Source organism: Cheilinus undulatus, linkage group 3, assembly GCF_018320785.1.
Source record: "Cheilinus undulatus linkage group 3, ASM1832078v1, whole genome shotgun sequence".
NCBI lineage: Eukaryota > Metazoa > Chordata > Actinopteri > Labriformes > Labridae > Cheilinus > Cheilinus undulatus.
In genome coordinates this window covers 13,392,441-13,536,619 of record NC_054867.1, presented here as the reverse complement: position 1 = coordinate 13,536,619, position 144,179 = coordinate 13,392,441, and the positions used below count along the sequence as shown (strand labels likewise).

The 144,179-nt window shown below is 38.6% G+C and overlaps 3 protein-coding genes across 4 annotated transcripts; all 3 read right to left on the bottom strand.

Annotated features, from left to right (window-relative positions):
* Window positions 1-19,599: 19,599 nt before the first annotated feature.
* LOC121506757 (serine/threonine-protein kinase pim-1-like) lies at window positions 19,600-20,804 on the bottom strand. Its single transcript, XM_041782614.1, has 3 exons — window positions 20,774-20,804; window positions 20,469-20,668; window positions 19,600-20,382 (listed from the first exon to the last, which is right to left on the bottom strand). The coding sequence occupies exons 1-3, from the start codon at window positions 20,802-20,804 to the stop codon at window positions 19,600-19,602; spliced, it is 1,014 nt and encodes a 337-aa protein (XP_041638548.1).
* A 24,824-nt stretch (window positions 20,805-45,628) lies between these two features.
* Window positions 45,629-102,069, bottom strand: phf2 (PHD finger protein 2). Of its 2 annotated transcripts, none has more exons than XM_041782870.1 (22): window positions 101,728-102,069; window positions 75,582-75,667; window positions 75,224-75,338; window positions 74,659-74,819; window positions 70,735-70,876; window positions 70,458-70,644; window positions 70,110-70,272; window positions 69,249-69,336; window positions 67,251-67,357; window positions 66,185-66,276; window positions 65,997-66,086; window positions 62,760-63,113; window positions 62,550-62,666; window positions 58,421-58,536; window positions 58,028-58,206; window positions 57,153-57,220; window positions 54,514-54,680; window positions 53,324-53,637; window positions 51,010-51,105; window positions 50,818-50,927; window positions 50,423-50,738; window positions 45,629-47,576 (listed from the first exon to the last, which is right to left on the bottom strand). In XM_041782870.1, the coding sequence occupies exons 1-22, from the start codon at window positions 101,823-101,825 to the stop codon at window positions 47,488-47,490; spliced, it is 3,255 nt and encodes a 1,084-aa protein (XP_041638804.1). In that variant the 5' UTR covers window positions 101,826-102,069; the 3' UTR covers window positions 45,629-47,487. The 2 variants fall into 2 exon arrangements, with proteins under 2 accessions (XP_041638804.1, XP_041638805.1); XM_041782871.1 differs by having other exon boundaries at window positions 53,324-53,616.
* A 2,291-nt stretch (window positions 102,070-104,360) lies between these two features.
* On the bottom strand, window positions 104,361-143,553 carry LOC121506958 (constitutive coactivator of PPAR-gamma-like protein 1 homolog). The gene is made up of 17 exons (XM_041783026.1): window positions 142,822-143,553; window positions 136,835-137,081; window positions 136,664-136,746; window positions 132,067-132,195; window positions 131,118-131,208; window positions 126,437-126,525; window positions 126,089-126,339; window positions 125,087-125,180; window positions 124,111-124,332; window positions 123,668-123,839; window positions 117,184-117,433; window positions 116,908-117,022; window positions 116,011-116,220; window positions 112,062-112,260; window positions 111,796-111,934; window positions 110,907-111,003; window positions 104,361-105,876 (listed from the first exon to the last, which is right to left on the bottom strand). Exons 1-17 carry the CDS (start codon window positions 143,293-143,295, stop codon window positions 105,556-105,558), a joined length of 3,183 nt encoding a protein of 1,060 aa, XP_041638960.1. The 5' UTR covers window positions 143,296-143,553; the 3' UTR covers window positions 104,361-105,555.
* Between the last annotated feature and the right edge of the window lie 626 nt (window positions 143,554-144,179).

The window sequence follows — 144,179 nt, the reverse complement described above, 5'->3', positions numbered from 1 at the left end:
TGTTTTTTCAGTAAAAAATCATTTTAAAGAAAACCACTGGTTATTTTTTACTTTCTCTGTGAAATAAGACATCTAAGCATCTCAGAGGCCGCCATCTGTCTCTTTGGTGACGGCTGATCAGGGATTCCTCTGCCTGAAATCCTCTGGAGCAATCTGGAGTGACACTGAACAAGTTTCATCTGAGATGTTTTGTCTTCCTGAAACAGAAGTAATTGACTGCAGGGGAGCAAAGAATGCTTTTAAAGCTGCTTGGGTTTTTGTCCCTCTTTCATCTAGTTTCCATGCAAAGTCTTTGCAATCCTTTTAGCAATCAAGACAATTTTCCTTGGATGTACCACGCGGCTTCTCCCAAATGTTTAGAGCAGTTTAACACTGTAATTTTTTATTTTCATAAGTGAGGCAGCATGGCCGCGTAGAGAAACCAGCATACCGTATTAATTGTATTCTTGTGGGTACTGCTGATTACCAGCCTGCATTGCCTCTGATTAACACGGGCTCTGGAACGGCGGCTGTTGTCCCAGGTGCTCTGTGTTTGGAAAGAGAAGGCTTCCAACATTAAATACTTCACAGAGGAAGTCTCTCCCAGGGCCAAGGCTACGCAGCCAGACCACATTGAAACACTTTCTGTGTGCATTTACTTCCTCCGCTTTGTGTTGTTAAATGTTAGGATTTATGTAATGGTGATCACAGCGAGCAGCAAGCTGGGCTAAAATCACAAAATGAATTTGCAGCAGGCTTACTCAGAGCTGAAATCACCGGGCAAGTCTGAACAATTAGCATTGTTTTCTTTATTGAAGCATCCAGGGCCAGGCGAGGCAGAGCCTGCTCTGGACACTTTTTTGGATCACTGCTGCTGAGCCTTTCAACATACAAGATTAACCTGATTTGTTGTCATCTAAGTGAATGGAAATTGGCGGATTAGTGCCATGATGTTTATACGGCGATTGTCATATACAATAGACACAACAGCTGCTGCAGAGTAACAGATCCAGCAGAGTAAAGTGGCTTTTCCCTCGACTGCTGCATTATCGCATTTTGCTTAGTTTCCTCTTTAACTCCACTCAAAGCCAGAAATGTGTGCATGATTTGCATGATTTTTTTAACAGTCCTCTTGCTCACCATTTCCACGCCTGCATTCATTTCAACATGTGTAAGACTGTTAAATTGTGCTGGCCCGGCTCCAACAAGCCTAATAAAATAAGTGTTATTATTTCTGACTGGACTTTAGACTGGTGGCCTGAGCCCACAGCGCCCAGCCTGTGGAAGCACACATGTGTGTAGTTGGCCAGCAGCCCCTCGCCGCTTGAAGAGCTGCTAAACGGAGTTGATTAGCGCAATTGGAGAATTCAAGAACAGAGCAACTGCTTTGATTCGGCCTGATTGCTGTTTGAAGGAAATGGTCGAGAGAGGCACTGTTCTGTCAGGGACTGTTTGGCAGACTCCAGATGCCCCTCCCTAGCTCTCTCTCTCTCTCAGCACTCACACAAGGACGTCCACACTACTAGCAGACCTCCCACTCACATATGTAGCTGCATATTCTACGGCCCGCTCATCTCAACTCCTGCCATGTGAATATTAGCGGTGTGTCAAACTAACCATGAAATAATGAGAGTAATGCTCCTGACATTAGGGATGTGACTCATGCTGGCTCAGAGAGCTCAGAAACCAAAATGGCACCCAAACCTCACAGAGGTGTGCTGCTCTGTAAGGATGAAACGTGATTGTTTCAGATGAGGATGCTTGGCTGAAGAGTCTGGCAGTATCTGCTCCATCCACAGCTTGTTAATGATAGTCTTTGTGTTGTCTCCTGGACAGCAACGAGCCAGCCAGCCGCCTCCAGCCAGAGCAGCTGGAACGAATACAGCAGTGACCCTCAAAGGGCCGCTTTTTTCCACTCAGGACTCGAGCAGACCGTGTGCCAGCGTGGTTGAGTGATATCAGTCAGGGTTACTGATTATGATCACCTTCCAGGTCTGCGGGGTTTCTGCTCACTGGAAGGCTTGTTTTCCAGCTTTTTCACCGGCGCTAATTCGTAGGTGATGAATGCTATATCCCCGATAAGCCCTTTCAGGAGAAATGATCCAGCGAGAGAAGGAGCAGAGGGTGAAAGGAATCAGGTTGAGCTGAATTCAGGTACAGCTGCATCAGTTTACCGCTAACACTTTTCTTAATCTTTTAAAAGTGAGTCTTCAGAGACACTGAATTCATTTTTCAGTGATGATTTGGACACATAAAACGCCAGCTCTGATGTTTCAGCAAAGACAAACTCCAATTCCAAAAATGTTTGGAGGCCGTGCAAAATGTGAATAAAAACAGAACACAGGGATTTACAAAATCTTATGTTAAATTGAATACAGCCCAAAAACAAGATGTTGGATGTTCAGAAAAACTTTCTTCTTTTTTAATATAAAAAACAAATTCTAAATTTAACCCTTGCACATTCTCAATAGATAGGACAGGAGCATGTTTACCACTGTGTCCAATAACCTTTCCTACTACACTCTGTAAGCGTCTGGGAACTAAGAGGAATAGTTGAAGTACTGAAAGAGGAATTCTTTCACATTGTTTCTTGATGTACATCCGAAGTTGCTCAACAGTGCTGGGAATCAGTTGACTTTGTGCTTCATAATGTAACATGCATTTTCAATAGGAGGCAGCGCTGGACTGCATGCAGGCCAGTCTAGTACCTGCTCTCTGTTATTGTGAAGCCATGCTGTTGTAACTCATGCAGGATTTGGCTTGGCATCATTTTGATGAAATAAATGGGTATGTCTCAGAAAAAGCTGTCGTCTGCATATAAGCATGTATTGCACAAAAACCTGAATCTACCTCTCAGTATTAAGAGTGCCTTTACAGATGTGCAAGCAACCCATACCATAGGCACCAATACACCCCTACACCACCACAGAAGCTGACTTTTGAAATGTGCATTTTTAGCAGTCTTTTCCAATATAATCTGTTTCTCTTAAGCCCAGAGGACTCACTGATGGTTATTTCCAAAAATGCAGAAATGTGGGCTGGAAGTATTGACTGTGGAATTCTTCCCATTGTTTGTTCTTCAATTGCTAAACGCTGTTAGGGCTGAAAAATTTATCACAAATTAAATCAAATCCCAATATGCCTGCTGCAATTTTCATATTGCAAACAGTGCAATATTTCCTTAACTTGAAATGTGTCAAAATACTAGTTTGATAATTTTTTTTGCAGCAGAGATTGCTTTTTTACTCTACACATTATGCATACATTCGTTTTTTTTAGAAAAGGGCACAAAAAACCTGCTTTTCCTGTTCATATATCTGATTTTCTTAATCATAGCAAAATAAAATTAAAAAATCATCATCCCCTTTAGTATGGCAATAGATATCAAAATTGCTATATGAGCCAATTTGATTTTTTTTTTTTTTTTTTTTCAAATCTTTCATTCCTAGTTTAATTTATCTAAAATTATGCTGGTTAGAATATAGAATGACTTATTGCTTGTGCTTGTTAAATAATTGATAAGATGAGGAACCTAAAAATAAACACATATTAAATCAAGATCGCAATTTTGTTGAAAAAAAAATTGCCATTCGATTATTTTCAGAAATCTTTCAGCCCTAGTTTCCGTTTTAATATTTTGAGCTTCTTAAAGTATGTGTATTTTTAATGGAGCGGTTACCCTTACTCTTATACCGTGAAGCCATGGTGTTGTAGCTCAAACAGAATCTGGCTTGGTATTGCCTTGCTGAGGTGAGCAGAGATGTCCCTGAAAAAGAAATCCTCTGGATGAAAGTATACTGTATGTTAAAACCTCCCAGTATTAACAGATGTGCATCTACCATACCACAGGCACTGATTCATCTCCACACCATCACAGATGCTGACTTTTGAACTTTTTGTTAATTTGGATGGTCCTTTTCTTTTAGCCCAGAGAACTAGACTGCCATTATTCCCAAAACATTTTACAGTGTGGACTAATCAGACCACAGTCCACTTTAGCTCAGCCCATTTCAGATGAGCTCGAGCCCTGAGAAGTCTGCAGGACTTGAGGATGTTGAAACAGCATATGGCTTTCACTTTGCATGGTAGAGTGTAATATAGTTGGGACTTTACTGTGATGAAGATACAGCGTGTAAAACTGGGATATGGCATCTAAGTCTGATTGTTAAAATGCTTAAATTAAAAAATGTATATATATATTTAGATGATTATATTATATTATTATATTAGATTTAAATAGCCCTACTTGTAAATATTACCAAGTGTGTTCTTCTCTTATGCCAAATATTACTCACTGTGCCTTTAACCGAGAGTGATTAACTTATCTAGTGGGCCACACACTACACAATAATCAAACATCAAACAATAATCAAATCAAACATACCTAAAAGTTCAAGAAAAATAATTATGTTTAGAAGTCTGAACATCAATTATATTGTTTTGTCAATTGAATGTAGTGATTTGTAAATCACTGTATTCAGGTTTTGTTTTTGTTTTTTTAACACAATGTTCCAGCTTTTTCGGATCTAGACACTGCTATGGAGGCTCAGTTGCACGGCTGTGGAGCTCCAGTACTGTATGTACTTTGTCCTGGCAGTCACTCACCGAGCTGAAACACATTATTTCTCCCATGCCAAGTCTGCAGTAATGAATGAACATACATGCTGCTGTTTCCTCTGCCTCCCCCCGCTGCTGTTGAAACATGAATGACTCAAAGGCAGTTCAGGACGTTTTTCGCCAAACTGTCTTCTCCCCTCAAAACCACTCCATCACATGCCATTTAAGCAGAAAGTGAACATATGGTTGGGTGAATGTGAGTGTTTTTGTGCAGTTTCACTCACTTTTATTTGGAAATTACCTTCCTGTCCTTCAGTGGGGAGAATGTCAGGGGAGGAAACAGATTTTATGCCGCGGAGCTGACACTAATTTGCACTTAATAACAAAATATCCATTTATTCTTTTTCTGCTTTCAGAAGGTCAAGTAAGAAAAGCCTTCTTGTTCATATACATTCTTTTTGAAGGGAAAAATATACAAGGAACAGTTTAAAGGCAGTAGAATTCTTGGACCATTAGTGGGCCTTTCCTCTAAGTCTCTTCTGCCATGACTCCATTATATATGAGGCCATTTTCAGCCCATTGCCAAAGACAGGCTGTATTGTTGGGTTAAATATGTCTTCCTCTGCACTTGCTGCATACATGTCGAGCACTCCAATTTACATCATTAGGCCTAAAATCATTGCTTCCTGTAGACATGGCAGGAGCAAGATGTAGCTGCAAGAAAAGTAATTATCATGCTCAGGGTAATAGAAGCATTTTGACGTTTTTTCACAGGATGCTGAGAAGATTTTTTTTATTTCTAAGACTTTGCAGACTAAACATGGCATCTTGGTGAGTTTATTTGCAGGGAGAGGAAAGATGACTTGGCCATTGAGAGCAGACCAGAAGTAAAGTGGGGCAGGACAGAAAAAAGGTGGGGTAATGGGGGTAGTGGTGGGTGGTTGTTTGCAGAGGAAGGTGTGTGTGGGGGGGGCTTCACATCTGAGAGCAATCGCACTTTGTGACAAAATGCAGACATAACAGTCTCCTCAGACACTTGTTACCAGCACATAAACACTTGCCTTAGTGAGATAGCGGCGGCGTTGGAGGGCTTGTGTCGATCTGTCATTTATCAACCACTAATTAACAGTTAATTTGCCAACCTTTGGGTTCAAGCATGCAGCCAATTCATCACGCCTAACAAACACCATGTCCTGCAGCTCCCGAGGGGTGGTCCCGCTGCCTGCTCACACCATCCATCTGACGCCCCCACCCACCGACTGCATGAATCATCTGCAGGCTTTGTTGGAGATCTCTCCAAAGATGGAGGTGACCCTTGTAGCAGGAAGTTGTAAAGACTGATATTCTTCTGTTTGTTGATTACAAGTACTCAACACATTTAGAGGAGGCCGACTGCTGACATTTTTCTTCCAAGCATAGAGTGTACCATAACATGGCGAGTATACATAAAGTTTGGCTGATGTATCACTTCGCTGATACTTAGAGTAAAGCTTAAACAGTTTACACAGAACAGATTATTTGTGCTTCTTAAGACTGCTTTAAGTGGTGCCTTTTAATCACATGTGGGATCATTATAACCCTTTAAAGAATACTCAGGATCATAAAAACCTGCAATCCTGGTGAAATAAAATTTTTTTGTTTTCCACAGACAAGGAAGTATGCAATATAACCAGCAGCTGACATGCCAGTAAATACTGAGCAGTATTTTGTGTCATTCTAATATAAGAGCAGTAGTTTGCAAACTTTTTTTTTTGCCAAAGGCACACCTAAGGTTAAAACAAAATCTCAAGGCACACCATATTCATATCACTACAAAACAGACCCTATTTGTTTATTTTTAGCAAATTTGGTTATAAGTGGCAGATTAGGGTAAAAACAAATGAACAAACAAAAAAAGAAGAAATATTTAGTTAAAATAGGGGGAGGAGAGGTGAAAATGGGTCACAAGTGGTGAAAAAGTGGGAAAAAGGGAGATAAATGGTTAAATGTGACTAAAAAGGATTGGTAATTTTGCTATTAAGAGTGGTTAAATTGGTTTAAAATAGCACAAATAAACAATTTCAACATCTGAACCCAACAATAGCTGGACACATTTTTCAGATCCAAAATGAAGGAACTGTTAGCCAAGATGCTATCACAAATGCTATTGATCCAACACACATGCACTGATCAATAAATATCATCAGTAAATCAGTCTTGGGGAGGGCCCATTCTCTGGGTTTTTCTGGGGTTCAGCAAATTCTGTGGGCAGAGCTGGTTACAGTATTTTCTTAAAGTTTTAGTAAAAACGTGCAGTCGCACAAATTCCCAAGGCACACCTAGACTTGTCTCAAGGCTGCTAGTGTTGATAAAGGAGTTGTTCAGTATTTTTTCAAGCATCATTTTTCAAAGTACTTGTTGTCAATGGTAAATAACTGGGGAGCTGCAGGTCGGTATGGAACCTTTAAGGAAAGACCAGCCAGAGTGAGTAGCTATAGAGCTATGCAGATGGGGTAATATGGACCACATAATTTTGCTAATCATAATGATGGTATGTAATTATGTAACATCAACACTTACAATAATTATCAGTCTAAAGTTTTTATTTTATAGATCATAACATATGATCAGTGTGCTGCAGATGGGGGGGGCATGTGTGCCCAAGTAATGCTAAAACAAAGTGATCTGCTAATGTAAAAGGGCTGTGATATTTTCCAATGCAGTACACATTTACCCCAACATTTCTCTTCAAGTTTTTTTTCTCAAAATTATTGTTATAAAGTGCAAACAACAACCTCTACATGGCCCGAGCCGTAGCCATGCATTCATGTTGTCACTCTGACTAGTCTTTCTTAAAGGGGCCACGCTGACCTACATTTCCAGTTACTCTTACCATAGACACATTCTCTGCCTAAAAAATACCAAAGTATCACTTAACAGCTACTTGTTTTTATGTTGTCATCAAGCATTAAAGGGAAATTTCAGTGTTTTTGAAGTTGAGTCATATGAGGTTCTTAGCAGTAGTAGAGGCATTAGCCTTCAATGATTTCAGTGAGCATTGCTCTTTTAAGAAGGCCACGAAGCTAGGCTATACAGCAGAAAAGATGGGTACAGTTTCTCTCCTGAATAATGCTAGTTTTTGGTAAAACTGGGCCACAAAAAAAGTTGGCTCAAATGTACGCACCATCATTTTTTTTTAAAGGGTTTTATCTTAAATCCAGAGAGCCTCTGTGCTTTTGTCATGTAAAATACTATTCAGAGTGGTAAGGTTCCAGGTGCTTCCGCCGAGGGTTGGCACGCCAAGGATGCTGCCTATGCCTGTCACCTGGTATGCACTGCACACTCCCACAATGCCCATCCCTGAAGGTGGTGAGTCCACGGTGTTCAGGATTAGGAGCAATCAGCACTTCAACCCCACAATCCAACTTAAGCAAGTTGACGTGCCTGTCTTTAGCAGTTAGGTGTCTACCGCAGTGTCAGATCTAAGGCTCATATTCTGAATATTTTCCTGTCGCATCAGTGGTTTCAAAAGAGTCAGTAGATGGTTATATCTGTGTAAAATTTCAAGGCAGTCCTCTCATTATGCAGATTGATATTTTTATAGAGGCTGGGTGAATCTTGTGGTGAATCTAGATGTCAAAACAAATGGAAAATGTCATAAAGCCACACTGCTGACATGGCAAAAACTTGTTTCATTTAAAACAGATCACAAGGCTACATTTCCAAGCTGGTTTATAACAGTGTTTTAATGGCAAACCGTGATTGTTTTTATATGAAGGTTCTGACATATTAACTAAAGATTTCACCAGTTGGCAACCTCAGTCACACATCATTCATTTTGGCCTTTATAAACCCGTATCTGTTAGAGCCAAATGAGCTGGTCTTAGCAGCAGAGACAACACACTCAGCACTCTAAACTATCTATGATGAAAAATATCTCTGTCTTCGGTGCCAAGTCGTTAAGTTATTCCGGTGAAAAGCTGTCAGCGACTGAAATATTTCTAGTCTGGTCCAACGTGATTGTTTTGTTGGCAGCGAGACAGCGAGGAGGTGTGTTTGGAATATCTGATAGTGGCTGTTTTCAGCGTGGACGACTGTGTGAGAGAGCAGCACAAACAAACGTGTGTCTACTGACAGCAGTGGCTGTTAGCGGGCAGATGGAAGTGCCTACCACACTGAAGTGACAGCACATGTCAGAGCAGCGAAGGAAATGCCCCCATAAAGCATCGCTGTTGACAGCTACGACTCGCTCTGCCTGACACCCAACATGAAGCACCCAGCCTGGCCGGGTCATGTCTGCTAACACAGCTCACTCCTCTGACATGAGAGATCCTAGTCCCGGACAGCTCAACAGGTCGCCTCTTCACAGAAAGCTCCGCCGCCTGTGTCTGCAGGGAGTTGGTTTTAGCTGCAGCACATGCATCATACTTGACAGCAAGCCAACGCTAACATCCTCCTTTACTCTGACAACAAAGAAGAGAGAGATTATGCTTTTGCTCGCTGTGCTAATGACTAATAATTCTAATAATGAAACCAATTTTCCAGACCAATTTGTTGCCGTCCATGCTCCACTTAAGCACGATTACTCTGAAACAGAATGCGTGGGGCTGATCCATTTCAAATGAATCACAAATTCAATGATAAATCTCAAGCTTTTATAAATAGAGAAGCCTAAATGGGACTTTTTGAAATCCTAACTTCCCTGGCTAATCACCTCTCGGAGCAAACACAGAGCAGGTCTGATTTCAGACGCAGTTGTTACTAGAGGAAGGCATGCCCCTAGTTTTCAAGCCTGAAACTGACCACCACCACCCCCCTGCAAACAATTACGCTCACTCAAGCATACACGTTGAAGCCTGGTGCCAAATGAGGTCGTTTTGCAGCAATTTGACTTCCTTTAGCAAATCTCTGAGGCTCTTTTGAGAAAGGACAGACTGTTTACAAACAGTGTCTGATTGCGTGTTGGAGAGAGAGGAGCACACCTGTCAGAGCAGCACCTCACGCACACGGACATGCACAACCCTTGTTCACATACGCACAAAACTCACCAAATCACCATATTTTCATGGAGGAAATGCATGTGTGAATGCAAACAGACGGGGTTTTTACCCAGGCTTTACCTGCATGTTTTCTGTGTGATATCATCAGGATGTTTAATTTATCTATTTATGTATTCATTTGTTCATTTTACCACTTAGACTTGTTCAGTGGCACTTTGAAACCTCAAATTAACGTCACAATGGAACAAATTAATTCAATTAAAAAAAAAAAAAAGTGATAAGATACCAAGATACGAAGAATAATATGCTGACAGAAGACACAAAAAGTGAAAAAGATGATTATGTTAGAGGATAATTAAGATCTTGTTGTGCTTAACTGCTCCAGTGAAAAATATTTAGTCTGTTTCTTCAAAGAATTTAAGTTGGTGCAGTCTCTGATATAAATCAGTAAGTTGTTCCAACATTAAGGTCCTTAAAATCAAATGGAAAACTGTGGAAAAGATTTCCTACAGTTACCTTGAAAAGCAGATGGATTCATCCATTTCCGTATTTCTCACTGGCGAATCCATCCTGTAAAGCTCCTGTCTGAACAGAATGGGCCCTGTAAGAAACTGACAGGACCAGTCAGGAGTAAAGGTCTTTACACACTTTTCAGATGCGTTTTTTTTTTAAGATCCGTAACCCGAAAAAACATCACGCACTCGGACATTGCACACTGGGTCCAATGTGTTTTATTTGCCTAAATTTGCGAAAATTTGTAGAATGTGGCAAATAGTTTCGCACTAGTCTCCATCACTCCTTTGAAATCCCGCTGGATCCATCCTGACAGAGAGCTTCATACAGCACCATAGACTGTTTAAAGAATTGGACAAACCCCATGCGACCTCAGCCGTCTGCTTACAATGGGCAGACTCAAACTGCTCTTGAAGCCAATCTGCAGAGGCTTCCATATTGACATTGTGGTCTCAACCAAACTTTGGGTCAACCTAACGGCCTGTCCGCAAAGCGTGACTGCTTGTCAGCTAGCTAGCTAGCATTTTGGTTGACAGAAACGTAGCCTCTGCCTATCGAGCTATCTGTCAATGAAATGAGACGCATCAATCAACATGAAGTGAGGTTTTTCCTAAATATAATCCAAACGATCGTGGTACAAAAAAATTCACCCCCTGTACAGTGAAAGCACAATAAGACACTAGATAATGAGACACGTTTGTTTTTTTGAACCAGGCTGTAAACCAGTTTATTTCTAGTGTAAAAACCGACTGTTTAACAGGTGTCCAGACGTGACTTCCGGTGTTCCTGCAGCCCGCCTAAGGGGACACTCGATGTATTGCAATTTTTTGCACTTCTGCATTGGCTTCATTGTTCAGGATTGGAGGTTGACGCTTGTTCAGTACCAATTCATGCATCAGCACTGAGCCACGTTGGAGAGATTGGGAGCAACTTTTTAATTCTGTCTCTGTTATGAGCTGTGAGTAGGCTACAAACGTATGCCTCCATCTGTTATATTTCCATAGCTGATATCCACATTACACATCTACAAACTACGGTGTTTTAAGTGAGGTTTTGGGAATGGGAGAGAGGGAGGAGTTGGATGGGGGTGAGTGAGCAAGAGAGAATAAAGTAACGGGCGCTAATCTGAATCATCAATCACCCATCTATCTGTTATATTTCCATGGTTTATATTAATGAGCAAACTTTGGTATTTAAATTGAGATTTTAGGGCGAGAGGGTGGGAGAGAGAGGCAGAGAGAGGAGGGGTCCAGTGGGGGTGAGCAAGCGAGGAGGAAGCAGCGGGCATTGTTTTGAATCATCACTAACCCATTTAAATGAATGGACTGATGCAAAATTTCAGCATCAGTATGCAACCTTGACTATAACATGAGCTCGAGTTTCTTTTTTAACATGCGAAAATTTTGGATGAAAAAAACAGACTCAGCGTGCAAAGGCCTTAAGAGGCAGTACTTTCAGGCACAGCGGAATTGAGACATAAGCAAGCAGCAACAAGAGGCCGGTGTAATTATGGTGGAATAGATTGGCGTGGATGCTGCTATGGCGTCGGTTTTATCAGAACTTGATGACGTTTCTTTGTTAAAAGAAGAACAAAGAATGGCAATGAGTTGTTTTCTTTACAGAAATTATGTTTTTGCCCTCCTCACGTGTTTTGTTGCGCCGTAAAGCGGTGACAGACAGAACGCTCATCCAGTCACCCTCATGAGTTTTTTTTTCAAAGGCTCTGCCCTTCCCCAAACACTTTCTGTGGAAGGTTGTGTGTCAGGTTAGTCCTAAACAAGGCTGGATGGAAATTTTTGGCCGACCCTGTATCACAATAATGGATTGGCGAATTGAGCTGAAATACAGTTGAAACCAGAAGTTGAAATACACTGTATAAAAAGACATACAACATTTTTTTTATTTTCCTCAAAGTCAGAAGTTTACTTACATGTTCTTAGTATTTGGTAGCATTGTCTTTAAACTGTTGATTTGGGTCAAACATTTTGGGTATCCCTTTACAAGCTTCTCACCAGTTTGCTGGAATTTAGACCCATTCCTCCTGACAGAGCTGGTCTGAGTCAGGTTTGTAGGCCAACTTGCACACACATGCCTCTTCAGCTCTGCCCACAATTTTTCTTTACAATTGAGATCAGGGCTTTGGGATGGTCACCCCAAAACATTGACTTGGTTGTCCTTAAGCCACAGGGTTGTAGGTTATTGTCCATTTGGAAGACCCCAACTATTAAGATCTTTGTCCTTGTGTGCATTTACCAACTGTAAACTGGCTTTTTAAGATGCTTTTGGAGTATTTGCTTCTTCCTTTAAGCAAATTTCAGTACAGGACACATTTCACCGTGGATAATCACTCTCTCACCAGCTTTAGCAGTATCTTCACAAGCTCTTTTGCTTTAGTCCAGGTTGATACACTCATTTAACACCAAACCACGCTCATCTCTGGGACACAGAACCTGTCTTCTCTCTGAGCGGTATGATGGCTGCACATTCCCATGGTGTTTATAGTTGTGTACAATTGTTTAAAATTGTACCCAAGGATGAACCAGACTTGTGGAGGTCCACAGTTCTCATCCTGATATCTCGGCTGATTTTGGGGGGATTTTTCCATGATGTCACACAAGGAAGCAGTGTGTTTGAGGTGTGCCTTAAAATACATGCTCAGGTGTGCCTCCAATTAACTCAGATGTCTATAATGTATCAGCAGCTTCCAAAGACGTGGCATCATCATCTGGGCTTTCCTAAAATGTTAAATGGCAAAGTAATCTTAGTATATGCAAACTCCTGACTTTGAAGAAAGTAATAAAAAATTTCACATTATTCTGGTATTTAGCAAGTAGAAAAAATTTTGGTAAACTCTAACTGACCTAAAACAGGAAAAGTTTAGTCTGATTCAATGTCGGATAGTTAGAAGAAAGAAAACAGATTGGAAAACAAATAAATCTGAGACTAGTTTAAATCAGATATTGTAAGGATTTGTAGAGACTAGAATGAACAAATGGAGCTTTTAAATCTGTGAGAGAATGTGATCATTTTGATGAAAAGAGCAAACAGAATTAAGGTTGCTTGAAGATAATGGCCCAAACAATGTCGCAGTATAAGATGTATGCATAGATCACTGAGTACAAATTTAGGACGTTTCTTGATAAAAGTTGCCTTACTCTTCAGTTCTGATGACGCCAGTATTTTTTTTGCCATTCTGTTAAAAATAAGTGTAATATGACTTTTTCATCTATGAGAATTTGAAGAAATGTGGTCCCTGTAACCCTTGGTAAAACATTATTAGAAAGATGTATTTTGGGATAAGTATCTTTGGTCTGTTGGTTTCTGGGTATGAACATTATGTATGAGCTTTTTTTCCGTGTTGAGAAATAATTTGTTTGCCTTGATCCAGGTGTCTTCTTTACTTTGTGCTCATGCTTTAAAAAAAAAAAAAAAAACCTGCTGAGAAGCTGACGGCATGAACAGGTATGGGAGCATAGGCCAGTTCGGCATTTTCTTGCATCAACCTTGGTCCTGTACTGCTCTGGCCTCCTGATGGCCATGCTCCAGGCCCCTACGCCATCTCTCCAGCAGCCACCTCCACAACACATGCAGTCACCCCATTGTCTGGAGCAGAAAGTCAGCCAAGTTCTGCGTTCACTAGAAAATGTTCTGTAAGAGCTATGAATGCTTGGAAGACATGATTAGAAGGGCAAACGGAGAGCTTTCATAGGAAAAAAAAAGTTAGTCACTGTGACTTATGGTTCAAATGTCACCAAGTGATTTATAAAGGGATGTACCTGCGGCACGGATCCGTGCCACGTGAGCTTTAAGGGTTAGGGTTAATATATCGGCTATATATTGGCCGATGTTGATTAATCTGGGATACACTATGATCGGCCCACCGACCAATCGGTCGGGCTCTGGTGTAGAGTGTACACATTACCTTCCAAAAAAATTGCTTTGACACTAATTTCATCAAATGCTTAAAATAATATTAACATGAAAACATTCATCTTCATTTAAATAAAACTCTAAAAACTGAGTTTTGGTTTTTAACTGATCATGCACATTTTCAAACAGCTTGGCCTACGCGTGTTGGCATTACATATAGATATAGTTTATTTTTCCCATGGGGAAATTTAACTTGGACTCCAGTAAGCTGAACGTTGACATTCATGGGTAACCTTGCAAAGCAAATGGATACGCCCATTTTCCTTGTTTTTTTCACTGGTGAATCCATCTTACAAAGCTCCCGTCTGAACTGTTTGGGCCCGGTTAGAAAGTGACAGGACCAATCGGTGACGAAGGGCAGTACTTTCAGGCACAGCAGAGTCTTGATGTAAACAAGCAGCAACAAGAGGGGGTACAATTATGGCAGAAGAGCTTAGCTAGGATGATGCTAAGGCGCGAGTTTTATCAGGACTTGACAACATTTCTTCGTTGAAAGAAGAACAAAGAACAGCAGTGAGTTTTCTTTTCAAAAACGACAAAAATCAAGTACTTACATGTCTATAGTCGCCATGTTTCGCGTTAATCCCTGTAGCTGCGCACGTGCAGCTCGATAGCTGCTAGGTCACGTTTTGTTGCTCTTACCGGCCCGTAGAGATGAGACAAAACGTTCATCCAGTCACACTTTGAGTTTTTTTTCAAAGCCTCTGCCTTTTCTCAAATAGTTCCTTTTGAAGCTTTCCCAGATGGATGTGTGAAACAAATCCATCAGGCATGTCAGGTTAATTCATGGGTGGTTTGACACCCAACAGCAAACAGATAATATCATAGGTTACCCAGAACACAAAAAAATATAATATAGTAAAAAGCATCCAAGAGCAGTGTTAATTTTGTTGACTAATTATTTTTGTTATAGTTTTCGTTAATAGCCTTTTTTCCCCTGACAAAACGAGACAGTAACTAATAAAAACAAGTGCACATGGTCAAAAACTAAATTAATTGATACTTTAGTCAACAAATAAAAACGAGACAACAAATGTTTGACAGAGACTTTATCCAATCAGACCTAATTTCATCATGTAGAAAGTAGGGGCAAGTTAGGCATATATCCAATCACAGCTACTTTGGCTGTGTGGAAAGGTGGAATGAGATACAGGGGAGATCCAATCACAACTGCTCTTGCTGTGTGATGGTTGGGTAAACTGGGGAGAGATCCAATCAGTGGACTAAATTTACTGTAAATTTCGTCAACTAAAACTAGACTAAAACTAAAACAATTTAGATGACTAAATTATGACTGAAACTAAAAGATAGTTTAGGCAAAAAACTATAACTAAAACTAAATTAAAAAGTGCTGTCAAAATTAACACTGTCCAAGAGTAATCAGTCCATTATTCTATCCTGCAGCACAGCCTCTGCAACTTCTGCTCATTTTATGCTATTTTAAAGTGAAATTGATTAGTGCACTACGCCTGACCTGAGAGGAAAAAGTTCATACTTTGGGTACAAAAAGATGATCTGTTAAATCTGCACTAATCTACAAGTACTTTTCTTCTTTTTTATTATGGTTCTGCAGGTCTTACAAATATTTTTGACGGGGAAAAAGAACATCAAGTTCTCTCCGTGGCTGCTGTGCTTCAGGAAAGCAGCCTTTTTGAGATGGCAGGTCGGATGATGGGCCATTCCTTCTTGCATGGTGGTATTGCTTTATCAGGACTCAGTCTGCCTGTGGTGACTCTGTTGACTGGTGGGAGCACTGACACTGCTGCAGGCGCTCTGACCCTGCAGGACTGTCCTGATCTTGATTATCGCATAAACTATAGGTTTTGTGAGTACTACTCATTCATGGCTTAGTCCTGGGATTTTTAGATTGATGTGAGTTGCAAAGCTTTTCCTGTCTTGTGTTTTACTCCAGATTTTAGCGGTTTATATTGTGCCCTTCGCCTTGTTTGTGAATTAGCTGGATATATCTTTACATATTTTTCTTAAATTATTTCTTTTTGTTAATGTGTGCCTTAGCTCAGGAAAGCAGAACTTACTGCAGCAGAAATTACCTGTGTGACTGATCTTTGCCTGTCCTGGGATCTTCCTATTCCAAACCCCACTGATCATGACTGGCTGTTCCAGGAACTCCTTACACATGCAGTAAGCATTTCATAAATTGCCTCATTAAAACAACATGTTAACATGACAGTATAACCATCAACAATGTGTTTTGGTGGTAGTTTGTATAACTAGTGTCACATTTAACTTATTGAAGTACTACCTTGGTACAATTTTTTCCCTTTGTCCTGTCAGATCAGTTTTAAGGTACTTCGCCATGTCAAGCAGCCCATTAAACAGCTCCGGAAAGGCCTTAAAAAGCAGGAATCTGGCCACTTATTTCAGAAAGGCCAGATGTCCATTCCATAATTTTCCCAAGAGAGGCGAATGAAGAGCATAACCCCCAGGTTCGTTCCCTCATGTCTGTTGAATTGAATATGGGACTCTATTGCAAAGACTGTTATTTACTCGGTCTGTTACAGATGAGTGTAAATCTTTTAGTCTGTATTTTTCAAGATCATTCTACAGCTGTTTCAATCTTTACATGAAACACATTTGTGTTTGATCCCCTGTAGAGTGTGATCCAGCACATTGTCTGGCTACAACCCAACTGTGACAGTGATGAGGATGAGGATGACTTTGTTCCACTGGAGAAAGTTAGTCTCATCACTGGATTTTTGAGGAAGTTCATTAAGGAAGGTAATTCTCCTTGTTTCTTGAATTGCATTCCCCGTCTCATTTTGCACCTAGTTTCTTGGACACTAGGACTGCTAAGTATAAACAATAAAAGTTAGCGTATTACAGCTGAAAAAAAAAGGCAGTGCTGATGCTTAATAATACAAACACAACTTTGGGGTACAATGCATTTGAGGTGTCACATACATATTTATTTCTTTTCCATAGCAACACCAGAGGTGCTGCGTGAACTCATAAAGTTCTGGGCTGGGTGGGAACAGCTGACAGAAAACCTTGTTGTTGAGGTTGTAACCTCAACTTACCCAGTGGCTTACACCTGCTTCTTCAAATTGAAGCTCCTCAGCCACTACTAGACCTACACAATGTTCCATCATGACTTGATGATGGCCCTTCATTCCATTAGTTCTGGCTTTGGGCTTGTGTAGGGAAAAACTTCCTTGATTCCTAGATTTTTGCACGTTTTACTGTTGAGTTCCTAAAGTTTTCTTGCCATTGTTAATACACCTGATTGTCAGGCAGGTTCTCCTACTAAAGCTTTATGAGAGAGAGATGTGGGAGTTTACTTTTTGTTGCGTGTCTTAACACCAAAGTACTGGTTATGTTAATTTTTTCATCTGTGCTCTCTAGTTCATTATGGTGAGTGATCAGAACCAAAGATACTTGGTTGTAATAATGCCACCAGTTTGTACACCTAACTTAAACATGCACAACATGTTTCTCAAATTAAGATTTTTGTGAAACATAATTGTTCAATATGTACAGTATGTTATACCTTTATACATACATCAATGTAAAACCATTACATTGAATAATATTTCTTTGAGTAAGCACTCATCAGTGTCCCGCAAGACATGTTTCAAGATGTATATAAAATACCTTAATCATTTGTGGTTAATACGGCTATCTTACCAAAAATGTTTGATATTTTTAAAATGCTTGATGCTATGCTATGATACTCCTTTCTCCTTTTAAAGAATTTAGTCTAGAAATATCCTAATATTTCATTTATGAAGTGAAACTGATAGATACAAGATGTCTCATAATTCCCTGTAAGGTCTGTTTTCTATTCATGTGGCCTGAGGCTCAGGTCTCCAGATCTCACTTGTGTAAACTGAATATTGGAGCAGGGTTGGATTCAACGTTATTTTTGATATCACTAATTTTGCTTGTAGGGAAGAAAGTAAAGCATAATTCAAAAGCATATTTCAATGACTTTGCACACATTTTATTATAAAATGATTTACTTGTTAAGTAGTAGCATGTTGAGAACACAGATCAACATACTACTGATCAGATTTGTGATAGTCACACATCAAAGCAAAGCGAGAGAGGCTGCCAGCAGCCTTAACAGTGCTGAATTTATATTGCCTCAAGTAGGTTCTCAACATATTGGACAGTGCTGAGATATATGTCCACTCCAAAACAATCAGAATGTTGCAGTGGATCAATGTCCTGCAGTTCCAGCATTTCAGGGTATGAGAATGGACTTTCCTGAGCAGGGACGATTCTGTATTGGAGGGGAGGAGGGTGAGGGGATGTTTTTTTCATGACCTGTTTTTTTTTAACAAGCTCTCGCATTTTTATCAATGAATTTTCAAAATATTTCTATAATGTTTCTATAACATTTAACCCTATTTCCTTGAATTAAAAATGGGAATGTCTAGCAATTACAGGGCAGAAAAATGAGGCTGTTACTCCAGGAAGGAGGGGAGAGAAAGATGCAGAGGAGAGAAAATGAGAAGGGAAAAAAAAGCAGGAGAGGAGAAGGAGTAAGACGGGGCAAGAAGGAGGAAAGGAGCAGGGGCAGAAATAATATGACTGCTGGTGTATAATATAATTCATGTTATTTATAACTGTGTGGTTAGAGAACCTCCCCAAATTGGTTTAATTCAAGTTTTAGGAAGCACAGGCATCTTAACAATAAATATGATATTCAAAGCTTTCAAAATGAAGGTTAACTTACCGTTGATTGTGTACACTTTTCCCTGCAATGAAGCTGTTAGTGTTTGTGCCACAAACTGTGAACATTAACTCTGCAACTTCACCATTTTCTCCTCCGTGATCTCCTCTAATACTGAAAACAAAGACATGAAATTTTATGCTTTGTTATACAGTCATGCATATTTGAAATCTATGTAGTTCAAGCATCACAATCACATGACATATCCACATCAATTTACAAAGCTTTTAGCTTTTTCCCCATTCCATTACTGTTAAATTATACAGATATTTCAGAAATTTCTGTCATAGCCTAAATATTTCTTTTCATCTGTGTCACAGAATATATGTGGAAATAGGTTATAAATAGAAATGTATATTAACACAATAATTACCATAGAGGAAACCCATGCCCATTCACAGCTTCATTGAAGAGGGCCAAGTGAGTGTCAGACCGATTATTGTCCGCTATCTTCAGGTACATGATCTACATATACAAGCAGACATAGAACACCTGAGTACTTTGATGAATCAATTTTTCTGCAGTGCCCAAAATAATTAATTCCCAAATGGCAGGCGCAACAGTAAGTAATTCCAGTGTTAAGATTCACACCAAATTTAAATAAATAAATAATAGATAAATTCGAATAGCTGTCTGTTCCGCCGAAGATAACAAGGTTGTATCAAAATACAAAATCAGACAACATGGGCTTTAAGAAAAACACAATACATAAGATTTCTAATAGCGTTTGGCTTACAGTACAATTTCTGTGGGTATGTAAGCAGAGCAGGTTCTCTAATTCAGTTAAGGTCTTTGCAACATACTACTGTGGTTGATGTTATACAATACACAAAACTCGACATTGCAAAAAATAACGTAATATAAAAAACAACAAAGTAACACCTGTTTACAGTTCACACACATTAAAAATGACATTTCCAAGTTTTTCAGGTGAGGCACCAGAGTTCAGGGCTGGCCTTCTTTGAACCAGCGATGATAGGTCAGCTTCATCAGAGAAGGACGAGTCTGTGGATCCATTGACAGACAGCGGCACAGCAAGTCTCTGCAGCCTGAGGACAAATCCTCACGGATGGGTTTTTCACCAATGATTGATCTTTTGGTATCAAATAAGCCCTTGTCCCAGTGCAGCAGGTCAAAGAGGATGATCCCGATCTGCCACACCGTTGAGGAACCTGCCGTGTAGCTGCCATGCTTGTACCACTCTGGTGGGTTGTGCTGAGGAGTGCCATTGAAGTCACGGTACCTTGTTGACTCTGATGCAAAGTGGGTGTGTCCAATGTCAATCAGTCTGATGCGAGGGGCGTCAGAGTTGGTTTCTATTAAGATGTCACCATGGAACACCATCTTTGACTCCAACTCCCACGCCGCCTCTATCAGCTGCTTCACTATCAGCCGGCACTCCCTTTCCTCCAGGGCCTTGCCTCTGTCCAACGTATATTTAAAGAGGTCGACTGCAGGGACCGGACACTCTAGGACCAGGATGAGCTCGTCATCCTGTTCATAGAAGTCAAGGAGGGAAATTGCTGCAGATTTTACAACCTCCTTTCTTTTGGTCAATCGCTGCAGAACAGCTACCTCCATAGGAATCACACCCTCGTGGTATCTGACTTTGTTCTTGGGTATGTGTTTAATGGCCACAGGAAAGTTGTCTTCTCTCCTGTAGCCAGTGTATACGCAACCAAAGCCTCCTTTTCCCAGCGGGCTGAGCTGCTGGTACTTCTTCTCAAACTCTGAGTTGAAGGCATGGACTCATGGGCCTTTCTCTCCCTTGTGGGCTCTAAAAAGGATCCAAAGACCTCCACTTTTTCACTGACTCGTGATCTCTTTCTGGGCTCTTCCTTTTCGTCACATTTCCTCTTAGCTGTCGTGACATCTTCTAAAGGAGCAGAGATCCTCAGCCTCTTCTCGTCTTGCCCATCTGCCTTCTTAGAGGATTTCCTCTTTTTGGCCTGCTTTTCTGCAGAGCCAGACTCAATGACCGGGTCGTCAAAATGGTCAGAGTCATTCTGGGAAGCTGGAATAATTCCTAGAGGAGTTACCCTGACTTGGCCACTCCAAAATCTTCTTTTTTTTTTTTTTTTTTTTTTTTTTTTTTTGAGCCATTCAGAGGTGGATTTACTGGTTCTTTTTGGGTCCTTGTCCTGCTGCATAACCCAAGAGCGCTTGCGCTTGAGGGCACAAAATGATGGCCAGACATTGGCCTTCAAGATTTTCTGGTAGACATCAGAATTCATTGTTCCATCAATCACAGCAAGTGGTCCAGGTCCTGAAGCAGCAAAGCATCCCCAGACCATCACACTGCCACCACCATGTTTGACTGTTGGCATGATGTTCTTTTTATCAGATGCTGTGTTATTTTTACGTCAGATGTATCGAGCCGCACACCTTCTAAAAAGTTCAACTTTTGTCTTGTCAGTCCACAGAATATTTCTCCAAAAGTCTTGGGGATCATCAAGATGGTTTTTTTTGGCAAATGTGAGATAAGCCTTTGTGTTCTTTTTGTCAGCAGTGGTTTTGGCCTTGGAACTCTCCCATGATGCCATTGTTGCCCAGTGTCTTTCTTATGGTTGAGTCATGGACGTTCTAGGTTCTCATGTGACCTCCTGGATGTGTCGTCGTTGTACTCTTGGAGTAGTTTTGGTTGGCTGACCACTCCTGGGAAGGTTCACCACTGTTCCCAATTTTCTCCATTTGTGGATAATGGCTCTGACTGTGGTTTGCTGGAGTCCCAAAACCTTGGAAATGGCTTTGTAACCTTTTCCAGACTGATAGATTTCAATCACTTTGTTTCTCATTTGTTCTTGAATTTCTTTGGATCGTGGCATGATGTGTTTCTTTTGAAATCTTGTAGCCTACTTCACTTTGTCTGACAGCTTCTATTTAAGTGATTCAACAAACCTGGTGGTAATCAGGCCTGGGTGTGGCCAGTGAAATTGAACTCAGCTTTCCAAAAACTGTGGTTAATCACAGTTAACTCATGATTTAACAAAGGTGGCTATTACTTTTTCACATAGGGCCAGATAGGTTTGGATTTTTTCCCCCCTTAAAATATTAAATATCCATTCAGACACTGCATTTTGTATTTACATGGGTTGTCTTTGTGAAATATTAAAATTGGTTTGATGATCCAAAACATTTAAGTGTGATAAATATGCAAAAAACATCAGGAATTAGAAAAGGGGGCAAATACTTTTTCACGGCACTGTACCTCATATGGCTCAATTTCAAAAATGCCGAAATATTCTTTTAAATTAATGGAGAAATGCAGAAAGACCCTGTGTTTGTGTGCAGTGTGTAAAATTGAATATCAACAACATCCAGCAGTGGGTTCTAGATTGCACTTCTCTGCTGGAAACTGTGGCAACCAGCTGGATTTAAAGAAAGAAAATACCTGTTATTTGATTCCTTTTATTTTACCATGGAAACATGCAAAATGCAAAAATCCAAGATGGCGGCATCCATGGAGGGGAACCTCCCTATGTATGAATAAAAGGTTTATTCTGAGTTGATTTTTAAAAATAGCAGTTTTTGTATTTAGGGGACCAAACACACATTTAGATAAACCTTATAAATGTTTTAATTTTGCCAAGTTTGTTCAGCTAAATGCTACTAGGCTAAATATTACACACTGCATATTTAAAACTTATCTGTCTCCTCTAGTTTGTGTGTGTTATTAAGCTCACATTCACACAGCGCAGTGTTTGTAGAAAATACAAAATGTAGAAAATTTGCAGTTCTTTTCTTCCTATTCTGTGGTTCTGGCAGCGATTCCCATGCACTGTCACTGATACAGTGCCACCACATCAGCGTAGTACCGCAATTTCAGTTTAAAATGACATCCTCCTAGTGCTGGGCTTGTCAGAAAATAAGTTTTCATGACGTCAGAACTTTGAGAGCTGGAGGCAGCACGAAATTTGCAGGAAGTGGCCGACTCTAATTGTAAATGCAGGAAAAAAAAACCCTGGCTAATACTGATAGCCACTCTACATAGCAGCCTTCACCATCAGTGTGTGCTGATGCTCTGCTAGTCCAAGTCCATTAACCATTATATCCTAGAGTGTCCTTTATCGGACTCTGCCTCTTTGTCTTTTTTTTTGTCTGCTGCCTCAGATGGCCTGACCTCCATCTAGTCTGGCAGGGACAGTCTCCTGCTGTAAGGTACAGATGTGAACAACCAGCTCCATCAGGGGCAGTCTGACTTAAATATCTTTAAAAATGTTAGAAGTGAATATGTGAAAACTCTCCACACACATTATGAGTGATTTAAAATGAGGCAGGCTGAAATCAGTTCTCCTAAATGACAGAAAATTAAGTTTTGCATTAAAGGAGCTTCTAATAAGGCAGCTCTCTCCGCTCTGTCAACTTCTGGATGAAGGCGCTAAGTCTTTTCCACACTGTATTTGCCCCTGCTTCACATCGCTGTTTGATGATTAGCGTCTGCATAAGTAATTAATCCTGGTTACATAGAATATTTGTGAAATAGCTAAATGAGGCCTCTTTTTCCAATTTGGCTAACATATTTATATTAGGATTAAAGCAGGAGCGTTTAGTGGCCGCTGAAATACTGGCTCAGTGTGCTCTCCCTGCAGCTGTGAGTTCCAGAGCTGGGGCCTGCTCAGTCTAATGTGCTCTGATAGTCCCACCAGAGGATTTCCTTACACCAACTGCCGGCCGCCGCTCGCTTGATCAGGCCCAGGCCTCAGAGCGCTCATTCATCCCGCGGCCCCCCGTACATGTGTGTGTGGGTCAGTGTGTGTGTGGGTCGGCGTGTGAGAGCTCACCTCGGCAGTAATGACAGCCCACTGAAAGGGGACCTGTGGCGAGCCAGAGCCAGCCAGATCTTTTCAAGATGCCTGCAATCAGGCGCTCAGGACCGTGTCATTGCTGTACCCTTCATGCTCGCACACAAGCCTGTAAGAGCTTGCTGATGAGCGAGGTTTCCTCAAACTGTGCCACGGTGAAAATCTAGTGTGTGGCCTTACTGATTCAGACTGAACATGTCCTTATGCTCTAAATGCTTTTTGGCCTCTCTGCAGAACTCCCACTTTGCATACAGCTCACGTTTTGCTTAATCACAACTGAAAGCTGCTGGATATTGCTTTTAGGGGAGTTCAAAGCTGCACATACTAACTTTGGTAAACATCAAACCCATTAGGTCTGTTTTACATAATCGGACTCAGGGTAACGGTGAGGCGTATCTCTCTGAAGTTTATTTCCTGTAACACATCATTTAGGGCCAAGTGTTCCCAACAGGTCATTAAAATCTCTATAAAAGGACAAAACTGCAAATGTTTGTGCCACAAGCTGGAAAAACAGTGTTCAATCAAAGCACTTTAATTTTAATCATACATGTTTCCTTTGCAGTTTGGTGCCCACACTTTGAAACCAAAGAAACAAAAAATAAACACTGCGCTCCTGGTAAAGAAAACATGGACAAATTCACCTCGCTTGCTCTTTCTGTCTGGGTTCATCCCGTATTTTCCCCCAGCTCAAACAAACCTCTCACACACCTACACATATGGTTAAAAAAAACCTGGACAAAACCCTTATTCACATTTGGAAATCAAAAATGCAAATTAATAATTATGTCTTTGCACTGTTTTTGCTCTGCAGTCAGCTCTGCAGTGTGAGGTGCCGCTGCAAGACTCTGGCTATGTGTGGACACTGTGCAGGCCAGTCTGCGGCCCCGGTCCCTCTGCAGCCCTCTCTGTATTATTACAGCTGTAAGTGTGCCAGCCGGGGGGAAATTTGTCTGCAGTTCACCTGAATTAGAAGCACTAACCCAGCTCTCCTGTGGCACAGCCTAATGGTTTGTTTATTTTTGAGGTTTTTTTGCTTTTAGCAAATCATTCCTTATCTGTCATTTGCTTATTGTCCCGTTGAGAAGCTGAAACAAGGGGGTGTTAGGAGGAGGGCACCCGCCACATGGCCCTCCTTTACTAATTTTTTAGTGAAACAGTCCAGCTGTGCAGCTACAGCCTGGCACAGATGAAGACATTTTTAAAATCTGAACAGACTTTGAAAATGTGGGATCAAGGCCTGTAATTGTTTTATTAATTTTTCTGGTAAGGATGGAGCAAGGAGACAAATGCAGAGTTGGGAATCAGTTTTCAATGACAAAAGGTTCCCCAGCCTTTTTTATAAACCACTGCTTGTCAGTTAGTCCCTAAGTCAATGGATAACTTCACTCATGGTGCAAGAATGTCATACAACATGAAAAAAACATAAAAAAATAATAATTCACCAGAAACACAAGTAATGGAATCCCAGTGGGCAACATCCAAACATATCTAAACACATCTAAACAAATATTAATACATCTAAAACACATCTAAAAACAAAAAAGCATGATGGGAAAAAATCTACCCCCCAGATTTGAAATAGCAGCAAGCAAATTGGATCAGCTGATTCTCTACAGAGTTTAACTAACACTGAATGCATGAACACTGTCAAGTAACTCCATCACTGACAGCCATTAAACTCAGAATGGATTTTAAATTACACTTTGGGAGCTCAAATCTGTACCAATTCTGGTCAAACCCCCTCTCTTTGTCAGTTCAGTTGTGGGATGTTTAACAAAAGTGCATTTCAAGTGGTGTGGCAAGACACACTGGTGTGCCTTGAGACAAGTTTAGGTGTGCCATGGGAATTTTTTTAACCATATGCCATTACTACAACTGTAAAAAAACTAAAGATATTTGAACATATGTTAAAGAGGCTACTTTGCATAAATATGAAAATGGTGTGCCTCAAGATTTAAGCTTGATCTTAGGTATGCCTTGAGCAAAAAAGTGTGAAAACCATTGTTATACAAGACACTTGTTGCCACAAATCAAGTTAATCCTTCATTCTAATGTCCATCCAACTTTATCTTTGATGTTTACTATCGTCCCCATGGCTGTGTTTGTTGTGCTTCCTCCTTTGGTCAGCTTGCTTCCTCGTCGTTTCCACAACACAACAGGATTTCTGATCTTGCATCCATCCATCCATTTTCTATGCCGCTTATCCGTTGGGGGTCACAGGAGGGCCTATGAGCCTATCCCAGCTGTCATAGGGCGAGAGGGTTCACCCTTGTCTGGTCGCCAGTCAATCGCAGGGCTGATATATAGAGACAAACATCCAAGCATGCTCACATTCACACATAGGCCAGTTTAGAGTGATCAGTTAACCTAATGAGCATGTCTTTGGTGGTGGGAGGAAGCCAGAGTACCTGGAGAGAACCCACGCATGCACAGGGAGAACATGCAAACTCCTGCTGTGAGGCAACAGCTAACCCCTGCACCACCGTGCAGCCTGGATTTCTGATCTTAAATGTTGAAAATGTTAAACATTTATAATTTTAATTCAGAGGTGCTCTGGTTGTCTCCTGAGTAGATGGGGAGGGTAAAATCCCTCTAAAAACCCTCACACCACAGGAATATCTGGCAAGATCATCCTTAGAACTGTTAGCTTACGGTTCTTTGCTCAATTTGGTTGTGAGGGGGAAATCTGACCCAAAATCTGTACCCAGTTTAATGCATCCATCCCAGTGCCTGTGTGGTATGCTCCCTGCCTCACTCATTTCAGCCCTTTGTTTATCTGACTTTGTTAAAGACTTCCAACATATGGGCTTTGAACAAATGCCACTGTTATTCTAAATGAAAGATTGTAAAGAGCTAAAAATAACCCCTGATTATAAAGAGTTTCCCTTTGCACATGCTAACTGCAGCACACATTGTTTAAGCAGCACAACTCACTCTGTAATCACAGAAGCGGACTCTGCAAATCCTCCTCAGTGAGCCACATGAGTGAGCCCATGGAGATGTAAATGATCTCATGATTGTCTATAAACCATGTCATATGGTGCACAAATATGGTAATGTGGTAAATATCTTAGTCACCCAAATGCTATAATTTTCTTCAGACATCTCATAAGAGTATGGGATAATGTTAGGCTTATCAGTTTTCCATTACGTATTTTATTTTTTCATGTCAGTCAGAAATTGGTTCTTTCCGTAAACAAGTTTAGAGCATGCAGGAGGAGAGGGGCGAGGGAGAGAAAATGTGCAAAAAAGGCTTTAAGGTGAAGAGATCACTGAGACAAACAAACAGACGTTTGGAGGGAAGTTTAGCAGGAGTGAGCAGCAGCCAAGTACTCCTTGATGTGTGGCTAAGTGTGCGTAATGGCCCGGCAGATGTCTTTAGCGTTCCTCCTCATTGAGAAGTGGTCTGTGTGGGATGTGGAGTGGAGTTTTTTTGTTGCTGGGGTGGAGGGTTTACACAGTGCCGGGTAGCCTCACCATTCTAAATCAGCCCGTCACACACCACTGGCTCCCTGTCAGAGGCCTATCTGCTACCACTTACTCAGAAATGCAACAAATTTACTTATAATTACTTAAAATTTTGCCGTGCTTGTAAACACTTGTGCTCTGACAGTTCATTTGTTTTGTTTGATTGCTGCCGACTATTTATAGTGGAGGGCTGCCTGCATACGGATTCTGCGTGTCATCTAGATTCTGCAATAAGACAAAAGTGGTTGTGATGATTATCCACCGGTTTCAGGGTGTTTATTTACTCACTGAGGTTGAGGAGAATGGGGCTGTAATTGACGCACATTAAAGCATAGGATGGCAATCTCCAGGCTTTGTATGGGAGTGTCTGACAGCAGCAGAGAAGACCAATTACCTTACAAACATGCAGAATGATTGTTTCCCATCATTTCTGCATCACTTTGATACTTTATATGAGCAGGTTTCTGCAGGCGGGGGGATTGATCCAAACAACCTTTGGAACATTTTAGATCCAGAGGAAGTGTTAACTGTTCAGCAGTGACCAGCAGCTTCAAGGTTTCACTTCATGGAAAGAGTCGCTGCAGTGTAAGTTCATATGTTTCCATCATTTCTTCGACGCTTAATACAGAGGTTTTGCTTGAATCTATTTGTCACAGATATAGGAGTCATGAACTGCTCAGCTAAAGCTGCAGCAGCCAGTGGTTTTATCAGTCTCAATCAATGGATCTGATTTGTAACAGGAAAGGGGAAATGTATACTGATAGCCTTGTAAATACAGCCCAACTATACATTTCCTCTTTGGCCTGTTCATGCTCCCACTTAGTGAAAGGTTAAGTAGTTTGTGAATTATCTAAAAGTGCAATTGTAAGAAATTTGAAATTTCACCATGTACCGTCTATTATATCATAATAAGATACAGAGAGTCTGGAGAGATCTCTCCAGAGCCAGTGACCTCCACTGCATTAAAAACTGGCGTCATTCTTGGATTGATATAGCAATATAGGCAACACCATGGTCTTGTCGGTTAAAGCAAGGCTTACACTGTGAGGTTTCAAGTCAACACTGTTACAATTATGATGGAAAATCAGCTCATACTTAGCAACTGAATTGCTTTCAATGCACTACATCTGATGGTCATGTACGACCGGAGTCCCAATTTCGCTGTACGAGTGATGGGCTGTGACAAAAATCTATGGAGTTTACTTTGTTTAAGTCTCGCATACTGAGGTTGAAATTGTTTCTAGTCATATCCTTTTTCTCTATCTCTACCATCCGCAGCCCTCTAGCATCGCCATCCATGTCAACTGGAGGTGTACAGGTGGGAAAAAGTCCATCTTGTTTATTTTCTTTATTATGTGGGGCATCACAAAGTCATTTGTGCTGTTGTCATAATGATTAAAGGCCCTGTCCACACGTAGGTGAGTATTTTTAGAACCAGAAGAAACATCTATGTCCACACAAAAATGCAAAAACTCACTGCTGTAAAGATCACACCATGCCAACAGTGGTTTTTTCTTTACTGTACAGGTGAAGCAGTTTACTTACAGACAGAAATAATGTCCTGACATATAAAAATTCTCTTGCCATTCCCCCGTTACATTTTCAGACTTGTCCCATCAAGCAGAACCAGAATCCAAACTGCTGATGTTGGCAGAGGGTTAAAAAACAGCAGTAAGCTACGTAGTCCATTCAGGCGTCTCTGTTTATCAGCACAGCGGGAAAGCAGCTGTGTTCATGTAAGGATGGAGTAAGTTCTGTGGTAAGTCCAGCTAGCACAATTTTGGCTGAGACCGCTGTTGCTATGGAAAAAATGGTAATGTCGCAAACCAGTGATGTCAAAGAGCAGAAACCGGTGGACATTGCGGCAGACAAAATTTTCAGTTTTCCCTGTCTACATGGAAATGGAGTTTCTGGACATCTTCACCCTGGGAGGAGTTTTCAAAATAGCATATTTACAGTGACCTTAAGCCTGGGCATACACTGTGTGATTTTTGTCCGATTCAGCCACGAATTTTGAGTTGCACGACTCACTTTGAAGTTGGATTAGGGGTACGATGGCCGACTATGGCCCGACAAGCTGCTCCCAGCTGGTCGGATGGATTTCTGGCATGTGTGGTATTTTGGACGTTTTACTTCGGATACTCCCACAGTCCGAGAAGAAATGTGAGCAGAATAAACAACATTGGGGGATTTTTTTCCTGTGTAAACTGTCAGACAACATCATAAGTTACCATGAAAACAGCTGGAATGACTTTCTGATGCCCCCACAGCCATGCTATTATGGAGGAAATAAACAAGCAGGAAATATTCCTACCTGCAGCTTACATTGATGGTGGTGCTGTTTGTATGTGTACAGAAGGTCAAAAGGCACAGAAAAACCTCAGTTTTTAAAAATACCCACCTATATGTGGACAGGGCGTAAGACTGGTGTACACCCAGCTCCACAAAGGCCATACATCTACACTGTCCAGCAGCATTGCCCACTTGTCTGATCCTAAACTCATCTGAGATGGACTGACCTTAAGTGAAAGTGTGCTGTGGTTTAACGAGTCCACATTTCAAGTTGTTTTTAGATATAATGGCTGTCAAGTCCTTTGGACTAAATAGGAAACAAACCTTCCAGATTTTTTCCAAAGGAAAGTCCCAAAGACAGCATCTTTGATGATGTTAGGGTGTATTAGTGCCCGTGGCATGGGTAACTTGCAGATCCTTGAAGGCAAAATCAATGCTGAGAGGTAACCACAGGTTTTGGAGCAGCATGTTCTTCCACCCAGACAATATCATTTCCAGCAACATCCCTGTTCATTTAAAGCATTACACGGTAAAAGAGTGCAGGTGCAATACTGGCCTTTATGCAAACCAGACCTAAATGTGTGGTACATTATGAAACACAAAATATGAAAGTGGAAACCCCCCCACTGTCGTGTGAGTGTTGATAGAAGAAAAGTTGACAATGGCAAATATGAGCCTGTTCCATTTTTTTTTTACATGTTAAAGGCATTCAGTCCAGAATGTGTGTACATTTACAAAAAACAATATAAGTTTGACGATTATTTATCTTGTCTTTGTGCTGTCTTCACTTCAATAAAGGCTTAAAAGGATTCAGAAATTATTGTATTTTATTCACATTTTACACAATGTCCCAACTGTAAGAGGATTGGTAATTTGTTATAAGAATAGGGACGTTTGTAGTTATAAACATATTATTATACCCCAGCTCTGCATTTCCTCCTTGGTTTCATGCAGTCTTGAGGCATCTTTTACTACATTATTTTGGTTTAAACAAACTTAACTGATCTGGTTTTACATTTGAACACTTTAACAAACCTCAATTCAAGCTGCAGTTGGCAGCTGTGTTTGAAAAAGAGCAGGAAAACCCACCATGTACTACATGCCCAGAACACAATGGCAGACTGACAGTGGCAAGCAGGCAAGTGTAGTTCTCAGCCACTGAAATCCAGATGTTTTCCTCATGATTTAGAGGAAATAAAAACTACTGAATATGCAAAACGTGATGTTGACGTTACAATGGTCAAATATTACAAATGTTAAGATTGTCTCTGATGAATGATGTGAAGTATTTTGTTGGTTTGACTTGTTTACATTCACATTTTGCAACCCATACAAAAAAAAGAAAAAAAATGTTATATTGGAATTAAAGTTCTTGAATGAAATACAAACTGTGTGTCTTAACACACTAGATATGTTGAAATAAGGTTGCTGAAAACACTGAGATCTATGTGTGACTGAATTTTGGATGTAGACTGTTAGAAAGTTTTTCACCTCTTTCCTGGCTTAGTTTTATTTGAGCAGGGAAAATATGTGTGCCCATGACATCCCTGGTCCACAAAGAGGAATCACCCCAACCCCCACAATGAATTAAAATCCCTGAGCAGTTCATTTCAATACAGTCTGTTGTTACCTGATGTCACTGCCTTCATTGAAATTTAACAGCCACTTAAATGCTGTGTTTTTGTTCATTGTGAGCTAAAATCTATCCCAAATATATCAGAAAAAGTGCACTACGGGTCATCAAAAGTATCTTAATGTCTTACTGCTGTTTAAAACCCACAGACAGCTCAGTTGAAAACTCACAATTTATCAGAACCATGTGTTATCAAGCACTTACAGTTTGTTCACTTCTTTCCTGTTCAGTACATAAAAAGCCCCTTTTCTGTAGTTAAATTCATGTAAAAAAAATTAAATCAAAAAAACCTGTTTTAAATACAGAGAAGTTGACTTTCAAAATGCTCTAACAAGGTTGCAATAAAAAATTTTAGAGATCTGACAACACTGATTTTAAATATTTTGCAAGAAGCTTTTATTAAATGCAACATAATTTTAAGCTTGGCTGCGTGCAATCCTTTGCACCTAGGGTCCCGATGGGCTGCTCCAGACACCATGGTGACTGCATGTGTCATGGAGGTGGCTGTTGGAGATAGGGTAAGGGCCTGGCACAGGCCTGGAGCATGGCCATCAGGAGGCCAGAGCAGTACAGGACCAAGGTTGATGCAAGAAAGTGCCGAGCCGGCATATGCTCCCATACCTGCTGCATGCAGTCAGCTTACCAGCAGGGTTTTTTTTTTTTTTTTTAAAGTAGGAGACATGAACACAGCGCAAAGTAAAGAAGACACCTGGATCAAAGCAAACAAATTATTTCTCAACACAGAAAAAACTGATATGTAATGATCATACCCAGAAACCAACGGACCAAACTTGTGCCTTTATACATCTTTATAATAATGTTTTACAAAGGGTTATAGGCGCTAAATTTCTTGGAATCTTCATAGATGAAATACTCACCTGAAAAAGTCATATTACACTTATTTTTAACAGAATGGCAAATAAAAGTATTGGTGTCATCAGAACAGACGAGTGATACAACTTTTCATCAAGAATATGTATAAACTCAAATTAAAAAACTGAGTAAACTTGTAGATTTTTGAGTAAAGTGTAACTAAATTACATCAAATTAAATGTTATTCAATAATTATAACTAAACCCAAAGTAAATATACTTTGCATAAATTCAGTTAAAACAATTCTAAAAACTGTATGTCAGGGAGGTCCAAACTATGGCCAGGGGGCCAAATGTGGCCCGCGGTCCGTTTTTGATTGACCCCCCAAAAAATCTTTAAATTGCATTAAATAAGGCCCTCAGTAGAGCATGAAGCTTGTGCTACACTGTATTATTCTTCTTAGTTTCAGCACAAGGCAGTGCTACAATGCTTTTACTGTAAACAAACATTTTGACAAGGATTTATAGCTGTTTTTCAGGACTAAAATGAGAAGACACAATAAATAGTAGAGATATTTGCAATCAAAAAAATGAATTAATCTTGATTTATAACGCCCTAAAGGATTACAGCAGCAAATAGCCACACCAATGACGTTCCAGGGGCGGGGCCAGTGGTAGCCAGAGTTGACTAGGGCCCCCTGAAATTTGATTGGCCTCCCCAATATCCTTAAAATGGTCGACAGTTTACCTTGTCAGCCATCAACTAGCCATTTAAACATACCCAATCACTGAGCACATCTTAACCTACATTAGCTTGGTTTTACTTACTTTAATAATAAGGTGAGGAATATGAAAGTGGCTCCACCCTCCTTATATATTTCTGTACGTGCCCCCAATGGAAAAAGTTTTGACATCCCTGCTCTATGTGATCAGATGGGACAGGCAGAAAAAAATCAGAGTGATTTTGGGGTAAAAGAAAAACTGCGATTACACATGCAGCTTACCCTGAAAATTCAGAAAACTTCCATGATTTCTCTGCATGTAAGAAAAAAAACTCCCTTTGTGTTTTCATTGTGTTTCTTTTTCCCTTTGTCAATATATTTTAATGACCTGTGTGAAGCACTTTGAATTACCTTGTTGCTGAAATGTGCTATACAAATAAACTTGCCTTGCCTTGCCTTTGTCTGCTGTTAGTGTCTTGTCATCAGGCCTTTTACCACCAGCAAAGATAACAGCATCCACCTCCCTCACATCTCCTCTCTTTTAGTACACGGATAATTTAGCACAAAGGGGTGACAATGTGTTTGCTGTCCATCTCCTCTGAGCCCCCAGCTGCCGTCATGCTCCATTTCAGCTCCACAAACATACGCAGATGTTTTACTGATTAAAGTATCACTGATACCGAGGGAGTCGAGATGAAGCCGAGATTACTCTGACTAGATAATGTCCACTGTAATTGTCCTAATCAAAACTTCTCTGATTGTACTCTTTCAAAGTCACATTTTCTTTTTAAAGACAGGCGTGTCGGAGAGATTTGACACCAGTTAGTTGTAATTTGTCATGAGTCATTTTGGCGTGTACTCCTGGGTCATTACCGCTCTGGGCTTATATGTTAAGAAAAAACACATCTGCTAAGAAGAGGCGGATGAAGAACAGTCCCGGATTTGAGGAAAGAAAAATTCTCACACCACAATCTAATCATTTTCAGTTCAAAGTCAGCTGGTTTTGGTCAACTTTCTTTAAAAATCATTTGAATATTTCTTGACTTGGGATCTTGGTTGCAATCATTTGATGAGATTGAATTGTACAAACCTCACCATGGTGGCCTTAAGACTCTGTTTTTTATTAAATTCTGCATAATGACTGTTCAGCATTCATCTCTAAAAAAGCCAGGATGGATTTGTCCCCTCTAAGGAGCCCAACTTAGCCGGGTTAAAGGAAAGCATTACAGCCGGCAGGCATGTGACCACATAATTTTAGCCAGAGAGGCCTACGCTTCCTCTGTTTGCTGTCATTATGCCCTCAGTAAGCCACATGAAGGCCCAGCCATCCTGTGGAGATCACTGCACTCCTCGCCGCCCCGGCTGATTGGCTATTATCTAAATGAACCAATGTTCTATATCAGGGCTTTTGACGACATAACTACCCTGTTAATATTCAGAGGAAGTGCTGGAGGTCAGGGAGCTCTCAGCCGCTTGACCTCAGAGTCGCAGGAACCTGAGCCGCGGAGTGGCACATGGCAATGAATGAGCCCTAATGATTTAGATGGTATCTGTTACACAGCCCAGAGAAAGCCAATCTCTCCGGGCAATCTGGCCGTGGAGAAAAAGCAGAGGTTCAAAAATAAACCCCACTTGTTTCAGAGAGGAGTAAATGCTGCCTGTCCTGCACAGCGCGTCATTGGAACTCCATGCAAAAGGATGAATAATTGCACACAGATGAGCATGCAGCAGCTCTGCATCTTCTGCCTGTTGATGCATTTTGCATGCAGCTGTTTCGGAAACCGAATCCAGGAAATGCAGTAAATGATCGCTATTGTTTGTTTGTTTACTCTGTGCTTAAGTGACTTCAGCACCTTGTTAAAAAGGGCCTTTCAATGAGGGGGCCCGTCACAGGATCCTCTCCAGAGGATTAGGTGAGCGCTTGCTTCAGTTGGGTTAGAAACGGGTCCTTTGTGCAGCCATTTAAGACACTTGTTGATGCGTGGCGCGGCTTTGAGTTTCCCTAAAATACTCCAGTAAACACTGGGCTTATGCACAGCAACAAAACCATGACCTTAAAGAGCACTTTCAAAAGCAATTTCCCTCCCCTACTACTGCATGTAAACAGAGTAATTGTACTTGGGAGACTCCCAGTGCCAGCTGAGAGTGATTTATTTCCACGTCATCCACAATGAAATCACAGTCACTATGATAACTGCTGTGACAGCTAAAACAGTCCTCGTTTCACTTCATTGTAACTGTCAGCATTAATGTATTCATCACAATGGGATTAAGGTCCATAATCATTGCAGGATTGTTTTGTAACCATGCTCTATTGTCTCTTTCCTCACACTTTGACTAAGTTACTACAATGTCTTTATGCAGCCGCAGTGATGTAAAATAAGTCTGTCACTGCTCCTTAATGTCTTGTTTCATTTTAGAAACCTCACAGCTTAGTGGATGTGATATCAAATATTTACCTTATTTTCCTTTTTAATCCATAACATGTTCAACTTTCTGTGGTTAAATATGTGTCATAATCTTTGACCCACCTAAACTTTATTTTCTTTCAGAATAAAGCAGATCTTTGTTCACACAGGAAGTCAATTACCATATCCTGAGTTTAAGACTAAGAAGACAAGAGTCCAAAATGAACTAAAACAGATTTAAATGCTTTATGTAAATGTTTATATGCAAAATAAGTATCTGGGAGCTCTTATGGAGTAAATATGTACACTTTATTTGTTTGAACTAAATCTTTGCATTATTGTGTGAGAGAGTGCAAAAGCGTGTAAAAGTTTAGTCAGAGGTGGAAAAAAGTACATGACTATTGTCCTCAAGTAAAAGTACAGTTACTGTGGTTAAAATTTACTTAAGTAAAAGTACTGTTCAATAAATCTACTCAAGTAAACGTTTAACTACTGAGGAGCTACTGAGGAGTTGCACAGTAAAATATGATCTTTCCTTATTGGCAATAACAACCAGAGACTAGATCTCTAACCAGGTTGTTCAGGTAAAGTCAAACCTCTGTAATACAGTAAAATACAGAGTAAAACTGACAGTGTTGATTAAACTCATGTAGAGTTAAATTTAAGACTTTAAGTGTCTATGTTGGTCCACACTACATATAGTTAAACTACACTTCTGAAAGTGTTAACTATTTTACAGTGTGACAGAGATGCAATAACTCTTGTGGCAAAGTGGGCCTCCTCAGAGTCAACCTCAGCAAAGCAACACATGCTGATGTACAGGCAGCACTTAACTCAGTGGATAACTTCCCACATGGTGCAAATGTGTCTCACATCAAAAACAACAACAATCCACCAGAACATGAGCAAAAGAACCCCAGTAGGGATCACTGTACACCACGCAACATCTAAACACAACCAAGCACATTAACAAATCCAAACACTCAGGCCAAGGGAATGATGACGAAGACTGTCCACAGATTCCCCCAGATTTGAAATCGCAGTGGGCCGAGCTCAGATCAGTTGACTCTTAACAGAGTTGAACTAACACTGACGGAGCAATGCTGCCAAATAACTCCAACACTGAAGACCATTTCACTCAAAATAGAATTAGAATCAACTCGGAAATATTTAACCCTGACATATCAACAGTAGTCATACTACTAATCATACTACAGTAGTTGAAAAAAGTACTCAAGTAAAAGTAAAGTTATCTAGAATAAGAAGACAAAATGAACTTGCTGGATTTAAAATTAAAGTTACTCTGGTTTATACTGACCTGACACGCCAGATGGAAAACCTTCAATACTAAGCGTTTAGGAAAGGGCAGAGGATTTGAGAAAAACTCGGAGTGTGAATGAATGAACGTTTTGTCACATCTTTAAGGGCCAATCAGAGCAACAAAACACGTGTCATAGCAGCGACCGAGATGTGCATGTGCAGCTACCGAGGGATAACATGAACCTGTAGACATGTCAGTATAGACTTTTGTTGTTTTTGAAAAGAAAACAACTCACTGCTGTTCTTTTTTCTTCTTTTAACAAAGAAATGTCGACAAGTTCTGATAAAACTGGCGCTTTAGCAGCAACCACGCCAGTCTCTTCTGCCTTAATTGCACCCGCCTCTTGTTGCTGCTTGCTTACGTCACGACTCTGCCGTGCCTGAATGTACTGCCCCTCATCACTGATTGGTCCTGTCACTTTCTAACCGGACCCAAACGGTTCATACAGGAGCTAACATTACAGATTTATTGTTACCACTCTCTATTGTTCTTAAGCTGATTTCTGTGCTATTAAACAAAATCCCTGCACAGAATTGCACAGATATACTAACAGATGTTTACATTTGTGTGCTACAGTTTAAATAAGCTGCATCTGTTGTTAGCTTCTCTGTTTACACAGATCTATCACAAAGTGTAGATCAGAGCTGTTTACATCAGGAGGCCTTGGTGCAATGACAGTGTACAACACTTCACTCACTTATTTGTCTTCCCCCTGAGTAAAAACATACAATCGCTGTGTCCGACTCTAAAATGATCGCATTTGTTTGCCGTGTGGAGCTACATGTGTCCTGAGGTCCGGCCAACAGTGAGAGTTAGAGACTTACAAACAAATGAAGTGAAATACAGGAGGTCTGTTAATCAGAAAATAGCAGGAAGTGAAAGACTAATTTACTCTCAAGGATCTGTGGAGAGATGTAAATATGCTGCAGCTACATAAATATGAACTAAGAAGCACATTCTGAAAACAATTGAAAAGTTGGCCCCCGTTGGAGAATGTTCCATGTGTTCTTTCTGCTTATTTTTTCTTGTTTTTTGTTTATTTTTGGTCTTTGATGCTTTTATTTTAGTCAGGACTTTGGATAGAGTCAGAAATGGATAAAGGGAGAGGAAAATAGTGGAATGCCATGCAGGAAAAGATCTGCTTAAACTCTAGAACATTTTAAATCATTGTTAAACTCATCTATTCTCCTTGGCTTTCAATTCGTGGTGAGATTATTTCATCCCAAGAGATTTTAGATGTTACTGTTACTTTTACTATATAATGTTCTGTTTTTTTTAAAGATTTATTTTTGGGCTTTTTCGTGGCTTTGTTAGAGAGAGGACAGTGGATAGGGTCAGAAGCAGGGAGGGGAGCGGGGAGAGACATGCAGGAGATAGTGCCACGGGCAGGATTTGAACCCGGGCTGCCTGTGTATATGGTGCACGCCTTGACCACTGGACTACTGGCGTGCCCCGTTATGTTCTATTTTTATTAATTTTACTATTTAATAGTGATGTATTCTTGTTTTATGTTTTGCTTTTATACTGTGAAGTACTTTGGTTTGTGCTATATAAATAAAGTTGAATTGAACTGAATTGAATTGAAAATAGCCAAAGGTTGGGTTTGACACCACGCTCCCAGGACCAAAGTCACTGTATGGGGTGTGTAAGCTAACGGCTAGGTCAATGACACCTCCACTTTATTTTTCAAACTGTAGTAGTTTGTTTCACAAAGCTCACATTGGCTGAAAATCCCCTGTGCTGTATTTAAGAGGCCTCTGATAACTAAAAGAATGCATTTAACTGATATGATTACTGCTACTGTTGATCTGTGAAGCTAGCTAGCTAACTGTAGCTAACAAGACCAGTTAAACTGCTAGCTTATTTCTTATCTATCTCCGTCATATGGTAGCTAAGTACGACTAATTTCTTTGAGCTACAACTAGACCATAGACCAAGCCTTCATTTGTTTTATCGTAGGGTGAGATAAGCCCTATTATTTAGCCTACTCATGTCTCTTTTCTATGCCATTTGCACCAGCGGGGTTAGCCATCCAGTCTCATTGTACTGTATTCATGCACTGCAACTACAGTAAAATTCTTTATAGCTAGCTATCTTGCAACTTTGCCAGCCTATTGTAGAGATTAGACCCTGACTATCATGATCTCATAGCTTATTATTCAGGCACTACAATTACGAGAATTACAAAATGGGATGGATTGCCCTTTATTCTCTTGTTTTTTTGTTCTAGCCTCTGAGGTTACCTTATATCAGTGTTGTCTATACCTCATGTCAATAAAAGATACAGAAATTTTAAACATGAATTGCCATGTTGATTAGCTAAAAGAAATATGATAAACCCATGAAGGTCAGCAAATCATGGTCTATTTTAAAGTTAAGTTTTAATAACAACTTTTAATTTTTAGCTGAATGAAAACCACTATCATCAGAGCAACAAATATTATCTCATTTATTTATGCTGTAGCCTAGGCTTCTTCAAAATGTAATCCCCCTTTTCTTTAAACAGTAATTACCTTTCTTTAGTAATGCAAACAATGTGGATGGGCACATTAACTAAACCACCTGGAAAGTTATGTCAGACTTCATAGGTAAACCATGACGTGCACAAATGTTGGGATACCAGAGAAACTGAGACAAAACCTAAGGGAAAAAATTACACCATTTTGATGGCAAAAATGGGCAATTAGTGGTAAATTGGGTTAGAAGTGGAAAAAGTTGGTTAAAAAATGGACAGAGAAATAAGTATAAAAGTTGCAAAAAAAGGCTTCACAAGTAGTGAAAAGCAGTTGAAAGTAGCATGAAGTGTGTAAACAAAAGGGGGGAAAGGGGGTTAGGAAACAGTAAAGATGGGTGAAAAAGAGGAAAAGACAGGCAGAAAGAGGCCAAATCCGGCAGTTAACTGTGCAGAAATGGATTTAAAGTGGCAGAAATGGGTGGAAAGACACAAAAATTGGCAAATAAAAGGGGCAAAAATGCATCACAATTGGAAAATAAAATTGCCAAAAATTGATAAAAATGTGAAAATAAAGGTGCCAAAATCTGATTAAAAGTGGCAAATGAAAGTGTCAAAGAATGTATTACATAAAATAAAAAATAAAAGTGTCCAAAATTTGTGAAAATTTGTCAAATTAAAGTGCCAAAAACAGATTTAAAGTAGCAGGAATGGGTAAAAAGAGAAAAAAATGAGCTAATATAAGTGCAAAAAATTGGGAAATATAGAGCCCATAAATAAATTCAAAGTTGCAAATAAAAGTCTCAAACATGAGTTTAAAGTGGCAAATAAAAGTGACCAAAAATGGATCAAGATTTGCAAAAAACAGCACAAAAAGTATTCAAACTGATAAAAATAGCCATTGGCAAAAAAAAGGGCTAACAACTGATTACATTTGGAGAAAAAAAAAGTGAAATAAATTGATCAAAATTTGTCAAATAAATGTGCCAAGTTGGATTTAAAGAATCAGAAATGAGTAAAAGAGACAAAAGTTGGAAAAAAGAGCCAAAAGCATTAGAACTGGCAAATAAAAGTGCCAAAAATGGATTTAAAGTAGCAGAAAAAGAGACAGAAAGTAGCAAATAAAAAGGCCAAAAATTGAAAAATAGATGTGCTAGAAATTGATTAAAATTGTCAAATAAAAGTGCAAAAAACTGAAGTGGCAGAAATGGATGAAATAGAGAAAAATGGTCAAACAAAAGTGCAAAAAAAAAAAAAAAATGCTTAAAATTGGCAAATTAAGTGCTAAAGTGGGTAAAAATTGCAATTAAAGTGCAAAAATTGATCATAATTGGCAAATAAAAGTGCCAATTATGTAATAAAATTGGCTAATAAAATTTCCAAAAAATGACGAAAAGGTCAAATAACTGTGCAAATAATGGATTCCAATTTGCACATAAAAGTGCTAAAAACTGTGAAAGTGTGGTTAAAATTGTTTAACAAGTGGCACAAATCAGAAATGGATCACATAAAAACCTTTCCTCTCAATGCCAGAAAACAACACTACCTGTTCTTCCACTTTCACCATTTCTCCTCTTTGCTTTCCTTTTCCCACTTCATGACAGATAAATTGGAAACCATTGTCTAGGCTTTTCTGTGGACTTAGTCAGTGAAATGAGGAATTTAGCTGACCAACAATGCTTTTTTTAAATGAAAGGACCAGTGTCAGTGAACTGTAGAGATAGATGTAATCACCCAATCTGGTCTAAAGGATTAATCCGTATCTGAGGTAGCATGTTAGCAGCCTGCTACAAGTATATAACATGGTAAAGTAGTTCATTTTGGCTGTTCTTTCATCAGTAGTGTAACCACTCACTGATGAACATAGGACTTACATGTTCACTGACACAGCCTTGGTGCTTGAATCCTGTTATTGACTGATCATTTGCAGGGGAGTCTTTGTCAGTTTTTCACTGGAAGCAGCAAAGTCTTCATCCTTGACAACATGAAGCCTTCACGTATTTTTAAAAACACAGCAAGACTTTTGGAGTTGATGTGTGTGTTAGTCCAAAAAGTTGTCTCGTCTGCTGTAACTGGCGTTAGTACGGCAGCTGTCTCTGTGAGCAGTTAGTGAATAAAACAACCTTTCCACCGAGACCCTGATCACGCTCACATTAATAATACTCTCATTTGGGTGGGCTCACACCTCACTCGTGACAGTCGTTTCCTTGATGGGCGTCAAAACTTAACGATGAAGTGTTGTTTTCCAGCTCCAAAATTTCAGGCCTGCCAAAGGTTAAGGAAACATGGCACCATAAAACAGAGCCTCTGTGTTTTTTGAAACCCGGCAGTGTTTACTTGCAATTCTCAAGCTGTCGGATGTTCATTTTCACTCTGAGGCACAACTGTGTTCTGTTTGACAACGGCTTTTAAGGTTTTGTTTCCTTTCTCTCCTTTCCTGAATCATCTTTAGGCCTTCAAATTTGCTTTTATTCCTAATTAGAGGAACAGTATGTTTTGGAAGCAAAACAAGCCTTCCTGTCTCAAGTTTGATCCCAGTTCAGTCACCTGCCTGGGCAAAGGTGACATCAAAATCCTCCCTGCTGACTCAAATCCAAATATGCACTATGATAACAACCAGTCCAAATACATTAGGAATGCAGTTAAGAGTAATTTCTTTGCTACTTTTGGAAAGTAAAACAAATTCCCAGGGAAAAGACTGTGGGTATGTGAGTGTCAGCAGAAGCCAAATGTCTCTCTGCACTTTAGAGTTGCAGTGAAACACCGGCATAAGGAGTTCCTGTTGGCTGACAGAGCAGTTAATCCACGCAGAGGGAAGCAGCTCCAAACAACTGCAGAGAAAGACAAGCTTCAGGTCTGCCACTTTTCATCACCGCCACAGAAACCAGCAACCTAAGACTCTTTGTGAGGAGATCGCTCCAGGGCTGGTACACAGTTTTGGATCTCAATAGCTTTACCAATCTGTTGGCAGAGGAATCACCATGCATTATTCTTAATGACAGGCCTGCACTCGGAAGAAAGGGATGAATAAGAGGCAGAACGATGAGGGGGAGGACAAAAAAACCCTTCAACAACTTGTATCATTGCACGGCCACACAAAGGCAAAGCTTAACCTGACATTCCTGTGTAATTAAGACATCTCTCACATGGCACGTTTCTCTTGACCACTTGGGACTCTCACACAGGACCGGAGGGTTTTCAAAGCAGCCCATTCACATCTGTGATCACTAGAGAGAGCAGCATGGCCATGAATGCAGTTAGACTGTAACACTCTACAGGCATTGTTTTTAATACACTGACATTTAAATTGTGATCCCACTTGCCCTCTCCTGGAGACCAACTGCAGTGGGGGAACTGACAAAGAAACATGGAGGACGGAGGAGAAAGTGTTCAGGGACCGAGCGTTCAAATAGTGAAGAGGATGAGGATTAAACATTAGTAGGCCGATACAGAAGAATGAAAAAACAAAAATCTCTGGATTTTTTCCCCCTCAGTCTCATTTACATGAGTAACATCAATATTTATAGTTCATTATTTTTTAAATAATAATTTTTGGATTTCTTGTCTTTACTTCAGAGTGAGTGGGAAATAAGGAAGAGAGAGAGTTCAATGACATGACAGGAACCTCAGGTTGTCTAACTGGAGAACTACAGCCTCCATACATGGGGCAAAACCTAACCACTGGGCTGACAGGAGCCCCAAAATTTACTATTGTTATTAATTTGTTTCTGTCTCATTCCCACATAATGCTATGTATACCACACATGCTGTCACATGAACCTATCAATATGTATCTACAGCTAAATCTTTAAATGCATTTATAAATAAATAAATCAGTGCATCAGTGATGCATCAGCCAAAAGTTTTAACTCATGGCACTTTTTAAAATCAGTTTAAAAACTGGTGTCACGGTTTAACTGGTGTTGGATTATCTGGTGACACTCTGTTAAACGTTCTACTATACAGCTCCTTTCCAGGTTTGATTTGAGGAACTAATCTTTTTTTTTTTTTCTTTTTTGGAGACATTAGCGGTACTTCTGAAGAGTTTGCTGGACCACAGAGTACAGTTACAGAATATATACTAAAAGGAAATTTTAGTGACTTTTCCAATGTCTGATTAAAACAACAAATATGGTGGTGGCTCATTAATGATACTTTATGACCCCACAAACACTTTCTAATTCATTTTAAAGTGTCTAAAAGCAAAGGAATTCCATTAAAATTCCATGTTTATGGAAAAAAAAGATAAATTAAAGGTCAATATTTGAGTCTCATATTACAGTTGTTCACTTTAGGGTCTCACATTGGGCCGAAACATTGACATATTTTACTTATGACTGGTGTCAGGCCAAAACCTCATTTCTTAATTTTTCATGATTTTAATTCCTTTTTTCATAAATACGTGCTATTCTTCATCCTTTACATCTTTCAGTGGGTTTTAATCCAATTTTAAACAATTAAAAGGGTCAAAAATATGTTGGCTATGACCATTCAGTGGGAAATAAATGGGAAAATAAGCGTTTTTATATGCCCTGAAAAGTGGTAATTTTTGGAGATATGAGGTTTTGACCTGATGCCAGCATTATGCTTTATTGATGATATAAAAATAAATCAATAAAGAATTTAAAGCTTAGTTTATAAATGTTTATAAGTAAGTTAGTAATGCTCTATTAATAGATTTTAACTTTTGTTTTACTAATAAATCTATAAGCATTTATAGCTGTTTTAATCACACATTAATTAGTTAATAATACTTTATAGCTGAGGAGTATTTACTATGCTTCACCAGTGCTTAATAGTGTATTATAGTTAGAACTTTAAATTAGTGCTGTAAGTCGATTGGAAAAATTAATCTTACTAATGTTACATTTTGTAATTAATTAATTGTATATATCAACATTTTTAAGAAAGACTGCATTACTGATAGATATAATTATTAAAGTTACAAAACATTCAGAATGAAACATTTCTGAACGGCATTAAAACTTTCCTCTAGCTTTGAAACAGGAAAGGTAGAGACCAAGGACATATTGTCCAAATGCTCTGGAATCTAGGATGGTATTAATGGTATTGATTTTTATAAATAAAGTAATAAAAAATTAAGAGGAAAGAGAAAATTTACATATGCTCAATCAAAGTCACAAAACTGCTTTAGTCCATCGTGTGATAGTCTTGCATCACAATTAATCAGCATACATTTTTAATCACATTTCTCACCTCTGTGGTCAATTGAGTGAAATTAATCAATATTTTTACTCTAGATTAAGGATTTACAAAATAAATGTTTTTTTTATGTCAGAGCCTCTGTGTCCCCCCTTTTTTCCATAAGAAAAATGCAAATCTACTTATTCAATGTATCATAAAAAAATCTGTTCTCTATTTGTTCTTTTAAACTACTGAGTCATTTCTGGATTTTTTTTTAAATAACGTAAAACTTTAAAAAGGTAGACTTGTACCGTGACAAAAGTTCTTTGAAGAGAAATCCTTTTTGTATTATCAATGCTATTTGTATCAACCCTGGCCCTGTTTGCCTGTTTGATTTACGCCTCTTTAAAAAACTTCCTCTAGATCCATTCTCTTTTGAAACACTTGTAATTTGGTCTGCTGTGCTTTTGTTCGACTTTCATCCAATGTGAGCTCTCTTTCATACCTGTGTGCGAGACGTTTCCAAATTATGTGATTGTTTCGTTTGCCGATGTCGGAGTACTTCACGTTCTTGTGTTAACAATTAGCTAACAATAACAACTCACTTTGATGCTAACCAGGGTGGAAGCGGGGTCACGACCTTTAACAGCTGCACGGCTTCACTGCCCCGCTCCAGACTGAAATCACAGACGCGCTGATCAAGAAATTAAAAAAAGAAAAAAAGAAAAGAAAAGAAAAATCAACTTTGGGAAATGCAGATTTCCATGAAGAACTGGGAGCATATTTTATTTTTGTGACATCAGTGATGTCCAGATGTTTTTTTAGAGTCTGGAGATTGAAGCTGTTAAATGCATAGAGGCTTCACATGACTTCTTCATGCCTGTAAGATAAAATTAAATGGACTTATTTTAGTCATAGCCTTATTTCTAAATGTGCTGTGACTAATTTTCTTAAAAACTCTTCATCTGTGTTCATATCTCATTTGTCGAACATCATTTTCCTTTCTTTATTGTGGTTGCAATCTGGATGTAATTGACTTGAAAAAACCTGGAAATAATCTAAATGTGTATGTGGTCTTGATATGTAAATCACAAACCTATTAAAAAGTTGTGACCTGCTGAAACATCATTGCTGTAAATTAACTTAATAACAAGCAGCAGTACATATATATTCATGTATTTCTGGACTCCATCTAGTGGCGTAGACTCGCTGTTGCTCAGAGATTTAAACCGATCCTGCTGTTCTTGAAGTTCAATCTTGTAACACAGTGAAAGAAAACAGAAGGAAGTATCATATCAACTAAGAAAATCCTTTTAAAATTTAACTTTTATATATTTAACTTCTGCTCTGAATAGTGAGAGTGTTCTTGAGTAAAAAAAAAACTTTCTTCATTAGAGGAATTCAGCATTAATACACTTTTAATGGCGCTGACTTTGGCTTGGTTTTAATTAATAAATTGGCTGAGGCAGCTGTTAAAACTCCAGGAGGCTCGATCCCAAAGTGAATCCAGAAGCTAAAAGTTTGATTTATGTGTTTCAAAAAAAGCTGAACTACACCATCTTGTGATGAGTGCGATGCTGCATTTGATGGGACTACAAAACATGACAATGTGAAGCAGGAAAAAGGAAACACGTTTAGTCGTCACCACAGAAGCCTTCACATTGCAAGTGGAGGAGGAGGGACACATTACAAAGGAGGTTTTTCCACAGTAACTGTATTGCAAAAGTAAACAAGGCTGACAATCATATCATTCAGTAACAATATGTTTGTTCCTCGAAGTCCGCCGTTTCTCGATGTCTTAAAAAAGTGAGCCATGATCTCAAACAGAATCGTCTAAATACAGAAAAATATAGTTTCAGGTCAAAAAGGATTGTAAATACTTACTAGTACTGTAAATAACAGTAAGGGAAGACAGCTACAACAGTTATCATTCACTGTCCTGGCACAGTGGATGCATTTAATAAGTCAGACATACAAAAATAAACCACAACAAAGCAACACACATATTGTACAAATAAAAACCTGAAAATACAGTATGTCCCAATGGCAGAGTTTGATCGGAGCGCGAGCATGTCATACTGTATCTGAGAAGTGGACACATGGTTTACATAGTGACTAAAACGCTGCTGCTATAGAGAATAGCACATTTAACTGTGTTCAAAATGTCCTGACCAAATGAAACAGTGTGATGGAGGCGTGGACGCAGTTGCTTATAATTATAATATTAACAATAATAATAATAATAATAATAACATGTCACATTGGAAAAGTTTATCATGATACCATCGACACTGAATGGAGACAGAATGGATTAAAAAAAAAAGTTTGCTAACGTAGAATCTAGTGCGTAACATGTTCATGACGCCCCCCGAACACACACATCCAAAAACCAAGAGGAAAAAACCTCCCAAAAATAAAAACAGAAATTGTCTGCTAAGGGTAATTTCACAAGTTGATGAAATATTCAAAAACAAAAAACTCTTAAGAATTGTACAAGTATAAAAAAGCTACAAACATTAATAAATTACATCACTGACACATAAACACTTCACAAGGTGCTAGTAAAATAATTCCGAAACCCTTCAGGATACTAGAACTCGAACAAGAGGCTGGTCATAGAAACTTTAAGTGTTTTTTTTCCTTTTATATAATTTACCCCAAAGCTTCATCTCTTGTTCAAACAGAATCACAATACAATTAGCTTTGTGTATGTAAGGCCATATGACAATAAAATGTTTTACATCTTCAGTTGTTTTCCAGGCAACACCTCTGCAATCTAACAGGGAGAAAATAATACAAAAATGAATCTCTGCAATTAAAAAAACAGAAAATAAAAGTTCAAAAAATTAGGACTATACTGTATAACCATATATATATATTTTTATTCATTTATTCATAATTAGCAAAACCAGTAAAAATGTAGAATTAAGCCTTAAGGGGAAAGGATACAAAAAGTAGTAATTTAAAAGGCTATGTACAAGCTACATTCTATATACTGTACTGTGTGAAGCCGTAAAAATGCAGAGAGGAGTCTAAGGTGTTGGTGCTGCCTGTGAAAGCAAAAGAAGAGAGAAAGTATCCCCATGTAACTGCAGACCTGACATGGATGAGGCTTATCACTGGCTTCCTATGATGTCCCAGAATCCTGTTCAGCAGGCGTCCTATTTTAAAATACTGCTGTTTGATACAATTTGTGCTTTACAATTGTTGCGTGAAGTCCCATTTCCTATCTACGACTCGACACGAATAAATAAATGCTGATAGTGCTCTGCAACCTAAACAAAAAAGTGAAAAATGCTCGACTCGACGCTAATTCAAACCAAAGAGGTGAGGCCATTTTTCCATATCGACCCGTCGATCATCAGTGTGGCCATGATAAGCTGCATCCATTTAGTAGGAACAATGTGTAAAACCCCTGAACCCTGACCCAAGCGCACATGCAACTGAATACATGCAAGGGATACTTTCAAAAATCTTGGAATGACTGCAATGTACTTCTACTTCATGTTTTAGCAACCCCTGATAAACTGACAGCTGTAGTAAAATGAGACATGTTCTCTTAAAAAATATTTATAGTAGGTTCTGTACACTTCAATATCTGAAAGTTATAAAGTATAAGTAGAGGCAAAAACCTATTCGAGTGATGTTCTTCTTAGAAATTGAAAAATGCATGATTTTCTTTTTTTCTCCTCATTGTTGGCTTTATTCAGTGAACACGGGGTGAGTTTGGGATGGACCCAGCTCATGAATTCCCAGTCCTACAGCAGTTTGCTGCGTGCTACAGGAGGAGCTTTCCATTTCGATGGATCTTTAAAATCTTTCCAAGTCTCTGTTTGGCTGTTGCCATGCCTTTCTTTAGCCGCTTAGCTGTGAAGAGAACAAGAAAAGACAGGAGATAAGATTTGATGTCCAGCTGGAGAGTTAAAGCTCCTGCTGTTACCACTGAAAGATTTCTTTCCCAGATTACGTTGTTTATTTACCTCTAAAGTAACACAAAAGATACTGAAACATGCCATGCTGCAGCTGTAGTTAGATTCCTGTCTCATTACTGCCACCAGCTGACACAATGTTGAATTAGATGAAACTACTAGCAGTAATGCAGCTCCTGCTTATTCCTACAGAACAGAAATAATGGTCCCTACAATGATGCCTTGAAACAACATTCCACATGGTTAAGGTCCACATTTAAAAAAAAAAAAATCCATTAACAGCTGGAGTTATTTCAGGTCCTATCAATTTCACTTTTTTACCTGTTATTTGAGGAAGGAAAGGTAAGAAAGGCACAGAGTTTTTGCCAATCTCTGATATGCTAAAAATTGAAGTTGATTCCAACACTTAAATATTCACATTTTTTCCTCACTGTAAGAGAAAAACTGTGACTTCTTTTTCAAATATAGAAATAAGGAAATTTAAGAAACTGACGTCAAGTCTTCGCACATTAAAGGTAAAATGTATTTTAACAATGAGAGTAAAATCAAGCTGAATCTGACTTTTTGAGGGCTACAAATAGCACAGCAACAACCTGCTGATAGAGTGAGCTCTGTGGATCACAAAATAAAAATGAGACCCTTTTTTATTCAGCTTTTACTCAACAATTAAAATATATTCGCCTGACAGGTTTAACAACAAGGTGGTTCATCGAGACAGTCAAGGCAGACAAATAGCTTGATATAACAAAACATTCATTTAAAGGAAAAAAAATATAAAAATGTTCTCAAATGTAAAAGAAAAATAAACTAGCTAGCTGTAGTTCAGAGCAAAATCTTAAGTACATACAGCTAACTAAAAAGTTTGGGGGGGGGGTAAGATAAGGCAGGTCTGCTGTTTCTGCTTGAAACCCCACTTACTGCTTCACCTTTTAAGATGGAGAATTGTCATACATTCTAGTACTGCATAATTTGATAATAATGCATGAGAGTATAATACTTGAAAATATTTAATTCCCAATTACCATATGCTACATAAATGTCAGTTCTTCATCTTCATCTTCTTGTGTTTGTCATTCAGTGGTATAACAAACACAATATTTAGTATTTTAAACTAAGGCTGGAGATGTTTTAAAAATCACTCACTGCAATGTCTAATTGAAGGAAATGATGATTTTATGTCTCATTTTAAAAAAACAAACATAAAAAAAGGAATGAGGATTTTCTTTGTTTGCAAATTCTAAAAAAAAATTAAAAAAAATCTTAAATGTTTGCATGATGCATTAAACTTGATGACTCTGCCTCAAAAAATGTATTAAACTGGTACTTGGACACATTTCAGGTTAAAGAAATATTACATGTTCTGCGATTTGAAAAATTGAAGTAGGACATGTTGCAATTTAATCTCACTTTAGATTAATTGCAGAGCCTTAACTAAAAAACATAAAAATATTAGGTAACATAAAAAACAGAACTGCTTTGAGAATAACTTTATATTTTGCAAAAAAATAAAAGTATATCTTGTTTTTAAAATAAAAGTAGTTCTGCAAAGTGTAATAGTGGCACTATTGTTAACCTATGCATTAATTTTGTAAACATTTTAAGCACTACTTAATACAAAAGTAACTGCAGCCTTTTATGTAGTCATAAAATCATATATCATAATCATATAACGGCACAGCCTGGCATTGCAACTGTGTTTTGATTAGTTGTGCAGCACTAATACATTCATGTGATTTTGCTTATATGTGAAATGACTAGCAAAATTTGCTGACACTAATATTCTACTATTCTAAAGTATAATCTGTGGATTCTGATGTCATATTATGTATCTCTATCTTTAAATAAAATCCAAACAGATTTACATTCAGCTTACAAATTACAGGAGACCCAACCTGGTCAATATGACCACATTAAATTCAGTTTCAAATACCAAAAAAAAAAAAGGTTCACACAGAGGAGGTGAGGGTTCACCTGTCTTCATCCATGCAACACCATTGTTTACACTGCTTACAATATTAAAGCACAGCTGTACATCTAAGGGCTGTGAGGCTTTTTTAATCCAACAATATGCTAACCATTTTTAAACATTATTAACTATAACGTACTAATTAAAATCATGTGATGTTTACATTTTTAAACATTTTTACATTTACATAGTACCTTAAAAAGAACTTCATATTTTTAGTGTGGTATAAAACATTTTCCTAGAAAGAATTTCTCCTTTAACTCCTTGTAGATCAATCAAGCTGTCACTCAGAATTAATTACCTACAAGTAGACCAACTCTGCATTACATTTTGACTTTTTTGATTATTGTAGACTTTATCTTTTTTTGCACATTTTGAACTCATTTTATCTGACCTTGTTCCTATTTTTATTTTTCACTTACCTGTTTATACTGATTCAGGGTATATTGTAATAATTCTTATCTTGCTTTCTCACTCTTTCAGTATCAAGCACCGTTGTCACCTCATCATGTTTTGTCCTGTGTGTCTAAAATTAGGTTGGCATACTCACTACAGTTAGGGTTACTGTAACCCAGATCTACCTACAGGTACAAATAGAGTAACCTAGCCTTCAACGTAATTATTTCCATCAGAGAAAAAACCTCTGATTCTACAGTATTTCTGGGGGAGTTCAGTGTGTAGTGCGTGACTAGTATGGCTTCAAACACTGCCTGTGGGCTTTATGCTGTTAAAAGAAAAGCTCATAGTTCTCCACCTCCTAAAGGCTCTGGTCTGAATTTCCTCCTATATCACAGAGGAGTGGCTTCATTCTGCCTCACCTTTGGCCTCTGCTGACCCCCCTCGGTCTCCCTTGGCCATGCTGCTGCTGTTGGTGCTCGAGGAGTTGGTGCTGTTGTTCGGAGAAGACATTGACGGTCGCCTGTGGCTGAGAAAGACCCCCGGTGCCATGGGCTGCGGGCCCCCCGGCGACTTCACCGTCCCAGTGTTGAACTCGTGGTCTATCGGGCTGCTGTCATGGGAGTCCAAATTGTGATCCGGCGAGCTGCTGTCCTGAGAGATTCTCTGGGGCTCCTCCATTACTATTGCCTTCTTTTTGGTGCTTTTCTTCTTCTTCTTTGTTTTCTGCTGCTCCTCCTGTTGCAGTATAAATGTTGTTGAGTATTTCTTACAGGACTAGTTGCTGTTTTATGTACAGAATAAGATCATGACGTACCTGATGAGACAGCTTTGCCGCAGCTGCTGCCAGCCCCGTCTCTATGGAGGCCACTCTGGCTCCGTCTCTTGCAGGTCGCTCCTGTCGAGGAACCGAGGGTCCTACTCGAGCTGTGATGATATGGAAGGAAAAATTTATAACACATACAGGGTATTGACCAAAAAGTTCTACAGCCACTATCAAAGTTTTCACCTGTGGGGCTATATGGAGTGTCGTCACTGCTTTTCCGTTTTTTCGATCTGGATTTGAACACAGGATTATCCTCTTCAGACTCCAGTGAAGGGTAAACTAGAATCCAAAGATGTCACAAATTACTAACATGTCATGCATGTAAAGTCTTCACTGACAGGATGTGGAAAATCAACCATTACAAGGTAATTATTTTCACATATGTGGAGCATGGAATGTGACTTAAGAGCACTTATTTCTGCTCTATGTTCATTGAAATGGTTCGAAGTTTCCAGTGACAGCATGCAGGACAGCTGTGAGACAGCTGTGGACAGCCCCTTCTGTCTCAGCCTTAACAGTCCTTTCAATGCAGACCTTTAATAACTGATAATTACATGATCAAGATAAAAAATAGCCTGTTTACAGAAGAACAAAAGAGTGCCAGTGTGAAAAAAAGCATCACACAAGCCTGAAGATTTCAGAGCAAGAATGTCCGTGCTATGAACAACTAATTAGACACCAATTAGAAGTTCACAAAGCATGTAAAATAACAATTGGGAACTTGTGTTAATGTCTTATTAACAAGCTGGGAGGGTCCACACAGATGTGTTTGGACGGGGTTCACAAGGAAAATGTTTCAGAGGAAAAAATTACAAACTGGAACAACACGAAAGGGCGAATTTGGGAGCGCTGCACGAAAAATAAACACAAACCATATCATCTACTTCTAATGAAAAGTTCCAGGCCTAATTTAGAATTAAAGACCCACATGTTGATCCATCAGCAGTCAATGTGTTTTTAACAGCACCTGTTAACAGCAGTAAGAACCAGGCATGGCAGATAATTATTTTCTCATTCATTTGTTCAGAAAATAACCCTGTGACTCTGGCCTGACCCCTGTAAGCTCATCTGCTGCGTTTTTACTTTTTTAGCACCAAAAGAAGTATTCAGCCCCTTGGATATTTCCCCTTTTTATTGGTTTTCTATAAAGTAATGTCAATTAAATAAAACATGTAAGGTACAATAAGTGACTGCATAAATATTCACTCCCTAAAGTCAATATTTAATAGATGCACCTTTGGCTGCAATCCCACCACTGAGTCTGTGTGGATAGGTTTCAATCAGGCTTGCACATCTGGACACTATAATTTTACTCCATTCTTCTTTGCAAAACTGCTCAAGCTCTGTCAGGTTGCTCCAGCCACAAATTCTCTATTGGATTGAGGTCTGGGCTTTGACTTGGACACTCCAGAACATTCACCTTGTTGTCTTCAAACCATTTCTGTGCAGCTTTGGCTGTGTGCCTCTGGTCATTGTCTTGTTGGAAAATATATTTTTTCCCAAGCCTTTCAGACTAAATAAGATTGTCCTCCAGGATTTTCCTATATTTTGTAGCCTTAATTTTACCCTCTACCTTTACAAGCCTTGCAGGGCTGGTTGCTGAGAAACATCCCCACAGAGTGATGCTGCCACCACTGTGCTTCACAGTGGGGATGATGTGTTTTTGGTGATGTGCAGTGTTAGGTGTCAAACCAAGTGTCTTGTCTGATGGCCAAAAAAAGCACCATTTTAATCTCATCAGAGCAAAGAACTTTCTTCCAATCCAGTGTCCTCAGATGCCCTTTGGAAAACTCCAGTTGAGATTCAATATGAGTATTCATCAACAATGGCTTATTCTTTGCCACTCTCCCATAAAATTTTGGCTGGTGAACAAACAGAGCAACAGTTGTTGTCTGCAGAGTCTCTCCCATCTCAGCTGCTGCAGCTTCTAACTCCTTCAGAGCAGTCATAGGTGTCTTGGTAGCCTCTCTCACTAGTCTCCTTCTTGCGTGGTCACTCATTTTGTGAGGATGGCCTGATGTAGTCAGATTCATCCATGTGTCATATTCCTTCAATTTCTTGATGATGGATTGAATTGAACTCTGGGGGATGATTAATGTCTTGTTTTTTTTGGTACCCACCCCCTGACTTATACTTTTTAATAACCTTTTCTCTGAGAAGCTTGGAGTGTTCTTTTGTCTTTATGGTGGAACAGTAGCCAGGAATACTGATTAACCAGTGACTGGACCTTCCACACACAGGTGTCTTTATACTACAATCACTTAAGACACTTTCACTGCACTCAGGTGATCAAAATTTTCACTAATTGTGAGACTACTAGCACTGATTAACTGGACCTCTGACATTAAATAGGATTGTTTTTATTTGTTTGTCAAAAAAGCCAATTTATACTGACAGTGATTGATTTATTAAACAAATAAAGTGGTACAACATCCAAGGAATGAATACTTTTCATAGGCACTGTAAATGAAACAGACAAGTACACAAGTCAGCTTACCATAATCCGAGTCTTTGAAGCATGCATCCATGTGATCTTGCTCGTCATCGTAGTCCAGACTTTCAATACTGCTGCTCTTCCTGGGTTTCTTCGGGAGCCGTTTTGTGGGCCGCTTGCTGTTGTTGCTGCCTCCGCCTCCTCCTCCGCTGGACTTTTTGCCACCCTGTGTGCTGTGCGAGTTGCTCTTCGATTGGCCATTGTTTTTGGACTGGCTGTTGCTCCACGGCTGCTGCAAGCTGTCTGAAGACGACAGGTTGGCCATGGACAGCATGCCCTGAATGGCCTCCTGTGTACTGGGAGATGCAGGTGGCTGACTGTAAGTACGTCAATAAAAATACACAACAACACAGCCATTACACAGCAGTCGGCACACCGGCAGGGGAAAAGAGTGAGAGAAATCAATGACAAGGCTTGGTAGTCAATGAAGATTTCATCAGTTGTGCTGTTAACCATTGTTATCATACAAGAGCTGCAAAATTGAAAGCCTTAACTAAATCTGGATAAAGTGAAGCCTTAATATACTCAGTGGGAATGTAATTACTTTAAGAATCAGCTACAAATTTGCACACACCTTTTAACAGCTCAGTTAAAAACTGCCTTATGATGAGCAAAGTGACTGTAAAACGGTGGTCCCTTAATTCCCCCCGCCCACACAGCTTCTTCTTCAAAGCACCAAAACAATTTGAGAAATTACCATATTTCTGCAAATGTTTTCTTTCTTTCTTTCAGTGCTCATTTGTAGCTTTCAGTGTGGTGGAAATAGACCATCAAGAGCCGAACAAAACAGCAAATAGCAACAGGCAAAGGGAAGAGCCTGGAGCCAAACATGGTTTGATAGATTAAGGCAGGATGAAACAAACATTGACTTAACACAAACTGCTGACAGATTTTACGTAAACTGTTGCTTCAGTTGCTGACTAATTTTTCAGCTCCAAGCAAAGTTATAAAATTAATCGTTTTCATCCAATTATTTCATCATTGAGCCGGCCATTTGTTTGTCATTGAGCTGCCCCATTAAGGAGCAAAAGTCTTAAAATCCGTGTACCGTGAAGACAAGAGGTCCAGTGGGAGCCATTTAGAGTGTAATGCTGTACATGTATTGAAATGTGTTTATATGTAAAAGTTCAATTGGTGTTGAGGGAAATGGAGTGAGGAAGCAGGAAACAAAGACGTCAGGGAGGTCAGTCTACCTGTTGGTGCCGTAGTCGATCCCACCCACTTGCTTGCTCGCCTGCAGCAGGTCAAGAATTCCCGCTGCACTGCCGCCCTTTTTCTTCACCTTAGAGTTACGACTTTTGACCTCAGGCTTGGCATCGGTGTCTATGTGCAGAGTCTCTTCATCTGATGAGTCCACACTCTTTGGTAGGAGAGAAGGAAACACAGTGGAAAAGAGACATTAGAGACACAGTAAAGAGGAATATGGCTGTGCTACAATTTATATGAATTTAATTCCACATATTTGAGCTGTTCCCATCCATACATGCCATCTATTTATTTCTAATGACTGATTTCTAATTTTATGTTACATAACTTGGACCTGAAAAATGTGGGAAAAGAAAAAAGTGTGGACAACTAAGAACCCCCTCTGAAACTTTGCAAAGGAAAAACTAATGTAGACTCAACAGGCTGAAATGCAGACCTCTCTGTGGGTCTTAGTTGTTTCATTTGAATTACCCAAGTAAGTACACACTGAATAGAATTACCAAAAACAAGAGACTGTGACCCTTTGGAATCTGGATTCTGGGCAAAATTACCCAACTTTCATATTCCAGTCTTAGCAGCATTACGATTTTAATAAAATAGTGTCTCCACAGACATTTTTTGGCATTTTATTTGTAAATGAATTACCATCTGGTAAAAAAACCCTTTACTTTAAAGTCTTTGTTTATGCCACAGCTACTCTCATCAGTGTGCAAGGAATGGACTGGATTGGTAATCAGGTATACAGGGCATTTTCCTGAGTCAGCAAAAGGGTGAAAACACATCATTTCATTTGTCTTTGGCCTTTTCTTCTCCAATTCAATGTAATTTGGAGGAATGACTTAGCAGAGAGACTGGAGGAACAGTGTTATGTTGTGTTTGGCCAGGGGTAAAGGGCAATCTCACACCTAAAAATACCAGTTTTCTTCCCAGTTCAGCACTCTACAGCGCTAAGAAGAGTATATACACTGTATGGACAAAAGTATTTGGCCACACCTGTTCATTAATCAAGTGATTCAATCAGACCTGTTGTCACAGGTGTATAAAATAAAACACCTAGCCATGCAGTCACCATTTGTGATCGTAAATGGGTTGTTGTTAGGAGCTCACTGACTTCAAACATGGTATGATGATGGATGCCGCCATTGCAATAAGACAGTTCATGAAATTCCATCCCTGCTGGACATTCCACATGCATGATGGTATGGGGCTGTTTCTCAGGGTTTGGGCTCAGCACCTTATCTCCAGTGAAGGGCAAACTTAATGCGTCAGTGCAGCAGGACATCTTGGATAATGCTATGCTTCCTACTTTAGGGCAACAGTTTGAAGAAGGCCCTTTACTATTCCACCATGACTAAGCAAGAACTATAAAGTCATGGTTTGATGAGTTCAGTGTGGAAGAACGTCACTGGACTATGACATTAGTGCCTGGTCTCATGAATGCTATACAGAATGAATGGGCAATAATTCTCACAAAAATCTTGTGTACAGCCTTCTAAGAAGAGTGGAGGCTGTTATAGCAGCAAAAGGGAGGCAACTCCATATCAAGGTCGAATACAATGTCCATACAGTCACTGTTTGTGTAGTGGTCAAGCGCCTGAATACTTTTGTCCATATACAGTGCTGTGAAAAAATATTTTCCCTCTTTCTGATTTCAGATATTTTTGCATATTTATTGTATTTAAATGTTACACTTAAAGAACCCAAAGGCTCATCTCACATTTGCCAAGAAACATCTTGATGATCCCCAAGACTTTTGGAGAAATATTCTGTGGACTGATGAGACAAAAGTTGAACTTTTTTGGAAGGTGTGCGGCCCGTTACATCTGGCATAAAAATAACACAGCATTTGATAAAAAGAACATCATGCCAACAGTCAAACATGGTGGTGGCAGGGTGATGGTCTGGGGCTGCTTTGCTGCTTCAGGACCTGGACCACTTGCTGTGATTGATGGAACAATGAATTCTGCTGTCTACCAGAAAATCCTGAAGGCCAACGTCTGGCCATCATTTTGTGCCCTCAAGCTCAAGTGCTCTTGGGTTATGAAGCAGGACAAGGACCCGAAAAATACCACCAAGTCCACCTCTGAATGGCTCAAGAAAAACAAAATTAAGGTTTTGGAGTGTCCAAGTCAAAGTCCGGACTTAAATCAACTTGATATGTTGTGGTGTGACCTTAAACAGGCAGTTCATGCTGGAAAACCCTCCAATATGGCTGAGTTAAAACAATCCTGTGAAGAAGAGTGGGCCAAAATTTCAGTTATTGCTGCCAAGGGTGGCACAACCAGTTATTAGGTTCAGGGGGCAATTACTTTTCCACACATGGCCAGATAGGTTTGGATTTTTCTCCCCCTTAAGAAATTATATAATCATTCAGACACTGCAGTTTTTATTCACTTGGGGTGTCTTTGTGAAATGATCAGAAACAGTTAAGTGTGATAAATATGCAAAAACATCAGAAATCAGAAAGGAGGCAAATACTTTTTCACAGCACAGAAGTGTAGTAGAAAGTGCTTTTGAACCAAAAGTACCCAGAACTTTTAGTCCCAGGAACTTCTTGTCAAGTAACTAAATGGTTCAATTCAGCATTAAGTAACATTTTAAGTCAAGGGTGTTATGTCGCATGTACCTTGGTCATCATGGGCTGGAACTTTGGTTTCTTGGCTGGTTGAATTGGTTCTCTGATGTCTGACAAAACTACAAGAAAATGAATCATCATCATTAGTATTGACGTGTATTTCTCCCAACCTCCCCCAAAAAATGTGAAAAATACAAATACATTTATTTATAAACTGAGGATGACATTTTTTGCTTATTCATCATTTAGTTACAGCTAAAACATAATCTGTTCATCTCTAGATGTAATTATTGTAAAGAGGGCAAAAATGCTATTATACAGGATTTACTGAATTACTGCTTTCAGAGGATACTTGTACCTGATGCTAGGATCAGTTTTGTTCATATGAAATGAATTATGTAGATTAAATTTTGTTGATTAGGATTTTTAGTGATCTGCTGATTGCCAGGACCTCTGGGGCCATCTTCTTTTTAATGTTTATGTGGTCAGCTATTATTGTTTTAATATCAACCAAAAACAATCATATCTGTTTAATCTACTGCCTGTGCATGGAAATGATAAACACAATGTGTAATAACTGAGCAACAGTAAACCCAAAAAAGGAAGTAGCTTATGCTTCTAGTTATGTAGGAGAATGATGTCACAGGCCTTATTTAACACTACAAATCTATGATCACCCTGTTATGATTTTAACCAGGAATATCAGCTGTCATTGAACACAACAGCTCTACAAATGTCAAAGTTACTCAGAGAATTCATGGGTCTGGATGTGATTTTTCCAAAGAATAGGAAATCTAATTATCTGGCCAAACATTCCTAACCGCTTTCAAACTCATGCTGCTTATGATGTTGTATTTTTAAGTCAATAAAAGTTATTCTGGCTGATTTTTAAAACAAACTGTATGAAATAAATCCCTAATACTCACAGGACTGATCTCTCTTGACGGTGTTCTTTTTCCGTCTGATGGGGAACTCATCTATCTTCAGCTCCCCCTCGTCTGAGACGTACTCGTACTCGTCTCTCACTGGCTTGGTTTTGTCCTCCTTTAGGTTTTGTAATGATCCAAAAACACTTGAGTTGGTCTGTGGTTTCAGCGCCTTGGAGCTGAAAAGGAAACCACAGGAGAGTAAGGGAGTGATAGAGGGCTCAGCCAGGCACTCACAGTGAGAAGTCCTTGAATTATCTCTAATGGATACGCGGCTGATAGCCACATAGCTCTATAATCATCATAAAACACCACATGAGAAGCAGGCTAACATGCTCTCCTCTCCAAAGACTTCTGAAGCGTTTATACTACAATCAGCCACGCCATACATACCCAAGCATTTTCTTGTGAGACATAGTAAAGCTGAATCGGTCCTTATTGCCTGACAGAGGAATTCTGTCAAACTTGCACTCTTCCTCCATTTTCAGCAGAGAATCTGGTTTACTGTTCTGTAAAGTTCAAAGAGACACAGTGTCAAGTAAAGTTACAAGAGAAACTGGAGAAACATTTTAAAAAGGCTGATTTTGACAAAAGTTTTATCAACTCTGGTGTCAGCAGCATTTTGAACTATTATCTAAAGCTGATGTTCTAAATAGATATTTCATGTTTAATATCTAAAACATTTTTATTCCAGTAGGCAAAGTAATGAGCCACTGTGATGCATTTTTGCTTCTATGTTATGCTTTTTAAGCCCCCGGTTCAAAATTACATGAAAAACTAAAACAAATTATCAGTAAATTTTTTGTCTTGAATGAGTGGTTATTAAAGATGAGTTAATAGTAAATTGTGAAGTTTATTTCACAAAATTTAAAATAATAAAGTCGAATCAGTCTTTTTACCACAGGTAGACTCCAATCAAGGTGTAGAAACTTCTCAACAAAGATCAAGATAAATGGGAGGCACCTAAGAGAATTTTTTTAGTATTTTGGGGTCTGAATACTTCTGTCAATGTGATAATTCAGTTTTTCATTTTTAATAAATTTGCAAATATTCCTAAAATTCTGTTCTCACGTCATCATGATGGGGTATTGGGTGTAGATTAATTAGAAGAAAATTTATATTTTTCCACTCTAGTATCAGACTACAACATAACAAGATTGGAAAAGAAATACCTTTTGAATGCATTGTATTTTATTTTATTTTCATGTTATTAAATTAAACTACAATATGTACTGTTCCATTCTTGTCTCATGTTTAAAATGAGATAACCAAAATTGTTGATATCCTGTCGAAGGGAAAACAAATTTGTGACAGTGTACTCTTTAAAGCACAGTGTATAAATTACACCACCAGGGGGCTCTAACTCAAAACAACAGTAAGAGATGCATTTCTCAGCTCTGCCCACCTTCATCGCTTACTTCTCTTTTTTAACTTAAGACTCCTTTTAGTAAAAAAAGCATTCTGTATGGTGAATGTACCTAACATTAAATCACTTTTTTTTGTTTTAAGAAAATTTTTATTTAATGAGAAAAGTCATAAAGTGGCTTTTCTTTCTAAAATGCTTTACAAGTAGCATGCAGCATTAACCAGGTAGTCCACTTTTCAAAGCACTTCACCCTCATTAAGCAAAATTCATCCATGATACAAAGATGATGGTTTACTGTTCTGTAAAACTTAAAGAGTGTTTTTTTTTTTTTTTCTACTGAATCAAGTCCTCAGTTTAAAATAACAAGTAAACAACTTAGGAGGGCAGAAATGAGCGGCACCATTCTACTCGACCTGGGAATGTCTAGATGGGCCACAACATTATGGTGGTGGTGTATGGAGTTCTGCAACATGGGCATAGGGGACGCTTCAATGAAGGATGCAGCTGATGGTAGAGAATCATCTTGGTCCATCACAAGTAAGCAGCACAAAATATGAATGAAATACAGCAACAGAATGGCAGCCTCCTGCAGCACTTTACTCTTTATGCATCAACCTTTAATATACAATCTAAAAAGTGTATTTGAGTGTTTGTTTAAGTAATGTTATATTTTGCATGTAATATTGTGTACTTTTTTGGACTGTTTTGACTTGAAATTGTAAGTTGCTTCTTTAACGTAGAACTATGAGCTTAGGTAAAGGGCATCAGGGTTGCCTGGGTGTTTGCTGCAGAATGTCTTTGTGCATTAGACATTTTTTTTTTATATTTATTTTTGGGCTTTCTATGCCTTTATTTATTTATTGACAGAGGAAGACCGTGGACAGAATTGGAAATGGAAGAGAGAGGAAGGGGAGAGATACAGGAAAGTGCCAGTTTCGAACCCGGGCCGACCGTGTACATGAGGTGTGCCTTAAGACAAGAGGCACACCATGAGTGAAGTTACTGACTCTGTTAGAGAAGTCCCACCTGTGGGGACCAACTTAAACATATCAAGGAAGATGCACTGAACTCTCTGTAAGCCGATTTCACAATCAATTGCCTTTCACCTTTCAGTCTGTGACTGTAAGACTGAACAGTTAAAGTTTGTAAAAAATATGGAGCTGTGTTATCATAAAAATCCAAAACAGCCATTTCATCTCTATTTTTCTAAATTAATAGAACAAATTTTTAGTTTCAAGTGAACAGTATTTGTTAACTTTAAGTATTTTTTTTAACTTGTCAATCATGCCTTAATCTGCAGAGTTTTTCTAGAATGCCTTTGTGCATAAGATACCTTTGCACCATGAGTAAAGTTACCCACTCAGTAAGAGATATCCCACCTGTGGAAAGCAATCTCAGTAAACAATGCATGGTACACTGATAATGATGGAAGGGGACATCCTGGTGCAGTGTACACCTGTCAGTTAGTTGGCCTATCTTGAGTGGCATAAATGTTCAGGAAGAAAGTGTGTGATAGAAACCAAGGAAAATGCAGAGGATGGAGAATAAGCAGCTTATAAGAAACATATAATTGAACAACTTGTTCTGATTTGGCTATAAACTGAAATTTTTAAGTGTAGGAAAGTTTTCAGTGTAGTTTAACTTAAAAAAGTTAACCAAGCATAAATGTACAAAGAAAATGTATTTATTATAACTTAGAAGAAAATGCATTTGACTCAAAGGAACTGTGTAGTTAATTTGAGTTGGGAAAGCTTTATTTGATCCTGTGCTACAACAGGAACTAATTTTTTAAGTCCATCCAAATATTCTTTTTTTTTTAGTGTAAAATCCAGTTGTCCCACCTCACGCCATAAAGATGTTCTGTCAGCCGTAGTGACAATACAAGACACAGACTGTTACAGCTATAAGAATTAAGAATTTCTCTGTATTTGAAAAGTCTGAAATATTTCAGGTAATGTAAATACTCAAGTAAAGTGATATACAACAAATCTACATGGCTCCATGTCCTTTTTGTTTCTCCCAAACTAATAGAGAAATTCAAACTATTGTTGTCATATCTCTGATGCTGTGATCAGCCCTTATTAAACGAAACTCACTGAAACTGGCATCGAATAGTTATAACAATCTGCAACCCTAGAAACTTCTATTTTCTGATGCCACAACTTCAAGCCATCTGATCCAATCAACAGTCTGTAAAAACATCATAGGAAAGGTAAAGGTAAAAAAGATTGAAAATGGCACATTATAGGGAAAAAAAAACCTTTTCACTTCTGACCCCATTTCAGCAAAACCAAATCTGCTCAGAGGAATGCATCCTGACTGCCATGTAAATCACCACGGAGCAGACAGTGTGAATTAACTGAAACTCAAGAATATACGTTTTCAAAAATTCACTCCTCGGCTCCTAAATTAAAGGCATGTGATGCCGGCCTGTAACCTGAAACTGGCATTTCACATTGTTTTAAGCATTTCTTGTTCATTAACGGTAACATATGCTTTGGGCTTAAACGCCTTCCTCCCTGCACAGAGGAGCTGTGAACTTTTATATACATGATTCAGCAGAAATCTTAACGTGGTCTCCTGTGACCTTGGTAAACATCTCAGTGGGTCTCTGCTCCATCTGCAAATGTTTGCTCCTGATACAAAGGGATGAAGATCCTTGGAGTCTCAGCAAACATCCCCCAACAGTTTGGCTTTGAATTTTCCATGAAACTGAAGCCCTTACATGTGTCATGATCAACAAAATCACACGTTTTCTATAAAAAGCTGACTCCTGTTGTTCATTATTAATGATACAACAGGCTTTTTAAAAACTGAGGAGCACATGTAAATACTTAAGTGAGTACACTGGACATGGCATTATTCCATTAAGTAAACAGGGAAGGGATGAATGTTTCTTCAGCAGCTCTAAACAATTACAGACAAAAATGTGTTACTAAGGCCTGAGTCTTTATTTTTTCCTGATTGCATGAATGTGTCCAAATCACTCATGAAACGTTTACTCTTCAGTTCAGCTGCTCACATTTCAAACAGCTCCTTTTCTCTTCAGGACACGGGGCATCTTTAACTCTATAACAGGCTTCTTTTCTATATATCTTGGACTTTAGAGCTGTTCTTTCCAACCATGGCATATTTTCTCAGATGAAATGGGCTTACCTTATATTTCCATTTTGCTTCTGTCTTGTTTTTATTCTGCTCTCTGATTTCAAACTTTTCCACGTTATTCTGCTTTGATATTTCCTTCTCTGTCATACTCAGGACGTTCTTAACAGCCTGAAAAAGGACAGAATTCATTGGTGAAGGAGTAAAACTAGATGCATGAGCCAAACATTTTTACACAATATCAGATCTGTGATGTCTTCTCACCTTGGTCTTTTTTGGCTGGTCCATTTTACTCAGGATGTCTTTTGCATGAGACTGAAGAGCTGCCAAGCTAGAGGGTTTTGGAGGTGGTGATGACTCTTTTGCTTTCTTGGCTTTCTTCTTTCCTTCTTCTTTCACCTTGGGTACTTTTGGAGGTTTGGGGGCTTTGGGCATCTTCGGAGGTTTAGGGGGTTTTGGAGGTTTCGGGGGTTTGGAAGCTTTCTTTCTGGCTTTCTCTCTGCTTGGCGAGGGGACATGGGCCGGGGAGACGGGCTCTTCAGGCTCAGAGTGGGTAGATGGGGGTTCCTCCACTGGTACCTTAATGTTGGGCTCACTTTTAATGGCTTTTGTTGCATTCTGAAAGAAAGCAGATATTTTTAAAATGTAATTAGAGCTGCGTTGATCTATGGCAGTAGGCATACCTGCCCACATTCCAGTTTTTACTGGATTTTTCCTTCTGTTGAAGGACTCCTGACCCCCTCCCTTGTTTCTTGTGGGGAAACTCCAGTGATTTCAGCCCTACAACCTTACTATGTTTGTCTGAAGTTCCAAAAGTTGCTGGGCCATCTATGAACCCGACGCATAAACGCAATCCAAAACTTCCAAACCAGCAATCCCTTCATTTGTGTGCCTATGGCTGCAATCTACACAGGCAGAAAGGTGAAACACAAGCTGAATGAAGGAGCAAGTTGGACAAAAATCTCAGGACAGGACACAGTTCCACATACGTTTCTAACCATGAGAAACCTGAACAGCAGCCCTGCACAAATGTGCAGGGTGTATTTCTAATACAGGGCGCAGTGGCAAAATGATGTGACCCAGCGTATCTGCTTACAACAGCAGAAGTGCACTTCCCAGCGTAAGCCGTTACAGCACTTCAGCCCCCACTCTCCTATTTTGTTACTTGAATTTCAAAGGTATGGCAGTATGAGGGTTGGAATTATATGAATTTCTCTTGCAGCACTTTTTCATATTCCCTATTTGTCCAACAAAAACTGCAGTAGGTGTTTATACTAAATGTAAGCATGATTGCTTTTGTTGCAGCAGCAGAAGTGGTGTATCTCAGTCCTGTGGGTCATTTGCTTTTTCCTTTGATTAGAGAAAAAAGAGCAAAACTGTGCAACAGCTTAAGATGTAATACAGAAGCTACTCTTTGTGTGTTTAGAAGGAGAAATAAAGACTGATTTTTAAACTTTCTACTGTCTCATGATCCAATATGACTCACCCTATCTTAATGTTCTTCATGATTTTCCTAGAATCTATTATCTTATTTTATTCTCATCTAATGTGGTTGGAAGTGGTTAGCAAATGGGAGAAGATGAGCATTAACGTTTGAAAGTTCCCTTTAAAGATGCATTCAAAGCCAGTTTCTGCAGTTGTCAATGACACTTTTTTGGCTTTATATGTGTCTCTTGCAAACAAAAATCATGCTAAATGGTGATGCAGTAAATTAAAGGTGCAGTGTGTAAAAGTGGGAATATTAGCCACATTTAATGGTCAGATTCTAGACTGCATTGCTCACTTCTTGTGTAACAGTGAAAATCAGTGGAATTAAGACAAAAGAGTCTTTTATTTGGTCCCTTCTGTTGTACTGTAGAAACATGCATGACGCAAAAATCCAAAAGGACGGCGTTCACAGAGGGGACCCTCCCTATGTATAACAAAGGACTATTCCAGGTAAATAAAAATAGAGTGATTGTTTATATTCAGGAGACTAAACACTGATTTAGATAAGCCTTTTTATAAATTATATGTTTTATTTTTACCAAATTTGTTCTTCTGAAAGCTACTAAGCTAAATATTGCACATTGTACCTCTAAGCAATAATGATTAAAAAAAGAAAAATAAATAAACTTCATATAAAATAATTCTGATGGTGTATGATAAAAAAATACCAGTGTCTTCCAGAAACTAAATGAAGTCGTCTTTACGCTGAAAAATGGCATATTAACAGAGAATGTGATAGATGAGTGTGTTTTTTATTTTTATTTACATTTTTGTTTATTTTAGGGATTTAGTGAAGGAAGGCACTTTTGGGCCTGTGGATAGGTGGGAGGTGGAAAATACTAAGATAATAATAATGTTTTTATATAGCATTTTAAAAACTGTTGTTTAAAAAGTGCTTTACACACAGCAAGAACAAAAACTCAGGGAAGACAAGGATTAAACTGGCTTTTCATTAGGAACAGTTTGCAATCACTTCATAGCTTATCACTGTTATTACAGTAGTTTTATGTCATATTTTTATGGTCTTATTCTTATATTACTGATATTAATTTATTTCATAAACATGTTTATGTTTTTAACTGTACGTAAAGGTTTATTATTGATATATATTTTTGATATAATTCTTTTAAAATTTGTATTACCTACATTTTTTACACTGTAATGATTTCATCTTTAACCATCAGTCTGTGTTGTTTTAACCACAAGTTTCAAGGCTGTACCTCAAAAGGTAAACTTGTTGTACAGACAGGAGTTTTGGCATTCCAAGATAAAAACAATAAATAACAGTTATACTTTTCTTAGTTCAAGACACAACCAAAAAAATACATCAAACACATAACATATATGAAACAAACAATTTGAAACAAATATCGCTGATTAACAAAGTCATGTTAAAGCACTTTAATGATATCCTCTCTACAATAATAAATATCCTCCTACTGTTAAAGTGCATCATCGTGTGCTAGTTCTGTTAAGAAGTGTGTAGCTGCAGGTACAAAAGTGTTCCTGTAGTGTTTACTTCTCTCTTTAGGATCAACAGACAGACAGCCAGGGAGGAGAAACTGAAACTCAGCTCTTTGTTTCTTCTTCGTGAAGCTCTCTGGACTTTTTTAATGTTTAAAAGGTGCTGTATGAATGAAGCTGAGTTCAGCGGATGCTTTTCAATGTTTCATGGGTCATTATAATACATTTGCATGGACGCTTAAAGGAGCTGTAAAGTTATATGGCTGACATTTCAATTTTAAAGCTAGCATTTAGAGTGTCCATCCTTTGATAGCAATTAATGTCTCCAGCCATACGTTCTTCAAAACTAACCCAACCTGGGTTAAAGCTCAGAACATTTTTCTTTATATCTCAATACAACCACAGAACGCAGGTCTCCTAAGAAACTAGCAGCCTCGAATATTCAGAGACTCAAGGACTTTGTCTGAAGCTAGCTGTCAAACATCTCCATGAAGAAGCCTAAATCAAAGATGACGTCAACTCTGAAATGCCAAAATTAAATCCAAATACCTCTGACAGTCTGATCTCTTTGGCAAGATCCTTGATCAGCTGGGATGGTTTCATGTTCTCTGGAAGCTCATCTTCATGTTCCAAAAGGGCCTGTCACAACAAATAAACACAGCCAAACAAATAAAACATTTAAAAACTTCTTACAATATTAGGACAACTGACACACATTCCCTGATGTGTCTCCATACCTGTTTTTTAGTCCAAGCTCTGAAGGCTCCATTGATGATTTTGGCACCGTGTACCAGATATGGGGCAGGTTGCTTATTTGCTTTATGTAAACCTGCAGAAAATGAAATGGAAATGTTATCACTGAATCAAACGGGACTTTAAACTTTCAGACATCGCTAAAACTTAAATAAGATTTCACATCTTCAGCATAAGGAGTAGAGATTTAATTGAAGTACACAAAAGACTTATCATTTTAGCAGTACCATGTCACCTTAAGAAAACATTGCACGGATCTGTGGGTCTGTTGAAGCTTGTGCAATCAGAACAGAGACACTTAACAGTTCAGAGTTTTGTGTAAGGTGCTTCTGGTTGATGCTACTGCTCCTAACTCCTGGGAAACAACCACTAACACTGTTGTAAGTCTTATGTTTGCAGCTTTTATTCTTACTCTTTTATTTCCTCTCAAAAAAGCTCTTTGAACACAGCCGCTCCTTCTTTTGCAGAGAGGAGGGTCCGGCTTTAATGCCAGAAAATCTTTGTCCGAAGTCGATTTATAACCAAAACAGGAAATTATTAATAACATGAAGAGAAAATACCAGCAGCAGTGAAGTGAGTCTTTTTCCTACACTCAAAGAGCCGACCTCTAAGTTAAAAAGAATTATGGTACATTAATGGCAAAGCCTTGTGGGTAAGAAGTTGTGTGCACCACACACAACACACAGAAAATGGTGGAAACATAAACAATAGGCCCAAGCCAGCTGAGGAGAGTTAAACACACGATCGTAATGGAGCAAGCGATTCTAGTGGGGCCAAACCTTTTGAAGCTAATCATCTGTGAACTCGGCGATTCACCGATTTAATGACTGAAATAATATTAGAGCATCCAGCTCCTCATCTGTGCAGCAGACATGCAGCCGCACGCTGAATGTGCAGCTCAGGAAAAAAGCATCTCTGAGAGTGTTTGTGTATTCTCTGCTCTCGTGCATTCTTCTGCAGGAATGAAAAGTTAAATAAAGCAAGGTTTACTGTATCAAAGCACATATTAGAGAAAATCTATAAATATATCCAACTGATTGAGGAGTTTACCTTTGAAACGCTCCAGCAGATGTCGCCCCACATACCAGCACGCCGTCTCAAAGTTGGGGAAGGGGGTGAGAGTTTTGACCTTTAACCGCTTCTCGATTTCATATGCCCTGAAAAGAATAACCAAGATGTTTTCACTAAAAATGTCAAGCATTAGCAACAAATTTACTGCAGCAACCTGTGCAATTTATATGAAAATTTACAAACACTGAGAATTAGATTGGTGAGCTAAAAACAAGTCTCCGATTTTAAAAATGAAGCCAATGTGGAAGTGCAAAAACACTGCAGTGCAGACATTAAAACGCCTGTTTATACAACTTATATAATCATGCTTACAGCCTGGTTCAAAATGACAACTTTGATAAGAATAGTTCATTTTTTTGTGAGAATTTTTAAAGCTTCTTGCCTTTATTTTCACAGGATAGAGGGAGACAGGACATATGGGTAGAGAGAGCTGTGGAAGGTCTAGCAATCGATCCTGCAACCAGTACTTCAAGGACTCTAGCCTCTGAATATGGACACCTACTATACCAACTGAGATAAACCAGCATCTGGAATATTTCATGTCTAATGGGCGCTTCTTTTTCATAATATGTATTTTCTGATATAAGAGAGGTATTAGTGATGCATAACTAGGCTACGTTCTCACTGCAGGCCTCAAAACTCACTTCTGGTCTTTTGATCAGATCGGATGTTTTTGTTGAACTGTTCACTCTACAGTCGAATTGTGCTGTTAAAATTGTCAGAAAAAAATTAGATATGAGTCACATAAGAAGTAAATTAAATCAGATTTGGGTCACTTTTATCTGCAGCCTTAGAGGCATGGCTGAAATAACTGAAAGCCACTCTGCTGTGGCAGTCTATTGTAAGGCTTGAGATGGGCCTCAGCTCCGTCTTTTTGTCTTTCTAAAGGTTAACCTAAACTAAGTTTAAAATAGTGTCTCAATATGATTTCAAAATACGACCTCAGACATCGTCAAAAATTTTTTATAAGACCTAAACAAATCCAGTTATGACAGCCCTGTCAAGAGTGGTCTGACTGCAGACTGGTTATTTCTGATGGCCACTCTAACAGGCCATTTATCTGAGACCCTTGAAAGGAAAGGACAGGTAATGCTGTAATTTGCTGGTACAATGCATTTCCAGTTTTAGATTTTTTTCTCAGTTCAGCTTAATTTATGAACAAAGTCTGGCAGAGCACATTGCAAACATTACAGACTAAACATTTCAAAAATAAAACTGAGAAAAAGGTGAAAGCTCTAATCTGGGGTTACATCATCTATAGACCTGTTTTGGAGGCCGTAGCACTTGAACAGTGGCTTGCTTTAGCTTTGTTAGCTTTAGCTAAAGCTGACATAGCCACACTAGCTAAGTAATTAGCATTACAACATATGCCAATGTAGCTTAGTCAGCTTTGGCAACCTGAGAATAAGCAAATGTACCTGAAGCGAACTTAGCTATGTAGAAAATGTGTATAAGCTATGCAGCTCCTTTAGCTAAGTTAGCTTTAGCAGTGTGAGCTTTAGCCAATGTAGCTTAAGCTGACTTAGTTACATATATGCATAGCCTCTTTGTGAGCTTAGGTTTAGCTACATAGTTCCATTATCTTTGTAGCTTACAAAGCTAACGGAGCTGTGTAAGCTATGCTTGCTGTGTTAGAATGATTTCATGGAGGTTTTCCTTTATTTAATGCTTTATAATCCAGTTTTGCAGGTCAGGTTTTTGACTTTTAACCTCTGATATCCAAACTGTTACCTTAACCTTGACCCTAACCCTTAATTGGAAGTTTAATCTGATTTTATTTCAAAAGTTTAATTTTTGTTTTCCCTTCTGAGATATACAGTGTCTCAGGTGAACAGTTTGTGAGACAACCGGTCTGCAGCCAGACTTTCTTGGGCACTGTCAGCCATCGTAGTAGAAATAAACATCCCAAATTAGACAACGACCTTCAGTGGGTTGCATGATGGATGTGTGTCTGTGTAATTAAACAGGTTTACAAACCTCATCTGCATCTCAACACTCAGGTTGTGGACAAAGTGACCGGAGAACGCCAGACAGTCAACGGGAGTCAGTATTGCATTGATCCAACCTGAGGTAAAAACAATCAAAAAAATGGCTGTAAATGAAACGTTCAACCAGGGATGAAATGTAAAAGAAACAGGACTACTTGATTCAAATTTTCCTGTATTTGTGACCTCTCTCTTCATCCATGGCAATGTCATGAACTGATTTTAAACGTTCACATGACATTAAATAATTACATAAAATAACATTTACTGGGATTATTATTGTTAATGATAATAATTATAATTCTAAAATGTAAAATTTTTATTGTTCAATTAATAAAGTTAGTATTTTTTGTGTTTATTGCTTTTTTCCAATATGTTTGCAGAGTTAAAAATTAAATTCTTCAAATCATTTAACTGCCATCAGTGTAAAACCCAGAGATATTTGATTTACATCAACACAAATGCTGTAAAATGGGAAGCTGCAATCACAGTAGGTTAAGTATTTTGATAAAAATTAACTTCAGTGATGATGAAGTTCCAAATATTAGGAAATTGATCTCCTCTTTAAAGATCCTAAACCAATTATGAATATTCCAGAATCCCATTTTTTCATGCACATCTGTACCTTTGCAAACTTCACTAGAATAAGAAATATTGCTTTCTATGTCTAGACAGATCTTGACCTGTAATGATAGCTACAACTACAGTCGCTACACATTTTTTAGAATATTATTGACTTAAAAACAATTCAGCACGAATGAAAATTGTTCGTTTAAACATAATTGTTCACTCATAAATAAAACCTTACTCTCTTTAACATAGTTCTAATTAGTGATGTAAGAGCTGCTCTGACCTGATGGGATGAACAGGGTCTGTCCTTGTTTCAGGATGCATTTGTAACACTTGTCCACCTGGTCTGCAAAGAACATCTCGCTGTGATTGGATGATGACCTCCAGCGCTCGTACAGCGATAGGTTGGCAGAGGTGGGTTTGATGAGGAAAAAGATCTTTTCTCCCTGAATTTAAAAGAAACAGTCATCCGTGTCAAGGATTATTTTTTCTCATCAAAGTATCTAAAGCATAAAAACAGAAGAAAAACACTTAAATTGATTTCACATCACTTCAGAGGGTGTCTGTCTGACGCTTATTTTTGCCAGGGCGTCAAATATGACTAGTATACAGCAGTCTAAACATGACAGACCTTTAGGACGTGGTACCAGACGGAGGCGCCACCGCACTCAATATGGAAGTCTGTGTAGCTGTCTTTGACACAGATGAGACAGTATTTGGTGACTTTTGGCTTCCCCAGCAGAGCGTCATCAGGCCAGTAGTTTTCTACCCAAGACAACTGCCGCACAATATGTGGACTCTCCACTATACTGTTCATCCTTTCCCAGAAAAACACAAGAGACAAAATTAGTACCAGGAGTTTTCCACACTCTTTAGAAACCACATCTCACCAGAAAAAGAGCATGTACCTTGTGTCAGAGAACTCCAGGTTGATGACATTTAACACTTTCTTTCTGTTTGTGCTGTAGTAATAGTCGACAAACTCTTTGAGCTTCATCTTGCTGTCCGTTTGTTTGGTGACATCAACAACGTCCACGGCCACATCAGGACCTGAGAGAATAACAAGAGACACAGACGGCACAATCAAACAAGGTGGAGGAGGATTTAACAACCAACAAACATTTGTTTTAAACAGTAAATTGTCTGCAGAGGAAAACTGTTCATATGTGGCAAATGATCCCATCACTGAGCAGCAGGGCACAGGCAAAGAGCAAAAACGCCCCCTACTGAAGAAAGAATGAAATGCATATATTTAACAATGGATTATTTTACAATGGGGAATAACATGGACCAGAGATCACTTACTTAAGTATACATATTACATGATTTAAATTATAGTGGTTCCTTTCCATGAATCACCTACAAAGTGCTTATGCATTATAAGGAGTGCAAACATTTTATTGATCTCTGCTTTTGTTCCTAGTGTTAATTTCTTAAAACCACATTTCATTTAATTGTTGTCTGCAATATTTATTAAGATATTCTTATATTTAAATCTTAAAATTTCAATGGAAACAAGATTATCTTAGTGATACAAAGATATTCTCTAATAATGATATTCTATATAGTTTGGGATATTCTTGAGTATACTGATGTCCTTTCGATATAAAGATGTAATAATGTTCTTGTGGATAAAGACATTCTCGTACATTTAAAGATATTCTTGAGGATATATAGATGTTCTTAGCTGCCAAACAATCAAAACGTTTACATCTTTTTTTTTTATGTTAGATCATTTCAAAGTGTCAGGCTTTAGGGTTTTTTTTAGATTTTATTTTGGGGCTTTTTACCTTTATTAGAGAGATAAAGCAGTGGATAGAGGCAAACAGAGGGATGAGAGAAAGGGGAATGATGTGGTAAAAGAGCCACAGGCCAGACTCGAACCCGGGCTGCCAACACACATGGGGTGTGGCCTAATCACTAGGCTTTTCAAAATCTGTATTAATCTGTGAAGTTCTGTAGTTAACTGCAATTGATCTCTTTTTTTTTTTTTGCATTTTTGAAATTCTGCTATTTGCATTTCAGACTGTATTTGTTAAATTTTTTAGTGCTGTCTTAAGGATTTTGACTTCCTGTTTAGATACTCGCCTGCTTTTATTTTTAAAGAACATTAGGAACTTAAGACAGATCGAAGATTATAACATGGGAACAGTAAGAAGTGAAATATTTGATCACACAAATCGCAGGTGACTTCTGAATTGTCCAGTGAGCTGTCTGCGAGTTTTTTTCTTTTTTAAGTAAAATGAGACATTAAGGAGGTGTGGTGGACTTATTTTACATCACTATGGCTGCAGAAAGGCAGAATCTTTCGGTCCTTGGCCCTTTCGGTCTTATTTTACTCTTGTGAGGCCTGGACGTCAATGTTTTCACTTCTTATTTCCGTGTTTTTGGGTATTGTTGGCAAGATCGTGTGTCTAACACTGATGTGCTCAGGAGAGCAGGGATGGGAAAGGCTGACTGCCCTATATAGGAACAGCAGTTGCGCTTTTACGGGCGCATGGCGTGCTTTCCCAGGCCTGATCCAGCTCACTGCATACTGGATACCCAGGACCCAGTGGGCTAGTCCAGTTGAATGTCCCTACTACATGTGTCATGAGGGGGCATGGGCCTGGTGCAGGCCTGGATGAAGGCCATCAACAGGGCCAGAGCAGTGCAAGACCAAGGTTGATGTGGCAAAGTGCCCAACTGGCATGCTCCTATACCTGACTCTGAACTGACCGTGGCTGCAGGGAGACACTGCAGCTGCAACACAAAAGCATGCCCAAAGGCCAAAAAGCATGCAATTAAAAATTATTTGTGCATTACTTATGGTCCTTAATTGCAAGTAATACATAACTGTTGAGCCCTAACTCTCTCCTAATAAACTATGTAATGGTCATAACATAAGTATTAATTAAAGCAGTACACCAGTAAATCATTCATACTATAAATACAGTAATAGAAGTCATACAGATAATGCATATTACAAATAGGGTTCTGAAAACAGTAGGATTTGTTGCAGGTCTGCAGCCTCAGACTTGCTTTAGAGCCAAAAAGGCTGGACAATAGATAGATTAAATCAGTATTTTGGAAAATAAAGATTTTGAAAACTGAGATTTTTTGATAAACTTAACTGCAATAACACTGGAAGTAAAAACTTCAGTTTAATTGTATGTTATTTCTGGCACCCCTGTAAACAAAATAAGTTTTTTATATATATATTGCATATGTGTAACCAGTGTTTTCAAACTCAAGTTAAACATCCCCTCAAACAAAAAAATATCCTGCTCAGAATTAATAATCATATTCACTCTGAAATTAAGTGTAGTTTTGGTCTGCTTGCCGATGTTTTTATCTGGCACTGATTCTGCCGTAGTGATGACAAGCAATCAAATACAAATACAGAAAACATCAATAATCTTCTGACGGCCTTGTTTACTTACATTTATCACGGAGAGACATTAGCATTACTATCAGTCTGTTTCTAAAGCAGATATAAAATGCTCAGAGCCTGAGTTTCATACAAAAAGCGCTCCATACTGAACATTTAAAGACAGGTTTACAGCTCACATTTACACCTGAAAATTCTGTTCAGTTTTGTTATGTGTTATTGATCAAAATGAAAGAAACCTGTTTGAGTAGTTTCTTTCTCATTTGAAAAAAAAAAATGAAATTACAAATCAAGTTTGAAGTGTAAATATTGGAGATTCCATTTTTTAACCATGTCACCCAGCTCTAAAATCCAAGAAGGTTTTTCCATATACCAGCAATATGCATTTGTGTTCTGGTGCATAATAATAAATTTGAAAGAACAGAAATAAAGCAATAGTGCAAACATGAGAAAAGGCAATGTAATGTGCAAAATCCTGCCATCATTCTTTGTTCAGGAAAAAAATCTCAGCATCAGTGCCCTGATGATGAAGCAGACCGGAGTCAAGAGGAGATTGGTCTCATAGCATGAGGTTTCAGCACTGATGAACTGCAGCCTTTTGCCAGAGGGCAGTGGTGGTATAATCACAGGAGCCATAATAATAGTAGTTGCAGCCTTGGTGACATCATTAGTGGTAGTCACAGTCGTAGAAAGCAGAGTGATTCAGTGCGTAATTACAGCTGTAATAGTTACAGCATAATGATAGCAGTTAAAAAATAAAAATATGACTCTTAGTTGCAACAGAGAAGGAGATATACAACTTATGTCAGTTAGATGAAATATTTAGCACCACTGTTCATTCCAGTAGTGAGAAGCCACTGTACTGATGTTGAATACTGAATACTGCAGTGATAAAGGGCCAATAGCAGTATAGTAGTGGAGAAGCAATACAAGTGGTGGCAGCAGCAGTTAACCCTTCACTGACCATCCTAAGCTGTAAAGCATGCACTGTTTACCATATCTCAGGAAATGTAAGACATATTCTGGATTAAACTGTGATCAGAAGCTTTTTTGCCAATCTATGGATGGCTCCTATTCCATCCAGAAGATTTTTGATACAGGTCCAGGCCTGAAAGAACCAACGCAGATGTGAAAAGCTTTATTATTGTTAATCTGGGTGTGATTTCTATAAAGTTCTATGAGATTCAAGTTTTATTTTGTTCTTTTACTTGGTCTTTCTGATTATATAACTTCTGATGCATTCATCTGATATCCTTGCAGAACATATTTCCTGATAGTCCAGGTTTTCCTGAACCAGTCACTTTAGATCCTTCATGCATTTTTGCTTAGAAAATACAGGGAAACCAAAAATAGCAGAAACTGTTGTGAAGTTATAAGGCTTAAAGAAAGAGTTTCAGTGGCATTAATGTAAAGTTGAGTAACAACATCAGCAGCATTTTCAGCCCTGGACCATGTTCCTCACCAACATAGTTCTCCACATCACTGATGTAGAAGGTGGGGGCGGGCATGGACATGCCCAGGCCGTCTTTCTTCTGGACCAGGATGGGCTCATTGAATCCATTCTCCTCCAGGTAATCCATGACCAGCTGACTGCCGCTGAGCTTCACCACTACATCATCAGCACTGAAACACAACATGACCAAAATAAATTAAATAAAATGAGATGTGATTTTGTCAGCAGCATGTGAAAATATCTGAGGGGATTTGTATAAATTATAAAACAGTGCCCCCTAGTGGAATAATTACTTAAATGAGGAATAATATTGACAGGATGGTAATAATTAAGAGCCTGTAATCAAATATCACAGGGTCTAATCAATATGAGGAGGCATTTCATTTACTTCTAATTGAGCTTATTAAATATGCTCTAATTACTCAGTGTTAGGTCAGATCACTGCAATTAAATGGAGGGTTTAATTGTCACTGCTTCTCATCACATACTATGAAACCATTAGAGTCAGTGATGGTTGTACAGCTAATTTATCAGAACTGAAGTGTCAACACTCAGACCTACAACTAAGTGTTACCTTGGGAACGTCCGACTGCGAAGCTCCTTTATGAAAACCTGACTGCCGTTCTGAACTGCTTTGATATCTGTGCTTTGCCCCGTGTCATGTTTGCTCCAGTTCTTTTTCTTTTTCACTAAAGGAGAAAGACGAACAGTTAGAAACACTCAGCACTGGAAGGGACTGAATTATCACACAGCAAAACACTACATGCTTTCTTTGTTTTTAAAGTCATATCACATGACAGAATGCTGCAAGTGAAAGCCAAGAGGAAGTGAAACAGTCACAGCACAGAGGTGGATGTTTTCACTGTTGTTTAAAGACAGAGAAACCAATCAGTCAGTGAAGTCAATACATCTGCCCTGAGGCTGCTACTTACAGGTGGATTTGCCATGAGTCTTCTCACAGTTTGGACAGTGATATATGTCGATATCTGGAGCGTCATCTTCATCCACCTCCACACAGCTGAAACAAAAGAAATTTGTAAATGATTAGGAATGCAGAAATAATGCAACCATTTTTACGAGTATGTCAAAATGTGACAGTTTTTCTATGACAGCTTTTTTTAGTTTCTCTCTAATTCCCTAAAGTGTAAATCTAAATGTCAGCTAGATGATAGAGACTTCAAGCTGTCAAACTCAGCCACAGTGAAGTGTATGCTTTGTTTGATCAAAATTAGTTGTAAATCAGAGATGCACTGACTGTGAAAATTAGCACCAATATTGATGTTTAAAATAACAGTTCAGTCAATCGCTAATACTGATACCAACGTCCTTCACCACTTTTTTAACACTCCCACTATGTCAACATTTCTCTTGAGTTTGGCCATGGAAACAGACCAAAGTTTGCCCAACAGGTGAGTCCCTCTGCTAACACCAATGTTAAACCAGTGCACTGGTGCATCCCTACTATGAATAACAAATGTATGTAGTGCTCCTCTAATGTCTGGCAGCTCAAAGCTTCTACGTTGCAAGTAACTTCTGTGGGTGACAAAGACAAGTTCAAAGGAAAACAAATGTGCAGCTTATTGAGAAATACTGAAAATCAAAAAGCCCATGTAGACGTCCATAACAAATGCGACGACTTGCTCCAAAAAGCCAAAACTGCACAAATATCAAACATATATATTCAGAGCATTAATGCTACTAATCCACATCGCTTAATCCATGATATGACTATTATTGTTTTATCTATAAAAAATACTTAACAGAGCCGCTATCAGTCCTCCATTTGACACTGGAAAAAAAAGACAACAAATTCCTTATAGTTTGTCTGCCAATCACGATGCTCTAATTTCTTCTGTTGTTTTCTTGGCAGTAGTGACCAATCAGGGCCAGCCAAAGATCAACAAGAGACAAGATAGCTATCTGTCAGTTTGGAAAGGGAAAAAAAAACAACACCCTCTCCTGACCAAACATGCTGCAAACATAATGATAGACTCAAAAGACAAACACTCAGGAGTAGGGATGTATCATATTGGATTTTTGCCGATATCCGATATGCCGATATTTACAGATTCATTTTAGTCGATACTAATATCGATTCTGATATTCAAACATGTTTTGCATAACTAAAAATTCAGTCATTTGAGCACAATTTAAGATTTGAGGATGAAAAAATAAACTTTTTTCTTAAAACACACTTCTGTAGTACAAGTTTATAGAATGAGGATGGATAAATCTGTTGGTCTAGCCTAAACTGCACTAATTTATTAGTTTATATGGCCAAATTTTACATTCGTTAAATGTTGATATTCATGGCCAAAATATCGGATGTATTGGCAGAAATTTGATATCTGCTGATACCGATATCAGGCCGATAATAATGTGCATCCCTACTCAGGAGCAAGTACATAAGAAAAAAATGACCATTTCTAATCACTTATTTGCCTGCAGAAAGAAAGACTTATGTTGTGTTTACACCAGACAAGAGTAAAATCTTTTGCACGAGTTACTTTAAAAAACATTTAAAATCAAAGTAAAGAAGCGAGTAGACACAGTGCAAATGCTGAACACCAGATGTTCTTAAATCCACCGTGGAAAACAACCAGAAGAGCAGCTAGAAAAACGTTTGTGGCAGTTTTCTGTAATCTTCTTCTCTCTTTTGGTGCATTTCTGTGGCAGCGTTACAGCGCCACTTCCAGGCTTGACATATATACTACAGCATTTTTAGTGGTTCTGTGCTTATGCGAACATTTCCTGAAATGATCCCATATTTACGGAAAACTTTTTTGAAACAGAAATGTATCATTTTCGTCTCTGTGTGGACAAGGCAGGCAGCTGTCTCTGTGCTTTTTAATCTGCAGCACTTCTAAACATGCTGTCATTTAACTTCTGTCATTATAGGGATCGCCCTTCTTGGTCACCATTGGGTCACACTTCCTTATCACACCACATTCACACATTGCTGACAGGGCCTGCTGTGTCCATCAGTATTTACTGATCCGAGGATTAAACCCCCTACTTTCTGATAGCGATACAACCAACTCTACAACTAAGCCACATCTGAAGCATATAAATGATAGCAGGGCAATAATTATAGAGTTTTTTGTAATTAATTCACCCCTATGTCATACAGTTATCCAGTATTTATGAGGATAATAGACCACTGAAACAGTGTAAAACAACAATCCGGTGTGGTCATCCAATAGGTGTGCATGATGTGAGAAAAAGATGCTATGTTCAGCAAAGGTTTTCAATATTGCAATCACGTTAAGTGTGTGAGATAGACAAAACTTCAAAAAGTGCATAAAAACTTTAGAACAGTTTGTTGGTCTATCTTCAGTTCTTAATTTTTCTTATAATGCCAACTTTAGCAACAAATCCGTCAATGATCCAAAAAGTATTTTTTATTCATTTCACTGGCACCAATTTATCCGAGATGATCTGATAGCTTGCTTTATTTTCAGCTTAAACACCATAAAGATAAAATCACAGTAAGGCTATCACACCCAGGCTTTCATCCAACGGGCAAACAAACAATATTTCTGTTATTTGTTGTGATTAATTCAGTCTTTTGTGCTGTTTAATGCACATTATCATTGTGTGATAATGATGTTATTTGGTTGAAATACACAGCCATGCTGTCCAATAATGTTGCATCTGGAACGACATAATGTTTATAGTTGCTGCATGATATATAAATGTAAGTTGATAAAAAGAAAGGACTGGGTTAGTTTTAGTTTTTAGTAATAGTTTTTAAAAGCCCCCAAATTTCCTTGGACTCCTCAAAAAACTGTAGTGGCATTTACAAAAAAAGGCAGGAATTTTATATTTTAAAGGAGACTAAAACAGCACAAAATGGAACAATATGCACATCAGAAAGCATGCTAAGAATATGCCTGTAAATGTATTTTAATTCACAGCATGGGTGATGCATTGGTGTCTCAATGTTTCTTTTTACTCTTTAAAGTTGAAAACTTTTCCCCAGCGTCAGAAACATTTAGGAAAGTTTAACAGCCATATTTTTCTACAAAAACTTTCTGTGACTCAGTTTAAAGAAATTTAATCAAATGTCTCCTAAATGACAGGATAAACTATTGACTAATGAAAACAGTGTAACACAGATGTAATGTTCCAGGTGATAAAGCTGTATTATCATACAAATGCTTCTGCAGCGGAGCAGAAAAAGACAGCAGCATTGTCACAAAGAGATAAAGACACAAACAGTGAATGGCCGTCTCTTCCTGCTGCTTCAAACAGCAGCTGTCACGCTCTCTGCACAAGCAAATTCCTCCCATTTGGAGTCGCTGCTCCCAAACTCAAATGAACTGGGAGTTTCCCAGAATGTCTCCTTTTTTCCCTCTGTGAACTCCACGGCTTTACTACGCCGCCTACTCGCTTTCACTGAAGGCAAATAAATACAAGAGTGGGTGGGCCTGAAGAAATAGTGGAAATGCCTGTTCATGATGTGCATAGCTCTGTGACGGAGGGAAACTAATAAAGTTTGTTTTCAACATAAAATCTGCAGGCAAACAGATACTTGGGCTTTTTGTGCTTTCAAAGACTTCATTCATCAGGAAGCTAGAGAGTGTGACAGTGAAGTCACTTTTACTAAGTAGCAGAACTTCTCAGATCTTAAGTGTTAAACTGAGAGAACAGCTGATCTGCTGGTGCTGTTATTAAATCTCACAAGACTTGTTTTTGGGTAAGACAGTTTTTCAGACAGAGTCTGGGGTTTGCCTCTCAGTAGAACAGATCATCTTTACAAACAGCTCATCTTGAATAGAGTACAACTGTTAATAAACTTTGGACACTTCAGCTGCTACAACTTTCTTCTTTTCAAAGATCTGATGGTCTGAACTTCTGTACAGTGTTTAAAAGACACTTGCTGAGGTTGTTTAAGAGATTTGCTGTCATATCAACAGCTCAGTTATTACTGTATGGGTTAAGCTACGCTTGTTACACTTCAGATGTGAATCATTCCAAAGAAAAGAGAGCCCTACATCCCAGGACAACAGGCAGTAGGAGGGTCAGTTTTATTGAACGTACTGTTTTGTCATCTGACACCAGTACAAAGACATAATACATCTGAAGTAGTAATAACATACAATGATGCACACAGAAAAACATCATTTCAAGGGAAGAAATCATTCTTCTGTTCCTTTTTCGTAGGAATGCATGAAATTGGATTTTTGCCAATATTTCCAAACGCCTCTTTTTGAAATAACTTCTCCTAATTTAACAGAAGGTTTACTTGGTGCCTGAGACAATCATGAAAAGCAACACAAAAACACCATCTATCAATCCATCTATTTTCTCTCGCTTATCCTGGGCCGGGTCGTGTTGGTAGCAGCATCCCTCTTCCCAGCAACCCTTTCCAACTCCTGCTGGGGGATCTTGAGGCATTCCCAGAACAGACAGAATATCCCTCAAGCACATTCTGGGTCTTCCCCGAGGTCTCCTCCTCGCTGGATGAGCCTGGAAGACCTCCACAAGGAGGCCCCAGGAGGCATCTTAATCAGATGCCCTAACCACCTCAACAGTTCAGCTCCTTCATCCTTACAACCATCTGGCACCCTCATTCATGAACAAGACCCCAAAATACTTGAACTCCTTCACCTGAGGCAGAGACTCACTCCCCACCTGGAGGAAGCAATCCACCTTTTTCCGGCAGAGGACCACGGCCTTGAACTTGGAGGTGCTGACCCACATCCTAACCCGTTCACACTCAGTTACAAACCGTCCCAACGCCTGCTGGAGATCCTCAGCTGAGGAAGCCAACAGAACCACATCATCTGCAAAAAGCAGAGGCGGAATTCTGAGGTCCCACTAGTGGAAACCCTCCTCCCCCTAACTGTGCCTTGAGACCCTGTCCCTGAAAATCACAAACAGGATTGGAGATAAGGGGCAACCCTTAGCAGAGGCCAACACACACAACTTTGTGTTTAGAATGCAGACACAACTCTCACTTCGGTTATACAGGAACCTGATGGCTTACTACAGCAGCCCCGAGATCCCATATCCCCGCAGTACCAACCACATTATCCTCCAAGGTACACGGTCTTCTCAAAGTCCACAAAACACATGTAGACTGGATGAGCGAACTCCCATGTTTCCTCAAGCAGTCCTGCAAGAGTAAAGAGCTGGTCAACTGTCCCACGGCCAGGATGGAATCCGCTTTGTTCCTTCTGAATCTGGGGTTCAACAATCAGCCGTAGCCTCCTTTCCAGCCCCCTAGAGTAAACTTTCAAAGGGAAGCTAAAAAGTGTGATACCCCAATCACAGTTAATTTCCTTAACCAAAACTATGACTAAAAATGCTCGTCGACAGCCTTTTTTCCATTACAAAAACTAGACCAAGACTAACAAAAATAGATCTGTGATGACTAAAACTCACTAAAAGTAAGTTTAGTTTTCCATCGAGATGACTAAAACTAGACTAAAATGCAATTTAGTTTTCATCTGACATTCGAAAGCTGTGATATTTCTCCATTAAATCTGTCAATAAACAATGCCGCTGTAGCTATTCTGCCTCTCAGCTGTAGAAAGCAGGAACCCCAGGTTTGTCAAAGCGCATAGAACACCCTACCGTGATTTAGCACCAGATTTAGGCAAGAAAATAAATGCTTGGACTAAAAGTAAAGACTAAAATGTGAGGACTTTTTATGGACTACAACTAGACTAAAATGTTTTGGAGTTTTCATCGATTAAAACCAGACTAAAATGTTAAAGGGGAGAAATGACTAAAATGTGACTAAAACTAAAAGACATTTCATGTAAAGACAAAGACTAAAATTAAAAATAGCTGCCAAAATTAATACTGACCTCACTAATTTGATAATTAACAATAGTTAAAACACAAAAGCACATTTTTGTGTAAGTGTAAAAAAACTTCAACTGGCTGCAGTTCAGACCTGAAACATGAGTTGTCAGAGCACACGTTATAGTTTAACGAATAACGATGGAGAAAGAAAAAATCTTCAGCACAAGTAGGTCAATTGATTCTGTTTTAATCTGCACAAATTTATCCATATTCTAGCGATACATATCACCAGAAATGTTCATATCTGCTAATACTGAGATTTCACTTTTTGAGCTACTACCCACTTATACTGATACCATGCCAGTAATATTGTGTATCATTATTTGTTATTGTTAATTACAGGCAAATACTTGAAAAATGATATCATCATGTCTTTTGCAATACACAGTGAAAACTAAAGCATCAATTCAACATTAATAGTTAGCAAACCAGAGTGTTTCAGTAGTGGCATTCTGACAGTTGTGTTTTTCAAAATGAATGGAAGAATTTTGTCACATATGCTGTGCGTAAAGGCCAGCAAGGGCCCAAGCTTTAAACACGTTTATGTGAAAATGAAATAAACAGACATCAAGTATGTTCAATATTGTACTTCAAGTAATTTAAGTGCTTTTTTGACATTTGAAAATGTTCTGTTCATGATGCCAATGGTGGCTTGTTAAACAAAAACATTCACAATTCAGCAACTCTAAACTTGTCACATGTACAGTAGCTCATGGTTAACAGATCCTCCTCTAGAGGGGACTGTAATGTTAAATATCTGCCTCCATCATTTAGTCCCAGCTGCTTCTCTGTCAGGCAGCCAGGATGTAAAGTCTTTACCAGTGAGTATCAGAGAGTAGAGCTATTCTAGTCTAAAGGGACAGTAAAAGGTAGTTTATGTCTACTGAAGGTAAGGGGAATTAGAAATGGAGGTTTGGTTGTTTCTTACTGATGAAATTTTCAGTTTGTGGTTCTCTCTCACAGGCATTTGTAATTCTCTGCAGTTAGTCTGGGTTGTGTTTACATACATACAGATTTAGTACAGCTGCTTTTTTAAAATCTTGTCCCGCAGCTTCTGCCTAATTACTGAAAGTAAAATGAACTTTTAGCAGTATCACGGACAATAACTTGTCTCCCATTCAATGACAGTTTTTCTTTCAGTTTTTCTAAGTTTCCTGGACAGGGCTAAAAACACTCAGTTAGACCAGTCAGTAATACTATGAGACTTTGCAGCTCTACTTTTAGAAAAAGATCCACTTATGAAACAGTCATACATGCTGTGTGATGGCTGTGTTCACTATATATCACTAGGGATGCACAATATTGGATTTTTGCCAGTATGTGATATGCCCATATTAACAAATCAATTGTAGCCCATACCCATATCAATACTGATACACAAATGTAGTTCAGACCTAAAACTTAAGCCCTTAAACACACAGTTTAAAAATATGAAGATGAATAAACAAAGTTTAGTCCTTAAAACACACTTTAAAATGTAAGGAATGATAATAAATAAAGAAAAAGACTACAGCTGGCATAGGTTTGTGGCCAGTCCAGCCTGAACTCCACTAACATTTGCACAGCCAATATTTACAGCTGATATTAGCAGAAATTTCAATATCTGCAGATAACATTTTATACCGATAATCTTGTGCATCCCTACTTATAACACTGACCACAAAATGCATGTGTTTCTTCCATCTATGTGAAGTCACAGTAATATTACTGGATTCAACCCAAATATGACCCTGCTAGAATCTCTAGCAAGATGTTGGAAAACTGTCATGATCAAAACTTAGAAAGTAAACTTAAAGATTTAAAAGAAAAGAGAAAACTTTATGGCATAAGATGGGCATACTGTATTGTTTATATATATATATATATATATATATATATATATATATATATATATATATATATATGTATATATATCTGATATAACATGGGCTAGATCTGTGTTTCCCAAACTTTTTTACTGATAACCAACGTTTTACATGGTACAAGCCATCATGACTGCACAACTTTGTTTTCCATACGTTTTTTGCTTATCTAGTCAGCTTTCTGTGCCTTCCTCAGCTTGTTGGTTGAGCTGACGACTATTGCTAGCTTGGATAGTGTTAATTCCAGACTCACTCTGAAACTGACCTGACGCTTAAAGAGTTTTTCCGATTCCGATATCAGTATTGGAAATGCGTCCAATCCTGCTTAAAATGCAGGTATTGGTATTGGCAAGTACACAAGTTTATACACCGATCTGATACCGCTTGGTTCAATGTCATATTTTGCATCGTTTAGCCATGCTAAACGTTAGCTCTATAAACCAGAAATGAATTCTTCTTCGCTGATCGAAAGCACTGCATGCACAAGCTACTGTTTTTAGAGCTGCAAAGAAGAATCAAGGACTCACTGCAGCAGCAAAGAATGGTGGCTGTGTGACATTTTTTCTCTGAATGTGAACGTTAAAATACCTTCCAGACCGACGCTGTCGTACATGACAAGAAGTGACACAGCTTATCAAAAGTCAAACAACTTTTGAACCATAAATCGTTGCCTCTTAAGGCAAGGGAGGAAAAATGGTATTGAACATCTCTACAAATTTATGTTACGCACAATTTGTTATGAATAATATCTGCAGGGATGTACACTGCTGAAAAGAAAAAAGTTATGTGGTGTTGCTCTAACAATTTTTAAGACAAAGTGGGACAAAGTTACAGGGAAAACATGTTTTGACAAAGCAGGAGACTATCAGCCCTCTTATGCTGAGTGCTAGTGTAAGCTAACACTGCAAGCAAAGAAGATGTATATTTTAAAACATACAGTATGAGTTCAAAAGTAATAGTCAGTGCAGTCATGGTCTTCACAATCTAACAGTTGCAGACCTGTAACAAAAATGTACTTCACTGGACACGTCTTACCTGGTCTCACAGCAAGCCTACACAGCTCTTTCCCTACCAGTGTCCTCACCCACCACCTCTAGTCACAGAAACTCTTCCTGTTTGTGGTCTAAACCCCAAATTTTTTCATTCAGTTTTTACCAAATGCTTTTCCTTCACAGCATGGTGTGGATTTGTCGGAACATGTTGTAATGTGAAGACAGAAGCCTGTCTCTGACAGCAATATTGTTAATAAAGACAGATGCGAAAAAAGATTAAAGATTAAACTACTTAAGTAATTTTGCAGGTCTGCAAAATCAGCAGCACTTTCTATGATAATCTTCCAGAAATGTAAAACTATTTTTCCCTCCCATGTGTCTGCTGTTTAGCCACTGGGGTTCTGAACAAAAACACTCACTCATTCCCTACTTCCTGCTCCTTACAGATATAGTCCTCTGCAGCTAACTACGTAGTGCACTTATTGGCACAACTTTTTTTTTACTAAAAGAAGATGTATTGGATGAGATGCTAGTAACCATATACAAAGGCTGTTGCTTGAAGTTGATATCCCAAGTTTCAAATCTGACCTGTGTTTCATTTTCCCTAATCTCAAACAACAGGCAACACTAGTGTATCAGGAAACATTTAATCAATGAAATTGGAAACATGTCTTAGTATAATGGAATCAGTGCATCACTGTAAGCTCTCCCAACTTGCTGTCAGCCTTCCCTTCTAGTTATTATTCCTTAAATGGTATTAAAAGGTATTATAGTTTACCAAAGGCTTACCACCGACTATAATTAAGTACTAAATCTCGAGGAGCTGTTGTGCAGGTGATGTTAAGTCTATAAGAAGAGATTCAATTGATGTTTTAAGTTGTTTAGAAAAATTCAAAAAGATGTAATTGTACCTTATCAGCTGCTGATTTTGAGGAAAAAGTTGAATGAGACTTTTCACAGTGGAAATTATACTGATTAAAAATTCAGTGATAAAATGGCCTAAATAAAAGAAACATTTCTGTGGAAATAATTGTATTTTCTTTGAAATGTACCTTATCTTAAGCCTTTAACAGTGAACTCAGTCCCTATTACCTATATTGAAGCTAGCCACCAGGGGGCGATTGAGATATTTAAGCCACATATTTCTGGGACTGCCATGTAGTTTTATGTGAATAAAACTACACGGCGGACATCTGCTTCGTCATCTGTCACTTTATTCAAGAATGTACTTAAGAGTGAGTTTGTCATGCATCTTATTTGTTAATAATGGTGAATAATAGTTGGATTCTTGTGAAACTGATCAAATATTAAGCCGATATTTAAAAAATTAAATCTCACTTATTTTTGGAGCTATTTGAATATTTGTAGGGATTAAAGGAAAAAAGAACAGATACCTAGATTCAACTTTAGGGTGTCTTTTCTGTATTTAGGGGCCTAAATACAGAAATATATATATTTAGCACATTTTCTGAAGTTAATCAAGCTCCTAAGGGACAGATGGGAAGCTGTGGGGGGCCTGATGTGGTCCCCCGGCCTCCAGTTGATGATCAGTGCCGTACAGGATATTTTCTGTAAATGTACAAAACCGTATTACCAGTAAGTGTCCTTTACCTCCTGTCAAAGCTGCCGTAACGTACATGCAAAATCATGCCAGCTATATGATGCATGCTATATGACAAGGCTGGTAACATGGGGAAAGCAATATATATACTGAACAAAAAATCAATCAGGCATGTCAGTGAAATGATTGGTCACTTATCAAAATAACACAGACATTAGTCATGTCAGTGCTAACACAAGCGAAAGATCAATACTACAAATACAGCTGATATGTGCAATACTCAGCTGTATCAGTTATTGCAGAAAGGGCTCAGTTTATTCAGTTTAGCCAGATCATCTAAAACAACTCTACTAAAGCTGTCAGAAGAGCTATACCTCTAGCATTTCTTATAAGCTGTTAAAATGGTACAGTCATGGACGAAAGTATTGGCACCCCTGGAGTTTTTCCAGAAAACACACCATTTCTCCCAGAAATTGTTGCAAGTATAAATGTTTTTAGTATACACATGTTTATTTCATTTATGTGCATTGGAACAACACAAAAAACAGAGTAAAAAAAACAAAATTGACATAATTTTAAACAAAACTTAAAAAATGGGCCGAACAAAATTGTCGGTACCCTCAAATAATATTTGGTTGCACACCCTTGGAAAAAAATAACTGAAACCAATCACTTCCTATAACCATCAACAAGCTTCTTCTTCTTTTGGACCACTCTTCCTTTACAAACTGCTCCAGGTCTCTCAGATTTGAAGGGTGCCTTCTTGCAACAGCAATTTTGAGATCTCTCCATGGGTGTTCAATGGGATTTAGAGCCAAACTCATTGCTGGCCACTTCAGAACTCTCCAGCACTTTGTCTCCAACCGTTTCTTGGTGCTTTTTGAGGTATGTTTCGGGTCATTGTCCTGCTGGAACACCCATGACCTCTGACACAGACCCAGCTTTCTGACACTAGGCCCCACATTGCGGTCCAAGATCTTTTGATAGTCTCCAGATTTCATGATTCCTTGCACACAGTCAAGGCACCCAGTGCCAGAGGCAGCAAAACAACCCCAAAACATCCTTGAACCTCCACCATGTTTGACTGTAGGCACTGTGTTCTTTTCTTTGTAGGCCTCATTCTGTTTTCTGTAAACTGTAGAATGACGTGCATTTCCAAAAAGCTCTACTTTAGTCTCATCTGTCCACAAAATGTTCTCCCAGAAGAACTGAGGTTTACTCAGGTACATTTTTGCAAACTCCAGTCTGGCTTTTTTATGCCTCTTTGTCAGCAGTGGGGTTCTCCTCGGTCTCCTGCTATAGCACTTCATCTCATACAGATGACAACGTTTGGTCTGAGCTGACACTTTTGCACCCTGAGTCTGCAGGACAGCCTGAATTTGTGTGGAAGTTGACTGAGGATGTTTATCCACCATTCCAACTATCCTGCGTTGCATTCTTTTGTCAATTTTTCTCTTTCGTCCACGTCCAGGGAGATTAGCCACAGTTCCATGGGTTAAAAACTTCTTGATTTTATTACACCCGGTGGACAAAGGAATTTCAAGGTCTCTGGAGATGGTCTTGTAACCTTGAGATTGTTCATATTTTTCCACAATTTTGCTTTTTAAGTCCTCAGACAATTCTGGGCTCTTCTTCTTTTTCTCCATGCTTAGTGTGACACACACAGGCACATAACACAAAAGCTGAGTCAATTTTTATACGTTCTAACTGGCTTCTGGTGTGATTTATATATCGCCAGCTCTGTTACTGCCACAGGTGAGTTTAAATGAGCATCACATGCTTGAAATAAAAAGGTTAACCCACAGTTTTAAAAGGGTGCCAACAATTTTGTCCGGGCTGTTTTTGATTTTTGTGTAAAATTGTGTCAATTTTGTCTTTTTTTATTCTGTTTTTTGTGTTGTTCCAATGCACATAATTGAAATAAACATGTATACCAAAAACATTTATACTTGCAACAATTTCTGGGAGAAATGGTGTATTTTCTGGAAAAATTCAAGAGTGCCAATACTTTCATCAATGACTGTTTGAGAACAAGTAATGAAAATCCATTTTTCTATTGTGTTTGTGAGGTCAGATAGCCTAATTCATTAAGATGGAAGACCTCCGACTAAATAAGTAAAAGACGGTCATCATAATGTATTCTGGACTTTCTTGACATGCATGAAGGTTCAAGACTGGTGTAAAAGATAGAGACAGTATCGGCTGCCTGGGAGTGAAGCCAAAAGATTTTTGCGCTCCTGCTGCTGACTGGCTGCAGAATAGATCATAAACCCCCTCCTTTGCTGGTTAAAACCATGCCTCCTCCATGTCAACAGATGGGCCATGGGCCAAATCATGAAGTAAAAACACATGTCAAATAAAATTCTATTAGCAATGCTGGTTTAGTAGTTTTGCTTGAATTAGTTTATTCGGATGGCTGCATTAACAAAATGTAGCCTCAAACGTAACACCGGTGTACCAAAAAAAAAAAAAAAGAAAAAAAAAATGGCTTGAGCACTTGTGCCCTATACTGAAAAAGTGCCTATTTTATATATTCTCTGTTATGCAAAAGGGCCTGGTCCAAAGAACAGATATATTTGTTTAAATATGACTATCAGGTTGGGAGATAAGAGATCCAGGCCAGCGGGATGCTCTCTTCTCTGTCCTCTCTGCTGCCGCTGTGAGCACACCCACCCACGCATGCTGCTGTCAGTGAGAGCAGGAAGAGAGATGTCAGACAGAAACACAACTCTGCCTCTGCTAATGCTTCCAAATCAGTAAGAGGTTTAAACCATAATCAACATACCCAATTATGCCATCTAGGAACAGCTAATATTAGTAACACTAGAGAATGACTGGAATATTTCATTATAATTATTGCAACAATAAAATTATGCTGCATTAAAATTGTACTGAGTAAATTTGAGAAACAAATTCTACCTTATTTATTATTACTTAAATTGAAAAAACATTGTAAGATAGAGCTTTAAAACGTGTATGCCAGATCTTTTTGTGTTGGTTTTGTATATTTGTATGGGTTCTTGCTTAAAATTGTGTTTTTGTTGTCATTGTGTAGGTTATTTTGTGTCTAGGTTCAGTTCATTTCAACACTGTGCATTCCAAACAAAAAAAAAAGCAAGATGCTGTAAAAACGCTCCACTTCAACCAATGTTGTGAACGATACCGACCTGAAGGGTCTTCTACATTTTATACTTTCATCCAAAGGGAAAATGTGTGTTTTGGAAAGCAGGAGTGGCACCGTGACATTCCCATGGTTCCAGCATGGTACTGTGATAGGATGCCACCTGTGCAACAAGTCCAGTCGTGAAATTGCCTTGCTCCTAAATATTCCATAGTCAACTGTCAGTGGTATTATAACGAAGTGGAAGCGATTGGGAACGACAGCAACTCAGCCACAAAGTGGTAGGCCAAGTAAAATGACGGAGCGGGGTCAGCAGATGCTGAGGTAATTAGTGCGCTGAGGTCGCCAACTTTCTGCAGAGTCAATCGCTACAGACCTCCAAACTGAAACATGAATTAAAGCGGAGACTGAGATCCAGGCCTTCTCATCCGACATCAGCGTGAGACCTCACAAATGTGCTTCTGGAAGAATGGTCAAAAATTCCCATAAACACACTCCTAAACCTTGTGGAAAGCCTTCCCAGAAGAGTTGAAGTTGTTACAGCTGCAAAGGGTGGACCAAAGACATTAAACCCTATGGTTTAAGAATGGGATGTCGAGTCAAGGCAGGTGAGCAAATACTTTTGGCAATATAGTGAATATAATCCAGCTATGTAGATAGCAAAGCTACGTATATAATTCAGTTATGTAGATAACTCAGATACATAGATAACTCTGCTACATAGATAAAAGAGCTACATAGATAACTCAGCTGAGTAGCTAAATCAGCTATATAAAAACAGAGCTACGTAGATAATTCAGCTATGTAGAAAACTCAGATGCATAGATAACTCGGCTACATAGAAAACAGAGCTAGGTAGATAACTTTGCTACATAGGCAGCTAAGCTATGAAGATAACACAGCTACATGGATAACTCAGCTACAAAGAAAACAGAGCTACGTAGATACCTCAGCTACACTGATGACTCATCTACATAGATAACAGAGCTACATAGATAACTCAGCTACATAGATAACTCAGCTACATAAGAAACATAGCTAGGTAGATAATTTTGCTACATAGACAGCTAAGCTATGTAGATAACAGAGCTACCTAAATAACATAGCTTTGTAGATAACTCAGCTACATAGATAACAGAGCTTTCTAGATTACTGCGCTACACACATAACTTAACCAAAGCTTGGCTCACAAAAGCTGCTACATAAGCTATGTAGGTACATTTTTGATGTGGCTATGTTAGAGTAAGCTACGTTTGCTAAAGCTGACATTGCTAAACTAGCTTGGCTCTAGTAGTAATGTTGATTACGTAGCTAGTGTAGCTAAGTTAGCTTAAGCTTATGAAGCGGAAGGAAGTCACTGTGTGTGTAACTTCTTCTAAAACAGGTTGATACATAATTAATCCCAGATTAGATCTCTGATCTTTTTCTCTGTTTTATTTATTAAATGTTGTTTAGTCTGTAATGTTCACAATGTAATTATTGCATGAATGTAACTGCCACACTTTGCTGTACCAGCAAATTATGGCACTTCCATGATGAAACAGTTGTCTTGTCCCTTCTAGTGCTGTGTACAGTCAACAGTTTACATCCTTGGCTAATTCATTAGGTAGTGAATGACCTATCTTACCTTTATATTACCCATGGTGTGTGATTCTATTAATTGTAGCCTCTTAACACAGCTATTTATCAATTACACTAAAGAGGCTGAGGGAGATAAGCAGACAGGCTGCTTCCTCCATGAATATGGTCATGAGATCAAGGTTGAACAACACGTATCTAGCAACTTCAAAACACCAGTTTTCACAACATACCTCCTCAAGAAATGGCCAGAAACAACTGAAGAAGGTAAAAAGCTAGGGAGAGCTATTTATCTGCTGATCACATATCGGAAGTACAATAATCCAAGAGGATTAGCCACCAAAGAGCTTGCTCACTGGTTTCTTGGATTTTGAATGAGTACCATTATCCTAAAAGTCACTAACAATATTAAAAATTGTGCTAAAATCAGCGATTGAGCTTTCTGTGTTGATGTCCAGCAGACGCCAGTCCACCTGTCACTCACTGTGGCCACACCCCTAGTTGTGCATAACTTTAGGTCTTATGTAATTGTAGAGATTAAAGAGATTAGAGCGGAGAGTTAGAGGCAGAGGCAGACAGTAAACATGTCCATCTAACTGTTCTGTTTGAATGAAGACCGCAGTATAGGCCTGATTGTTGCATTATTGTTTGTTTTTTGGGGGGTCAAGCGGACAGTCAATGAAATCCACTTTTTTTTTTTTGCACCTCCACATTGTTTAGATTGTCCAACACTGGAGATTTCTGGACCAAAACTCCAAGACTAAAAATAAAACCACATGGTTATAACTAGGCTGTGATGGTCAAATCTTTCATTATACAGTAGCTGGTAGCTGTAACAGCCAGAACCCAAACAATGTGATGTAAGTGGTGAAAGCCGAGAGCTAATCCACTTACAGTCCGGCTTTGCGGACTTTAGATCAAGATTCATAAGTGCTTTTTACAAACTGGGAAATCCGTCAGAACTGGAAACATGTCACTGTGTTCAGTATCTATTTAATAATTTTGCTAATTTATTTTTTGCTCTCACGTTTCCTCATATGTCCTGTGTGCATGTGTATATATTGCATCCCTGTGTCTCTAGAGCCTATCATTGAATCATGACAGTCTTTAGAGGTGAGTCACAGACTGCAGTAAAATAGAGAAATAACAAAATACAGCAGTAATATACGTAGAAGATCAGGTCTAAGGCTGCATTGTATTTATGTATTAAATGTGGAATGAAATACTGCTGAGCAGTCTAAAGCTCTTTGCAGTAGAAAGGACACTTGGAGGACACATACGAATAAAGCAGGGCTCATGGTCTACAATACTTAATCTGTCTACACAGGGTTTTCTATATGACTGGAAACTGTTGCACTTTTCTGGGATAATTTCACAGTGCTAAATCATCCTTAGTATGAGCTGTGCCTCCACTGATTGGCTTAGCTAGTTTAATCTAAGATGTATATTTTCCATGAGAATCTTATCATTAAAGAAATATGAAGTTGCATGCTTTTCTTTCTCTCAAATGTGTTAAAAATTGATTTTTTAATCCCTTCCTGGACCCCCCCGGAGCTTGCTGAAGGCTGCTTCAGGGCTGAAGAGCAGGACGCAGTCCTGGGGAAACCTAGAGGTCTTTTGTTTCAGGGAGAAGAGTTTCAAAGATTAAAAGGAAAGGATTTTCTAGCACTTTCTCAATGCTGTGGGTGGCGGTGCATGGTAGCTCATATTTGTTGGAGGGGTCTGTCTGGTTAACTCTTGTAAGGAACAAGGCTCCAGCATGTTAACTGGTCGCTGGCTCACACTTCTCCCTTTTAGCCTTTCCTACTCTATCATTTCTTCCCAGACCCATGAGGGCCTGGGAGGGTCTCCCTGTCGGGCACGCATGACTCCAGCATGCCTACATGAGTCATCTCTGTGTAAACCACATTTTGCTTTTGTAAGTCCAGCTAGAATGCTGTTGCTGGAGTTTGAAGGGTGCCTCAGAGGCTGTGGCGTATGCCTGATATTATATATTTCCAGCATGTCTTATCTGGACACATTGGGGTGTGGATTTCACTAGAAGCACGACTGTCCAGGCTTTCTTCATTATGAGGTTGATGTGGTTTGATCATCAGAAGGTAAAGAAAAAGAAAACTTGCCCTGACAGGCCTCTTTGCCCCCTGTGCCTGGGCCATACTAAACAGTTTGTACAGTAAAAACCTGACCACAGCTACTAAAAAGATTAGTATGAACAGTGTAGCTCTGATCTTTCTTATGTTTTTTTTATCATCTGAGGTAAAAGTGGCAATAATTGAGGTATATTTATACTGAAATCTTACTTTTCATAATTAATCTTTTTTTCCTACTGTCTTATGGTTAGTCCTAGGATTACTAGAACCAATCAAGCAGGGATGCACCCAATTAGTCAGCTTAAAAGTCCTATTCATCTGAATCGTGGACTAAAGAAAATAATGGGATCTTGCTCTGTGACTGCTAGAGAACAAAAGTAATTCTTTGTTAACCGTTAGCAACTTCTAGAGATAGATTATGATAAAAGAAGAGATCTGCAGCGTTAAGAAATTCTTGCAGGCATTTCACTCTGCTACTTTACTTTTATTCTAGGGTAAATAATGATTTGACACTGTATGTTTCAGCCTGGGCAAAACTTGCTGGGGTTTGTGCTAAGGATGTTCCGTAACGTCTATTTCCCTATTCGGCTAAACGCTTACTTAAATTTCGTTTAACCAGCTAGTATAAAAAGGAGAAAATTCCTAGAAAATAGTCAAATACCTCCAGGGTCATTGTGTGGGCATGTTTGACATATGCCTGGTGTACTCTCTACAGCGTGGCAAACATTACAAGCCGGTGATGCCAGCTCCTCTTTGCACATTGTTACCGTGCCCTGATATGAGGCCTCTTTTCACTTCGGGTGGAAGTTATACGCGGACTCAAACCTCAACGGCCTACATACCACTTTATTTCCATTTACTTCTTTAAAAAACTGTCATACCGCGCTGTTCCTACTACACGCTAACTGCTAAGCCTCCACTGAGCTTCTCATGTTTTCATCTGTGAGTGCCAGACAGGAAGGCAGCGGCCATTAACTAAAGCTACAGCGGCCTCTAGTGGTGGGAGGTTCACTACAGGTTAAAAGATCATTATAGACTGGAATTTCAAGCCACTTTTTAACAGCTTTTCTCCTCAGTAGGTCCTAATCCTAACCTTGCAAAACTGATAGATTAGCCAGATTCCATGCCTCAGGATCTTGCCAAGCTTCAAGCTGAGATGCTTGTTCCTGGTCAGAGAATGATGAGACCAATCAGAGTCATTGAAGAGCAAGAGGTAGTAGCTATGGGCGTGGTGCTGTGGCGTGGACATTATCTCTTACTAAAAGTAATGAACCAAACTGTTGTTTGCACTTCTGCCCACTGGCTTCCCCCACAGTTTGATTTATCAACTGGCTCCACCGTTAGTGAACAACAACAACAGCTGCCTGCCAAGCTTGAATAAGTAGTTTACACCCGAGGGTGGCAAACACCACCTAAAAATTCTGTTTTGTTGCTCTGATTGGCCTGCAAGGAATATGACAGACATAATGTTCATCCAGTCACCCTTCAACTTATTTTTAAAGGTTCTGCCTGTCTCACACAATGTGTATGGACTGTTGCCCAGATGAATGTGAAATGTATCCCATACAACGGATATGTGATACAGTCTATCTGGCATTTCTGGTTATCATAATTCTGAATCCAAAGAAAACCATGATACCCCGTATGCTAAATAGGACTTGTAAGAAAAAAAAAAAAAAGAAAAGATTTTTAGGTCCACATGGTGAAAACAGATGGTACTAAAGAAGTCACAAAGCTACACAGAAGCTGCATGTAGTGGATTGTGCTAAAGGCAATGAATAAACAGCCCCATAAACAGACTGTTTCTTATATAACTGTGTGATGGATATTACTGTAATCTGCTACCATTAAAATAATAAAAAGAAGAATATGGCTTGAGCTATTTTATTCCAGTACTTCACCACAAAGTAGGGTATACCGTTAGCTGTATTTTCTCCTGTCACAGTGACAATACTTAATATTCAAAATTAAATGTGCCTTTTGGTCAAATTGGTTAGCCTAAAATGGCTTACATTAGCAGTGCTAGCCCTGCCAGCCTTGAGTCTGAGTTAACATCAACATCCCTGCACTGGGTACAGATTGCTCCGGTTGTTATGTGCCATTTAAAACTGGCAATTACCTGTCTAAAACTGCTCTAGTATAAAACCTAATGGAGAGGAGTGAAATTTCTTTAAATTAAAAAAAAAGGCAAGTAAACACATCAAAGTGCAGCATTTCTATCATATATTAGTAAAACCCTCTTGATTAAATACTAATCTCTAATTACAGAATGTGTTTGTAACATGACCTAATAGGCTGGACTAGCCTCACAGCAGATTGCTGTAGGGCAGATGAACATGTTTAAGTAAGAAAGACAAAGCTGAGAGTCGGTGGTTAGACCTGCTTTTCTCCTTGAAAGGGGGTCCTGACAGGGAAAAACTACAAACACCTGAAGATGAAGGTTTGAATGGGATTGTTGGGATGGATCGGTGTGTAAAGGCTGTGGGAACAACCTACTGTGGCGTAAATACTCCTTATGTAGCAGACAATCATTCAGTTATTGATGAAGTAATACATGCAATTAACCTGTTATTAAAGCTAATGGTTAGCTGTTATAAATGTGTTCTGTAGTCTGTGGTTTCCATGCCAAAATAACTTCACAGTAAAGACACCAAACAATGATTGTGTTATTAAGGCAAAACTATTTGGGTATCTGTGATTAAAAACTGCCAGATTTCTCTGGTAGAAACTAGTGATGCATGATATCAATATTTAAATATGTTTTTTCAGACCAATACACACTTTTAGTGTTTTCAGACAAACATGGGTCTGGTTCTGGCTCCACAGAGCCTCAGAACCTTGGTGCTTTCTGGCAAACCAGCCCGCCCCTAACACCAGTTTAAGCAGAACCAAAGTGGGAGGACGTGTTGGACATGCATCACCATGTGATGTCTTTTTTGCTGTCCCAGTACTCCTGCTTCAGTTTCTTGAGTTTATTAATTATTTGATCTGGTGTTTGGGTGAACCCAGCTTTCGTCATCTCTTCTGCAAGTTCAGCTCATAGCTTGCTCTTCCTTGTACTCTCCAGCTTTACAGCTGCAGACTTTGGTAAACCTAATTCAAGGCGAAAACAATTCATCCATGAGTGAGGGTGTGTTCTAACAAAAGATTAAAAATTTTTCAAAAATCAGATTTGGTAAATGGCAAAATTAATGTTAAGGTATAAAATGGATTTCAAAAAAAAAACAAAACAGAATTTTGCAGAAAAAACAGATTTAACAGTGCACTAACGGTGCTATTTCAGTTCTTTTAAATCATGTTGTTGCCTAAACGATGCCTGATCAATACTTTCAGGTTGGAAAAACAACAACACGTAATTCATGCTGGGCTTTGACTAGAAGCTGAACAGCAGAAACGCTTCGTGTCAATCACAGCAGTGCAGTGTGACATTGTCGTCTACCTTAAGATATTCTCACATCTGAATGCCAAAGGACAGTAATGGATAGTTGTCTGGGCAAAGAAGGCAGAGATGGTTTAGCATCTTTTGTTCAGATATTTAGTGAGTGGTACCTGAATCTGAGTTATGACTTGGTTCGGTAGGTATCAAATGAGTTGGTACCAGTACCATGTCAATATTGGTTTTTGGTCCCCATCCCTGAACTGATGGACAGGATGCAATGTTAATACAGTAACGATATTTACAGTCTGGAGTCTATGCATTGTGTTATGACTTCACAGTGTATACTTGATGTTGCCTCTGTGACAACAACGACTGCTTTCACAACTGTCTTTCTGAATAGTGAAGTCTGACATTTTACCTGTCACCATGTTTGTTTTCCAGAGCCCTAAGTAGCCATGACTGCACAACGGAGCGGTACTAACAGGGAGAAATGTTGGCAAACGCCAAGTCATCAAAACTGCTAGGTTTGTACCAGTGGTTAATTAGTGAGAGTACTAGCAGACTGTCAAAAATCTGGCACAATGATGTTTTCCTTCTGGCAATAGGTAAATGGAGCTTACTCATTAAACTAGTACTAATAAAGAGGATCCCAGTGAGAGCAAGCTGGAGACTAAAGGCACAAACGCAGTGACGTTTAACAAGCAGTCTTCTCATCAGGTGTCTTCAGTGAGGAGAAAAGCCAGCAACAGTTCTGACTCCAATGCACTGTCTGCCACAAATAAATCAATGTATTACATCACAAGCTAACAAGTCAGGTGCACTGACTGCAGACACAATTACCCGCTAAATATAACTCAATCAAACTAGACTTCCACTCTAGAAAAACACTGGAGCAAAGACTTCTTGAATGATCTGTTAGTGCAATAAAGCATGCAGGAAGTCAAAATATTTGTCTGGTATTTGCATGAATAAATCCCTTGCAGCAGCATCAACAGCAGACAGAGCAGACTTTAAGGTTCAGTGTCTGAATTAGCTGAGGTGACATTTAACAGACAGAAAGCAGTACCCAGCTGTCACTCAGAACAACCAAGCAGCTTACGACACACAAGAAGAAGCCCTTATAAAGTTTTAACTAGTACCCTCAACCCATCCCTCAGTTGTCATGAATAGAAAAAAAAAAGATTTTGTGACAAAAAAAGGCTTTTTTTTGCCAAGCTGAAGACATTTTTTTTCTAATTTGCTTTCAGAGTGAGCCTCAGGAGGCCGCTTGAGGAGCTACAGTTTTTGGCACTTTCTTATTAGCTCTCCTTCTCAGCCTGAAGGCTGAGGTTTGGTCTAGACATATTATCATTGCATTACGTTGTTATGGTTAGCTAACAGTTTACTTCTCTGATTACATTAGCAGCCATTGCTCATGTTCTGGCCTGTGGGTAAATGTAGGGTAGAATGAGGGGGAAAGATATCAGTCTTTGGGCCCTTATCTGGTAGATGTTTGCTTATTTAAGTATAATGTAACAAGGTTAACAGGAATAATTTAACAGTATTTATTCTTATTTCCAATTAAAACTCCTGTAGGACATATTTGATGTCATTTTATGATCTACCAAAGCAAACAAAGACCTTCAGCATAAAGACGAAATATATCCCACCCTATATTATGATTTATATCTAAACTGCCACAAAATGAAAGTTACTCACAGAAGCTTTAAAAAATGAGTAATCAAGGCACAGTAGAGAAATGCAATAGGGCTGCAAGATTTTTAGCGAAGTTATTCTGATCAATATTGAGATCACAGTTGTCAATCACTCTGGCTTTTGAGGCATAATTATGTTTTTGTGTTGTAAAATATGCATGTATATTAAAAAAACAGACCAGTGTTTTTGTTTTATGGAAGAATTTAGCTTTCACACACAATGTGGGAGAAAAGCTGTTAAAAGTGGCCTCCCTGGTTAACCCTGCAAGTAATCTCAGAAAGCCTTGTAAGAAGCTTGCAGAATCAACCAGAAACACCCCTTTAACAGCTTTTCTCCTTCATCACACAAAATTCATTCATGAAACAAAACAGTGGCTTGCTGTTTAACTATACACCTTATGGATTGCTGTTCTTTTTTTTTTTTACTGAATAGTAGAGATGTAACGGTATAGCGTTAATTTTGTGGTATGACGGTGAACAAAGCATCTAAATACCATCGTGGACAGTCTGTTTTTTCAACACAACCAAGCAGCTCTTTTGAGAGCTGATGGCGTTCAAGAGTCGGCCACTATTTCTACTATAAAGTTTTGTCTTCTTCTGTGACGCAACCACAGCGTGCTTGGAGGCAGGCGGGCAGACTTGAGCACTGCACCAGAGCAGGACCATTCTGGGCGCAGCTTGGCGTGGCCCAACTGTTGATGGAAAAGTAAATTAGCACAGCTTGATGAGGGTAAAAGTCATAGCGGAAAAAACCCTACAACAGTGCAAGAATGGTGGATGCTACCAGTGGCATGGGAGAACCAAGTGTCAAAGTTTTAGGTATTTAAGGTGCTCCAGCGACTTTAAAATATGATGTGTGAATGCATGTTGGTCTCCTGGTGTCCGGAATTTTGAAGGGAGAAAAGGTGACAACAAACAAAAACCAGCATGCAGACACTGCCAGACTTCAGTGACACACTTGATGGGGAATACAGTTAACATAAAGAGCCACTTGGCAAATCATCACCCTGACAAGATTCAGGAAGATGCGAGGAGAAGAATCCACCAAAGACTCTTAGGCCCTGTGCACACAGAGATGAATTCAGGAGTATACGCAAAAGTTTTTTTGTCGTATCGGTGTTTCATCCACACAGAAACAGCGTTTTGGGAGGCCGTAAACACTGCTTTTTGAAACCAAGTCCCAGAGTGAACAAATCTGTAAACGCTTACGGTTTCGTTTCTGTGTGAACAGCCAACCGTATCTTTCCTGAAACGATTACGTCATACATAGCGTAGCCCACTTAAGCCGCATGCCCACCATCATCCTGGACTGCAGCTTACAGAAAAATGTGAGAACGGCAACATTACAAGTGTAATTTTTAACATGAATGATGTTGGTAGGTGTTTAATTTCCCCATCTGGTTAAACCCAAAATATAATTGTGTTTAGCTGACTAACTACAGTAAAATAAACACATTCTTTAAACCAGCTTCACACTGCAACAGTAAAACGTTAGACCTGACGATGCAAAACTGGTTTGCAGAATATGGCTAACGTTAGCAGTGCTATCATCAGAAGCTATAGATTCCTTTTTTAGATGTTCCTGAGCTGAATATCGTCACACAGTACTTTGGTTACTTAAACACAATTTACAGTTTGAGGATGAACAAATTAATACATTTCAGTCCTTAAAACCCGCTTTAAAAGGTGAGGAATGATGAAGAATTAAGAAAAAGACTTCAGCTGACATAGATCTGTCGGTCCAGCCTAAAACTCCACAAACTCATCGGCTTGTATGGCTGATATTTACAGCTAATATAATCAGATTTTTAAAGCTAAAATACTGGCTGCAAATATTGGCAGAAATTTTCATATCTGCCGATACTGATATTTTACTTTTTAAGCTTACATCTGCCGATATCATGCCAATAATATTGTGCATCCCCAATTTTTACCAAATCATGACTGACACAATGGAACACGTTTTCTGTGACGTAACAGCACATTTACTCATGATACATTGCATTACAGCTAAAATAATCTATTTAAACTAGGGGTTGACCAATATTGTTTTTCAGGGTTGATACCGATTATTAGTAGTTTATGAGACTGATAACTGATACTTTGAAACATTATGCATTTAACATGATGTAAAAATGACGCAAAAGTAAAACTGCATGTTAAAAATGTAGGAAAACAGACAATTTAGCATTAGTTTTGTCAATATGAGAAACATCACAGAGCAACACCGTAGCACCAGGAAACAGAAAATAGCACTTCATGTGTCAGTGTCACCCAGGCTTCAGTGTTGATTGGCTGGTAGTTGTGTGGCATCAAGCCAGTCTAATTGTACAGTAGAGACTCTAGAGGGAAAACGTCAGAGAGGAAGTGCAGTGCCAGATAATCGGCCAAATCCCAAAATATTGGCATTAATAACCGGTCAACCCCTGTTGCCATCATATAGTGAGACTGTGCTGTAAGTGTGCTGATGTGAATGTGATACAGTAAAGAGTTCCTAACATAATACAGTGTAAAGCTGCATGCAGTATTATTGCTCTCCATCTTACACCTACAGCAGATAGCCATTGTAGAACAAGTAGCATGACAGCTTTATTTATCAGGATCAAAAACTGAAGTTTTGAGATTGCAAGCATCCTTCATGCTCAATCATAACCCCCTAATAAAGGGCCCGTGAGGATCTGGTGTCTGACAACTCAAGAGAGGAAGGATGAAGATTTAATTATTAAATGTGTGAACAAACTCTCCTTTAAAGCTTGAGCAAGAATAATTTCCTTCCTTTCTTTATGTGACATGACAAGCCAGATTACGGCAGTCTGACTGTCTTAATATAATATAAATGTGTTAAAATTCACTATTGTGTCAAGATTTCCCCTTCTTGTCATTGTGAATGTTTCTGACTCATGCTGATGCCTGATTGAAGGTCATGACTGATCCTCATTTAATTCACCACTTAATAATGTAATAACACTGTAAAGTCTAGGCAGCTTGGGGAAGCATTAAAGGGTTAACGTTCAGGCGCGTAAATACTCTTCATTGCTCTGACGGGCTTGTTCACCAAAGGAAACACGATTAACAAATCATGTATTACCAATAAGACACAGTGAGTGTAGCCGAACTGCATGAAACACGCCAAAACAAAGCGGAGTGCAGAGGCAGACTTGTGTAGCAGCAACTCCGACAAGAGGAGGGAAATAAAACATGATGATAACAGGGATTTGTCTGTGATCACAACAGCATATGTACGGCGGGGAAAGTGATGAGCGGCGACAGGCGATATATCTACGTGTTAATCCAAATGAAAGTCCACAGCAAATATCTACAGCTCATAATGGTGATAAACAAGCTCAGTAGACGTGCAAAATGTTGTTCTATTACCCCGCTAAAGCTTAAGGGCATCCAATACGGGCTATTGTCAGCCATAGCTGCTGCCTGGCAGGAAGGCTGTACGGGGCTGAGAACAGACTCGGGTCGTGATTTTAACCGTGCTTTGTAAGAACAGTCGGTACAAGATAGAGAAATTGTCACAATGACACAGCATTAACAGACAAAAGCGCAAATATGTGAGCCAGAGAGCGGTTGAGAAGAGAGGGAAGGGGAGAGAAACAGCGAGTCTGCCTCGGCTTCCCCCGCTGCCTCAGCCGCCCGCTCATTACGACGGGAACGGTTCAGTTTGGGGCTATGCGGGGATGTGAAAGACCCATCAAGCGCAATTAACACACGAAGCCCACACCAAAATCACTCGATAAACCACCGTAACTTTTTAAAATAGGAATATGCTAAGCGTTATTCACGAAAAAATGTCACAACCCCGGTCTGCTATATTTAACTCCGCCTTCTTCTTCTTCTCCAAGCGGCCTCTCTTCAGATGTAGACGGGCGACTGAGAGCCACAAAGCTGTCAAACGCACCGAGACCTCGCCATTTTTGTTTGTTTTCCACAAATGCAAACCGCCACAAAAACACCACGGTGAGCAATCTGGCCTTACCTGCCGTGGAACCAGTCCTTGCAAGCATCGCACTCGATCATAAACTGGGTCACGTCGTAAGGTAATCTGCAGATGCAATATACTGGTACAGTCGCCATGTTCAATTCACAACTACGTCGGGATAGACTGGGGGGGCTGCAGGAGGAACAACGTCCTGCAAACAATATGATCCAATATGATCTTCCCCAGAAAAAAAGCCAGGGGCAGACCCGCCGGACACATGAACCTAAACGCACATCTCCATCACACCACGGCCGTGTGGTGGAAACGATGGAGGCTCGTCGTAGCAGACTTTCCTGAAATGCATTATTATTATTATTACTATGTGCATGCCCCCTGGTGACTGTACGTTACGGCATCGAGGCGGTCATATTAGAAGCTAGAGGAAAATGTAGCCTCGATGTCGTTGCGAAATAAATAAATAAATAAATGTGAATGTTACGTCAGGGAGCTGGTTTTAAATCAGCGGAGCTCAAATCAGATGAATGAGTACCCGGATCAATCAACATTGCAGATATCAGTGAGGTTTTTTCTGTTAACAACACAATTAAATGCAGTGGCTTTAACGAAAGAAAAAAAATATTTTTTTTGTTCGCCTTACATCGCTTGTTTAAGCTTAGACAGACAAACAATGCCAGAGTACAGTAATTTAGCTGTTACGTAATATATGGTAAATAAAACCAAATTAAATAATTATAATATTTAAAAAAAAAAATGAAAGAAAATGGAATGGTAACGTGCGATATTTTACACAGGATGATTATAACGCGTATAAATGACCACATTAAAAGCATTATTAGTACATTGTGTCATCCTCCGTAGTTTTATTTTATTCCATAATCAGTGTAATGGCAGCGTCCTGTTAGGTGTCTCTGAGTGAACAGGTAGGCTAATGAGGGCTAAATATTCATCTTTGTTAAATAATTATGGCTTACTACGAACATTATACTAATTCAATGGTTAAACTTGTTGTTTTTAATTTAAAAAAAAATCATTAATATGAATTAAAAAATATTTAAAACTAGCTGTTCTCATTTCAAGGTTTAAGCTGCTTTAAAAATACAAGGTAAATAAATATTCTTTGTTAGATACTGTTGTTACTACGAACAACACTGAAGATAGTATATATACATATACTAAATATTTTCGTTGACTACATATCAATTAAAAATATATTAATGGGTTACTACGAACATTATTCACTATATATATAGTATAGTATAAAACAAGTCATAGGCTTAATATCAATTTAGAAAATACTAATACTTATTGATACTAGCAATGCAAATGTCATGATTAAGCTGTTTGAAGAAAATTATATAATGGGCTAAATATTACTCTTTGATAAATATTTATGGTTTACACCACACTTTATACTCACTTCCTGTTTTCAGAATGTATCAGATAAATATAATTATAGTCTTTTGTATGCAATTACGGGTTAAGATTAATTCCTTGGTTTAAACTGTATTTAAAAATGTGACATATATATTAGAAATACCAGTCTTTGTTAATTATTAACTCTAAAGATTGTGATATTTCCCTGATTTTGCTGTTTTTAGAGGGCAGATATCTTTAGATAATACCATGACTAAATTTAAATTATGAAATTTATTGAAGGGACAGCCCCCTGGGATGAATCATCTCGTTTTCAAGGGTGTCAAGTCTTCATTCACATTCATGGGTTATTACCCATGAATTTTCTGGTTTTGGCTATTAGATATAATTATAGGTTCAATATCAATCTTTTTTAAATATGGTGGTTTACTACTTACACTAATTTCCCAGTTTTCTCTGTTTTCATAAAAATCATAGACACATCATGTAATGAAATAACTGGAAAAAATAGTCACATTTGAAGCTGCATCTCATTACTAAAACTACATAACTGGTTGCTAGTGTGTAGTATGCATTGAAATTACAGAGATCAAGGAAGGTGAAACCTACTGAAAGTTTTCTTCTCTATTTTAAAATCAATTACAAGAGTTGGTATTTGAAGGTACTACAAAAGGATTGTGATTAGTTGAAACTTTCACTCATCTATGGGGTTCTGGTGGGACATTTATCTTTACAACAACCATGACATGGAGTTTAAGCAACATTGTGCACATTGCTCTCTTTGGTTTGTATTAGTACAGTTCAGAGGAAGTGATTTCAGAAGATTTTTCAATAAAATAACCAATGTTCTTGAGATTAAGCATTTTACATTTATCTTGGACTTAAAGTCCACTTAGAAACTTTCATGGCGATGAACATGCACATGCAACATTTTCCACTTCTCTCACAAAACTTTGACTTTCAACTCCATTTGCCAACGTATGCTTCACTGGGAGATCTGGAAAACAGTAAAGAATTTTTGCTAAACATATTTTAGCAATCTTTAGCAATTAGTTGAATCAATAAATACTTGTTATTTCCAGAAGTGAAACCTTTAGAGTCCTGATTTTGCTAATTTGTATATTTGCATTAAAGCAGATTTTCTTACCCTTCTGCCTTAAAAACGAATGCAGGGGTTTAAATATGCAATAAGTCAGTGAGTGAGCAGGAAAAGGGTGAAATATTTATGTATACATGCTGTTACAGTACAATAAAAATAAAAAGAACACAACTTGTACTAAAAGAATATAATTTTATTAAGCTTTGTAGCTAAGTTTCTTCAAATACATCCACCACAATCCATCAACATCCAATCAATCCCAACAGCAGTTCATCCTTTAACAATCCATCAGTCAGGAAGAAACTGATCCAACTTACAGAGGTTACCTATTGAGCTCTTGCAGGGGGACTGAGGGAATACACCGTTTATCTGATCACTAGTGAAGGAGGAGAAGGACAATTAAGTTGAGATGTTAAATGACAACTCTGGTGTAGGAGAAGAGGAACTTAAACCACCACTAAAACAGAGCACTAAAGTGATTACCCCAGATGTGTGAAGTCTTAATCTGATGGTGGAGTGTGCTGCTTTGAGTTTCATAAGGAGTGATTCTGATAGACGCTTTTTAAGGGGTACGTTCAGATATTCGATTAATGCAAGAAGAAAACAACAAAGAACAATATTGTGTAACTTCACTATTTCAAAGTGGCTAGATAACTTTTGCTTTTTATAATTAAATGCAACAGAGATCAGTATCACAAACAAATCAAGGTCAGAACAAATCAGTTACAACGGTTAACAACTTTTAAGGGCTACCAGTGATATTAGCCATTGCATTCATTTGCAATAGGCACAGTACCTGTGATGAAAGAAGAAAAGACCACATGCATAATAACTACACACCAGTTAAACCATGCAGAGAAGGGTTTTTTTGTTGAAGCCATCATACTACAGCTTGATTTTTGATTCAAGAAGGTGAGTGTCAGAGACTGACAGGATCTTGTGTCTGATTTTTTTGAGCAACTTGTTGAAATGCTACGGATAAATCACTGAAAATACATGGAGTTATTCTGAACTAAAGGACACAGTTGCTTGTACATGAATCAAAGTAAAAGTTGCAACCAAGGCAGTCGTGTTGCAGTTTCCTTTTCTTAGTTACCATGACAATAACAAACTGATTACCTACTGCAAACATATAACACGGGTCAAATAAGAGTATCAACCAATAAGAACTAAGATGCTTCAAAAGTAAAGCTTTTGAAGATTTAATATCCTAATACAAAGGAATAGTAGTGTTCTTGTTAACAAGCAGAAACTTCGGTGATGGGAGTTAACAACTCTTTAAACTATGAGAATAATAAATCTGTATTGAGAGGGAACTGAGTTTTATTCTCAAATTTCCAGATTCAATGCTTTTCCATCTTTCATCCCTGTCCCTCTCTAAAAAAATAGGCTTACTCTTCTTTACTCAAGACAGCGGCCTCTAGACCTTCATCTCTATGGCAGCCGCTGTCTACATTTAGTGCATTTAAGTGAGGATTAGAATTGCACGTCTTGGAGTCACTTGTAAAGGCACTTTCAGGTTGTATGGGAGCCCCGCTTTCATCTTTATCTCCATTCAGCTGGCCCAGCTCTTTGTCCTCCACACCATTCTCCGTTGTCGAGCCATCGCATGGTGCAGCGGAGGATTTTTTCTCCTCTGCTTTGGACCTCTTTCTCTCTTTCACTGCATCGTGTCCAAATGTATGAGCTGGCTTATGAGACGGCTTACTGGGCTAAAAAGGAAAGACAACAAAAGAAATTTTAATTGATGCCAAAGACAGCTGGGCTGCGACAGAGACCGAGTATTCTTCTTGAAATGATGTGGGACATGTAGGAAATACAGATGTGTGCGAAAGGTCTTTAATACAAGCAAAATTATTGGAAAGCAATGTAGAAGCCAATTAACAGTAAAATTTAAGGATTTTAAAAAGCACAAAGACCTGCAGAGGGGCTGTTACTCTCCCACTCATCTGTAAGCACAAATAATAGCTTTGGAATTTTGTTTGGCACTGTAATTAAACTGTGAAAAGAGCAACAGTTGTATTATGATCTTTGTCTATAATGAGGCATCATGATTTTTGGAATCCCACCCTCCTGATAAAAAAAATTAAAATAAAAAATAAAAAATCATAGAGGCTGCTTTTCTCGATTTTTGTCATACTACTCTGGCCTTGGTGTCCTTGGGCAGCATTAATTTTGAAATTTAATTGTGAATGAAAATGAATGAAAAGGAATCAAACCCAGTCAGCTATGATGAGGACTTAAGCAGCACCTCTCAATTTGAGAGACAGGACTCACGTGTCTGCTTGGTAAAAATGGTGGAAAAAAGTCGTATAATGTATGGAAGCCTTACCAGGGTATATACAGAAAATCTGAAATTAAATTTAATACTTTTAAAAACCTTTTTAAGACCCTCGTTGTTCATTTTAAGACTTTTGCATCTCCAATTTCTATCCTGTTACATTAACTACACAGTTACATACATATTTATGTAGCTACTAAGACAAGAAAAGGGACAACAAAGAAAAGAAAATGCCAGCAGTATTTCTTGTAGAGCTTGGAGATGAGACAGTGAGAAAAAAAATCTGATACCATAAGGTAGCTGTCAACAGAAGGTCTATTTTTTACTTAAGCAGTCTAAAAGATGTCATACATAATCTAGAAGTTCCTGTTTATAAGGTGTGCACTGTGGTTAAACTTAAAACTAGAGCAGCATACATTTAGGTTTTAAGACAACAAGGTATACTTTTCCATTTCAGGACATCTATTATCCTTTTCAATTTGATTTTAAAACATTTATGTGCCAATGATCACTTTACTGTTGTAGCTGATCAGCCATAGTTCACTGTCATTGACTAGTATTCATTTCAATAATTAATTTCCATAAATCTGAGTGGACAGTAAACGCTCCAATCTCCTGTGTGATTAAATTTTTATATGTATATATAAAAAACACAATGTTTCAGACTTGAAGTCTTGTCAAAGACTTTAATACTTTTTAAAAGCCTTACTTTTGGATAAACCGATTGATAAACTTTTAATACTTTTTAATACCCTGCAGTCCACAGACACCCTACCTACTTATTCCAGTTTCCTGGGATAAAAAGTTCATTATATTTTCTCAGGATCTCAACATACTTAACTCCTTTTCTTGTGATAACTAAGCTGTCCTTTATGTGATAATGTATTAATTTCTCAAGATCTCAAGAAAACAATGAACCTTTTGCATCACATGAAGATTGAGTGAGATAAAATGTATGCTTGCATTTCCTCATAATGGCTTTTGTATGATGCCAGTTTAATCTTTTTCTGTTGATTTGTTCAGTCATGTTTTTTACTCTGCAGTCAGCTACCTGGGCATTCCTGTGTCAATTATTGTTTTAGTCATCCACACACTCCACATCCCTCCCTAACAGCATGGCTCAAAGTGTTAAATGCTTCTTCACTCTGCAAAAAAACCAAGCAGAAAAGGTAGGTGTACATACTGGTACATGTTTTTAATGGTTGGACTCATTTGTGATAAGTCTGTCAAAGAAAAGGCCTCAGTGCTTCGATGATAGTAGGAACCCAATGCACATGAGGGACCAGTGGTGCTGATGAACTGTGGTGGGGTCAAAAGAAGCAAGGCTGATAAACATTCAAAGGCCATAAACAAACTGCAATGCCGGACTAAGATTTATTTTCTCAGGGATTCCCTTGTGTTTTTTACACCGCTTTCCACATTATTATGCAAATGACATTTTTCTCTTATTTTCCAAAATATCAATGCAAATGACAGTCAGAATATTTTTCAGGTCATCAGCCGTGACAGCATAATTCAAATGTTTTTGAACAAACTTCATAATGATAATCATTATTTTTTTAAAATAAAAACCTCAAAACGCACTGTTCCACATTATTATGCAAAACAGAATTTTAAAAGATTTTATAGGTTGTAAAGAACTGAAAATGGTCATTCATTGAATTTGCAGCTTTAGGAGGTCATATTTACTTTACCTTCACTATTCTTGCATCCATTGAACTTGAGAATTTTTGGAGAGTTTCTTCTTGAATTTCTTTGCAGGATGTCAGAATAGCCTCCCAGAGCTGCTGTTTTGATGTGAACTGCCTCCAACCCAACAACAGTTTTTTTTTAGTGGTGAGAGAGTCTCTTGCGCTTCAGCCCCTTCCACTCGTGGAGGTCGGTGCTCACAAAAGGACCAGCAACAATCAGAGGTGTTTCAGTGGGTAAACCAGGTAAACCCAATGAAGAAACTGGAGCACACAAATCACTTGAGGACGTTTAATAAGGTGCAGAGGACTAACGTGTCGACGCACACTGCGTCTTCATCAGAGTTTTTGACTCTGATCTGCACGAACCCGTCTGTGCTCTGAATCAGCCACAAATGTCTTCTATGTTTACATGTAACTTTGCCTGTTAAGATGTTTTTGATTAAATAGCTTTTGATTTCAGTAAAAATGACCTCCTAAAGCTGCAAATTCAATGAATGACCATTTTCAGTTCTTTACAACCTATAAAATCTTTTAAAACTCTGTTTTACATAATAATGTGGAAGAGTGCATTTTGAGGTTTTTATTTTTTAAAAATAATGGGCATCATTATGAAGTTTGTTCAAAAACATCTGAATTATGCTCTAACGGCTGATGACTTGAAAAATATTCTGACTGTCATTTGCATTAATATTTTGGAAAATAAGAGAAAAATGCCAGTTGCTCAATAATGTGGAAAGTGGTGTAGAACACTGTGTGTTGTCACAGTGTCCTCCTTCTACATGCTTTCATAAATGCACAGAAAATCATTCCTGCAATTTTTGTAAAAAAAAAATACAAAAAAAAAAGAATGAACAAAGGAATGGATGTTCTCTGTGAAATGTTCGCCTGATATCCTTTGTCTATGTAGAAATTACCATATAAGAAGGTTCATTAATGTTAAGATTCACGTGTGATGCATTAGATAAATCTGACATGATAAGAACAGTAAACTATGCCCTGATATACAGTGCTTAACAAATTTATTAGACCACCCTAACCCTAACTAAAGTAAGGTTTATGCCACAGCCGCCCTAAATTAATAGCATTTGTAATTACCAAATTATTTTTTATTATTTTTTCATAAATATTTCTTGATTAATATGTCAAATTATAGTTATTTACTTGCTTTCCTGAACAGAAAAATCAGTTTTAGTGGTTGAATGTTATGCTTGATAAATTTCTGACTTCTCAGAGAAGCCCAGTGAGCCGGCACAAATTTGGGTGAATTCAGTTTGAAATCCCTCACTCCTGTTCAAAATGGTAAAACGTGGAGAGCTCACTGAAAATGAAAGAGTCCGCATTAAAGCACTTCATGATGCTGGATGAGACAAATATGACAGGTGGTCTAATAAATTTGTTAAGCACTGTATCTCTTATGGTAAACACTGAATTCATCACTGACCAATGTTGGAATTGTTACGGATAAAAATTTCAAAGTCTAAAGTTGTGACATACTTTTACAAGTGACATGAGAGTCTAACAAGACAACAATATAATAAAGCACCATAGACCTTTTGTATCTGGCATCACAATGTCTGGCCCAGCCTGGACTGTAAAATGGCCATGATGTTTGCTGTATGCCAATGGAAAATAAATGGTCTTGTCCACAAATTCCCCAATTTTGTACAATAAAAGCTTTTCAAAGGAAACTCCTGGACACTGTCCAACTTGCAAAGAAAGAGGCAGGCAAACGCTGGTTCACCTAATGATGGTCTTGCACTGACATATTGCAAATAAAAACCCTTTACAATTTGAACTGTGTGCACGAGTTTCCTTTGAATGGACTCTATGGCTCCCGAACTTCTGGTCGAGAGCTTGAACGCAGAGGGGAACAGTGTATGATGGCAGATTTGTTGCCGTTTACCTGCTTTTTGCAGGAGTTACCCAAGCTGAATGTCAATGACAAGTTAAATTTAGCTAATGCTGTACATTGCGGCACACAGGAATGATGTCCAGGAATGCTAGAACCCGTTTTTGAAACATCATTTTAGCACATTTGGATGCCATTATGATAAAGAGTAAACACAATTGACAGTTAAAAAAAAAAAAAAAGCCTATTGTTTGATGGATACTTTTCTGGCTCTGAAATACACCATACATGTATGTAGTGACTAAAATGGATGTAGTCTAATGTCAGCACTGGTACTTTCACTGTCAGTTGTGGTGTGCAATGTTGTGATGGTCATGCATTTGCATGTGGTCAGTAAAGTAAAGCCTGAAACAGACTTCATTGAGGGTCTGTAGGAAAAATGTACTGCATTCAAAGAGAAAACATATACAGCCAAGGAGCCGTTTCTTTGTGTAGTGAAAAATCTACTAAAAACATTTTTTAGATAAACAAATGAAGGTAATTAGTAATACTCAAAGTATTTTTTCAGATCAACAATGAGACTTTAATTTTGTACCAGCATGTTTAATAATTTGTGAAACATTAACTAGCAAATAAAGATTCATAAAGAACCCACACTTTCAAGTTTTTGTGTGGGAGAATATGTTTAATCATTACAAATTAAAATAAATTAGGATAAAAAAATGTGCCTCAAGAGTGTTTTTTATCCTAATTTTACTCTCGGTAGCATTTTAAGACAGACAGAAATGTGCTTTTATTTGCATAAAAGTAAATGGAGAATTTACAATCCTTATCCCACAAAGGTCTAGTGAAGTCTAGTGATTACAGCATGAAGTGCAGACACATGTTTCCCATGTGAAGAGTGTTTCATGTCTCACTTACCAGATACCCTGTCTGACTCTTGAAGACTCGAGTGTGGTACCTTCCTCCTCGTCCAAACGTCCTGATGACGGGTGTTGAAATCACACCTCTGGGACGACTACAGGCGACAGAGAACAGTCCCTATGAATAACCCAGGGTTCCTACATGCTTTTAAAAATCAAATTTAAGACTTTTTAAGACCTGTACTGTGAAAAATCAAAACCACTTTTTTCATGATAGACAGTCAAAAATAAAAGGTATGAAATTTTCAGCACACTGGACCAGGGCTGAATTTTATGATTCATTGACCTGTTTATGAAATTTCAAATATAAAGGAAAGAATGAATGTTTTGGCCATAAACGCCCAAATGAAATTATTTCTGGCACATTCAATGCCTCGACTCTATCAACATAATGTTGACATTTATGATAATGCATTTTTGCTATTAAAAAGCAGAATAATGTGGTTTACCAGTGAAAACCTGTTAAAATAAGGGTGGGCTACAGGTGGGTACTGGTGTTTCACAACAACACAGAATTTATTAAATCCCAAAGAGTCACATAACAACAGAGAGGGGTCTGGATTCTTCTCCCAGGAAATTCACAAAATCCAACACTGATTTCCTGAATTATATAGAACATTTATGCAACAGTTTGTGGAGGGCAATGATTAAAATCATCTAAGGTTGGCTTGAAAACAAAGCCTGGATAAGGACATGTCCTATTCAAAGTGCATTCTAAAATTTAAGAATTCTCGTTTGTAAAAATCTGACTTTTTAAGACTTTTTATGGCATTAAATCTCAAATGTGCAATTTAAGACTTTTCAAGTATCTGCAGGGACCCTGTAAGCTATGAATTCTATCAAGAAAAAGTAGACAATTGGATGTCTCATCTTCTCGCTGTGCTCACCCTCGGTTTGGTCCACCCACAGACACCACCTGGACAGGGAAGCCTCCTCTTCCTCTGCCGCGCCGAGCTCCAGCCCACTGACCCACAACAGTGCCGGCTATCTCCAGCTTCCCACCCTGCGACGACATTCCTTGAAGTCCTTGTATGGAGGAAATAAAAATGTTGGGTTACACTAGTGCAATCTTAGTGAAATCTTTCACTTTTACACATGTCATTTTAAAAACAAAACACAAAAATATATAGCCAGCAGCCGTATCTGTGCTCACCAGGCATCCCTCTGCCTCTCCCCTGAGGAGGCATCATAGGAGGTGGGGGGAAGAAGGAGCCAGCGGGAGGGTAGAAAGGCATCCCGTGAGGAGGTGGAATTGGCGGTGGGGGGAATGGAGGAGGATGAGGTGGTCGAGTGAAGTTTAGACCTTCAAGGATGCTCTGACGCATCTTCTCCGCCTTGGCAACCAGTTCGACCTAAAGAGACCAAAACAGATCATCACTTTATCCATCAGATCTAATACTTTCTAAAATAAAAAAGGATATGGATTTATCCTATTCTAGAGGTTGATTCACTGATAAAAGTAGAATCAACCTACACAGCTCCACTTCAGAAGGATATGACCGCATGTTTTTATACTACCTAAAATAACAGATGTAGAGCAAATTCAGCAGTCTGTCCTGCTCTGAAGAAGAATAACTGTGAAAATGAATGTGTTTATCCATGGCGGCCCCTCAAAGTAAACAAATCCAGGTAAATCAGTGCAGATAAAAATCCTCAGCATGGAAGTGCATGATCAGTGTTAGTCTTCTGTCATTATTTGACAACTTCTGCCTATATTTAAAGGCAGATAAATGGCTGAAACCTGATTTTGAGGCTTGAAAGCAGTTTAAAATGCATACTAACTGCCTTCTTTGGTTCACAAAATCAAACTTGAGTTATACCATTGTGGATTTCATACATTTGTTATAATTATTTTCTTATTTTTCACACACTGGGACAACAGCTCACAGGTGACGACAGTAAGAACTGCATTAGGCATGTAACTGGACCCTGACACTGCTTCTGACACCAAAACCAAGTTTAAAAATAGTCTCATAATTATCACTATCTCATTGTTATGACAACCATGGGATTACCAACATTTTAAACAAGGAAAACTTTAACAGTTTAGCAGTTGTTTGTAGTTTTACAAGTCTTCTCTACTTAAAAATAATTATTTTCTTTCCTCAATCATCTTTGAGCCAAGGTAGTTTTATTTCTATAGTACATAATCATTAGTCTCTTTTACATGGCACAGGTCACAGAGCAGGTGTAGCTAACAGGTGGGCTACTCTTTATAAATATAAATACTTACTGAATCCTACCTGCCTACTCTCATGGTTTGTGGCTGCTAGTGGTGGCTCTTCCTCAGTTCTTATTGAAAAAAGCTAGGTTACTATTTGCAAAGAGCTTCTTCCTATTGTATGCATTACCCTATACAACACCACATAAGGCAGCAAATTAATTCATAGACGTGGATGGTGGTTTGCACATTGTATGTTACATCTTGCACATTTGGTACCGCTAGCTTACCTGTGTCACTAAAAAAAAAAGGGGACAAAAAACCATTGGTTTTCTTACATATTTGGCTGCGTCAGCTTCTAAAACTTTATTACTCAAAACTCTTTCGGGTCCACCTTACCTCTTGTCCAAATCTGACAATGGGGGCAACTGGACTTGATTGAGCTTCTTGAAGAAGCCATTTGGAGGAGAGGTGAAACATCTTCAGGAACCTCAATCAAGTCTAGTTACCCCCATGAGGAAGATTTGGATAACCATGACCTGGATAAATGAGAACCTACACAGACTTAGCTCTTGTTGTTATCCATACATTTCTTTAGCCTAAATTAACCTCATGATTGTATTGGGGCAAGGTAATTAACCTTTTCAAGGAACCAATGTTACACTTGTATTTCCAATCTGACAGAAGGGCAGACCTCCTGACCAAGCGTATTACTGATTGGCCGTTGGTTATCACAGTCTGGAGATGAAGTAGGAGAGAGAGGAGAAGAGAGGGAACTGCAGAAAGAGAGGAGAAGAGAGGGAACTGCAGAAAGAGAGGAAAAATTTGAAGAAAAATTCTACGCAATCACAACCTGTATGATCTATTTACTGTCACTACACAACAGCCCTAGCAAGCCCTAAAAGCCCTAAAAGCAGCCCAGCACACCGGAAATTCTCCTGGTCCTCAGGGTTAGCCAATACAGGTCTGCACTGATGCATCAGTTTAACATTGGCATCAACCAGTAATGGACCTGTTTACAAACACTGGCCATTAGTCAAATGATGTAGCATGCACAGATATCAGTTACCAAGGTTTACCTGTTGTGTCCTGTCAGTTTTATGATAGCATCTGGTATAATTAGCTACATTTCCATGCCAAAAGTCACCAGTTAGACCATTTCTGATCTGTTCTCCTGGTCAAATGTGACAATAAATGTTTGCATACATCAAAAGAAGTTTCGAAAACATCGGTATCAGCCCTTATTTTCACAATCGTAGCATCTTTAGGCAATATAGAAAAAAAATATGTCTCAATATATTTTATCTTAATGGCAATGCACAATATAGAGCTTGATATTTCTTAAATAATTAAATAGAGAGAAAGAACTATTAACTTTGATAGATATACTTGACTCCTAATAATGGTTAGAGTTTTTCTTTCAGCTTGACAAAGAATGCAGGCATATGTCACACCACACTGTCTAAATTGTACAAAAGCATGGACAACATTTCGGTATAAATTAAAGTTGATCAGTAGTATAACAGAGTATAGAAAATTGATTATCTTCAGTCGTATTTTCAACCAGAAAAGAGAGAACACTGTAAAATCGACAAATGCATTGGCAACATTTGGAAAAGTGGGAGGAACTGGCAAGAAGCACCAATAAATTACTCAATACTGTGAGTCTAGGACTACTGTTTTTGTCACTGTGGTATCCAGTAGGTATCAGTTTCTAATAATAATGATATAAAAGCTCCTAAATGAAATAAAATTGAAACATTGTCTTGGCTGAGTTTACATTTCTGGTTGTTTATGCTCTTCATATTCTACTACAAAGTTCACAGCGTTTTTTTTTTGTTTTTTTTTACCTTGGATTCCATCTGTTCCTGCATACAAGCACAGAGGATTCTAAATCAAGCTTTCTGTTCACCAAACAGCCTGTTATGTTGGCTTAACTACCGTGTTTGTGCTGTGGTAGAGGCCCTGATGGATGAGGAAATGTTTCAGTACGACAATAAGCTGCTGAACAAATTATTATGAGACGGTCATTTACCTCGGGATACTTTCTGAAAGCTAAATGCTTATGTAAAGATGATTCATATGCTTTGAGACAACAGGAGATTAACAGTGATTCAAATGCAAGAAAGAGGCTTAAATCAAAGGTGAATCCCATCTTATGTGCTTCTTTGAATGTAAACATAAGACGATGCCTTTAAAACCATTGCTTTCTGAGCAAAACGCACATTTCTGATTTTACTACCATATATCAATATCATCTGAAATAATCCTCCGATTTCATGAGGTCTTCTGGCATATTTGTATATCCTTTATCACAGTACTGCCACAATTTGTCATTTATGTCACATCACAAGTGACAATATAGTAACGAGTATCTTAAATAGTCACAGTATCCCTTTGATTATCATCATGAAAACACTCTGCGGTGTCATGAGCAAATGTTCATTATGCCTGAAGAATAAGTGTTCTGGAGACAGAACCAGAAGATGTTTCTTGGAGAATCAAACTTATGCCAAAGCCTGTCAGGAGAAGAGTAAAAACATTTTTTTTGTCAAGAAAAGCTTTCAGTGTTGAAGCTTTGCAAGATGGACCTGTCTGACAGACATGGACCTAACAGATATGGAATCTGGCCAATCCATGGACTCTGTCAGGGTGTATGAGGTTTATCTAAAATGCAGACAAAAGAAAGTTGTGCTGGCTAAGAGCTGAGCTTGACTTAAGATTCTTGTCTGTTCTAACTGAAGCCTGCTGAGGTCACTGATTATTAAAAACAAGAAAATGAAATGTAAGGAACTGGGTGGGGCACGCAAAGACAGGAATACTCAGACTGAGGAGTCAGTGGATCCTAATGGCGCACTCTAGTGTGTCCATTCAGATCTGCTATAAACCATGTTAATGTGATTAAGTTGTGCTGACTTGTGCATGGTGCGTATGAAGCTACCTGACCATCACAGAGGTCAATGAGCTGGGCCTTCTCCCTGTTGGCTTTGTTGAGTTTACTCTGAAGCAGCTTGCCGTCAAAGTACATCCATGGACAGCAGTGCTCCCAGGGTATAGGCTGCCCGCACGCGTCGTTGGCAAACAGAGCCATGTCCACTCCGCTCATGAACAGAGCAGCCAGCTGGACTCCTCGAGGGTCGAGGTTGTCAATCTGTTGAAGAGAAGCATCCTGACTAATTAAATGTCCAAAACAGCATCTAAAAAAGACAATACAATCATCTACAAGGGTGCAGAGCAAAGCATTGAGCAAGCGTAAACAGCTCATTCACTCCTGGCTGCACAAATACAGCTGTACAACCTAATCCAGCCAACACAAAAAGCCAGCAGACACAACCTAGATGTTCTGGCACAGCAGAGAGCAGACAGGCTGACAAAGCTACACACAGACAGACCACAAGGACCAAAGCACACAGCTTGTGTGGATGGTTTACATGAACAAAAGGCCAAATGAGAGCAGAGCACAGGCGCTTTAACGGCTCTGGCTGAGACTTGATAAACCATCCACACATGACACGAGAACCCCTGCGAGTCACTTAAAGCTCTACATAAATACATCTTTTAGTGCAAAGCTACAGCTTCAGGGACAACTGGCTCAGACAAAACTGTGTTTTGTAGAGCCAGTTGCTTTGTATGCAAATATGAGGAGTGTCCAGAGAAAATCGTACTTGAAATCTGACAGGAATAAGCTAACTCTATCACCAGTTTCAGTAATAATGAAAGATTTCAAATACAAATAGGCAAAAAAGAGCAAGGTAAATTATGTTATCTACACTCCTGTGCTTCAGGGCTGGTATACATTTCTCTGACACTCCTCATAAAGTTTACACTACAAAATCACCTTCAGTTCCTGCAGCTGGTCAGGCTCATAAAGTTTAGGAGAAAGTGCTTGGGCTAGGAAAGCGTCAAGTTCGTTACGACGCAAAATTCTTACTCCTGGCCATTGTAACATAAACCTGAAGCAAAACAAAGAAGGTTAACATAGTTATAATGCTGTCTTAGAACTCCTTTCCTCCCTTACACTAAAATGACTACACACTGCACTCACCAAATCAGTGACATCTATAACATGTTTCTGCATGTAAGGCTATAGTCTGTCCTAGATTTACAGACTTACCGCAGCACGCAGCACAGCACCATTAAAGGCATGGGGACGTTGGCAGAGTTCAGCATAGCAGGAGTGTCAGAGCGCATGCAGGCCAGGAACGCTCTCATCCTGCGGTTCTTGTCCTCTACGGCCTTCCCCAACCACAGCTTCTTTAGGTTAGGACAGGTCCACTCCCTGAATGGCAGAGCCTCCACCAGCTCTGGAGTGTGAGGAGATTTGCCTTTGTAGGCGGCCCACTCTTTGACAAGGACGTGTGTATCTGTGGAGCAATATTTGAGAGAGATCAGGATTTGCCTCAGGATCTTATCTTGAAAAAGCACAGATTTTACCTGGGACCAAAGTGCTTCAACCTCAGTGAAGAGAGAGGGTAAGGTTTTTATTACAACCTTCTACTTTTACATCGAGACAGAAGAAAGGAAGCTCATGGGAAACATTGTGACATTGCAATTTTCCCTGTTTTATATGATGAAAGCTCCGTCAAGATGTGGATCTCAGCCCATCTTCTATAAGATGCATCATAAATACATGAGAGAAACTGTACATTTACATAACAGACAAGTCCTGTGTCTACGTTATAGCCACAATTAGTTGCTTAAACTAAAGTCCATGATTTCAATGTGTTTGATGCTCATATTGTTCGTTTATTTCTTTTTTTTGGCAAATGTATGGAGTAGATAATGACATCCCTGATAATATTTTGATAGCCTGTGCAGACCAATTTCTTGTTTCACTTTTAATAATCTTATTGGTTGAGGCATTAGGTCCTCTATTTGTCAGATAAAGTTAAGTGAAAAACAGAACTGAACTTTGAAGGCATCTTGAACAAGTGCAATATGCCAAACTTGTGTCCACTCTTGTCACATGTTTAAATGTTAAGGCTGGCATGGATACTTGGCCCCAGTTAACGTTCTATAGTTGTGATATACACCTTATAGCTTCCAAGCTGCATGAGGCCCTTTTTTTTAGTGATTTGAATCTTTAATTATCTCACAATTTGATTCAGAATTGATTTTTGATTCAAACCGAGTCCCAAACAACACATTCCCTATTTTTAAAAAAGAGGTAAAAATTTCAGAATCTGCTCCAATCTGCTGTGCACAAAGAGACTGTATGTCTTTAACTGATAAAAATGTGCTCAAATTAATGCTTTGTAAGTATATTATAGTATATTTGAAGTGCTTTTAACCATCTAATTGCAATTATAGCAAGAAAAAAGTCATTTACACTTTAATTGCTAAATATTTTAATATGAATAAAAAGTGTGGGCTTAAGAAGGAATGTATGTATCAGAAACTTCTCAGCGGGAAAAAAAAATTAATTAATTGAAAGCCTTAACAGTAAACGAAACCGTAGGAGAGCAGGTGTTTTTTTATGTCTATGATATGCTTAGGAGATATGAATTGAATGAAAAACTAAACATAGGTTCCTTTTTTATTTTTTATATCCGTTATTATCCTAGATGCATTCTTGTAGCCACCAGTAACACGGTCACTCGTTAAACCGTAACACCGGTCACTGACTATCCGTGCCAGTCAACAGCTCTCTGATATTTACTCTGGATGAACATGCTAACAGTGCAGCTAACGAGCCATACACCTGTAGCATCAGTGACTGACGCAGCACATGGAGGAAAATATTTTCCGCAGGTCAACAGTTGAAATTAAGCCCAGGATGTAGTAAAGTACGTTCAAAAATAATCTTGGAAATCTTGAATCGATTCAGAATCATAGACATTAATATATGTAATTCTGATATGAATCAATTTTTTATTGCACCACTATTTTTCTGATTACTCGTGGCTCTATTAAAGATACAACATGTACAATTTTTGCACTAAAATATCTTTATTAATTCAAAAAGCAACCAGTCCCATGTTATAGATTTTTTAACTAAGGTCTAACAGTATCTTAAATATTTCTAAGTTTTCAAAGACAGAAAAGTTCTTAATCATCATAATTGTAAAAGGATGTGTCTTGTCATGTGGCTGCCATAGGTTGCTTCCACTCTAAACTCAACTCTGTAACATGGAACCCTTGGAAAATTTTGTTCCCACTGACTCTGTGCTACAAAATAAATCTTACAAGGGCAGAACATCCACTGGTTAAGATCTTTCTCATTATTCTTTAATTAATGTCAAGATTTGAAAGAACAGTTTTTCTACAGTTCTGTCATAACACATAAGATATTTGATTCTTTGCTTCAATCTTCTGACAGTCATTTAATTGAAAGGACTGCTTTCACCAAGGCTTCACATTTGTTTGTATTGGCTTTGCACCCTGAAAATCCCAGAAATATTTAGAGCTAAGTAGGAAGGCTGGGGCAGAGGTTATGAATCTTTCTTTTCAAGTGCCTGTTTTTTATTGTTTTCAATTCATCAGATATCCCCTTGAAGAGAGGATCAGACATTTGTTTAATGCTGAGTGCAAAGACAGAAAAATACTCCAAGCAAATTTACTCAGTCTCTTCTTCAAGGATTTTGGTTAAATATTTTAATCCGCATTCTAAATCTATTGTTGAGAGCAAAGAGCTGAGTATGGGTAGTAAAATGAAGGGCCAGTCAGTCCAAGCAAATCCTTTTTATTGCATCTTCTCTGTCAAGGATTGAAGAAGTGTTCCTCTTGTCTGCTATTGATTACGAGTTCAGCTGCATGCCAACTGTTCATGAAAAAAAAAAAAAAAACACGCCTGCTCTGTCTTTACAAGTTTATGTAACGGGCTTAGTTTTTATTCTGTTTGAGATAACGGAGGGTGGGACTGACCTCTGGGAAATTTAAATTGACATTTTAACACTATTATGAAGCATATCGTAGATAGTAATTGACCAGGAATTAAGCAGCTGTTAGCAGATAAAGAAAAATGAGCTCTAGACAAATAAAAACAGCAGCAATTCTAATGTTAAGGTTTTATGTATATACACAGGTCATAAACTTATGACAGGCAGTCCTGGTTAAAAATTTCACAAAAATGATTGCAAAAAAAAGTCATTGAATAAGTATTTAATAGTTGTAACCAAAAAACCATCTTAATTTTGCACAAAGTAGACATCACTACTAATATTGTCATCCCTCTCCAGTCCCACTGTTCACAAGCGTATTGTCCTCAATTATGAGGGTGTTGAGGTACTTGGAGTGACATCATAAACTTGTTTGCCTTAATATTAAGGGTTGATTGTATTTAATCATTATTTCTAAACAGATGAATTACAAACACACATTTTATACAAATGAAGCTTTCCTTATTTCAGAGACTCTGCTAAACAGAGGGTGTATCATGGATTAATGAATTAATAACTAGTGATGCTCCTTAAATACTACATTCTTTTCTTTTACTTCAGATATGACTGAAGTGAGCACCCAAAACAAACCTTTTTAAAAGCAGTCTCTTGCTCTCCCATTTCTTGTTGTTATGGAGATCACGCATATATTTTTTAAAGCCCTACATAAGGCATGTTCACACTAGGGCTGACACCTGCATTCGGTTGGTCAGGTGGTTAGTCGTTGAGCTCTCATCCAACCAAGATCCTGCTGTTTGGTTGGTCACAAGCTTGTGTGGCGGGAGCACACAGCTGACTGACTGAGAGATGTTCGGCAGGAGAGTGAGGAGTAATGCAGCGCCTAGCAATACAGGTAGAGAGGCAAAGTGTCGTACTGATTGTTTCATAGCGGTTACCCTGTAAATAGCTTTGAAATAACATCTTAAACTGGAAAGAAAGATGCAGTATATGCATCTGTCAAAGCATCACCTCCTGAGGTCTTTTTAATTCAGCAAATACAAGTATGAAGTCCCTTTATCATCTCATTTAAATGCAGATGTCAGCATTAGTGTCTGTACAGGTCGTTGCACACTGAGTCTGGGTTGTTTATTGGATCCCTAATCCAAAACAGGTCCCCCACTTAAGGCCTTCACACTGAGTCTATTGCATTTTATATGTACTCACTGGCAAATTGTTTCATACTGCGACAAAAATATGCAGTGATGATGAGCCTGCGGCTCTGCCACTCCTCTAAAATCACTCTGGATCCATCAGACAAAGAGCTTCATTTGATACCAGCTCGTACATCACAGCTGTGCCAAGTTGGAGAAATAAGAGAGCAACTTTCTAATTCAGTCTGTTGGGTGGCTGTGAGATCAAACTTCTGCTTTTATCTGTTATATTTCCATGGTTAATATCCTTATAATAGACAGGCAAACCACAGTGTTTAAAGTGAGGTTTTGATGCGACAGAGGTCGATAGAAAAGGAGGGGGGGCTGAGCGAGGGAGAGAATAGGAAGCAGCAGGTGCTATTTTGAATCATCAATCACCATCTAAATAAGTTGGACTGATGCAAATATTTGCATAAAATTGAACCTGTTCTGAAAAAAAAATAATGACAGATGAAAGTTTCAGCATCAGTGTGCAAACACGATTAGAGAAACATGACATCGTATATCTTTATTAAAACTCAGTGTGCAAAACATTTACGGACAGACAGAGAGCAGAAGAGGGACAAGAAGATGATGTCTTCTGGTGATTAAGTCCCGACCAGCACACTTTTTACTTCACCATAGTAAATAAACGCTGCATGCTGTCTGAAATATGCTCATGAATTACACCGCCCGGGCTGGAACAAGTGACTTCTGTTAACACAGTTATCCTCATGAATAAATAAACAATTATTCTGTTTGCACATTTTGTAGGCTGGAAACTAACTAGTGAATAGGCAGTGATCACGAAAATTGTTGGCTGATTGTCGCAGAGTCAGTTGTTATTTTAGTAAAAACATAATGAGGTTAGGAATAATCAAGAATGCTTCTTAAATTAACTTTTAAGACACAGCTGACCTGCGGATGTGTGAGCAGTAAACAGTGTGCAGAGGCAGAAGGACACAAAATTGCGAAAGCCGCATCATAAATTAGATCCTGGCACAGAGGGATTTTTTGGGAGAAAGGAAGTGCTGTGTATGATTTCGACACAGCGGACAGGCGAGCAAACTTATTTTCTTGGCCCATTTATTCATAAAACTCGTTAATTTACACAGACAAAACGTTCCCATCTATAGCCGCTATGCGCCAGCTCTCTCGGAGCTTGTACTAACAACAGGATCAAATAACACGGAAATCACTGGAGGCTAATGCCACTACCATAGCCAAGCACCTCAGACGAACCAACTTCAAAAATCCTGAAATATCCCTTTAAAGCTTGCTTGAATGGGCTGTGCAGAAGTGGACTTACTCTCACGCATTTCATTAAGAAAGAAAAGGAGCCTAATTCTTGGAGTAAAAGAAATCAAATGTTCAGTGGTAGAGACAGACTTTATTTCAGTCCAATTCAGTCTAGAGCTGGGCAATATAACCAAAGAAATATGTCACAGTATTTTTGTCCTCTTTGCATCAACAGCATTATTGCACAATATTGCAAAATAAAAAAGGGATTCAGGCACTAAAACCCTACTTCTCCTCCAAAAACAAGCCTGTGATGTCATACTCAAGATTGTCCATGCATAAGATCACAGAATGATTCTTTTATAAGTCCGTGTATTCAGTTTGTAGCTACATCTGTGTTTTGAAGTTCCATGTTTAGCTGCTACTGAAAAAAGGCCTAACTTCCTGATGTGACATTTACAATGTAAGCATTTGACCGACATGAAAATGGTGATTTTTAATGGGGGGAAAACTTGTCAGAAATAATGTTAATCAATGGACTAACAGAGCATAGGCAAGTCTACACTGTTTACAGCTGCTTCTTTGACCACAGCTCACTTCTTTTAACCATCTTAGACTTAAATTGCACCTTTAACAATAACAGTGGTTCAAGATTATTTAACAGAGATGCAAATTACTGTTGTGCTGGGCTCAACACAACGGCATCAGTCAACTCCAGGAGACAGCCTGTGTCAAAGCCCCAGACACTCACTCAGTGTTGCTGTTATACATCCAACTTGGAGAGGAAAGAATGCACATTTACCCGGTTCCTGGGCTGCACCTTATCTATTTTAACACCCACTCTACCATTAGAAGAAGGCAGTGCCATTTGGTCAGTAAGCATGTAGGTCCAAGCAGCCTCTCGTCTTGGAGTGTGAGAGTGAAACATGCTGATGACAGGACTAAATATGCACGGCTTTCTGTCACAAATCAGTCTGTTACACTGTTTTTATTCGCCAGCCACCATGTCTGTAAGATGAAGCTTTTGTTGGCATCGGTTTAGCCTCACTTGTGTGCACTGCAGTCTGATGCTTGTGTTTAACCTGTGGTGACAGACCTGCAAAAACCTGTTTTTTACGGCAGAAGTGAAGTATTAATATAACTTTAATATCCACCTCTAATGCAGCCTTATATGTTATAACATCTCCAAATAATCAGCTGAGTGGATATTTGGTGCTCTAAATAAAGAAGCATGACAGAAAACTTCAGAGGAGTTTTAAGATTTAGAAGAATTTCTAGATTTTGCTTGTGTGAACAACTGGCCTAGTTTGAAACTCCTGATAAATAAGGGCTTTTTAACCACAGGACTCACATTCAGGGAGGCAGTTCTTCCTCATGGCGAGTCTCTCAGCCTTCTTCCTGGCCTCTGCCAGACTGAAGAGCACTCCGTAAACATATTGACGGATGGGACGAAACAGCTGCACAGCTGAAGGCAGGTCTTTGTTAGCTTCATCTTCAATGGTGACAGATAGCTTTATCTCCCCCTGTAAAGACACAGTGTTACCTAAATGCTGCATGATGCTACTCAGAGATCACAGTAAAGACTACAGACTCTACTCATGAAGTGTCTGCATCAGCCTTTTGACTAAACAGAATAACATGTTGGGATGGATTTTTCTTCAGCTTTGAATGAACTTGTTAAAATAGAAGATAATGCCTGGAATTAGAATCTTCTATTTTTCTTTAGCTTTGAATGAACTTGTTAAAATAGAAGATACTGCATGGAATTAGATTAAAAGTGTAAATGAGTCTAACCTTTGTGACAACATGGTAGATGTAGGGGTACATAAGGCCCTTCTTGTGTCTGTGCTCAGCCACCCGCAGGACTTCGGGGGCCACAGCAGGAAGAGGAGGGGTGGTGATGTCCATGTGGTTCCTGGTGGGCATCGAGAGTAGGGAGGGGATCTGGACATTGGGGCTGTGGAGACCCCCCTGCTGTGACTCTGGGCTAGCAGCGTAGGTTGCATAGAGGTCACCCTAGGACCAATGGGGCACAGAGGTTAGTTAGCTGGCCGCTAGTTTAGTTTTTATGTAAAAATGCCTTTTAGTTTAGTCATTTTTTTAGTTGTTTTCACCATTTTTAGTCGCAGTCTTGATTTAGTTAATTAAAACTCAAAACATTTTATTCAGTTAATAAAATGTCCTTACATTTTAGTCTTTAATTTTTGTCACATCAAATATTTTCTTTAAACTAATTTAATTAGCCATATTGTAAAATTACTTCAAATGCAAAACACTCATATCAATGCTTACTTTTTTTCACCAAAGATGTATTTTGAGCTAATCTTTGTCCTTGTGGATAGAGGGTACTGGACTAACATTTTTAGTCATAGTTTAAAGGTCACAGTTATTATGCAATATATACTTTTTCAGGCTTTTCTAACAAAAATATGTGCTCCCCCATTCAGAAAATGTTTACTGACACAAGCTGTTCTCAGATTTTCCCCTCATGTCATGTGGGGAATTAGCACCACCCCCAGGTTTTGTTGCAGTCAGGGGCGGAGTCAGATCGCTCATTAACATTTAAAGTTAAAGACACAGAAACAGCTCGTTCTGAGCAGGGCTGAAACAGAGGGGGTTTTAGACATGCAAAAATGCAATACTGGAGGGTTTCTTTAACAACAAACTTCACAGGCATTTATTCCGGGACCTCTGAGACCTACATAAACTTGTCTTAAAGGGGTAAAATATGTGACCTTTAAGTTAACATTGTTCCTGAGGTATTACTCACTTTTGTTTGGTCCCCCAGGTCTCCCTCTGGTGGGTTTAGAGAATGTGGAGTATGTCCATTTTTTTCCCAGCCTCCCTTATGGTCACTAAGATGACTAATAAAACAGAGAACAGCACACATATTGCTGTGGATTAGAGACACAGTACTACAACACTGATAGTATTTGGATGGCAGTAGGCTGTAGAACATAAGGTTGTATCTGCATACAGGAAAGTAAAAGTGTTTACAAAAGAAGAATCTGACAGTAAATTTTTGGGGGTGAATGATTCCTGAATCGGTACATCTAAGAGAAAAAATTTGTGTTAAAAGTCAGTGGCTGAATAAAAGCTGTCTTGGTTTCGTTAATGATTCAGATAAATATCTTACAAAGATGGTAACAGAACAAACAAGGTGTAATGGGTGTAACTTCCTTAAGCAAGAGGTTCAAACAAAGGTCATATACTGGCGTTGCATCAGAGACAAACTAAGTAAATGTGTCAGTCAGTTTGTATGAACAGCCAAGACAGCAAAGCAATTAAAAGACATTTATGCTCTGAAATCAAACAAGTGCACATAAATCTTGTGCCTTTACTTTGGGGTGGCAAGGTACTGAAATGAAACACCGGAATCTGCGATGTAATTTAATATGGTAGGCAGGTATCAGGTGTGTTGGTACCAGATTTCAATACTCATCCCTACTGATTGGTGTCAACATGGAGGTTTAACTATTTGGCTCACAGCTGTCAAAGGCTTGTCACACTAAGAGCCACACTTCCGTTGCCTCACATTAAAAAAAAAACGTGAAACATGTCATTCTCTTTACAAGGAGAGCCTGAAATTCAGTTCAGAGAATTAACTCTCTAATGGTGTTAAGACAGTGTGTAACAGATGCAGCATGGACAGCAGTTGTGTGACACTGTGCAGCGTCTGACTTTGCATGCTGTTAGGACACAGTGTCAGTGGTTTCCCATACAAAACAGACAGCAGCAGACACTGTTGTGTTTTGCATTGCGCTGGACTCACTTGGCAGTTGTGCCTGAGCTCTCATCATTCTCTGAGGAGGAAGATGCAGAGGAGTTGTTGAAGACAGCGGCCTGTGTGTGGTTGGGGCTGCTGGCCTTGCCTGGGTTGCTTGGAGAAGACCTCTCATAAAGCGGCGTGTGCTTCCCTTCATGAGGAATGTTGCTAAAACTGTTCTGCTCAGTGAGGCCTCTCTCAACAGAGTCCAGAGCAAGGCTGGGGTCCACCAGAGGCTCTAAGAATGGGAGATGGACCTACAGACAAGGAAGAATAATAGAAACATGTTTTTTTTAAGCTAGAAACTTGGAAGATATCACTCTTGGGTGCTGTGCTGTTATTTCCCCATCTTACCCCAGGTTTCATGGGCAGCGGCACCTGTGGAATGTTGAGCATCTTTGGAGATGGCACTGCAGCAGGCACTCCCATGGGTTTTGGTCTGACTGTGAGTAATACAAAAAAGAAAGTCAGCATATAGTGCACAGAGCTCCTGGGCGTGCTGCCGAAGATTTCCACCAATGAGAAACAACAAGGTCTAGCTGGTACTGATTTATGAGAATTGCTGATTTATTGGACACAGCCTGGTTTAAGAAAATATCATATTTTTTTATTTTAGATTCAATTTAAGTAAGCTAAAATCCTTTTTTCCTGTAAAATGTTGTGACTAAATATTGCAAGTAATAGTCAAGTATGATAATTAATCATTAGCTCTACATGGCTGAATTTCTCTCCGTAACGCATCACAGCAGTAATATACAGTGCTTAACAAATCTATTAGACCACCACCCAAAGTAAGGTTTATGTCACAGATGCCCTAAATTAACAGTACTGGTAATTGACAAAATCATTTTTTATGTTTCTGCAATGGTTAATACACCAATATGTAGAAGCTTTTTAACCCAAATGATATTTTTAATGCTAAAATATAATTATTATTGTTATCCATGAATTTTCAAATTTACTGATTTACAAAAAACTGAAAAAAATAGTAAAGCACATTATTATTTTTTTATTAATATGTCAAATTATAGTTATTTACTGTCATTCCTGATCAGAAAAATGAGTTTTAGTGGTTGAATGTTATGCTCGATTAATTTCTGACTTCTCAGAGAAGCCCAGTGAGCCGGCTCAAATTTGTGTATAAAAAGGTGAATTCAGTTTGAAATTCCTCATTTCTGTTCAAAGTGGTAAAACATGGAGAACTCACTGAAAATGAAAGAGTCCTCATTAAAGCACTTCATGATGCTGGATGGTCTCTGAGACAAATATGACAGGTGGTCTAATAAATTTGTTAAGCACTGTATGTACAAGTAATATTCCATCTTAGCCCCTAAATAAATATTTTTACACTGAGTTTGAGGATATTTTTTTAATGTTTTACTGGAATATACAAAAAATGATAGTTCAAAAAATGAATGTAGTATCAAAGCCAAGCCTGGAACCGAGTAAGGCCAGGATTCCTAACCTTACCCTCAGGTGCAGGCCAGGTTGGGCTCAAGGGAGTCAAACATATCTTGTCAGACATAACAGCACAACTATATTTCACCCTGAATTTTGGAGTTCTTGTCTTTTTCTTGTAATAATGCCAGAATAACTTTCCTCATTGAAGACCCACTGCACACAATTAGGAGATACACTGCTCAGCTCCGCTAGTCATGTTTTCTTGTTTTTTTTAAAGATTTATTTTTGGCCTTTTTGCCTGTATTTGATAGGACAGTGGATAGAGTCGGAAACAGGGGAGAGAGCGGGGAGAGACACGCAGGAAATAGTGCCACGGGCCAGATTCGAACCCAGGTCACCCGCGCACACAGCATGCGCCCCAACCACTCGACTACCAGCGCGCCGGTCATGTTTTTTAACTCAAGAAGTTTCTTAAAGAAAATGTGCTTCAAGTACAAATATTGATAGGACAGTTTTCTCAAAAAGTATGTTTTTGAAATAAAGAGAAAAACTATTCGATAGTGGCACCGCCCGTCTTCTCTGGTCTGCACTGCAAGCATACAATCAAACAGGGCAGTGGGGGAAAAGTGTGGAAGAGAGAGAAAAAGAAAAAGAAGCAAATATGATGAAGACTACAGTAGTCTGTTATGATCTCAAAAAAACTCTGCCTGCTCAGTGTACAGTGATGTGTGCACATCTACTCCTCATTCTTACTGCTCTTTTTATCATAATCAGGACAAGTCTGTGACACAAGCTTGTCTTCTGCACCTATTAAGATCTCACTTAAACAGATTGTTGTCATTAAAACAACTCTGAATTGTAGTTATAAACTTGAATTATAAGAGCCAACTTGTAAAAAATGTTGGGTGCAGTAATCAGGGCTCATAAATACAGTTAATGGGACGACCAAGCTGAGCTCAGAGAGAACTGGCTTGGATAGGGTTGGGCTGGAATTTTTGGGCCTGATTTAAGCTCCAACAGGAAATGGCACAACAGGCAGAGAGAAGTTAGAGAGTATTACAGACTCAGGAACAGTTCACTGTAGAGGAGGGCAGTAAACTGGTATTAATACCGTCACCGGTAACATTTCTGCCATGGAATGGACTTTAGCAACACCGTCATCACCGGTTTAAATGCCTACATTGTGCTGTGATTCATGCGCGAGGCATATCCGCTCCTAGAGCTGGTGGAGCGAGTGATTTGTGAGGGACAGCTTAGGCTGAGCCCAGCCTTTAGCACATTTAGCTCTAGTATTAGCCAAGCAACTAACTGAACGTCACCCACTCTTGCCGTTGTAAGTAAGCACTGATAGCAGGTGTGTTTTTTCCTCTCAAAGTTTGACTGCTGTACTACAATAGAGTCAGTGTGCCGTCTCTGTCAGCCTGCCTGGGGCTTTAACACAAGCTACAGTCATGGACAAAAGTATTGGCACCCCTGGAATTTTTCCAGAAAATACAACATTTCTCCCAGAAATTGTTGCAATTACAAATGTTTTTGTTATACATGTGTTTATTGCTTTTATGTGCATTGGAACAACACAAAAAAAGCAGTTAAAAAAAAGACAAAATTGACACAATTTTACACAAAACTCAAAAAATGGGCTGGACAAAATTATTGGCACCCTTTCAAAACTCTGGGTAAATCATTTTATTTCAAGCATGTGATGTTCATTTAAACTCACCTGTGGCAGTAACAGGTGCTGGCAATATAGAAAACACACCTGAAGCCAGTTAGAATGTATAAAAGTTGACTCAACCTTTGTGTTGTGTGCCTGTGTGTGTCACACCAAGTATCAAGAAAATAAAGAAGAGCTGAGAATTGTCTGAGGACTTAGGAAGCAAAATTGTGGAAAAATATGAACAATCTCAAGGTGACAAGACCATCTCCAGAGATCCTGAAAGTCTGTTGTCCACTATGCGTAATATAATCAAGAAGTTTACAACCATGGAACTTTGGCTAATCTCCCTGGAAGTGGACGGAAGAGAGGAATTGACAAAAGAATGCAACGCAGGATAGTTGGAATGGTGGATAAACATCCTCAGTCAACTTCCACACAAATTCAGGCTGTCCTAAAGACTCAGGGTGCAAAAGTGTCAGCTCGGACCATATGTCGTAATCTGGATGAAATGAAGCGCTATGGCAGGAGACCGAGGAGAACCCCACTGCTGACAAAGAGACATAAAAAAACCAGACTGGAGTTTGCAAAAATGTACCTGAGTAAGCCTCAGTCCTTCTGGGAGAACATTTTGTGGACAGATGAGACTAAGGTAGAGCTTTTAGGAAATGCACGTCATTCTACTGTTTACAGAAAACAGAATGAGGCCTACAAAGAAAAGAACACAGTACCTACAGTCAAACATGGTGGAGGTTCAAGGATGTTTTGGGGTTGTTTTGCTGCCTCTGGCACTCGGTGCCTTGGCTGTGTGCAAGGAACCATGAAATCTGTCAAAGTTTGTCCGATTTGAAAAATTCCAACGATGTTAGAAAGCTGAGAATTGTGGGCATGCGCACATATGTGGTTCATTACGGTACTCGCAACCATATTACGTGGGCATTCATAACAATACACCAGAAGTTTGGAGAGACAGCTACACGGATTCTCAACACCGTAACTCCTCGAAAGTTTGCTCAATTTAAAAAATTCCAACGCTGGCAGAGAGCTGAGAATCTGTGCTTTCCGGCAACATATGATGTGTGGGATATATATTACAGTAATGTTGAACAGCACCGCGAAAACAGCAGCTTTGGCAGAAGACGAGTGAGAAAGGAGAGTGAAGGAAGAGAGTTAAAGGAGAACAAGCGAAAGTGGTGTTTTGTTTTCAAACAAAAGCGTTAGATAGTGGCATTTGTGCATGTCTGTGTTTTATTACACACATTTATAAAGTCGGAGAAAGACCATCAAGAACAGTAAAACAGCCGCTACGGTTCATAGAGGAGGACAGCAATTTGGAGGATGCATCTTCTGAATTGAGGTATATGAAGAGCATATACATACTGTTCTCTTTTGCACACCCAGAGTCCTAGACTCAAAAAATGACAGCTGATTGTTCTAAACATGTATAGGTTCACATTTCAAATGTCCAGTCAAAACTTCATGAGCAGTAACACAAGTTCTTCTCATAAAAGCCATGAAAAACAAATCGGTTTTTCTTGTTTTTCTTCTTTTAACTGCTGACAATTCCATATAATGTGCAATAATCATTAACCAGATGTTGAAAAGTCTAGTTCAAGTACTCCTGGGAAAAGGGACCAAAGCTCTCAGACTTAAGGCATTTCCTGACTATTTTACAGCCATAATAACAAAATATGTCCAAATTGCCATTTTTAGACTCAGTCGGTAAAACTTGTAAGTTTAGCATCAGTATTTATAAGTCAGAAATATTAAGTTAGTGTGATTGAAGCACATTAAAATAAGCAAGTTATTTGAACTTACAAAGTCCAAGTTTAGTTTACTTGTTATTTCTGAGGCAACAAGTTGTAGTTCTGCCAATCACAGTCAATTCTGGCAACCTCCAACTGATCTTTACTCAGTCAAAAGCAGCAGATTAACCACCTGTGGTATTCAAGCTCAGACAAAATGACTAGAGAAACTCACCAAACTGTAGAGGGAAGTGAGGGGGTTTGCTGGCCTCTGAATAGTACTCCACTGCCTTCTTGAATCGGATGACTTTGTCATCACTGCACGACTACAATAAACACAGAAAATCATAATTAAAAAGGAACACAGTTAAAGAACAAATATATCCAAGCCATTATGGATAAAACATTTACACAATAAAGCAATCCCTGCTTGGAAAAGTAGCACCTGGGTGCTCTGTAAAGTAACAACTATTCCTACAATTCCCTCAGTAACTTCAGTCTTTGATAAATATTCTGTTAAGTGTGATCAGGTGAAACAATCTTTGAGTCTGTGGTGAAAACATGTTTCCCCTTACACCTTCATCAATTTACCAAAGTGACAAAGTGAGCAAATTTGCATTTCATTAGCTTTATATCCTGAATGCAGCTTTTTAGTTTCTTTAATCTCCTTTTAGAAATGTTTGTCAGCAAATGCAAATCAGGCTGCTTTCACAGATCTAAGAATTTTATTGCTCTTGAACTAGAGGTTTTCTGCAATCAATATCTACTACACAGTGATGTGTGCGACCGCTCACATTTCTTTATTAGGTCAGGCTTCAAATTTCAGGAGGACAGCTCATCTGCAACCCCTTCAGATGCTACCAAAGGATTATGCTGGATTTAAATTACAGTGTATCTGTCATCAGTGAGACTCCATTATTTAATGAATGTTTGTGTTGAATTAATTTGTATTTATGAAATGTTATCTTGCATGATGTTAAACAATAGTTTAACACAAAGATTGGTTTTCTTTCAGATGTTTGCTTGATTAAAAATGCAAACCTACAATAAACAACTCTTTCTCATTTATCAAACAAGAAGCATGCTACACGATGCATACGTATAATGTATATTTCAATATCTCGACTCAGTGTTAATTTTCATTCTAGAGTCAGTGACACATTCATGCAGCTCTCCTTACGTACCTGTGAATGCTTGAAGATGTCCTTTGCGATGGCCTCTAGGTCAGTGATATCAGAGATGTTGCGGACATAGTCGGCCACAGCCTTGATAACAACATCACAGGGTGGAAGCACAAGCTGGTGGGCACGCACCTGATGAGGAATGACACAAAGGTCACTACAGGTCAACCATTCAAATAACACACACAATCTTTATTTAAACTACCAGCTCAAGGTGCAACATCTTTGCCATCACTCTGAATGTCACAGAGGAGTTATAGGGTAATGAAGTGATCCCCCTCTGTACTGCTATCAGAGGTGGTAACAGAGGCGTTACAGGGAAATGAGGGTCTGAAGGAGTGAAGGAGAGAAGTGATGTACGTTTGTGCATTTAACTGTATGTGTATGTACGGCAGCCCTTGATTGTTTAAAAACAGACTTTCTTAGACTTTACATTGCAGGCAATGTGAATATACATGTGTGTCTGAAAACTTATAATACATTACAAAGTTCATCTTTTGCTCACCAAAAACACTATCTCAAAATATTAGAATATCACAAACATCAGTCCTGAGAAAAATAATTCATAATACAGAAATGTTGACCTTCTGGAAAATTGTGCTTATTTATACACTCAGTAACTGGTTGGAGCTCCTTTTGCGCAAATTACTGCATTAATGCAATGTGGCATGGAGCCAATCAGTCCATGGCACTGTTGGGTTGTTATGAAGCCCAGGTTGCTCTGAAAGCTGCCATCAGTTTGTCTGTATTGTTGAGTCTGGTGTCTCTCATCTTCGTCTTGACGTTACCTCAGAGATTCTCTATGGTTGGCTGGCCAATCAAACACAGTAATACCATGGTCAGCAAACCAGTTTCTGGTAGTTTTGGCTTCACTGCATGCAGGAGCCAAGTCCTGCCGGAAAAGGAAATCAGAATCTCTACATATTTCTCAGCAGATGGAAGTATGATGTGCTCTTAAATGTCATGGTATATGGCTGAGAGTTGACCCTGGACTTGATAACACACAGTGGACCAACCACCAGCACCTGACATGGCACCTCAAACCTTCACTGACTTTGGAAACTGAAAACACTGGAGCTCAAGGACCTTGGATTCTGTGCCTCTCTGATTTTCCTCCAGACTCTGGGATCTTGATTTTCACATGAAATGCAAAATTCAGTTTCATCCAAAAACTGGACTTTGGACCACCGGGTAACGCTCTGGTTCTTTTTGTCCTTAGCCCAGGTGACATGCTGGTAACATTTTCTGTGGTTCAGGATTGGCTCCACGCTACCTGTCTGTCCGTGGTGGCTTGATCCACTGACTCCAGTCCACTACTCTGTTGCTTGTGCTCCTTTCTTGAAACACTTTTCTCTTCCAGTGAACTTTTCATAAATATTTAATTCAGCCTCTGAGAACAGCCTGCCCTTTCAGCAGTGACCTTCTGTTGCTTACCCTCCTTGTGGAGGGTGTCAACGATTGTCTTCTAGAAATTTGACAAGTCAGCAGTCTTCCCCATGATTGCGGTTGTGTGAACTGAACCAGAGTGAGAAAATGAAGGCTCAGGAAACCTTTGCAAATTGGACTTTTTCACAATATTCAAATATTTTGAGATTGTGTGTTTTTTTTATATTCATGAGCTGTAAACTGTTATCATCAAGATTAAAACAAAAAAGTCTTGAAATGTTTAACTTTGTTTGAGACGAATCTAGAATATATGGAAACCTAACAAACTTTCACATGATATCCCAATTTTTAGAGATGCACCTGTGCATGCTAGGACACAAAATGTAATGTTGTTGTGGAATCAGTACAAATGTCCAAAGGTGTGACGACATCAGCGCTTCAAACAGCACTTTGTAAAATCACACCATGAAAAAGGCTGCATAATATGCTGGCATCCATGCATGCATTTGTCACTCCTATTAAGTGCAAAAACAAGTGAAGCTGCTCCTGAGAAGGTGTGGTTGGCTAAATGACAGTTAAGAAAGAGCATAAAAAAACATCTGCTGAGAGATCAATAGCTGAACTTATGTCTGAATTACAGCAACTGCAAAATGAGACACTATTATACACTTGTGCAAAAATGATCTCTCTTGATCCTAAGTTATCACCCACTTAACTTCTAACTTGCTGTGTTGGGAATGTTTAGGGCATTTCTGCAGGCAACAGTGTTTAGAACCAAACACTATCAGCCTTCAGGCCAGGAGATAAAAAATAAATAAACAAATAGAGGCTACAGTAGAGCTCAGCAGAGCAGTCACTCCATACGCAGAGGACACAGTCCTTGACACGAGACCCCACCTTGAACCTTTGACGCATGTCAACTCCACTCTATCCTACTGACATTTTCCGTTTCTCTGTCTGATGCAATCCTTGACTGATGCACTTGATATCACTGTGAAGCTGCATGACTGTATACATCCTGCCTTTTAGGGAAATGCATTATCTTTCCATGAACTCAGTGGACTGTTGCATGCAAATTATTGAAGAAAGGAAGTAAAAAAAAAAAAAAAACTAGAAATCAGTTAAAACGTGTGCTCTGAGGACCACTGGACTATCATTTGGCAGTGTAATGTAATGTTTTAGTCACAGTGGAGCTGCACATTTCAGCCAGATGGCTTTGTGTTTAATCACAGTCAGTCATTTAAGAACCAGCAGCTGAAGCATTTACACACAGTGCCCTATAACAGTCTGGCACTGCTGTCATACAACTCTCTGACAGAGCTGACCAACCCCTAAATATTCGGTTTCTGTACACTTGCCATGCATGAACATTTTGCCAAGTGACTACACCCAACATGGTGACAGCTGGTGGTTCACAGTGCAAAGATTCAGTCTCCTTTTCTGCAGAGAGAACTACTTCAGATCCATTTGTTATCATCTGGCAGTTTTGTATAACAACTGTTAGACTACAAGAAGGGATGTTCACAGCATGGCTTTGTCCCATAGACAATGCAAAAGAAACTGGTGTAGCAAATCTAACCAGTGTTAAGTACAGCCATTTTAAAAGGGACTTGTTGTAGTAAAACATTAATGCGATTAAAAAGTAACTAGCTAGAGTGTGCCACTATGTTACATACTGGGGGATAATGGGTTAAAAATATCTTTAATTTACCAAAAATTAAAAACCTTTTGCAACTCATTACACATGCTTGTAATATGACTCAGACAGCACTTAAGTGAACTGTTTGTCTGTCTTTATGCTCAAAATAACATGGGCTCCTAAACATATGCTTTAGTAGGATTTTGTTGTTGTCCCTTATAAAACATAACACAGAGATTTCCCCAAAGGAAATGCTATAATCTTTAATTTTTGCTAATTGTATCAGCCAGGAGCATATGTGTTCTGACATAGCAGATAGTTTAACTTCTGCAGGTGTACAGCTTGCTGCTGAGAAATCAGATGTAATGTGATTACTCTTACAGATTTTTGCATTACACCAAAGACTGTAGGCAGAGGTAAAAAAGTACCAGACTATGGATAATCAGATGGTTACAAAACACCAAGATTAACAGAAATATCTACAATTTTTATTGAACTTACTGCTCTAAAAGAAATATCCCATATGGTACTTATAAAGAATGGGAGGATATTTTATACCATGGAAATTAGTTTTTAGTCTGATTTATAAAACAAGAGTAGACACTTTTGCAAGGTATTTTCAATTAAAAATAATTTACAACTTTTTGGCTACTAGAAAAATGATAAATGTATGGGGTATTAGAGAATCCGGTGAATGTCGGTTTTGTTGTACAGAATCAGAGTCATCTGTTTATTTATTTTGGTTTTGTCATATTGTATCTGCATTCTGGAGAGAAGTTCAAATAATGTGTTCAAATGTGACCTTACACCTAAAACTGGACCTCTTCTCTGTGATGCTGGGGGATGTTACAGAAACAAAGACCTATATTGTAAATCTAATTTTATTATTGGGAAAAATGTTCATTCATAAAGCGACTAGAGTTGAATCTCTAAACATCAACAGATTTAAGAGCTTCCTAAAACACCAGTTTGTGCTAAAAGGAAATTATTCTAACAACAAAGCATATCTAGAAAGATGGGAAGTTTATTAAAGCTGAAGGGTGGTAATTGAGTACATGCTGCCTGATTGAAAATGCTCTATTGTTCTTCTTTTCATTACTATTATTAGTAGTATTATTTATTTATTTATTTATTTTTGGCAATTTGATTTGTCATACTTAAATCAATTTTGAATATTAAGCCAAGATGGATCCTTAAGTGTATGACTATCTGACCCTCTGTTGTTTATGTTGTTGTATATGTTATATTATCAGTGTCTGTCTGTTGTTAGGGTTTATTGTGTTTTGTTTGGTGTGGTTTGTTTGTTTTGTCACATTATGATACAGTTTGTTTGTGCAGAGATGTTTTGTTTTTTGGTCTTGTTGTTTTTGTTTTTTGTGTTGGATGGATAATCAGATATTTCAATATCAATTTAAGCGGGGCCGGAATTTAAGTTTTTTTTCTGTTTTTTTTTTTTTTTTTTTTTTTTTTAGAAAATGAATGATAATACTAGACCCACTGCAGAAAAAAAAGCCCAAAGCTGTGCGAAATTATTTCAGCACAGCCCTGTAATTACGCTATCGTTAAAATCTTTACCTTTAAAGATGCTAATGGATGTTCTGGACCAAGTAAGCTCCAGTGAAAGGCAGCCAAGTCGTCATCAGGCAGAATGTGATTTCCTGTAAAACACACAGCGGCACATTTGTGTTAGAAGGTCAACTGAATCATCAGTACCATCTTTTTTCTGTCAAGTAAAATCCCCAATACCTAAAAGCGATGCAAAAATGACAAAACGATTTGGGTTGAGATCAAGCTGCCGTGCAACTTCGTGCATCAGGTACTGGCTGGTGGTGAGGCTTTTGCCGTTGCGGCTCAGTTTGAGGGCGTGGGCGCTGAAGTAGCATGGGATGTTGCTCAGAGCGTAGTCGGAGTCGTAGGCCACCAGGCCGTGGAAGCCGTTCTCCCTGCATAAGGCTATCACTTCCAGGTGGTGGTCCTCGATGCTCTGGACAACCTGAGGAGTGGCGCAGACAAGAGTTAGGCTTTAGATGGTAAAGCCCCAAAATAAACCTCTTACACAGACATGCTGCATTAGGCACTCGAGGAAAGGGATTACAAACCAGGAGCAGTTTTGTCTGAGATGCTCTTAGTGAATTAGCCTGACACAGCTGATAGGATACTCAAAGACAGGGAGACAAATAATAGGCTATATTCAAATCTTATCCAGAGAGCAGAGGCTGATCTAATCAGCATTGTTTGAAAACTGATGCTATATATAGAAATAGCATTGGCAAAAATATATTTAAAAGCAGGGGGAGTGTCATGGTGTCAAGGTGCCAATATCCCCAGTAACTGTAAAGTTTATTGTAATGTAAGTTGTCTAAGTAAAACAAGACTACTGTAACTCCCCTTTGCTTTGAAACATATAGTCTTGACAGAATAATTTATCCAATCCCAGGCTGTCTGATTTGTGCTTCTTGCTACAAAAGCAAAAAAGTCCCTTCATGTGGTAAAGCTGAAGCCTGAATATATTTGGTGAAACATTCTGCAGGACAAGTTGCTACCCAAAAAAAGCGCCGGCGCACTGAAAAGCAACACTTAATGAAGAAAGAGGAAGGCAAAGTAAAACATTTTTATGTGTCGTAGTCTGATATGTGATTAAACTCGTTGATCCTTTAAAGGGCAGGTTATCTGATAGCTTTATATCCTGTTATATCTAAATAACTGACTAACAGGTTAGGTCGGTTGTTTGTAGACAGTCGTATGTACAGTATGCAGTTTAAAGACAGTGCATATGCAAATATGACTATAAGGTGGGGCATGCAGAGAGGAGATATGCAGATAGACGTGTTTTTTATTGTTAACTTCATGCTGCAGCTGCTTCAATGGTTTCTGATGGCTCTGTTCCACTGTGTGCATTGTCTGTACATATACAACTTACACTCTAAACACACAAATTAAAAGGGTTAATTATCCAGATTTTAAACTTGCACATCACACAACGTGAGCAGTTTTGGGCCTATTTTTGTAAGCTGTCACCCAGACCCATCCTTAGTAGAACTGAACGATTTGGGAAAATAATCCAATTCCAATTTTTTTTTCCTCAATATTGCAATTGTGCTTTAATATGCAATTATTTCTTAAGTTCCTAATCTTATTTATTTTCCAGCAAAAACAAGCAATTAGTCATTCTATACTATCATCAACACAATAGTCGATTAAACTAGGGCTGAACAATTTTGAAAAAATATTGAATTGTGATGATTTTGACTCATATTGCAAACTGGATATGACTTGTATTAAAGGGAATGACAATTTTTATGTCATTCTCATATCTAATAAGAAAAACATAGAAAAATGAAAAAGTAGGTTTTTGTAGACTATTCTAAAAATATGGCACTTGAGTGATTGCATATGTAATGCATAATATCTCTGGTGCAATAAAAAAGGTTTCTAAGTGGTATTTTGACACAAATTTCAGGTTAAAGAAATATTGCACCTTCTGCGATTTAAAAAATTGCAGCAAGCTATATTGCAATTTAATCTAATTTGCAATCAATTGCCCAGCCCTTAGCAATTGAAAATTCCTGATATCAAAATAAAATAAAGTACTGAAAAAGCCGTTTTTAAGGTGCAGCCGGCCTGACGGGGCTGAAAGATTTGAGGGGGAAAAAATCACATCTGTTTTCTATCAATAAAAGCTGTCACTGCCAATTTTTCGAGCATTGTTACCATCATTAATAAATTTCTAGCAATTGCCTCCAAATCGGACAATAAGTTTTAGGTCACACCTGCCATAAATTTGTCTTTCATTTGTTGCTTTGTTGTTACCTTCACCAAGGAGGTTATGTGATCGGCAGGGTTTGTTAGTATGTTTGTTAGTTAGTTTGTTAGCAACATAACTCAAAGTTATGGACGGATTTTGATGAAACTTTCAGGAAATGTCAGAAATGGCATAAGGAAAAACTGATTAGATTTTGGGACTGATGTGGATCATCGTCTGGATCCAGGAATTTTTTGAAGGATTCTGTACTATTAGGAGATAGGGCTAATGGCGGAGGTCTGCACTCTCAGAGTGTTTTTCTCAATTCTCTTGTCCCTCTCCTCTCTCTGCTTTACGGAGGTTAATGTTGCCACGGTAACAGGGCTAAATACTGCTGGTGCTGTGCTCATGGTGATTAACGCTGGTCTTTATTATTATAGGTATAGTCTTCATAATGATATTAATGATTAAAAGGCCACAAAAGAGAACGCAGTCTAGACCTACCCTCCTTGTCAAGTGTCTTGAGATAACTTCAATTATGATCGGTTTATGGTTTTATTAGACAAACATATAAAAACAATCAAAGTAGGATTTTTTTTTTTAAATATTCAAGTAAAAAAATGACACTTCACTTTTGGCATGTGATGAGAATAACAGCTCTGCTCCAAAAATGTATTAGCCTAATTTTTTGACACATATTAGGTAACAGAAATATTGTATCTTTTGTGATTTGAAAATTGCAGAAGGACATATTGTGATTTAATATAAATTCTGATGAATTTTCCAGCCCTAATACCTTAATAAACTTTAGGTCAGTGCTTCTCTTTTATGCCTGTAAATTACTTTATTTGTGCTGTAGAGATCATTTCTTATTCTTTGCTGCATTGATTAACCCTCATATTTCATTGACTACTTTTGGAGAAAGCGCTACCGTTCATCAAAGCTGAAAAGACAAGTTTCTGAAAGCTAGTCCAGCTGACCCAAAGTTAATCAAATCAACAAAGACATTCATGAAATTAGACAAATGTTTATGTTTAACAGGTCAAAGCAGTGAAACAAAGCCATGATTAGTATTGTTCGTGTCCTGGAGTTACTGGTTTGACTGTTTTGCTTTGTCCTTTAAAGACAGAACAGAGAGTCAGTGTGCTTTGCCCTGCTATGCAAACACCTGACATTTATTAATGAAGCCCTAATCACAATAGTGATCACAGCAGCTGAGGTAGGGCTGGGCAACATGGATGAAAAATTACTCCTCAATATTATTATAATCAATTATAATTCATAATTTTTTTCCATACATGATTAAAAACGGTTGTCACAAAATTGGCATTTTAACTTCCAGGAAATAAACAATATTAATACCTGTTCAATGCCAAGAAAACAAAGATAAAGGTCCTCGTCTGACTGATGATGGGAAATCTGTTGGGATCGTTTTTATATCAAAGTTGTAGAGAAACCTGTACACACTGTTTAAATTATACAAAACTGATAGCAAAAAGTCTGTATACTGAGGCTGTCAGATTTTCTATACTATTAAAAACTATGTGCTTCGATGTTGAAATGCACATTTCATGTGTTGTTATCTAAAAAAGTAAAGTTAAACTCAGTCTGTGCGTTCCAATGACACACCTTACCTTTTCAGCACAGAACAATCTGCTGTGAACAACAAACTTGTGTTAAACCTGGGTGTAACCGCTGTCAGATTTTGTTCCAGCCTCAGCTCTTGTCAAAGTTTTACTGGTGTTTTCATGAAGAACATTTCTTCCTTAGACAGAAGAAGGTAAATTTATCATCTTACTGTGACTTAAAGCATTAGGCTGAAGTGGTGGCAGCACTGTTGTAAGTTAACGTTAAAAAGCTCCAACATCCTAAAGTACTGTGGTAGAAAACATATCAATCTGATATGTAAAGACTGTTTGCCACAAACAGTGAGTGAAGCAAAGAGAGAAAGAGTTAATAGTTCTTCATTATAAGATCAAGACTACTTCAGCGAGTCATGGAAACAGCTTTTCACCTTAAAAATCTGCTTTCAAGGTCCATGGATTGTGTTGAAAAGCCATATTTGCATAGTGGATTGGCAACTGACAACCAAACAAAGTGTCTGTAACAGAAAAATTAAAATGTAAAGGCCCTTTGTACTGGAAAGTGTTCATCTCTAGTTTAGCTTATCTTATATTGTGTTGGTTATAATATTGAATTATTTATTGCTTATGTTTGTTGAATGATACATAAGATGAGGAACCTAATAATAATAATCCCATATTAAATCACAATCGCAATATTGAGTGGGGAAAAAAAAATCGCAGCTAGATTTTTTTCTCAAATCGCTCAGCCCTAATTAAGGTCACCCTAAATGATAAAAAAATTTAAGATAATCTGTTCATTTTGTGCAAAAAAAGTCAAAATCTTTAGGAAAAGAATGTGAAATTTTGAGGTTATAAAGGCGTATATTTACAAGACTTCAAAATTTAGAATTTCAGAGTTTTAATAGTCGGAAATTTGTAAGAAAAAACTTGAAATTTATGAGTTAAAAAATCTACAATTTTGACACCAGAAATTCAAATATTTCAAGTTTTTAAAATTGTAAATTTATAACATGACAAAGTACAAAATGTACACCAAATCGAAATGAAAACATTCGTTGGATTCTCAACTTTTTGACTCAAAAGTTCTGTTTCAGTGCACGCACATTGACAACTTTTGAAGTTAAAAATGTTCATTGCTTTTATCGTGAATCAACAAACTTTTCAAACATGAGAGTTTCATGATTTTTCTTGAAAATGAACAGACCCTTTATTTATTTATTTTTTTTTCTAGAGTGGCCTTAACATCCCGTGGTAATAATGGACAGTTTAAATACAGATATTTTGTCAAGAACACTTGTATGTAGGCATATAATATTGGGATTTTGTCGACGAAAACAATTCAAATTGATGTTTAATTTTTCTAAGTGGGTCTTAGCTTTTCTTAGATGGGGGGGCGGCACTGGGCTAGAAGAATACTAGCCAATCAGTGCTTAATCCTGGGTGCCACTGACACAGTCAGAGCATGGAATCACTTCCTATTTTCCTGCTTCTACTGTAATGATTTGAGCTGTTTTTTTATGGTGATGAATGTAGGGCTAAGCTGGGTTTTTTTTCTGTCATTTTTTTTGATAATGCACTAAATACAGTTTTAGTTATGCCCCATTAAGTACATTTACCCTTCATAAAAAATGCATATCAGTTCCACTCATCAGTTATCGGTCTTACTCGACCCCAAACTCCAGGCAATCAACATCAGTGCATGTGTTGCAAAATAATAAAATTTTAATTATTGCTGATATCAACGAGTACAAATTGTGCAGTTATGTTGGCAACATTTGTAAAGTGGGTGAAATAAACCGTTCTATCTACTTGTCCAAATGTTGCTAATGCAATTGTATGATTTAGACCGAACAGGAGTTTGCCTGAAATTTTTGCTCATTAAACCATTTGTTTTTGGATGTGTAAGAGTTCTATTTTTTTTAACACAAATATTTTAAAAATGAACCTTAAAACCAATAAAATGATTTTTTTCTGTGTAGAATAAACATTTGTGTTACTGTTAGTAAGGTCTTGTTTTTTTCCTAAACCAACACAAACTTTATTTAGATATTCTGAATAAAACACAAGATACTTGTGCCCTATAAAGACTTTATTTAGATAAACTATACTGTCTTACTTCGTTTGAAAACAAAGAGTGTGTATATCTTAAAAACTTGATAAGCTGCCCAGCCCTAGGGATAAAAATCAGTGAGTTGGTTGTTGTAACACAGGCCAAGGATTCCCTGTGGAGACGCCCGGTCACTGATTAACTTGTCTGAGTTTGAGCTTTTATTATGGCTTAAGTTGGCAGTGATGACACGATGCTGGGTGGCTAGCAGGCTAATCAAAGAGCCTGCTAATGCCTGCCGGTGGTAGCCCAAAGTGGCCCGGCTCAACAGGCACTGCCAGGCCGAGTTTTCACTTACCCCGACGCGGAACCTGAGGAGCGCCAGTCGGATGCAGTGGGCCATGCACACAGGGGGGAGAAACCAGACTTTGGGCGGGGGGGTTCCCTTGTTCTGGACGTGGCTTATGATCTGCTGCGCGGTTTGCCTCTCGTTCACCTGTCGCTTGACCCACTCGTGAAGACGGCCTTTCTCTAGGGCGCCATTGAAGCACACCAGGAGCTCAATGTTGCCGTTGAAGCAGGCCTTGGAGAGGGCGGCCAAGTAGCCCAGCATGTGGTTCCACTGGCCCCCGCTGACCCAGTCGGTGTAGAAGCCTCCGTAGAGCCGGTGGAGGCAGTTCTCGGCGTCCACTAGTAATCTCAGCGGACTTTGAGGGGGTCTCTGCCGGCCACCTCCAACCATACTCCCCCTGGCTAGCTTCTGGAGCTCCACCGGCACCACGGCGTTGGGACAATGCTTTTCAATGTATTCTAAGAAGCCCTGGACACCCATGTTGAAAAGAAGTCCTGCAGAATTCACGAAATCAAACAGCAGGGGTAGTAGTCCGCCTGTCACCCTGACATTTACTGACAACCGGTTAGCAGCTGAGTTGAGGATATTGCAGGAGGTGAAGTAGTTTTTTTATAGAACCGACATTTGCTAATATTAAGACATCTTCAGTTTTTGGTGAGTTTTTGTTTCATGGCTTCAGGCTGCCATGTGTCGGTTCACGGTGCCATGTCTAAGGTTGTGTGAGCCTGACTGGTAGAGCACCAAAGGGGAACACATGACGACATGACGCACAGGGACGTACAGAGGCACACGTGGAAACCAATAGGCTTCACTGTTGCATACTTCCGTGTTTGCTTAGTGTAACAAAACAAGAGGTTCACCAAAGTAGACTACAGGAAATACGATTTTTGACGCCTAGAACAAGAATTATTAACATAAATACAAGAGACTATTAAAGATGGTGAATATTAGTATGAAGAGTTATTATTATTGGCAGGAATCGGTCGATTTTCTGAATTTTGAATCTAACAGGCCCCCATCAGTTATCGTCAAACTTAAAATGCTTTCAAAAATACAACGAGAGCGTATTTTTTGTTGAATCACTGGGTATTTCTGTCTGATTTATGAAAATAAATATGCTAGCTCACTTATGCTCACTTTGACCTTAGCATGTTTCATATAGAAAAGAGCCTACAAAACTACTATGAAGAGGCTACTTAATCAGATCCCATGCAGTTCTGAGAGGGCATCCTAAAAGGCAGTTTTTCCCACTAGGGTGAAACCAAAGAGGGCACTTTTTCAAAATTTTCCCACTCAGAGGGACCCCAGAAGGCTCCTTATCAAATTTTGCCCACTCTGAGGGCAATCTTTTGTCCTTTTTCTAA

Bases quoted from the DNA above. Each gene is read 5' to 3' on its own strand.
- LOC121506757 (XM_041782614.1), bottom strand. From the start codon at position 20,804: ATGCAGCAGGACAAGGACCCAAAAAGAACCA. The intron at 20,669-20,773 runs GTAAATCCACCT...GAATTATTCCAG, and splicing joins CAAGGACCCAAAAAGAACCA to CTTCCCAGAATGACTCTGAC. The intron at 20,383-20,468 runs GTCAGTGAAAAA...TTCAACTCAGAG, and splicing joins AGCCCAGAAAGAGATCACGA to TTTGAGAAGAAGTACCAGCA.
- phf2 (XM_041782870.1), bottom strand. From the start codon at position 101,825: ATGGCGACTGTACCAGTATATTGCATCTGCAGATTACCTTACGACGTG. The intron at 66,277-67,250 runs GTAAACTCCTCA...CATTTTCTGCAG, and splicing joins TCTGCTGGAGCGTTTCAAAG to GTTTACATAAAGCAAATAAG. The intron at 47,577-50,422 runs GTGAGGCAGAAT...TTCTCTTCACAG, and splicing joins GGGGTCAGCAGAGGCCAAAG to CTAAGCGGCTAAAGAAAGGC.
- LOC121506958 (XM_041783026.1), bottom strand. From the start codon at position 143,295: ATGGGTGTCCAGGGCTTCTTAGAATACATTGAAAAGCATTGTCCCAAC. The intron at 136,747-136,834 runs GTATTGGGGATT...TGTGTTTTACAG, and splicing joins CATTTTTGCATCGCTTTTAG to GAAATCACATTCTGCCTGAT. The intron at 123,840-124,110 runs GTTAGACTCATT...GTGTCTTTACAG, and splicing joins TCTACCATGTTGTCACAAAG to GGGGAGATAAAGCTATCTGT.